This window comes from Bombus impatiens, unplaced genomic scaffold (assembly GCF_000188095.3).
Source record: "Bombus impatiens unplaced genomic scaffold, BIMP_2.2 scf_0219, whole genome shotgun sequence".
Lineage (NCBI taxonomy): Eukaryota > Metazoa > Arthropoda > Insecta > Hymenoptera > Apidae > Bombus > Bombus impatiens.
Window position 1 is genome coordinate 1 of NT_176638.1, and position 122594 is coordinate 122594.

At 31.3% G+C, this 122594-nt stretch overlaps 25 protein-coding genes and 1 long non-coding RNA gene across 57 annotated transcripts in view; 13 read left to right on the forward strand and 13 right to left on the reverse strand.

Moving 5' to 3' along the window:
* Positions 1 to 2029: 2029 nt before the first annotated feature.
* Positions 2030 to 3984, forward strand: LOC100750031 (40S ribosomal protein S6). The gene is made up of 5 exons (XM_003488191.4): positions 2030 to 2137; positions 2763 to 2967; positions 3082 to 3227; positions 3419 to 3619; positions 3721 to 3984. Exons 1-5 carry the CDS (start codon positions 2132 to 2134, stop codon positions 3916 to 3918), a joined length of 756 nt encoding a protein of 251 aa, XP_003488239.1. The 5' UTR covers positions 2030 to 2131; the 3' UTR covers positions 3919 to 3984.
* An 869-nt stretch (positions 3985 to 4853) lies between these two features.
* Positions 4854 to 7465, forward strand: LOC100741014 (translation factor GUF1 homolog, mitochondrial). Its single transcript, XM_024366489.2, has 7 exons — positions 4854 to 4927; positions 5048 to 5860; positions 5942 to 6181; positions 6313 to 6578; positions 6664 to 6878; positions 6972 to 7184; positions 7255 to 7465. Exons 1-7 carry the CDS (start codon positions 4854 to 4856, stop codon positions 7378 to 7380), a joined length of 1947 nt encoding a protein of 648 aa, XP_024222257.1. The 3' UTR covers positions 7381 to 7465.
* A 705-nt stretch (positions 7466 to 8170) lies between these two features.
* On the reverse strand, positions 8171 to 8965 carry LOC100742215 (mediator of RNA polymerase II transcription subunit 21). 2 transcript variants are annotated; one of them, XM_012383663.3, is made up of 3 exons: positions 8877 to 8965; positions 8698 to 8806; positions 8171 to 8624 (listed from the first exon to the last, which is right to left on the reverse strand). In XM_012383663.3, exons 1-3 carry the CDS (start codon positions 8916 to 8918, stop codon positions 8239 to 8241), a joined length of 537 nt encoding a protein of 178 aa, XP_012239086.1. In that variant the 5' UTR covers positions 8919 to 8965; the 3' UTR covers positions 8171 to 8238. The 2 variants fall into 2 exon arrangements, with proteins under 2 accessions (XP_012239086.1, XP_003488259.1); XM_003488211.4 differs by having other exon boundaries at positions 8698 to 8809.
* Positions 8966 to 10247: 1282 nt separating this feature from the next.
* LOC100743429 (histone-lysine N-methyltransferase SETD1) lies at positions 10248 to 17864 on the reverse strand. 3 transcript variants are annotated; one of them, XM_003488221.4, is made up of 10 exons: positions 16820 to 17864; positions 14572 to 16325; positions 14218 to 14496; positions 13812 to 14123; positions 13389 to 13667; positions 12599 to 13227; positions 11838 to 12474; positions 11145 to 11366; positions 10791 to 11048; positions 10248 to 10580 (listed from the first exon to the last, which is right to left on the reverse strand). In XM_003488221.4, the coding sequence occupies exons 2-10, from the start codon at positions 16291 to 16293 to the stop codon at positions 10407 to 10409; spliced, it is 4512 nt and encodes a 1503-aa protein (XP_003488269.1). In that variant the 5' UTR covers positions 16294 to 16325; positions 16820 to 17864; the 3' UTR covers positions 10248 to 10406. The 3 variants fall into 3 exon arrangements, with proteins under 3 accessions (XP_003488269.1, XP_012239187.1, XP_012239186.1); XM_012383764.3 differs by having other exon boundaries at positions 10407 to 10580; positions 17363 to 17864; XM_012383763.3 differs by having other exon boundaries at positions 10407 to 10580; positions 16831 to 17864.
* Positions 17865 to 18665: 801 nt separating this feature from the next.
* On the forward strand, positions 18666 to 19643 carry LOC100743548 (cytochrome b-c1 complex subunit 6, mitochondrial). The gene is made up of 2 exons (XM_003488222.3): positions 18666 to 18958; positions 19352 to 19643. Exons 1-2 carry the CDS (start codon positions 18869 to 18871, stop codon positions 19523 to 19525), a joined length of 264 nt encoding a protein of 87 aa, XP_003488270.1. The 5' UTR covers positions 18666 to 18868; the 3' UTR covers positions 19526 to 19643.
* An 11-nt stretch (positions 19644 to 19654) lies between these two features.
* LOC100740287 (rabankyrin-5) lies at positions 19655 to 29154 on the reverse strand. 6 transcript variants are annotated; one of them, XM_012383767.3, is made up of 15 exons: positions 29003 to 29154; positions 28836 to 28904; positions 28565 to 28756; positions 28317 to 28506; positions 28140 to 28249; positions 27801 to 28060; positions 27578 to 27727; positions 24362 to 24765; positions 22922 to 23635; positions 22392 to 22664; positions 21678 to 22119; positions 21348 to 21545; positions 20958 to 21198; positions 20073 to 20328; positions 19655 to 19989 (listed from the first exon to the last, which is right to left on the reverse strand). In XM_012383767.3, the coding sequence occupies exons 3-15, from the start codon at positions 28566 to 28568 to the stop codon at positions 19860 to 19862; spliced, it is 3372 nt and encodes a 1123-aa protein (XP_012239190.1). In that variant the 5' UTR covers positions 28569 to 28756; positions 28836 to 28904; positions 29003 to 29154; the 3' UTR covers positions 19655 to 19859. The 6 variants fall into 6 exon arrangements, with proteins under 6 accessions (XP_012239190.1, XP_033175802.1, XP_012239192.1 ...); XM_033319911.1 differs by lacking the exon at positions 28836 to 28904 and having other exon boundaries at positions 28317 to 28503; positions 28565 to 28665; XM_012383769.3 differs by lacking the exon at positions 28836 to 28904 and having other exon boundaries at positions 28565 to 28665.
* LOC100743786 lies at positions 25050 to 27227 on the forward strand. 3 transcript variants are annotated; one of them, XM_003488224.4, is made up of 4 exons: positions 25050 to 25419; positions 26174 to 26350; positions 26484 to 26663; positions 26745 to 27227. In XM_003488224.4, exons 2-4 carry the CDS (start codon positions 26296 to 26298, stop codon positions 27017 to 27019), a joined length of 510 nt encoding a protein of 169 aa, XP_003488272.1. In that variant the 5' UTR covers positions 25050 to 25419; positions 26174 to 26295; the 3' UTR covers positions 27020 to 27227. The 3 variants fall into 3 exon arrangements, with proteins under 3 accessions (XP_003488272.1, XP_012239199.1, XP_012239200.1); XM_012383776.3 differs by lacking the exon at positions 26174 to 26350; XM_012383777.3 differs by lacking the exon at positions 26174 to 26350 and having other exon boundaries at positions 26511 to 26663.
* Positions 29155 to 29681: 527 nt separating the features above from the next.
* Positions 29682 to 34135, forward strand: LOC100740412 (uncharacterized protein KIAA1841). Of its 3 annotated transcripts, none has more exons than XM_033319912.1 (9): positions 29682 to 30013; positions 30227 to 30941; positions 31044 to 31424; positions 31606 to 31872; positions 31938 to 32232; positions 32317 to 32545; positions 32610 to 32883; positions 32974 to 33155; positions 33749 to 34135. In XM_033319912.1, exons 1-9 carry the CDS (start codon positions 29929 to 29931, stop codon positions 33760 to 33762), a joined length of 2442 nt encoding a protein of 813 aa, XP_033175803.1. In that variant the 5' UTR covers positions 29682 to 29928; the 3' UTR covers positions 33763 to 34135. The 3 variants fall into 3 exon arrangements, with proteins under 3 accessions (XP_033175803.1, XP_012239196.1, XP_012239197.1); XM_012383773.3 differs by lacking the exon at positions 33749 to 34135 and adding an exon at positions 33220 to 33411; XM_012383774.3 differs by lacking the exon at positions 33749 to 34135 and adding an exon at positions 33223 to 33411.
* On the reverse strand, positions 33411 to 37736 carry LOC100743664 (lymphoid-specific helicase-like). 2 transcript variants are annotated; one of them, XM_012383775.3, is made up of 7 exons: positions 36865 to 37736; positions 36042 to 36406; positions 35348 to 35937; positions 34619 to 35268; positions 34147 to 34487; positions 33737 to 33995; positions 33411 to 33630 (listed from the first exon to the last, which is right to left on the reverse strand). In XM_012383775.3, exons 1-7 carry the CDS (start codon positions 36923 to 36925, stop codon positions 33560 to 33562), a joined length of 2337 nt encoding a protein of 778 aa, XP_012239198.1. In that variant the 5' UTR covers positions 36926 to 37736; the 3' UTR covers positions 33411 to 33559. The 2 variants fall into 2 exon arrangements, with proteins under 2 accessions (XP_012239198.1, XP_003488271.1); XM_003488223.4 differs by having other exon boundaries at positions 34147 to 34541; positions 36865 to 37404.
* Positions 37737 to 39876: 2140 nt separating this feature from the next.
* LOC100740532 (U5 small nuclear ribonucleoprotein 40 kDa protein) lies at positions 39877 to 41945 on the forward strand. 2 transcript variants are annotated; one of them, XM_033319918.1, is made up of 7 exons: positions 39877 to 40292; positions 40429 to 40517; positions 40593 to 40722; positions 40807 to 41120; positions 41221 to 41493; positions 41562 to 41727; positions 41806 to 41945. In XM_033319918.1, exons 3-7 carry the CDS (start codon positions 40629 to 40631, stop codon positions 41862 to 41864), a joined length of 906 nt encoding a protein of 301 aa, XP_033175809.1. In that variant the 5' UTR covers positions 39877 to 40292; positions 40429 to 40517; positions 40593 to 40628; the 3' UTR covers positions 41865 to 41945. The 2 variants fall into 2 exon arrangements, with proteins under 2 accessions (XP_033175809.1, XP_003488245.1); XM_003488197.4 differs by lacking the exon at positions 39877 to 40292 and having other exon boundaries at positions 40299 to 40517.
* Positions 41946 to 42125: 180 nt separating this feature from the next.
* LOC100743896 (serine/threonine-protein kinase RIO3) lies at positions 42126 to 43766 on the forward strand. 2 transcript variants are annotated; one of them, XM_012383662.3, is made up of 6 exons: positions 42126 to 42273; positions 42624 to 42719; positions 42799 to 42980; positions 43047 to 43147; positions 43230 to 43512; positions 43580 to 43766. In XM_012383662.3, exons 2-5 carry the CDS (start codon positions 42625 to 42627, stop codon positions 43494 to 43496), a joined length of 645 nt encoding a protein of 214 aa, XP_012239085.1. In that variant the 5' UTR covers positions 42126 to 42273; position 42624; the 3' UTR covers positions 43497 to 43512; positions 43580 to 43766. The 2 variants fall into 2 exon arrangements, with proteins under 2 accessions (XP_012239085.1, XP_024222276.1); XM_024366508.2 differs by lacking the exon at positions 42126 to 42273 and having other exon boundaries at positions 42322 to 42719.
* LOC100740652 lies at positions 43659 to 45509 on the reverse strand. Of its 2 annotated transcripts, XM_024366507.2 has the most exons (5): positions 44945 to 45509; positions 44556 to 44878; positions 44221 to 44461; positions 44037 to 44127; positions 43659 to 43955 (listed from the first exon to the last, which is right to left on the reverse strand). In XM_024366507.2, the coding sequence occupies exons 1-4, from the start codon at positions 45013 to 45015 to the stop codon at positions 44085 to 44087; spliced, it is 678 nt and encodes a 225-aa protein (XP_024222275.1). In that variant the 5' UTR covers positions 45016 to 45509; the 3' UTR covers positions 43659 to 43955; positions 44037 to 44084. The 2 variants fall into 2 exon arrangements, with proteins under 2 accessions (XP_024222275.1, XP_012239218.1); XM_012383795.3 differs by lacking the exon at positions 43659 to 43955 and having other exon boundaries at positions 44001 to 44127.
* A 479-nt stretch (positions 45510 to 45988) lies between these two features.
* LOC100740772 (FAS-associated factor 2) lies at positions 45989 to 50082 on the reverse strand. Its single transcript, XM_012383794.3, has 8 exons — positions 49703 to 50082; positions 49534 to 49614; positions 48968 to 49193; positions 48704 to 48890; positions 48453 to 48626; positions 48258 to 48353; positions 47860 to 48172; positions 45989 to 47785 (listed from the first exon to the last, which is right to left on the reverse strand). Exons 1-8 carry the CDS (start codon positions 49763 to 49765, stop codon positions 47621 to 47623), a joined length of 1305 nt encoding a protein of 434 aa, XP_012239217.1. The 5' UTR covers positions 49766 to 50082; the 3' UTR covers positions 45989 to 47620.
* Positions 50083 to 50124: 42 nt separating this feature from the next.
* On the forward strand, positions 50125 to 51336 carry LOC100740894. The gene is made up of 2 exons (XM_012383796.3): positions 50125 to 50669; positions 50825 to 51336. The coding sequence occupies exons 1-2, from the start codon at positions 50593 to 50595 to the stop codon at positions 51054 to 51056; spliced, it is 309 nt and encodes a 102-aa protein (XP_012239219.1). The 5' UTR covers positions 50125 to 50592; the 3' UTR covers positions 51057 to 51336.
* LOC100744016 (2-hydroxyacyl-CoA lyase 1) lies at positions 51073 to 56424 on the reverse strand. 5 transcript variants are annotated; one of them, XM_033319913.1, is made up of 13 exons: positions 56152 to 56424; positions 55516 to 55898; positions 53924 to 54065; positions 53673 to 53757; positions 53030 to 53211; positions 52781 to 52957; positions 52443 to 52684; positions 52194 to 52379; positions 52039 to 52114; positions 51712 to 51949; positions 51534 to 51641; positions 51338 to 51461; positions 51073 to 51266 (listed from the first exon to the last, which is right to left on the reverse strand). In XM_033319913.1, exons 2-13 carry the CDS (start codon positions 55558 to 55560, stop codon positions 51171 to 51173), a joined length of 1701 nt encoding a protein of 566 aa, XP_033175804.1. In that variant the 5' UTR covers positions 55561 to 55898; positions 56152 to 56424; the 3' UTR covers positions 51073 to 51170. The 5 variants fall into 5 exon arrangements, with proteins under 5 accessions (XP_033175804.1, XP_033175806.1, XP_033175805.1 ...); XM_033319915.1 differs by lacking the exon at positions 56152 to 56424 and having other exon boundaries at positions 55516 to 55685; positions 55787 to 55898; XM_033319914.1 differs by lacking the exon at positions 56152 to 56424 and having other exon boundaries at positions 55516 to 55685; positions 55770 to 55894.
* On the forward strand, positions 54407 to 63286 carry LOC100744320 (sialin-like). Of its 4 annotated transcripts, XM_003488230.4 has the most exons (6): positions 54407 to 54519; positions 54642 to 54709; positions 60304 to 61141; positions 61268 to 61587; positions 61652 to 61896; positions 62818 to 63286. In XM_003488230.4, the coding sequence occupies exons 2-6, from the start codon at positions 54658 to 54660 to the stop codon at positions 62965 to 62967; spliced, it is 1605 nt and encodes a 534-aa protein (XP_003488278.1). In that variant the 5' UTR covers positions 54407 to 54519; positions 54642 to 54657; the 3' UTR covers positions 62968 to 63286. The 4 variants fall into 4 exon arrangements, with proteins under 4 accessions (XP_003488278.1, XP_024222273.1, XP_003488277.1 ...); XM_024366505.2 differs by having other exon boundaries at positions 54409 to 54709; XM_003488229.4 differs by lacking the exons at positions 54407 to 54519; positions 54642 to 54709 and adding an exon at positions 58765 to 58903.
* On the reverse strand, positions 57328 to 60769 carry LOC117151470. Its single transcript, XR_004461434.1, has 4 exons — positions 60640 to 60769; positions 60287 to 60515; positions 58654 to 59477; positions 57328 to 57727 (listed from the first exon to the last, which is right to left on the reverse strand). It is a non-coding gene; the product is annotated as an uncharacterized LOC117151470 (long non-coding RNA).
* Positions 63287 to 63568: 282 nt separating the features above from the next.
* LOC100744130 (arginyl-tRNA--protein transferase 1) lies at positions 63569 to 67073 on the reverse strand. Of its 2 annotated transcripts, none has more exons than XM_012383792.3 (8): positions 66716 to 67073; positions 66358 to 66484; positions 66103 to 66233; positions 65598 to 66028; positions 65176 to 65337; positions 64330 to 64502; positions 63996 to 64257; positions 63569 to 63919 (listed from the first exon to the last, which is right to left on the reverse strand). In XM_012383792.3, the coding sequence occupies exons 1-8, from the start codon at positions 66810 to 66812 to the stop codon at positions 63767 to 63769; spliced, it is 1536 nt and encodes a 511-aa protein (XP_012239215.1). In that variant the 5' UTR covers positions 66813 to 67073; the 3' UTR covers positions 63569 to 63766. The 2 variants fall into 2 exon arrangements, with proteins under 2 accessions (XP_012239215.1, XP_003488276.1); XM_003488228.4 differs by lacking the exon at positions 65176 to 65337 and adding an exon at positions 64720 to 64875 and having other exon boundaries at positions 66716 to 67062.
* A 3126-nt stretch (positions 67074 to 70199) lies between these two features.
* LOC100744531 (prohormone-2) lies at positions 70200 to 78721 on the forward strand. Its single transcript, XM_003488231.4, has 9 exons — positions 70200 to 70357; positions 72023 to 72140; positions 72212 to 72307; positions 72393 to 72525; positions 72622 to 72837; positions 75558 to 75659; positions 75742 to 75824; positions 75905 to 76152; positions 76295 to 78721. Exons 2-9 carry the CDS (start codon positions 72026 to 72028, stop codon positions 76379 to 76381), a joined length of 1080 nt encoding a protein of 359 aa, XP_003488279.1. The 5' UTR covers positions 70200 to 70357; positions 72023 to 72025; the 3' UTR covers positions 76382 to 78721.
* Positions 78722 to 83210: 4489 nt separating this feature from the next.
* On the forward strand, positions 83211 to 85320 carry LOC100744650 (mediator of RNA polymerase II transcription subunit 19). 3 transcript variants are annotated; one of them, XM_003488232.3, is made up of 5 exons: positions 83211 to 83386; positions 83520 to 83750; positions 83848 to 84004; positions 84099 to 84198; positions 84291 to 85320. In XM_003488232.3, the coding sequence occupies exons 2-5, from the start codon at positions 83564 to 83566 to the stop codon at positions 84573 to 84575; spliced, it is 729 nt and encodes a 242-aa protein (XP_003488280.1). In that variant the 5' UTR covers positions 83211 to 83386; positions 83520 to 83563; the 3' UTR covers positions 84576 to 85320. The 3 variants fall into 3 exon arrangements, with proteins under 3 accessions (XP_003488280.1, XP_033175814.1, XP_012239142.1); XM_033319923.1 differs by having other exon boundaries at positions 83218 to 83400; XM_012383719.2 differs by having other exon boundaries at positions 83218 to 83750.
* Positions 85321 to 85554: 234 nt separating this feature from the next.
* On the forward strand, positions 85555 to 90913 carry LOC100744767 (RNA-binding protein cabeza). 3 transcript variants are annotated; one of them, XM_003488233.4, is made up of 8 exons: positions 85555 to 85721; positions 86514 to 86873; positions 86972 to 87044; positions 88094 to 88125; positions 89610 to 89743; positions 89832 to 90178; positions 90263 to 90520; positions 90604 to 90913. In XM_003488233.4, exons 1-8 carry the CDS (start codon positions 85709 to 85711, stop codon positions 90641 to 90643), a joined length of 1257 nt encoding a protein of 418 aa, XP_003488281.1. In that variant the 5' UTR covers positions 85555 to 85708; the 3' UTR covers positions 90644 to 90913. The 3 variants fall into 3 exon arrangements, with proteins under 3 accessions (XP_003488281.1, XP_024222283.1, XP_012239140.1); XM_024366515.2 differs by having other exon boundaries at positions 88097 to 88125; XM_012383717.3 differs by lacking the exon at positions 88094 to 88125.
* Positions 90914 to 90978: 65 nt separating this feature from the next.
* Positions 90979 to 93353, reverse strand: LOC100744890 (probable Bax inhibitor 1). Its single transcript, XM_003488234.4, has 4 exons — positions 93111 to 93353; positions 92124 to 92425; positions 91667 to 91992; positions 90979 to 91320 (listed from the first exon to the last, which is right to left on the reverse strand). The coding sequence occupies exons 1-4, from the start codon at positions 93155 to 93157 to the stop codon at positions 91285 to 91287; spliced, it is 711 nt and encodes a 236-aa protein (XP_003488282.1). The 5' UTR covers positions 93158 to 93353; the 3' UTR covers positions 90979 to 91284.
* Positions 93354 to 93648: 295 nt separating this feature from the next.
* Positions 93649 to 96353, forward strand: LOC100745010. The gene is made up of 8 exons (XM_012383714.3): positions 93649 to 94009; positions 94133 to 94364; positions 94450 to 94547; positions 94606 to 94797; positions 94888 to 95015; positions 95093 to 95294; positions 95364 to 95632; positions 95714 to 96353. Exons 1-8 carry the CDS (start codon positions 93776 to 93778, stop codon positions 95904 to 95906), a joined length of 1548 nt encoding a protein of 515 aa, XP_012239137.1. The 5' UTR covers positions 93649 to 93775; the 3' UTR covers positions 95907 to 96353.
* LOC100741137 (unconventional myosin-XIX-like) lies at positions 96037 to 100133 on the reverse strand. 4 transcript variants are annotated; one of them, XM_033319920.1, is made up of 14 exons: positions 100017 to 100133; positions 99884 to 99953; positions 99549 to 99784; positions 99139 to 99468; positions 98805 to 99069; positions 98473 to 98736; positions 98163 to 98398; positions 97913 to 98089; positions 97642 to 97850; positions 97424 to 97575; positions 96533 to 97362; positions 96394 to 96474; positions 96214 to 96329; positions 96037 to 96158 (listed from the first exon to the last, which is right to left on the reverse strand). In XM_033319920.1, exons 1-13 carry the CDS (start codon positions 100032 to 100034, stop codon positions 96234 to 96236), a joined length of 2964 nt encoding a protein of 987 aa, XP_033175811.1. In that variant the 5' UTR covers positions 100035 to 100133; the 3' UTR covers positions 96037 to 96158; positions 96214 to 96233. The 4 variants fall into 4 exon arrangements, with proteins under 4 accessions (XP_033175811.1, XP_024222279.1, XP_012239135.1 ...); XM_024366511.2 differs by lacking the exon at positions 96037 to 96158 and having other exon boundaries at positions 96190 to 96329; positions 96533 to 97113; positions 97171 to 97362; XM_012383712.3 differs by lacking the exon at positions 96037 to 96158 and having other exon boundaries at positions 96190 to 96329; positions 96533 to 97113.
* A 120-nt stretch (positions 100134 to 100253) lies between these two features.
* The window catches only part of LOC100741256 (transducin beta-like protein 2), a 57670-nt gene continuing 35329 nt past the window's right edge, over positions 100254 to 122594 (reverse strand). The window contains exons 3-7 of the mRNA XM_012383715.3: positions 101439 to 101662; positions 101178 to 101364; positions 100915 to 101100; positions 100656 to 100838; positions 100254 to 100586 (exon numbers count right to left, since the gene is read on the reverse strand). Coding sequence (XP_012239138.1) covers positions 100363 to 100586; positions 100656 to 100838; positions 100915 to 101100; positions 101178 to 101364; positions 101439 to 101662 — 1004 coding nt within the window. The 3' untranslated portion in view covers positions 100254 to 100362. The remainder of the gene's footprint in view (positions 100587 to 100655; positions 100839 to 100914; positions 101101 to 101177; positions 101365 to 101438; positions 101663 to 122594) is intronic.
* Positions 101774 to 103862, reverse strand: LOC105680547 (mRNA-capping enzyme). The gene has a single exon (XM_012383713.3). The coding sequence runs from the start codon at positions 103761 to 103763 to the stop codon at positions 101982 to 101984; it is 1782 nt and encodes a 593-aa protein (XP_012239136.1). The 5' UTR covers positions 103764 to 103862; the 3' UTR covers positions 101774 to 101981.

The window sequence follows — 122594 nt, forward strand, 5'->3', positions numbered from 1 at the left end:
AATATAGCGATAGATATAGCAAAAGAGTCAACAAACACCGAAACCCCTAGTCACTGGACTACTCGATACGACGAACCAGATTCGCAGGCTGAAGAGGCACTACCCGCTAGACCTAAACGTTAGATTCATTTAATTATCCAAATTAAGCATATGCACTTACCTATAATACTAATAAATTATACCTATCTATAATAAGTATAACTTATTGTAAATAAACAGCCATGTCACTGCGCCACGGCAGAAAAATTATTGAAAGTTCTCAACGCGAGAATTGATTGTAATTTCAACAAATAAAAAATAAAAAAAATCTTCTCGAATTCAATCCGATTGTATGTGTTCGAGATTTGTAATAATGAGCTTGGGCTCGAGACGACAGCCAGTCGCCAAACATAGCCGCGGTCACGGGATGAACGCTTTGTCTAACAAAGGCATGGAGTAATTCTATAGCTCTCCTCAAAAAGGAAATAGTTGTAACACTCGACAGTAAACATTCCAACGGTCTCTGTCCCGTAGCTCTCCACACGCAGACCCTACTCTTCGAGTAAGATGATTGCCAGATGTCGATGCGTCTCCGCAGTACATGTTCAGCTAGTCCGAGGGCCCGTTATAAATCTTAAGATTTAGCTAACTAAAGTCCTTCAAATAGACAAACAATCTTTGTCCCAACTACGGGAAAATAGGGGAGACCTATTTTTTAAGGAGCGGCGTCTCCCACTAGCAACTATCCCTCGAGAGCGGCTAGCATCTTTTTCTAACCACCGATATGGAGATTGACCAATTAGCAGCAACGTGAATTTCCCTTACTTTCTGAACGAAGACTTTTCTCGACGAATCCGATGATCTCGTGCCCTTAGACACACCCTAATATAGTTTTCCTCTGTGGCATCATCGGAACGGGAAATTCTTTCTCTCTCGCGATCTTGTAACGTCAATTCACATCAGAGATCAGGCCACACACTACGGACAGGATGGCACCCAGATGTCTGCATATCCTTGGCGCGCAGCCTCAATAGTCTTAAGTGCCCACCAGGGGCCTTGGCATTTTCATAATTAATGGCATTTTCATAATTCCTTCGGACCAAGCGAGTATTTCCTGTCTTAGATTTTCCTTTACGTTTATTGTCTACCACGTGTTAGCTTAGAAAGTTGGTTTTCTCCACATCTGGTATGTTCCGTTAGCAACTTTCTCGCGAGGGCGGCTAAAACCCTTCCTAGTCCACCAACCGTCTTATTATCCAATCGGAGACAGTGTCTACTGCCCTCACTTCCTTAACCAAAATTGTCATCAACAAATCCGATAGTCCCGTGTCCTTAGACACACCCACCCCGCTATCCCATCCCTAGCTTTCCTCAGATACAGTATCGTCAGTAAAACTTCACTTATTCTGTATCCTTAGAATAGTCAACATATCTATATCGGTCTCTACCCTTATAAGTCGCGTACTTAATGTATTGTTGTAACTAAGTCTTACATAACGTGATTGGAGTGAATTGTGATTTATGCTAATTCAGTGCGTGTTACATTGTGATTGGTGAATTCACAATAAAGGTTGATTAAAACAAAGTTAATTGTTGTGTTACGACTCAAATATATTTTATTTTCACCAACCAACCCTAAAAATTACGTGACAATCTCATCGACGAAAAGAGTAACCCTTTACGACCAGTGAATATTACGCGTCCGACTTAGATTTTGTGTGTATGTTCATCTATCATCCCGTCGACCGCGGATTCGTTATTGAACCTAGGATCATTGTCATTAGTTTCTCGAGTATCTAATTACCACGGTTACTTGTCCGGTTCTATGATAATCGTATTTGCACTAGCCAATGTCTTCTCTATTGCATAATGACAACGTGTAATCTAAACGAAAATTCGTTTTACGCCCCTAACCATAATTCTAATGTAAGCTCGACATATATTATAACGTTTCGAATATAATAAACATAAATATGAATATGATTTGTTTACAGATTTGTGAGGATTTTGTTTATTGTTATTTTCACTTTAATATTTCATTGGACTTAAACCGGATATCCGGTGTACGTACTCTATTACGTGCTCATTGTCCGCAAGTGTGATATACGGTCTTTCTATTTGTAGGTCGCTGCACTGCTTGATATTTGTCACAATGAAAGTACGTAACCAATGTAAATTTCAAAACCTAACAAATATTACGAACTGTTTCCATGCAAATTTGTCTATTGAAATGTTATGAATAATTTTAGATATATCTAATTTATGAAACATTCGTTTATCTGTATGCTTAACCAGTATTAAAACATAACACATTTTATTTAACTTTGTCATTATGAAGAACATAAAGCAGGTCATATGTAGAAGAGAAATAATTAATTTTTCTTCATATAGAGCATTAAGATTTACAATTTTCATTATTATAGAATGGAAATAAGCATAACCTCATTAAAATGTCTTAGACGTTTAACCTATATTTCACTGTACAAGTATAAACAGCCGACCTTTATGAATATATTTTATGGTTATTATCAAGCAAAAAATACTTTATAAATATAAGTCAGTTGAAGCCTTACTACAAGGTGATATATCTACTATTGTTTTATACCATAGTAATTACGAGTTTCTTACGATTCCCTTTGTATTTTGAATTTTTGTTCTAACCTTTTGATAAAGCTTTATTTGGCTATGTATATATAACATTTTTTATTTGCTTATGTACATTGAATAAACTGACACAGGCTGTTAAATCTTTACATATTCTGTATGATATTTGTGTTTTCTAGTTGAACGTATCATATCCTGCAACAGGATGTCAGAAACTGTTTGAAATCTCCGATGAGCATAAGCTGAGAATTTTTTATGAAAAGCGTATGGGCGCAGAAGTAGAGGCTGATGCTCTCGGTAACGAATGGAAAGGATATGTCGTTCGTATCTCGGGCGGCAATGATAAACAAGGATTTCCTATGAAACAGGGTATTCTGACTAACGGTAACACAAGCATTTTCTATTTTAATTTCATTTGTAACAGCTTTATGTGTTTATGAATTTTATAGATTTGATACAATGCATTGATTTTAATTTTTTAAAAATTCCTGTATCTAGGGCGCGTACGTTTACTGCTCTCAAAAGGACATTCATGCTATAGACCTAGACGTGATGGTGAGCGTAAACGTAAATCTGTTCGTGGATGCATTGTCGATTCCAACCTGTCAGTACTTGCTCTCGTCATTGTCAAAAAAGGAGAAAAGGTATTAATTTGTCTGTACTTTCTATCTATTATCCATGTTTCAGAGCGTGTATTAGAATTAACTTATTATCGATTATTAAACGAGGAAAATTAAATATCGTCTCTTGATTTGATAAACTGCGTTATGTAATTTGCACTTTTTCTCAATGTACAGCGAAGCATTTAATGTATAAGTTGATTAAATTGTTACAGGATATCCCGGATTTAACTGACAAGGAAGTACCGCGGCGTTTAGGACCCAAGAGGGCAAGCAAAATTCGCAAGCTATTTAATTTATCCAAGGAAGATGATGTCCGTCGATTCGTTGTGAAACGACCAATTCAAAAAGAGGGCAAACCACAGCGGTCGAAAGCTCCTAAAATTCAACGTCTTATTACCCCACTTACACTCCAGGTTTGTACATATATGTATCTGTACTATATTAGTGGTTTGTTTCGGTTAAAACTTTTCCACAAGTATGGGGTTTATAATAAAATAAAAATATCTTTATATAGAGAAAGAGGCATAGACTGGCTCTAAAGAGGAGGCGTTGCCTGGCCCGCAAGCAACAAGCAGCAGAATATGCAAAGCTGTTAGCACAACGGCAAAAGGAAGCTAAGAATAGGCGTCAAGAAGAACTAAAACGAAGACGTAGCGCTTCTATGCGAGATTCCAAATCATCCAATCAGTCTGCACCTACCATTCAGAAGTAAAAGAATGCAATGATACAGCCTAATACAATATGAAACTAATAAATTGTGTATAAATATGTTGTAATATTTTGTTGGCCTCGCTCATATGTTCCATACTCGTAATGTTCATTTATTCACTATTATATTCATTTAAATTTATACAGCATATACGTAAGATAGAGGCTTATCATTTTAATTAATTAGTAATTTTTAAAGATTCTGAAATGATTTAAGCCTAATTATAGTGTTTAGCAACATCAACAGTTACTTTAATATTATTCTTAATTTAAGACGAGTATCGAATTTAATTTCTTAACATTATACTAAAGCTTAGATCTAGCAGATTCTAAGTTTATTAAATGCGATAGAATTTTTTACCCCATGTTTACAGCAAAGTAATCTTGTCTGATACTTCTTGTTTTAATTTTACATACATTTTTTATATAAAGACATCACAATATATTCCATATTCTATTTGATATTCTGTAATGAATCTAACTCTTCCATTTCAAATAATATATACGGAGATACATATGTAGATTGTAGATTAAGTATGTTTAATCTGTATATTGCAGCTGTAGCAGTCAAATATTTACGTTTACTGTCTCATCTCGTTGAATAGACACTATATATATAAGCATAATCTACATAACCTCATTATTTGTACACTAAGTAACAATTTTGTTGACGTTATCGTTGATTGATCAATGAAGAGTCCAGTATGAGTTTAATTTTAAATTTTCTTATTTACTCGTAAATATTGTTAACGATATAATTTAAAATTTTAATAAAGTACAAAATAATGATTTAATCATTATATTATAACTATATGTATGACCAAATCATATGTATGAATAGAACCGAAAATAATACGTTAATAAAGACAACTTATTATATTTGAATATTATTATATTTGCGCACTTTTGGTGCTTAAATAACGACTATATCATTTCATTATGAAGATAAACAAATTTATTTATGATGTATGGTCACTTCATAGAAATTGTAAAATTAACCAAATACGCATAAGGTAAGTATTATACCCCTTTTTCAAATATTCTGTACTTTTTATGTTTAAAATTCTAAATATTTTAAATAAAGGAATAAAATATTGTTTGAAACTGATATTAATCATGTGTTTGGTTTGTAGGCAACATTTATATTATTTTAATAGATTTTATTCTACAAACTCAGAAGTTACCAAAGAATATGATTTACCAATAGAAAATATTAGAAACTTTAGCATTGTGGCACATGTTGATCATGGCAAAAGCACACTTGCTGATAGATTTTTGGAAATAACAGGTGCAGTGAAAATTAACTCTGGTGAACAAATATTAGATAAACTACAAGTTGAGAAAGAACGTGGAATCACAGTTAAAGCACAAACAGCCTCACTTAATTATACATATAAAGGAATTAAATATCTTCTTAATTTAATAGATACACCTGGTCATGTTGATTTCTCTGCTGAAGTACATCGTTCATTAGCTCCTTGCCAAGGAGTAGTTCTGGTAGTAGATGCTAATGATGGTGTACAAGCACAAACTGTGGCTAACTTTCACTTAGCTATGAAAAATAATCTAGTTATAATACCAGTAATTAATAAAATAGATTTAAAATTTGCCAAACCTGAGAGAGTTATAAATCAATTAGAAACATTATTTGATATAACAGAGTCGGATGTTTTAAAAATATCTGCTAAATTAGGTACTGGAGTGCTTAAAGTCTTAGATGCCATAGTAGAAAGAATCCCACCACCTGATGTATGTAGAGACAAACCTTTCAGAGCTTTGATATTTGACAGTTGGTATGATAAATATAAAGGAACAATTTTATTGATATATATTAAAGAAGGATCTTTATCCCTTAAACTACATATTGTTTCAATGTATACTAAGAAGTCGTACGAAGTTAAAAATATGTCACTATTGAGACCTTCTGAAGAAAATGTAAATAAATTGTAAATATGAATTTTATGAAAATATTACATTATTAATTATATAATAATATAACATAATATAATAACAATAGTATATTTTAGGTTCGCAGGTCAAATAGGATGTATTTCATGCAACATGAGATCTTCCAAGGAAATGATTATTGGAGATACATTACATTTAAAAGATCATGTTGCTGAACCTTTATTAGGATTTAAAACTCCAAAACCAATGGTTTTTTCAGGTGTCTATCCAATTGAAAAATCGCAATTTGAAGTTATGAGAACTGCTATTGAAAAATTAACATTGAATGATAGTAGCGTTACTATTGAAATGGAAACTAGGTATTTTTTTCTAATATTTTCTAAGCCTATTAAATCAGTTAAATAAAATGGAAGACATACAGGTACAAAATAATAGACATATTTTATATCTATTTACTTTATCTAAGCACTTTATATCTTCTTTTATTTAGTGTAGCTCTTGGACATGGTTGGAGACTTGGATTTTTAGGTTTACTACATATGGAAGTATTTATGCAACGACTTGAGCAAGAATATGGTACATGTTCAATTGTGACAACACCTAGCGTTACATATAAAGCAAAAATTTTTGGCAAAAAGAATATTAAAGAATACAAAACTGATATGATTTCATTCAATAATCCTGCAAAGTTTCCTGATACTAACATTGTAGAAAAATTATATGAACCTATGGTATTAGGATCTATTATAGCACCAAGTATATTTAATATATTATTAATTAAATTTTACGTATAGTATAGTTAATTAAAAAATAATACTTATAACTTATAATTTTATACTAGCTGAATATGTGGGTACTGTTTTAAGTTTATGCTTTGAAAGACGTGGAGTGCAACAAACAGCAAAAGATATTGGTCATAATAGAACACTGTTTCAATTTTTACTGCCACTGAACGAAATTATTGTTGACTTCCATGATACATTAAAACAAGCAACTTCGGGGTATGGTACTTTTGATTATGAAGACCATAATTATCAGCCTACAGATATTTTAAAGGTAATTATAGTTCTTTTGATATTATAAATGCAATAATTTTGTATTGAAATATTTTATAGTTTACTTCACTACATTAATAACTGCTTGTTATAGTTAAATATTGCTCTAAATGGTAATGTAGTAGAAGAACTCAGTACTATTGTACATATTAGCAAGGCTCGTACAACAGGTAGACAAATATGTGAAAGATTGCTAGATATTCTTCCACGTCAATTGTTTGAAATAGTAATTCAAGCAATAGTAAGTGGAAAAGTAATTGCAAGAGAAACTTTAAAACCATACAGGAAAGATGTAACTGCGAAACTGGTAAATAATTTTTTTATATCATACATTGTATATTGTTATATATTTTTGTTATTAATCTTTTTTATTTCAGTACGGTGGTGATATCACTAGAAGAATGAAATTATTGGCTCAACAAGCACAAGGGAAGAAGAAAATGAAGATGATTGGAAAAATATCTATACCACGAGAAACATTTATAGATCTTTTTAAGAAATAGTATAAATATAAAAATTATTATCATTTTATCTTTTATATTTAATGTAACTATAGATATATATCATGTTAAAATAAATTATTAAATATATTTTCATGTTACGTTCTATTTAGTTGCCGCGTCTGGTAGCGTTAACTGACGTTTAATGCAACTAGCAATAAGCTCCACTTTCGGTTAACGTGCTATGTGCGGGAATACTGGCACGGGAGAGGATTAAAGTTGTTCGAAAGTAAATTAACAATATGTAATGATTACTAACTCTTCGACAGACAAAATGATAACTAACTCTTCGTAATTATATTTATTACTAATCATTCGGTTGACGAACGGTAATTAATTATTTGTATTCGATAGACGAAGGGTAATTAATATACTGACTTCTCTGAGTCGCTACATTTATGTATATCTGTCGGTGATGAAAAAACGTCGGGGTCTTTCTTTTGAAAATGTTTGGGAAGATCCCCAACGTTTGTTCAACTGCCAACTTTGTTTACAATTTAAATTGTCTTAATATCGTTATAAAAACATAATTAGGTAAATATAAAAACATAGATTAGTTTCCGCAAGATATAGCTTTCAACGGCTTTAACTGCCTTTCACTTCAAATACTGTAAACACGGTTTCAAATAAACGTTTTAAATTACCTTGATTTGAAAGAAATTACCAATTTTACTTTCGCGCTACGGATCGCGCGGCGCGCGGGACGTGACATTTCATATAACTAATTTCTTGCTATCTATAAATATAAAACAGTTTTTAAGATTTATTTAATAATTTTAATATTTTGACAATGTTTACACTATTAGAAAAATTTATTTCCTTTATAAATTTATCAAAAAATCAAATTATGGTACAAATATATCATTGATTTACAGAATTAGGTGAAGGATCTGACAATTGATGTGCGCTATTTGAAGATACAGTATTTACAGAGCTTACATTTTCTTGCTTAAAAGTTGAGTTAGTGTTAAGATTAATATTAATTATAGATGTAGATGCTGGATCTTGCATATCTAATTGACTTTGAGCAATATCTTGCAAGGCAGCTTGAATCCTTTGCAAAAGTGCTTCTCCTTGTTTTACAACTTCCTCTAGTTGTTCGCCAGCTTCTTGGTTTTCTTGTTCAAGACGGCTAAGACTTGCAACTTGTAGTTCTTGTGATGACTCTTCACTCGGTAAACTTTCTATCAAGGTATCAATATCTTTTGCACATCTTGCTATAAGCGTTGCAAACAAGGCTGCATAATCTAAAATATAAGTATAATTCATATATAAGCTGCCAATATGAAATTTAATGAAATAAATTATACATAAAAGTACCTTCTTGAGGTTGATGCGGTTGAGGTGTTCCAACACGATCAAAACCAGGAAATTTACTAGGTGTTGAATATTGTTGTAAAATACCTACGCTGTTACAAAAATGTTCTGCCTGCTGGAATAACATAAAAATTAGATTGTTACATATTATATTTATTTACACAATTTACACAATCAATTACCTGGTTTATAGTATCTTGCAACTGTGTTAAACGATCTGCCATATTTTAAAAATATAACCCTTAAAATTATATTATTCCTATAAAATGATCAATAATGGTATCCTACGTATAACATCACTGTAATCAACTATAATATTCAATTTTTTACTAAGAAATGCGATTGTGAAGTTCCTCACTCTAAGAAATTAACTTTCATGCTGCGTTCAATTCCAATCTTAAAATTTGATTGTTAGGTCTTTGATGTTGGCGAACATGTCATTAAAGAGAGATATTTCGAGTTCTAGGGATAGTTTGTGTACGAGATATCTTGAGTTTTCGATATGAAAAACATATTCACAATTTAATTAATAAATTTTATTCCTTGTAATGAATGTTAGAAAAACAAAAATGACGGTCTTTAGGAAATGCTTAAGTATTACAAATAAATTTACATTTATAAGAAAAACCTTAAAGAGGAAGAAATAGAAGATTATAAAAGTAAATATTAATAAAATAGTTATTCTGACTGATATTCCGTTTTTGAGGTAAAGACATTAAAATATGTATGTAATTATATATTATTAATATTAAAATATTCTGATTAATAAAATTGTTGATATGTGTTGTTATGAATTAAGTCACTTAAATTGTATTATTTCTGATATAGCATTATTATATAATTTTTTAGATGTTTATAACGCATTTAAGTATATAATTCTTTTTTAAATATAAAGTATCGAAACATTTTGTTAAAAACAAAACAGAACATTACAAAAAACTTTTGTCAATTTTATATATATATATATCGTTTTTATATTTTAATTAATTATGTGTCATTTAAATGCTTCTTTAAAAATATCCTTTATTAGAAACAGAAGTTATGAATATGAAAGAAACACATAGAGACGATATAATAATTCCTAGTTCTCGGTTCCTACTTACTGGAATGTTGCTGATATCATTACTCTCAAATGACATAAAAAAAGTCCCTAAACTTAATATATATTCGTACATATATATATATATATATATATATATATATATATATATATACTCCTTATATTCGATTTTTTTTCTCTTTGAGGCGATTTTCGCATATAGATATCGACATATACATATTTTATTTATAAGAAACGTAAATATATAAAAATTATTAAAAAGTATTATATTTATAACTCGATTAAACTGACTTTGTTAAAAAAAACGGAAATTTTTTTCATTGTCGGTTGACACGAGCGCTTTTAAAAATTCTTATTTTATTTTTAACAGAAACATAATAGGAATAAAACCTTAAGTTATGTATATACAAAAACAATCGTAAATTATAAATATTTTATAACGTTCTTGAAATTTATTTTAGGTACTTAATGCAATTATCGTAATTATGAGGAGGATGTTAAAAAAGAGGAGTTTCATATTAACATAATTTAGCATTTTTCCATTGCATTTTATAAAATGTTTACATGGGGAAATATTTACAAAAATATGAGTAGGGTATGATGAAATGTAGAAGACAGGAAAAGGGATGAACAATATAGTTTTATGAACGATTCAATTGAGAGTACCCCGACATTGAGGAGCTCCACATAGGCAAGGGATTTTATCATCTTCCAATGGAAATTTATAGTCGTACGTGATTTCCTCGTTAACTCCTATCGGCTGTTTACTATAGATTACAATTTTCTTTTGGCTTTCGATCGTAATTACTTTTGCATAACAATTCGGCTGAAACATAAAAGAAAATTAATAGTACGACCTATATCGTTATAAAAATTTATTCTACAGGGTGTCTCGATAATCGTGGTACAATTGGTAAGGAAGAAATTCTACGTAAAAAAAATTGAATTTATTTGTTTTTTCATAAAGAATCGTCCACTCTGTCGATTTTACCATGATTATTGGAATACTATACACAAACACTAGAACAATACTCACATTGCAACTATGATTAATGAACCGTGCTAAATTTCCGCATTTTGTTGCATCGATAATCGTGTCTAAATCAATACGGAAAAGGTAGGAGCTACCGATACCGGTAGCTTCGTACTGAGACTCTCGTAAATCAGCAACAACTGGCCTGATCATTTGTCCAACATATTCAATAACCATTTCATCAGCAGCAATTGGCTCCATAGCAAATAGACCCCAGTCATGTATACCAGATTTAGCAAATTTCAATTGTTTTTTCCTAAACTGTAAAATGAAATAAACGCATTTGATATCAATTAACTTCACAGTAGTTGAAAATAATTTAGAGCCAATGATCAAATAAAGCAATTGAAATCTTACTTTCAATTGATTAAATTTAAGAAGATCGCTATCAGTATCGATACCGAAAGCTGTTAATAATCGACGTTGATTACTTCGGGCCTCACGAGACAGAGCTTGCATTTTGCCAGTTAAAGCTTTAGTATTGTTCTTTGGACCATTCATTATTCCATCACTACCAGCATAAGGACCATTACTATCCTCAACGTCGTTACTTCGTTGTATACTTTGCGCATAGTGATGCTATACAAAAATAATTTTATAGTAAGAAAGATATTAATGTAGTGGCTTATAAAAATATTCAAAACTTTTTATGGATATATTACGTATGTTATACAAAGCATTTTGAAATTTCATTAGCTGACTAGATAAGATGTAAAACGAATTTTGAAATATACATATACGGAAGTAAGTTACATTACACTTTGCAAAGATCAACAAAGTATTTGAACAGCCAATTATCTGTTATACTAGTACAGCACAATCAAATAAAATGAAATGTAATGAATTGTAAAAAATGTTTAAGACTCTTTCTTGTGATTTTAATTAGTCTCAAATTTTGCCAATATTATCATGTCTTATTATAGTGTTAATAAAATTTCAAAATGTTTTGTGTAGCATATACATACATAAAAGTTATCTATGTTAAGTATTCAGATATTTTCGTACGCCACTGTATGTTAATTCTTATATTAAAAGATCAGTCACACATACCTTATGTTTAGCTTTTTCTCGTACATCAACCTTATAATATCCTTCTGTTCTTGCACTTCCACTCGTATGTAATCTAAGTTCATCTCTCTTTCTGCGTTTCGCAGGACTTGGAATATCAGTTGGAGGATGGTCAACCCAATGCGTGTCATTTAACCAATAACCTTGACTATCATCGGCCAACAAAGCCTCGTAACTTCGTCTTAAATATTCTACATCCTCTGCATCTATTCCTCTGGTTAAAAATTCATACAAAATAGCCATCTCCGACATAAGATCGCGTTCTTTGTATGTAACAAGTGGCTCCTCAACTTTCTTTGGATATTTCTCATAAACATATTCATTTTCAATATTCTCTTTCTCTCCTTCATGATTTTGATGAGCATGTATCTTCGTGTATTTATTGTATTTTCGTTTCTCTACTTTGTGTATCTTGTCTTTACTCTTCGATAATTTCATAATCTTTGAGGATTTAAGTTTCACTGGTTTCATTGGTGTCGAAGGTGTACGAATTACGGACTTCGTTATTTCTGATTGTGTTGGTGGTAATGAATACGAATGCTCCATAAACACTTGTGAAGCTTGAGAATTTTTAGGACTCTGTTGACCATTAAGTCGGAGGTCAGCTTCAGCTTGATACCTAATTAATTGAAAACAATACAACATTATATTTTACATTAGTTTATGTAGTATAAAACAATACTTTTAGGGAATATATTTTTATTTTGATCAAGTTTAGATTTATAGTAAGTAATTTTACGCACCTTAATCTTCTAATTTCTAAGCTTTCTTCCTCTGAATCGGTGGTAGGTATTTCACTAAACATTTCGATCTTTTCTGATTCTTTTAATATAGGTTCGTCGTTAATGTACTTAGCAGACATAGTTTGAAGAGCTCTAATAATATTTGGTTGTACAGGTCCCGGACTTCTATGCCTTATAATATTATCTTGGCCAGCTAATGTTATCAAAGCTTCTGCTGCAGAATTTTCCATTTTTTGTATATCACATGGTTCTTGTTTACCTGGTGTTACTAAAGTACTCTTTACTTTTCTTTGTATCTCATCTTCCACATTCTTTTTTTCCATCTCTTCATGCACTGTTCGAACCTTTTCAAGATAATCCTCATTGACAGATATTTCATTTGTCTTCTCAATGTCATCTTTATCACTTTCATATTTCAATGGAGATGATACAGGGCTAGCTTCATTATCACACTGTGGGAATTCATTCGAATTTACATCTTTTATTTCAATATTAGGTACTGGTGTCTCTCTACCAGTAGGGGTTGGACAATCTAACGATCTCTGAATTGCGAGTTCCATTAGAATATCAGGATCTTCACTGTTACAGGCCAGTGGACGATGATCTGACAAACGACTGTCTGTATCTTGCTAAAAATAATAATTATTTCTATGAAAAGATATGAAAAAGTATCACACTTGAATATTTAGGAAAATAGTTACAAGTTATTTAGTTGTTATATATTTTACATAATTATACAATTTTACAGCTACAAGAAAATAGTTATTTGTACTTTTAATAAATTATATACCTCATCTTCAAAGTTTCCAGAACATACTTCTTCATCGGAACTATCACTCGAACTACTGGAAGATTCACTGCAACTCATTTCTTCACTACTACTCTCACTCGACGAGGATGACGAGGAAGATGACGAAGAAACGCTTGGAAGAGAAGTAACTGGCCTTTTAACTTTTTGTACTGATGCTAGGTCAAGATCGCTATCGCTCCCTATAAGTTCTGTGTCACCATGATCAGACTGACGACTATCTTCGTCCTGTGGTAATGGGCTTGGAGCTTTGATTTTGCGCTAATAGTATAAATTTTAAGTAATATGTTAAATAAAGTGTATTATTACTTTAAATAAGTACTTTATCATTATTTTATATATTATTAAATATTTACTATACATAATGTCATTAAAGATAAACTTTCATATAATGAAAATAAATACCCTGAAAGAAGGCATCTTTGGCATGCTGGCTCTAATGCCCAGACCAAATCCATCGTAATTAAATCCAAGTGGAGTTCCTTGTTCTAAAAGTAATGATAATCCTTGAGGTTTCTGTCCTTCTTCCTTATTACTGTTATTAATAATGGTGTTCTCGCCTCCTTGATTTTGAATTTTCTCTGATTTCTTTTCGTCCCACCATACTTCGAACAGTTTGAACGCAGTATTTTCAATCATCTTTTTGTTAAAATCCCTTTTTAGAATTTGTTTTAATTCATTTACAACTCTGTTTAATACACCATTAATAGTAGGACCCTAAATGTTCAGAAATTAGGTTATAATTAAATAATATTCAAACTGGTCAAAATTGATATTATATCATATTTGCACTTAAGAAATATATATGTACTTGTGGATTATCTTTCGTAATATTATGATTTGCCATAGCATGAAGTCTCGATTGAAAAGATGGATAATAATTAGCTCCTTGATGATTCCCTACTGTGCCAGAAAATGATGTAGTATTTGGTTGATAATGACTTTGTAAATATGTTGTTGTTCCATAAGGGTACGGATATTGTGCTGGTCTTGGCCAATGGTACATATCACTGGTAGAATAATGAGTTAAATGTCCAGGATAGCCAGCTCCTGGATATATCTGACTTGTAGGTTCTGTTTGAGCTATAACCTGTATATTTAAATAATAAGATACATGAATAAATATTTATATTCACTATTTAATACTCATAGTGTTAAATATTACCTCTTCAATTTTTTCATCCCCTGAACTTAATGGACTTAATGACATTCTATCATCATCTGGTGGAGGTGGAGGTGGCGGCTCTTTTGGTGGTTCTGGTTCGATTTCATCTGGTGCAGGACTATAACTTCCCAGTAATGCTTCATCTTCGCTCGAACTTATAACGCTACCTAAATCTTCATCAACAGAAATTTGATTCATGCTATTTTCATGTACTTTCCATCGTTCTTTATTCCTTTCTCTCATTTTTTCAAAACACGATTTGTATGTTTCATGAGAGAGAAAAGGGCTTGGTGGTTCTGAGAGCATCTCATTATCTGCAGTGATAGACTTTTTTTCATCCTCAGAATCGCTACCAAACTGTAGGAAAGGTGGTGCCATTCCTCCTGCTTTGTCTTTCAATAACATCGCGATTCTAGTATCCAAATCTAATGTTTTGCGAGTCTCTATTGGTGAATCTCGTGATGAATTTTTTGTTACATTTTGATTTTCTTTCTCTTTCTTAGGTGTATGATGTAGCTTTACATTAGAAGCCTTAGAAACTGAAACTGGATTAGAATTAGAATTATCTAAATTTGTCCCATGTTGAACAGGCCACATAGAAGATGATGCATAACTTGCCGTCCCTGTATTATTTCCCCACCATATACCCGAATTTTGCTGCATTGAAAGATTTTGCGATACATTTTGTGGTATATTTGCTAAATAATTATTTGGAGGTTGATGATGATAACTACTATAATAAAAATCATAATTTGTAGCTGGAGTAGAATTTTGAGAATAATTACTAGAATAATTTAATTCACTAGGCGCAGTACCATATCCTAAATCACTTCCTGCACTGCCACTAGGAGTAGGATAATCTCTATATTTGTTGTATCTTGAATTTTCTATGTAGATATCTCTTGATTTTTCTATATTGGATATCTTTTTATTACTTCTGAAATCATCTCTTTCTTCACTAATAATTTTTTCAATTGGAGTTTGCTTCCCTTGATCATTTTCACACTTTATTTCTTTCTCAATTTTCTTTTCTGGTTTTTTTTCCATAGTTAATTCATCATAGATCTTTTTACACTCCTCCCCAAATGCATCAAGAAATACTTTTAAAACTTTACCCATCACAGACGTGTTATTTAATTTTTCTACACAAGCTTTTGAAGCTTTCGTAGTTTCAAACACCACTCTCGCAATTCCAAGATGCTTGTTAGTTACAGGATGATAATAAACAATAAGTTCTTCTACAGCTCCAAATTTTTGAACCATATCTGATAAAAAAGTTTTATCAATATTATCATTTAAATGACAGAACGTTACTTCCAGCGGAGGAGGTTCACCGCAGTAATTAGAGTCAATCTTAAATCTAGGTACAGGTAAGTCAAGTTGTTCTAAACGTGTCCAAATTCTTGTTAACTGAGATCTAGGGTCCCGAGGTTGAACTTCAGGATAGGTTGGATCTCCTGGAACCATGCCATCGTATCTATATAATTTTGTTGCACCCTTTACTAAGAATGGATCAACTAATAACTTATAATTCCTTGGTTTCTGAGGTGTTTGAACCACAGATGTATCTTTTTGCAAATGCAGCGTATGAGTATGGCTATGTTTTGATGATTGACTGGAGTTTTGAGATACATTTTGTAAATTTCCATGTGAGTGACGATGACGATGCGAATGTGCATGTGAATGTCCGTGTCCATGTCCATGTCTCTCCATTCCGTTCATTGCCTCCAAGCATTATCCACTCATATAAATTGCTGCAAATAAAAGTTATTGATAAAAGTTGTATTACATAAAAAGCACATTATATATATCAAAGTTTCCAATATAAAATATATAAGCTTTCTTGAATTGTTTATAAATATGTAATGTAATATAATGGAGTATAAAAATGCATATGTATAGTAATTAAATACACAAAACAGTGAATCTTAAGTAATTTAATTAAATACATAAGTAATTATAATTTGACATTATACATACAGAATATTAACATAAAATGTTATATTATTACATATAAGTTTAAAAATCATATTATTAATTAAAGATTGAAAACTAATATATTTTTTAATATATAAAATTGTGAAACTATTAAACATTTAAAAAATTAAAATTACAAATAAACAAAAAATTAAACAAAATTAGATACACAGTCATCATTCTTAAAATAAAATATATGAATTTAAGTTAATACAAATAATATTACCTATTAATATGAAAATTAACGTATATTAAAAAAATTTACTCTTACTTTTAACTTACGTCCAGTTTGTTTTTGTTTGTCAGGTAAATTGCTTTGCTAGTTAATGCAAGAAATTCATGTTTCAATAAAACATAACCTTAAACATTTCGAAGTTTTTAGGTTGGAGTTTAGTGCGAAGAAACAATATGACAATCATTTCGTAAAAAGAATTCTTTCTATCATGTCCTTCAAATTGATTTTCTTGTATAAATTTCGATCGAGTCAAGACTTTTTTGTGGAAAAACACAGCCCTTAAATTTTACAGAGGTATGTTCCGGTTTTTTCAAAAACTTGTAATTTTTCAACTTGCTCGTATAGTGTCGTATTTACTATATGCACGTGATTTATGCATCGGCCTTGATACTTGTCTTTTCTTTATTCTTCGTTGATTTTTCTTAGTGAAAAATATACGGATTTATTGATACTACCTCTCCGACACACCAGCGCAAAACTACCTCAATGTTTGACTGTTAAGCACAACGCACTGCGCCCTGATTTTCCTAAATTTTCACAACTAACAATCAGTACTACGAACAACGGTATGCAAATTACCTAATTCAGTGAAACTTATTCCACTTGAACATAATCTTTAGGATGCATTTGTGGTTATTCAACGAAATCATAGCTTTAACAAAACTACGCGAACAGAGATTCAGATGACGCCATCCTTGTTATAAAGAACATGACGGTTCTTTTAATCATTTTACTAAACAAATCATATTAACATTTTCTACGAGAATAGATATTTTTGTGTTATCCGTGAAATAACGTTTCTAACATTCCTCGATGAAAATTGTTACGTTAAAGTATCCAAAATGAAAGTCCAAAGTAAACGGATAACGGAGCCAAAATATTCAACATTTTTTTTCGTTTCCTACTCTGTCTTGATTCACAAATTTTCGTATAGTTGAAAAGATAGTCGAAAATCTCGCCTACCGCTGGCATTCTGTATATTTACCAATAATTTGCAAAGGTAATTAAATGCTTAACGACAGTATTGCAAAATAATTGCTGAAAATCTTCTTCCCATACAATGTGTAGTATTTAATCCACGTATTGGTCAACCTTGATCTAAGAGAATTTTCTGGCTACCTATTAGCAAATCAACTTTCTGCTTTTAAAGAAAATTGCGCATTATAATGCGCACACGAATATACATATACATATGAATGCTTTACTTCATACAAACTCAATTTTTTAATATAACATATTTTCTTCACTGATATAAACTTAAAAATAAAAAGACTTAATATCATAAAATAAATATATTAATAAGCAAATTACAAATGTGCTCATCTTTATATTCATTATTGCAATATATAGGGTGTCCCAGTAATCATAGTACAATCGGCAAGGGGACGATCCTATGTAAAAAAGCAAGTTGAAAATGTAGAATAAAATTTTTTCATATGCCGCTTCTTTTTCAAAAAGATCTAATTTGAAAATTTGTTAAGTATGCTTGAATTTGACCAATTCTAAATTGGATAAGAGTGTATAATTGATAGGAGATTGTTTTGCACGTGGAAATAAATCGAAAATGTAAAATCAAATATTTTTTTGTGCGACGCTTTGCTTGTGAGGAAATGAAATTTGAAAATTTATCAAATATGCGCACAAAAAAATTTTACTCTACGTTTTTTAATTTTTTACACATAGAATCGATTCGTCAGCGATCACGCTATAATTAGTGAGACACTTTGTATAACAGTTTATAAACGAAATATAAATAAGAAGTTATATGGGTAATAATTAAATTTTAATAAATTAATTCATTCATTTTCATTTCAATGGAAATGATTTTATTCGTCCAAGATATAGTTTAAATGTTTTTGAAATTTTATTCAAGAATTGTTGCAATTGGTTAAATTCATGAAGATTTATAGAAATCGCACCTAAGCTTCTTACACTGCCGTCAATTATAGTCCATCTGTAAGACATGCAAGTCTGGCCAACATTTTCTACAGATCTATTAAATTTTACAGAACAAGTCGGAAAATTCGGTGCATATTTAAAATTAGCTCACAGTAACCGAGTAGGTTGAAATAAATATTACAAAAGATGTCTTTCTTACAAAGTTTTCTCCAACGTTATATGCCAACTGTAAAAGCAGAAGAAGAAGAATTGATTGATCCTCAAAAAATACTTCGTGTAAGTAAAAATTGTTATATAATATTTGTTCCCAATAATTAAGAATTTCATATCTCAAGTTTTAACGTTTGTAATTACTATTTGTTATTGCAATTACTGTTTCATTCTATTCTTTTAAATGTGATCTCTCTATCATATATAAGTCAAAATTTACTTCTATAAAACTATTGAAAGAATTTTCGTTGATATGTAATCAATTGTGACAAAAATTAAGTAACAAAAAATTTGGAGCACATTCATTTATAGTCATCTTTCTTTTACAATTAAAATCAGTTTGTCAAAGTAGTTACTACAATGTACACATATAATATATCAATTAAATTATTTTTGTAAATATTAGTTATAATTAAAATATAAATTCAATGTTAGAATACATGATTATTTTCTTCTTAGGAAAGATGCTCGAGACAACCTAAATGTACCAGTTTGCAAGAAAAACTGGACACTTGCAATCAGCGTGTTAATTCAAGGAGTAATACAGAGGAAACCTGTATGGAAGAATTAATTGATTATGTAGAGTGTGTAGATCATTGCGTAGCAAAAACACTTTTTAGTAAGCTTAAGTAAGATTATGTTATTTAAAAATGTGTGATCTTTATTATAAAATATGTTACAAATTAATTCAATGCATTGTAGATGAATAAGTAATGCTAGGAATAAATGATAATATATCAATAACAATTAACTTTCATCGACTCTCCTTTCATCTGTATTTAAAATTTAATAGCTATAAATTTAACAAACTTTCAACAAGAATAATCATATAATACAGCAAAATATATATAGTGTGATACACACAAAATGATATAAATTTTTGGTATACTTTTTTATAAAAAATGCATATGGAATGATATTTATTTTATTTACATATGAATATGTACTTTTTTATTTATTTCTTTGTTCATTCAGCACCTAGTTGCAATACATCAAAACATACTGCACAAACACGCACAGGTTTATTTAATCCAAATTTTACGATTGGAACATCTTGATCGGAGCATTTATTACATAAAATTCGACCACAATGACGGCTAAAAATAATAAAAATAATTCATTTTAGGTAAATCTTAAATATATTGATTTATAAATTTATGTAAGTTCAAAGATTCTGTACCAGTGATGTTTTCGCATTGTAAGGGAAAATTTTGTACCACATTCCAGACAAAGATCTTTATCTGCCCATGGTGCTTCTTGTGTCAAGGAATCTAGTAATCTGTATAGTAATTGTTTTGTTGCTACTTGATAATTGAAAATTGTAATGCCTTCTTTATTCATAGAACCTAGGCATGCACCAGCTTTTACCAGAGTACGACAAAGTTGACCATTTCCTTTCATATAAGCTATCAGTAATGGAGTATTGCCATCCAAATCTTGGATAAAATACATAACGTTTTATTTAGCTTATAATAAAATAATATTGCAGTTCTATTTAAAAATAATCTTATAATTTAATATATATAATACTTTCTGTATCATATGGATAAAATCAATTATTACTATATTGTTCAAATATAAACAATCACATATATATATACATATATGTACAAAAATATATCAGAAATTCAGCAGAAATACTACTTTTTTCTAATTAACCGTGTGAGTCCCAGGGGTTTTTGAAAAAACAGGGTCGAAAAATCCTGAACTGCGCGATGGCACTTATCTTAATCAATTACGAAGAGAAATAAGCGGCACAATAGCGCTTGTCATATTTGTTATTTTATGATATATATCTATATATATGCGTACTATTAGTTTATAAATATTTCAAGTTTTGTTCAATAAAAATTAACATAGATAACAATGAAATGAAAATAGATAAGATAACAATGAAATATAAAATACCGTCAGTCGTCCATGGCGTTCTAATGTACTGGGACTTTTCGACACAAATCTAAACAGCGCGATCACGCTGCTTGGGACTCAAACGGTTAAATATTATAATGTAAATACTTCTAATATGAACATATTAATATTTTGGAGTAGTTTGATGTATCTTTACCTGCATTATTTACTGGATATTGTGACATACATTCCAAGAAAAGTTCACATATAGTTGCAGCATTATCTTTTCCACACCTAGCTAATTCGTGTAAGGGATTTCTTCCTTTAAGATTTACAGCCTCTGCATCTAATGTACATTCAGTCAAAAGTGCTCTTACCACTGATACATGACCTTCTCTTACAGCTACATGCAATGCATTGTCACCATCTGCATTTACTGCATCGAAGTTTATATTGTTCTATAATAAGAAAGTAAATATATTCAATTATTTTCTGTTAAACTCAACTTATAACTAAAGATATATATATTTCATTTAATAAGATTTCTGAAGTAGTTTATTTTATAATACCATTTAGATCAAACATATAGATAAGTTATGATATTCACCTGCAATAAAGCAGATACAATTGCTGCATGACCAGCTTTTGCAGCAGCATGCAATGCAGTATTTCTGTTTGCATCTGTATCATTAACACGTGCACCAGCCAATATTAAACTTCTTACTAACATTTCATTTCCAGAAACCGCAGCAAGATGTAAAGGTGGAGTTTGTGTAACATCATGAACTCTGGAATTTACGTCTACCTATAAAATATGAATCATGAATCATTTTATTGCATATGTATTTTGTTTGATTAGTTTTTTAAATACGTCAAAATTTTTATGAAATAAATATAAGTTCAAATGCATTTTAATTACTACAAAAACAATATTTACCTGTATAGATAATAGAAATAATATGCTTTCCATGTCATTCTTTTGAATAGCAGTATGTAAAAAATTTCTGCCTTTATTGTCATATTGTTCAGCAGCTTTAGGTAGTCGTTCCAATATCGCTTGAGCAGCTTTGTTGTTTCGAAATGTTAATGCTGTTGCAAATGGTGTTAAACCTTTCTTATCTCGTTTATTTAAATCTATATTAGGATGGCAAAGTAGAAGAGAAATAATTTGTGAATGTTGATTTTGTATAGCAACGTGCACTGGAGTTTTGCCCTCAACATCTCGAGCATTCACATCAGCACCATGTTCAATAAGTGTCTGTACAACTTGTTCTAAACCCCACTGACAACATAAATGTAATGGAGTACATTCATCCCTTGCTTCATCACCTCCAATACCATCTGGGCCAGGTTTTCTAGGTATGTTTAAATCACAGCCACTGTAACATACATAATTTTAGAATTTAATTATTATGATTTTTAATAATAATAAATAATAAGAAAAGATATCTTTACAATCTTTAATAATAATTATATAGAAATCTGAGTACGTCAAATTAAATTAGAATTACGAAATATTTTATTATATTTTCGATATTCTTATATAACCAAATATTTTCAAAATTCTAATTGGACCAAACCAAATATTAAATATCCTGATTTCAAATTTTTATATATTTTTAATAATTACATATCTTAATATGTAATATACCTTCTTATAAGGAACTGTGCAATATCTTCTTTGTTGTGGTCAATTGCTCTGTGTAACAATGTTTGTTGACAATCATCTGGACCAGGACCCCAACAGTCAGTGTCTGCTCCATATTTAACTAGAATAGATGCTACATCCTCTTGATCTGAATCCAGTGCATCCCATAATGGACATCCTATAGAAGTATCCACTCCTCTTTTACAAAGTGCTTCCACAACTTCACCCAGTCTACAGTGTATGGAAAGTTGCAGCGGAGTTTCTCCATCTGCAGTTCTGAATGAAATAAAGTTTTTACTGAATATCACATAATTAATAAAACCATTTGGCAACAGATTATTTAGTGATTTTAGGTTTTGTTTTATTTATTCTAACGAAGCAACACAGATAGTTATAAAATTACTTTGATAAAATTTATCTCAACCTGAAATTTCTTGCAATATCTAATGTCAAAGAGATAAATGCCATTAAGTTAAAAATGAAATAAATAAAATACAATTGTTTCTAAAATGTTTAATATCAATGCTATTTACCTAGTATTCATATCGGCACCATTTTCTAATAAAAAAATCGCTGTCGCCGAATCCTCTTTTAATATCGCTTGATGCAACAATGTTAAACCATCATTATTGCACTGATTGATATTTGCTCCAGCTTTTATTAAAGCCAAAACTATATCTTTGCCCTTCTTAAACGGAGCCTTAATAGCCAAACTTAAAGGGGTTTCATTTACGTTATTTTTTAAATTCAATTGGGAATTCGAATTAGGTGCATGCAACAATTCCATTACAATATCAAAATACAAATTGGAAACAGCAATATGTATTGGTGCATCGCCAGTAGACAATGCAACTTCGTCGACTGGGAAACCAGTTTTCAATAAAGCTCGCGTTAAATTCTTCGAACCAACTTTACAAGCTTCGTGTAAAACCAAATATCCATCATTATTCTTTTGCATTAAGTTATCCTTACAATAATCGATTAAAAATAATGCAGCTTCTTCTTTATATTCTCTTATCAAAACGTGTAATAGAGTGTCCCCTGTATTCTTATATACAGGATTCGGAGTTGCGCCCTTGATTAAAAGTTTCTTAGCAAAAAATCCACTAAATGGGTCTGTTTTCATTGCGATACACAATGGAGTATCATTTTCATTAGTGCTTTTGTCCAAATCTATACTCTGACATTCCAATAAGACATCAAAAAGTGGTTCATTTCTCTCCTGAATACAATTATGTAAGGCAGTCCTGCAAGAATAGGAATCAACAATAATATTTATAGAAGGTGTCTAACTTTAATTATAAGTTTAATGCTTTCGACACTTTATTATAAGTAGATTGCAGATGTTTATACAGTTATGGGAACTTTTAAGCTATAAAAATACACAGGTTGTGCATAATATGTAAGTATATGTGAAATATTTATAGGGATAGATTTGGATTGGTGGAACATCTAATAAGAGACTGTAAGAAAATAGGAAAAGGAGTTAGCACAGAGGATGTGGTGAGTGGAAGGAAGGACAAGAGAATAGAGAATTGGCTTAGGAATTTAAAATGGAAAAGGAATGTGGTAGAGGTGAGTTATAAGAAGTTGATAATATCAAACAAGTTAATATTTAAGATGGAAAAAGAATGAAAAGAGAAAATAAATTAAAGAATGCATAAGTTAAGTTAATATTGTGAGTTAGGACAAATGTAAATCAAATCTAAATTTCTTGGCTAATATCTATATATGTGAAATATCTAAAGTATAGTACTTATATTTAGTAGGTAAAGTAAATCTTTGTGTGGATTCCACTTCAATTTTCATAAATGTCTGCAATCTAATTATGAAATAATCTGTAAAACTAATACAGTTTTTTAAAAATTCTATCAATTCAAGGTATAAATTGCTACTTTTGAACCAATTTTAATTTTAATTTTTACAGTGACTTTCAATGAAATAATCAAGTAAAAATAATTAAATAATTATACCATCCTCTGTGATTTTGTAAATTGGGATCAATACCAGCATGAAGTAACCTGGATGCGACTGTTAACATATTTTCTGAATTATGTTTTGTTATTAAATGTAACGCAGTACATCCTTCAAGTTCTTCAGGATTTTTTATATCCTTCACGTTTCGGGTAAGTTTCATGGGCTCGCATAATTCTTTCATATTTCCATTATTTTCTAGCTGTTCTATTACGAATTCAGCCGAATAAGAATCTCCTTTAAAAATAGCAGCTTGGAGTAAAGAAAGACCTCTTGAATCTTTTGCGCTTAAATCGGCCCCGTGTTCAACTAAAGTGCGCGCCAGTGATGGTTGACGAGTTTTTAAAGCAACTTCCAAAGGCATTTCTCCTTTATGATCCAAAGCATTAATGGCTTTCGTTAACTAAGACAATAAAATATTTAATTATAGAATGATACTTATAAAATATATATAATTTTTTCATTCGATATTGTATAAAATATTTCTTATACATATATATTGTTCTAAACTAATAATTTATAAAGAAAGACATTTTTAGTTGAAAGTTTAATTTATTTAATTCATGATTGTATCTGATAAGATTAAAATAATAAAGTTTTATTTACTGAAATTGTAATTTAAAAGGTTCGTGATATGTAATTGACTGAGAACCACTGTTTTGATTTTATACAAAAGATATACGATGCGGTACGCCCAACGAAACGGATGTTTGTTCATGCACGCATTAGTGCTAGTTACATACATACATAGTTAGTATTAAAGATTACATAAACAATGTGAATGATTAAAACGGGAAGGAATATGAAGATGCACTGATTCAGCAGAAACAGTCGTTTGTAAAGGATAGAAAAGCCATGATGTGGCGTGTGATAGGCTCATCTAACAGTCAGCTTCCGATTAAAGGAGCATATTTCTTCGTAGCAGAATGAAAAACAGTTAATCAAAATCCTACGATTGCTCTATGGCATTTAGTGAATATTAATAAAGGGTGCTGTTTAAGAATGAATGACAGTGTTTAGTAGAATATAGTTGAAATGATCTCTGATGGAATCGAACGTAAATATTGAATTTCCTATGATATTATGAATTTTTAAATATTTAAGTACGAATTAAGTGCAGATTTTTTCCTACATTTTTCAATTAATATTTATTTAGTTAAATTTACATAGATCAGTCTTTTTCATAAAAGAAATTAATAAATACCTCTTATTTTGTACTGATCCAATTAATTCATAAATTAAATTTAAAAAATGTATTTTTCATTGTATAAAAATAATATTACAATATATTGAAGATTAATGCAACATACGGTTTCATTATATTGATTACAAATTGCGATAAGATTTTATAAAAATCTAAGATTTTATAAAATTTTATAAAATCTTATAAGATTTTATAAAAATCTTGTTTAAAGCAAAGGGAGTATACAAAACATTATTGTTTTCCTTTAAATAAGTTATTGAGGTTATGCTTATGCAAATATTATTTTTTAACAGAAAGATGAAAATATATAGAAGTAAATTTAATTAAATCTATTTTTATAAACTAAACACTCATTCTGTACATCAAAAGTGATTCACTTAAACTAATTTTAATGAATGATTTTTTTATGGAAATTCAGATACAAAAATAATTATTTTATATTATGTCTAACAAAAATATACAGCTATATGCATCCAAATAAATATAATAATTATTACGGTATTAAAAAATACAGTTAATTTGGAATCTTTATATTAAATCATTTTTATTTTTGAATGTCATTTCTAATAGTAACTAAACTTATTGTTGATAAATAAAATTTTTTCAGGTTTGCATAATGATGATGATAAATTGAACTATGAAATAAATAAATATAAATAAAAATTGTGCTAAAATTGGTGTAAATAGTATTATTGTATTCTAACCATATTTTGTTTAATTATAAATGAGATGACTTTCCAAATACAGTCAAAAAAGATCTTATTAATTGCTATAGTTTTTCTATGTACGTTTACATTTAACTTATATATTTTATCTTTATATAAAATAATTTATATTCACATTGAAAACATTTATTCTTTAATGTTTAATAAATATTTTTAATCATATTGTATGTCTGGAATATTCAATATTTTTAGTTACATTAATAATGCAAATAACTGCAGGAGGTATTGCATGCTTCAAATGTTATGCATCACAATCAGGACATGAAAAAACTGATTTATTATGTTCTCATTTTGATGGAAGTCCTAGGTTTCAAGTATATTGTCCTTCGTCCACACTTTGTGGAAAAAGAACGATTTATTCTAAATTCAAAAGTAAGTAAAGTGCTGCTATATGTAAATTGAAAAAACATGTTTGGCATATATATATGTTCATTAATTTATCATCTTTACCAGCACCTATGATCACAACTGTAGAAAGGGACTGTGCACCTCAAAAACGTACAGTATTAACCTATAGCGATAATAAGTGGCAAAACAGAGAGGAAATTGTAACATCAGCTTACAAAGAAGGTTGCTTTATTGGTGAAGATAGGGGAGCACCAGCAGGTCCATCAGAATATTGCTTTTGTGGTCACCATTTATGCAATTCATCAGAACCAACCAAAACCATCAATATGTTTTATATTTTTATACTAATAACAGTACTACTGTTTGCAACACTATTATGATATCCTTTCTCTAAGTACTTATTATGGTAAGAAATTTTTTTAATATATATATGATACATATATATATATTTCACTACTATTTAAAAATGGCATAAAAAGTGTTATAAAAATCGATATTTACTTTACTTTTTGATATTAATCCTTATAAATTATGAGATTGTAAATCAATAAACACATCTAAATAAAAAAACGAAATAATTTTTCTGTATCATCTATAATTATTGAACTATATCTAGCAATTTATTGTAATAATTTTCTGTAATAATTATATATTCAAATTATAATTATATATGATAATTATATATACCAAATAATAATTCCAAAAATTAATTCCAATAAAGTTTGTTACTATTAATATTTGTGAAACAATAACATAGGTTGTGAATGTCTTTAATTTACTACATAAATATTACTTTACTATTTATAAAAATTAAAGGAATAATGTGGAAACACCAAAACATGATTGTTATTATAAAATCTTGTAAGTATATTAAACTTACAAGTAAGACCTATTATATATAAATAGACATTTGTAATAATTTAAAATATGTAACTTACCCCTGTATTATTTTCCACTAAATATAAAAAAACCACATCTTCCCTCATTAGTCGAACAGCGGCATGCAATGGGTATTTACTTTTAGTCTGTAATAATTTGTATAATAGAGATCCAGGCATTTCTTTAAAGTCTTCTCCTGTTAAATCTTCCTAACGACATGAAATTTTGATCAGTTAAGAAATTGAAATTACGCAATTCAATATATGTTTCTATCTCTCTTACCCAATGTGCAGAAATCAAAGAACTGCAATGCTCTTTTAATTTCTGTGCACCTAATTCCTCAGCAGCTGCGTACAACTGAACACAATCTTTGAATCCTACAATTCCAATTAAATATTTTTCACATTGTTCAACTAATTCTGTCAGCTGAAAATTAGATGCTGCTTTCATTAATTCTAAAGTTAAATTCTCTTGAGGCACCTTCCCTGTGTATATCCATTTCAGCAATATTAATCCAATCTTAGGCTCCAAATAAGTCCAATCTAGAGAAGGTGTTTCTTATTATATCTATATACACGTAACTTTTCTTCATACATTTCTGTTTATATTTTAATGCTTTACCTAAAATGGTTACTTCTGATAGCGTTGCTTCACTGAAAAAATCTGTTCTAGCAGACAATATAAATTTATGTGCTGGTATTTCTTGATTTTTCAATTTGATGATCACATCGCTAAAAGATATATGTTTATTAGTGACAAAGCTTATATAATAAATTATGATTTGAAGAAGTTATAAACCTATAACGTTGTTGACTATATAGAGATCCAATGGTTGTCAAAAGTCTACCAATAAATCCTGTATCTTGTTTATTTGCAGTAACAATTGCATATTCACGTTGAAGTTCCGTATTTGTATTGTATAAATTAACATACTGCTCCCGTAATAAAGATAAATGCTGTTGCCATTTTTGAGCTTCTGTAGAATCTTCTGAAATGTATGAAGTGTAAAATAGTCTATAAAACGTAAATAAACATTTTGAACTTACCCATAATTATTATGAACAATTATTTTTACTCTTCTTGAATGTAGTATGAAAGTTATTGCATGTCCGGCTTTTTACGTTAGTTCATATTTGTTCAATATAATCTGTTCTACGTGATAACGATAAAAAATAGATAATAATGATCAAAAGTTTCTACGAGAGATCTCGGAAAATAGTGTCGATGTTTCGTTTACGCTAAAAACATATATTAATAAGATTCTAACACGTATTCTACGCCCACGTACAGTATTCATTACATTTGTAATTCACATACATATTTTTCTTTCTGAAGAAAATGTAGCCACACTTTTGAAAGACAGAAAAAATTCCTATAGAATTTAAACTACAAAAAAGTAGAAATCGCTCTTTCGTTAGTTTCGATCATAACAATGGTAGTATTACATACGGACAAATTTCTTATATTATGTTAATTAAAGCCACCTTTTAGATTCTATTCGGTGCATGGATCTGCTAAATCATAGTTCATAACACAATAATGAATGATATTATACAAATTCATGGAACTATTATATCAACGTTTCGATAAAGCTCATTCCCCAGATTTAATCTAGTTCTATTAATTGCATGTAAAATAAAAATATAAAAAGATACATTTTTGTAGGTTTACATTTTAAATATATTTTGAATAAAAACATGATATGATATCAAATATTCAAACGTTATTTAAAAAATAGATATCATAAGTATTAATGACTTTTAGCAAAAATAACTAACAACAGATAAAGATAAAATAATTAACGGATTTAACTTTTAGGAAAGATATTAGCTATAACTGTAACTTTATATCGGAACATAAGTTATGTAACTATCTTTTTGGTAATATTTTAATAATATTATTTACATCAAAAAGAAAATTTGACATAACACAAGTATGTATACATATGTAGTATATATATGTATATGTATACGCTATCATCATATAGATCAGCTAGCATATATATAATATATGCTAATATAATATAATATAATTTATTATATATATAATAATACGTGCGGTGGATAAATATATATAATTTAAGATACGATGTTAATTAATTATGAGTTATATTTAAATTCAAATTATTGGAGATATCTACTGTAAATTTTCCAAATAAACAAATTTATATGGAGATACTACTGTTTTGTCAATATTGTCGAATCTACACTAGTTTTCAAGCTACAAATATGAATTTTTTCATTAAATTAAGAATTGTATTGAAATTAAAAGTTCATATACAAATGACTAATTTGCATATAGCAATTGTTAAATACAGTGATAACTAAAAATTACATTTAAGTAACATATAAATTGTAATTGTAGTAATTGAAATCTGAATTTATTAAATAGAATTTATTAATTAAAAGAAATGGAAATAAATCAGATTAGTAATTTATCTTTGAAAGAGAATATACACAAATTATTAGCGATATGCGGTTCAATAACTAAAGAAGGTATTGATGAACTAATTCATATATTGCACAACTTCAGATCGTTGTATTTGATATTTATCACTTTTCATTTTATCTTTGTTGTCTAATTTTCACAATAAATATTTATTTAAGCTTTATTTAATCAATATAGTTGAAAGAAGAAGTTGAAATTATCATTTATAAATTTATCATACTGTCTTTTTAACATAAAATAACAAGAAATATTTGCTTCAGATTTGTCACAAATATTTTATAAACTTGAGGATTGTAATCAATCAAAGTTGACAATTGGAATGTTTTTTGAATTCATAAAACTTGCATTCCAAGTTAATGACAATTGTGGAAGTTTAACTACAATATTAACCACAGAGAACAAGCTTGATTGGGGCAAGTTAACAAAAATTGATATACATTATAAAATACAGAATTATAATAATACTGATGAAAAGTACATTAATAGTAATGTCATGCAGAAACATAAAAGTATTCATACAGCAGAAGAAATTTCATCTGATACAGATGATAACAATATTAAATACTCTCTACATTGCATTGTGCCTCCAAATATGCAACTTAAAAATAAGCAAACACATACTTATGATCAAAATGTAATATCTGATTTTGAAAGATGCAATCAAATTATGCAAAGTTCATTACGAATAGAGGATATGAACATTGGAAGATCTGTAGATACAACAGAAAATTTTTTAATTACCTTAATGAAAACAAATCTAAGTGATGTACTGCATGAAGGTTTATTAGATTCAATATTGCCATATATGATTCCAAAACCTACTATTTCACAGCCTATTATTAAAAAATCTATTATAAGTACCGAGGTGAAGAAATGTAATTCATTGACTAATAATATTGAAACCAAGGTACTTACGAATGTCATGCATAAAGAAAAGGAAAAAGATAAAAGTAAATCAAGTAAGAGATCAACTGAGTAAGTGTACCAATAATTAATATCAATCGAAAGTAAATTTAATATTGACGTTGAAAATAATTTTTTATAGAATTAATAACAGTTTATTCTACGCTTGTACAGCAATGAAGTGGAAATTCACGTCTGTGACGAAGAAAAGAACATTAAAAAAAATTTCCATTGTCCTCAAAAGCTTCTTATTCAAAAAATGCGTTATTTTGCTGATGTGACAGCAGGTCAAAAATTAGAGGAAATAGATATATCAGTTCATTGTGATGTTACAATATTTGATTGGCTAATGAGATGGGTGAAAAAAGATATTATAAAAAAATCTGAATGGCCAGTTTTGGAAATTAATAATGTTATTCCAATAATGGTGTCTGCATCATTTTTACAAATGGAACCACTACTAGAAAGCTGCTTACAATATTGTCGTGAAAACATATCTGATATATTGAAAACATCAACAGTTTTAACTGGGTTAGATGATAATCTTTTAATAAGGTAGGTGTTTTATTTTTATACAGTTTTAAATATTTTAAATGTTCATTAAGCAAAAAAATTTATTTCTTTATTATTGCAACAAAATGCATAGAAAAAAATATTTATTTGTTCAGTATTTGCAAATTTATACCATTTATTCTTAATTAATAATATATCAAATCCAGTTAATATCTCTTTTCAGATTAGTAGAACAATTTACAAATGAAGATGTTGAAGCATTAAAAGACAAAAAGGATAAAATTCAAAGTAAATTATTTTGTAAGTTGATTATGTCTCTTGCCGAGGTAATGCCAGATAATAAGAGGGGACACTATAGTTCTTTAGCTACTTTATTTAAGTGCAGTAAATGTGGGAAAAATATTATTCAATCAGTTTCTAATTATGTACCATGTATTTCAAGTGCAATGAAAATTGACAACCATGGGAATATTCACAGCAAACACATAAGGTACGATTTTAGTATTTAAACTTAGTATCGAGAGATGTATAATTGTAATAAAATTTACATTACAGAGATTTGACATGGACTTTAAATGATTACATTATTAGTCTTCGAACAGAGTTACGTTCTTGGCGTAAAGTTTATTGGAGGCTATGGGGAGATTGTCACTTTTTATTTTGTACACAGTGTAATATATATTTTCCAATCCATCACTTTGAGTGGTGCTGCTATCATACAGAATTTCCACAGTTTTTTATTAATGAACAACAACGGCCTATACCATTTCCTCTGGGCAGATATCCATGCTGTAGTCAACGGGCATATAAGTTTGGAGTATTACCAAATCATGAAGGTTGTAGGTATAGGGTACGCATTTGTTAATATCACTTCTGAATTTTGAAAGTTTCCAAAAATATGAACTTCATAACTACTGTGTTGTTTCTTCCTTAGGAACATATTCCAGATATTAAGACTCAAACAGACATAAGTGTATTGAATATTTTTACAGTACATAGGGAAGTAATAGTTATGAAACCACCGCAATTGTTTTTCCCAGAAAAGATTACTAGATTAGTAGCTCGTGATGCATCACTTCAACCAGGAAAATTAATATGTAAAGATGTAATGTGGTGGCTTGGTATAGAACTTACACCACAGCGACCAAGACTTGGACTTTTAGGTAAATTAACATATTTTAATGCTTATAAGTAATGATAATAATGGTATATTTTCTAAATATTTAGGAAAAATTTGGAGCGGGTCAGGATTCCGACGAATATCTCAAATGCATGATTTACAAAAATCATCACAAAAGGTTCGTCAGCAAGTTTCTATTACAACTGATACTTCATCGATTACATCTTCGACAACAGATAGCGATATGGATGATGGTATTACAACTTATGAATATAGTAGTATTGATGAAGAATCAAATCATAGTGAAGAATCTCATGCACGGTCTTCATTAAAATTAAAAAGTAAAATAAAAAAGAAATCAAGAAATGACATCATGTGGAGGTGATTAATGTCATATGAAAGAAATTTATATTATGATATTGTTTTAAAGTGACAAAATTATTCATGCTTACTGATATAAGATAATTTTAGAAATAATGGTCGCTCGTGGAGTGGTAATCTAAATGTAAGACACAATCAAGATAATCAAAGAGATTTTGAAGAGAATGCAGCTTTACAAATGATAACGCTACTAACAAAGAGAGTATCTGTAGATTCTTCTTCGCTATTAAAATCATCTACTAAACATAATCGGATAAAAAAACAATTAAATGGTACATTTATTACATATTATATTTTTAGAAAATATACAGTTTTTATAAATAATGTTATTCAAAGCAGGAGGAATTTATACAAGATTGGAAGCAGAACTTCGTGATCAACTAAATCAATCTTATAAAAATAAAAATATAACTGGGAAGTATTTTCTACGTACGAAATTAAATAAATCATAAGTATATCAGACTAGTATAACTGTTACTGACTGTTTTGTATGTTGAACTCTTTCACAAAATAAAATATTTTTTTACTTTTTGTTTAAACATCATTAAATAAACCTTAGTATTATATGACAAATGATACAAAAATAAATATTATATAGTAACTAAAAATAATATGAAACTAAAACAAACTTATATATTTATACTGTATTATCCATTCAAGAAAGAAGTTGAGGCATTTAAGTTTCTCCTTGTTTTTTGTATAAGTCACTCCTATCTAATAGGTTGTTAAGTTCTTCCTCCGTAAAGACTGTATTGAAAATCATTAAAAATGATTAAAAATTATACAAAATTACTTATGATTATAAAAATTACGAAATGTGGGTATTAAAATTATGTACATTTCAATAATTTACCTTCATTTTCAGATGCAACTATTTGACATTCTTTTGATCCTAAAAGTTTTTGTAACTTCAGTAAATCTGCTTTGTTATTCACATTTATCGACTGAATGTGTTTGGAGATTACTACTTTCTCTAGAAGGCGTTTTGCATCAGCGCGATTAATAATTGCTTCATCAATAGTTCCTTTGGTACATAATTTATATATTACTACTGGACGTGTTTGACCTATTCTATGGCAACGTGCCATAGCTTGTATATCCGCTTGAGGATTCTGCAAATGTATCAAATTGCTTTTAATTAACAATGTGATATCAGGATTTTTATACTTATCATCATAGGTAATAATAATAAGAAATTAGTATCAGTTAGTATTAGAAGTTACAATTTCTATAATAAAAGTAATAAAACAAACAACAATGTACCCAATCACAATCATATATGATAACAGTATCTGCCCCAACAAGATTTAATCCAATGCCACCTGCTCTTGTAGATATAAGGAATAGAAATATTTCAGGATTTGTATTGAAATTGTGAATATTTTCCTTTCGATCCACAAGCTTAGTAGAGCCATCTAATCTGACATATTTGTAATCACGTAATGAAAGATAATCTTCTATAACATCTAATATCATTGTCATGGTGGAAAATAATAAAACTTTGTGCCCATATTTTTTAAGTCTTGCAAGCATTGCATCTAATACTAAAAGCTTACCAGATGATCTAACTAATTCTTCATTTATTTGTGGCAAGAAATCTGGACCTAATGGGCAATGTATTAAATATGGGTGATTTACAATCTTTTTGTACAAACTAACTGAAACAATGAAGAGATAAACATAAGAATAAAATATTTGAATGGTTAATATATATCTACACTAAATAATAACTTACTATGTCTAGTCTGAACATTAATTAAGAAGTCTTTATTACGCTCTGTAACATCAGTGTATTTTTTCCACATTAATAAATTTTCTTCATTTCCAGATTTTACATTTATCCAAGTTTCACTGTCTCCACTATCATCAATTTGTTGAAGTGAACTATTTGATGAGACGTCATTATCAAGATATGTACTCATAATATTATTCATATTTCTTAAGGCACATTTTCTTTTTGGTCTTTTACCATCTTCTGTGTATATAATCGGTTCTTCCTCAATCTTGCTTAATTGATCTATATCATGATTTAATACTGCTTTATATAAACTATGCTGTAATTCTGTCAGAGGGGCATAAACAACTAATTCCTTTTTTGGCGGTATGTCCAAACAAACCTCGCTCTTTTCACGTCTCAACAGAAATGGTTGTAATATCTCACGTAATGATGACAGTACTCGTTTTTCTTCTTCTAACTTTAAGAATTTTTTTGTTCCTTCATCACCCTGATGTTTTTTTGCATCAAACCATGATTCAAAAACAGCTAAATCATCAAAAATTTCTGGTAACAAAAAATTTAACAATGACCACAGTTCTGCTAAATTATTTTGTAGTGGTGTGCCTGTTAATAAAAGTCTGTTCATGGATTTACAAGCCTTTAAAATCCTATAAAATAGTAATGAATTATATTATTTACAATTCAATGTTTATGATATAAATAAGTAGTTGAATTTTAACAACATACTTTATAAGTTGACATTCATGATTTTTAATTCTGTGTCCTTCATCTATGATTATATATCTCCAGCTCAAAGATTTAATAAAACTGCTTTCAAGTAATGGCACTTCGAAAGATGTAAGTACAATTGGGAATGTACTATAAGTTTCTGTAATCTTATATTTATGTTTAATTTTGCTCCTTAGTATTAATTTTTCCTCTGGTGTTCCATGAAATAACACAATGGGCAAGTTTGGTGCAAATTTTTCAAATTCTAACATCCAATTTGGTAGAGTTGAGAGAGGAGCAACTAATAAATACGGTCCACCTTGCCGTTTTTCAATGAGATGACACAGTAAGGCTATGACTTGAACTGTTTTCCCAAGTCCCATTTCATCAGCCAAAATTCCATTTATACCATTTTCATAAAGAACTTTTAGCCATTGGAGTCCTTCCTTCTGATAGTCTCGTAACTCTCCTTTAAAATATTTTGGTGTTTCAATAATAACATTGTTGCTATTCTCTGTTTCACCCTTAAAATCATTTTTTAATTCATTTTCAGTTTCATCTTCACTTAAATTTAACTTGTTTTTATTTATATGTATTTTCTTTTGTACCTAGAAATTACATATATAACAGTAAAGAAAACATTAACAAATCATAAAATGTGTATAAAAATTATAATTATCATATAATTATAAGTACTACTATATTTATTTACATCTTTAGATATATATTTTTGGGTATTATTATTTTTTTTTTTTCCTTTGTCATATGGTGCTATGTTTTCATTTGCATACTGTATTTTCTTTCCATCCCTTTTTGTGGATTTGTTAGATTTACTAGCATTTTTCTCCAAACTTTTGTCAATTTTACTAACAATAAATGAAGCATAAAATTTACTTCTACTTAACAAATGCATTAATCGTTTATATTGTTGTTCTTGAATTTGTTGATTATATTCTTCCTCAGCTAATTGTTTGTTTTCTGCTTTTTCCTGTCGTTTTCTTTTCTTTTGATTTATTTTAGATTCTTCCAGTGGTTCATTGTTAAATTTGACATTGTCTACAATGCTTCTAGAATTGCCTTTCCATATATAAGAAATAAGAATAATATAAATATATGACAAAAATATTAAGTAAACATAAAAAATTAATATCCGCTTTTTTTAATATCATAAGAATTATGATACATATTGATTAAATTCTTGTTTTAGAGAAAAATATTATTTTTCACAATTACTTAACAAAATTTCAATTTCAAGTCATTTTAAAAAGTAATAAATGAAAAAAATAAGGAGTAAACCAACAATAAAATATAACAGAATAATTTTGAATATTTGACTTTTCAATAGAAAGAAATATTAAATTTATATTACATGTTGCGTTTAAAATGAGATCGCTAATTGTTTCACATAAATAAAATTTATATTAGAAATATTGAAAAGTTGATGTAAATCTTGTTATTGAAAGAAATAGTGATGTATGTAACAACTTTCTTTTATTTTCATAACAATTTGTATAATTTTAATAAGAGAGTTTTACCTGTAACTAAACTCGTATTGCTAGAAATAAGAATTTTTGTGCCACAATTATTACTTTCCATTTCGAGAAGTGATTAAAAGTAACTTTTAATATTTATTTATTAAAAAACAACTTCAAATCAAGGAGAAAACGAATTTAATAAAATATATGAATATCTCACGTGCTGAGAAACTCCCGCTAAATTTGACTACACATACGAATATATAACTATCTTTTGCGTGGTTAGATTCGTAATAATTGGCAGAGAATGGCGTTGCGGTCGCCCAACTACAGCTTCGGGCTTTGCATTGAGCCGTTTCTATGAGCCAATCTTAGCTCACGCACTGGCGAAGTTATAGCTGGTTTACCGTCTTGGATTTGGTCATTGTTGAGTTGATGAGATATGAATTAATCGGTGCAAAAGAATGAATAACTATCATGGACGTGGAAATATAGGTTGTAGTCAAGATTATATATAGAGGTCTCTATATTCATATAGCGAAACCTAGGGAAAACTGTCCAAAAATCAAGTCGTGACTACCACCATATAAATAGATCTCCAGACTCGCTAGGGAAAATCGTCTGAAAATTGAGTCGTGACTAGTTGTGAAAAATGTATTCTCCGCATGCGTGATCAGAGAGGAAATGAGAGTGGATTATGGACCTGGTTGTTCCCGGACTAGTGCTGCACCATACGACCAAATGCTGAATTTAACTAAGATTAGCAGATACAAGAACTTTTACATCGAAGCTTAAAGTCAGGGATCTGTCCTGTTTGGTTACACACTAGAATAGACAAGAATCTACTAAGTTCCACGCTACAAGAACCTATTTAATTGTACGGTTCTATGGAAAAGTATGAGAATGACAAAATCGCGCAACAATAACACATTGTAAGTTGCCTAAGAAAGAGAAATTAATAGTTTACTACATTTTTTTTGGAGGAGATAAAAGAATATTCCCTTTCAAACGATTATGGATTAGTGGAATGATGCAATAATTTTAATACACCATTTAGATTTAACATTAATCTTTGGTACTTGGCGTGTTAATTGTACTGACATGAATATTTTTCATCGTCGCATAAAATCATATATTCTTTTTCCTTAGTACGATTATGCTCGCTGAAATGAATTAAACGATTTTACATATAAGGTCATTTGTTGTTGTAAAATGTTATAATGCTTTTTTAGCATTTTCTGATAGCTCTCATGAATAAAGAAAAATAGAGACGACATATGGAAGTTTCCAATTTAGGAATCCATTGGCTCAAAAGTCTTGCGTTTTTAAAATTTGGTACTTTTAGACTACTGCATAGCTTACTTTAACGTGACAGCCATTTAAACAGTAAATTTTATTATTTATTTAAACACATATTGTGTTCAGAATAACGTAATATCGCTTTATCATCAATATATAAATCGATTTGTCAAATAATGTTTTGAATAATGGTTATACGTGGCGCATCTAATATTACTTGTATTTTTCTATCTTCATAAGACAATATTCAATTACACTCATAGTACCAACAAAGACGAACAACGTATAAGAAAAAAAGTCATGTGGAATAGGCCAGATAATTTAATAAAAAAATATCAAACTTTAACAATGTGCAAATTTTGAACCAGTGCAATGAATTCTTGGATTTCAAATCGTAATTTCTATAATCAAAGTCGTTATATCTCTCCTTCATTTATCGAATTCAGGAAACATTCGATAATTATACAAAAAGGTCCTTTGCATAATTACACACTCGTGCACTCTTCCCCATTACGGAGGTTCCCGTAATGCGCCGAGAAGCTCGATAGTCTGCCGCAATCGAGTGGTATAATATAATCCAATATCAGATATCGCCGAGACAATGTATCTAGGTACTAATTTAAAAGTGAAACTTTTTATTTTTGGTCTTTTTAAGATTAAACTTTTACTAACGTATTTGTGAGATCTTTCTGACTAAAATAAGTAAACAAATATGCTCCAAATTATATCGTGTTTTGTGTCATTTTAATTACAAAAATGTAAGAAACATGTTGGTAAATGTTTCATTTATCACGAAGCCAAAATAAGAAAGTTTGAGTTTTGAGTCTCAGCTTATCGCGGGCTTTTAATATTTGTCGTGTGTTTAATATGTTTAATATTTGATCGTTTAGATTCTCAGTCTATCCTTTTCTTTCACTCGCATTGTTCTTTTCTACTTTCGACGCGTCTAAGATCTCAGCTTCGAGAAATAGAATCGTTTCTACATTTCCATTATTGTAATACATGGATCCCGATTTTTGTGCAATTATCAAATGTTTCCTGTATTGTCAAAAGACGCAATAATAATTGAGGAAGAAATTGTGCCTGGAGACAAAGTTCAGCTATTTTTTCAATTAAAATATGTTCATAATAGGGGCATTTTAGCATTTTGATGATATCTTAGGATTTATAATAAAACAATTACATAGCTTTTTTTTATTGAAGTGCGGCACGTCATAGGCGAAAGATTGACCCCTTCGGCGATTGTAGAAGCGATGTTGAGCGGGCCACAGGAATACGAGGCTGTCCGCCTCTTCTGCGAGCGAGTTATGCTCGCAAAGGAGCGAGCAGAAAGGGAGAGAAAGAAAAACTCTCACCCTTGTAGGATAAGGCGATGGAGGGGGATGACGGTCAGGCGGCCTAGACCGCTTCATCGCCGCCCTAACGAACCACGACTAGAAGGGAGGATAGTGCTAGAGACAATGGCCCCCCTAACGCCAAATTCAACAGTCAGAGAATTATTAGGCCTAGCTCGAACAAGAGAACGCGGGAAGGGGGTGCAACAGAAGATAATTCATAGGAGGTTCCTGGAGCACTACTGTCATACGCGTAGGATGGTCATCGTGGAGTTTTAGTTGGTAGGAGTCCGACACTACTCTGCTGTTATCGGTTATTAGCAGCAGCGGTGTGTCCATGAGGATTTCTCCCTTGCAAAAAAAGAAAAAAGATTCAAAATCGATATATCTTGCCTCCATTTGTCGAATACAGGAAGCATTCGATAATTGTACAAAAAGATCCTCTGCATAATTGCACACTTGAGCACTCACTCATACTACGGCGGGAGAGGGGGGTTCTTCTAACGCACCAAGAAGCTCGATCAGATAGTGTAACATGATCCAATATCAGATATCGCTGAGACAATGTATCTGGGTATTAATTTATAAGTGAAACCTCTTTTATTTTTTACTTTCCTAAAACTGAACTTTTACTAACGTAAATCATTATTGCGTGATTTTGTCATTCTCATACTTGTCTATTTCAAGTAGAAAAGTAGATATGAACATTTCCGTAGTACTGTACAACAGGTTCAAGGACAAATTGGTTCTTATAACGTGGAACCAATGGGTTCTTGTATATGCTAACTTTAATTAACTTCAGCATTTAGCCGCATGGTGCAGCACCTGTTTTGTGAAATAGCTAGAACTACGGGCGTGAGTAATCTCATTTCCTCGCTGCTATCAGCTAGCTGGTTTATGCTTTTATCTGTCATAAACGTATTTGTAAAGTATCGTGATTATAATTAATAACTAAAATTATTCATTATGCCAATTTTGGATAAACGTAAAGGAGATGATATCTTAGCATTAGTTCCTGCCTCAAAACGTACCAAAAATGAGGTAGTCTTTAGTAGTAGAGAAAAAGCAGTTGTACAAAATGTAAGTTAAACTAACGTTATTCATCTTATAATTGTTGAATAAAGCTTTGAAGTAATAATTTATTTTTTTCTTCAGGGTCCACCTAGAACATCTTCTCTATTTGCACCTATTATGCTCCTTGAAGGACATCAAGGAGATATATTTTCTCTTGAATTTCATCCAGAGGGTCAATATCTTGCTTCCACAGGCTTTGATAGACAAATTTGTATGTTACCAATGATTTAAAAAACTGTGAATGCATTACATATACTTTATAGTAGATGCAAATATAATATATATATACTTACAGTTATTTGGAATGTCTATGGGGAATGTGAAAATATTTCTGTATTAACTGGACATAGTGGAGCGATTATGGAATTACACTTTAGTCCTGATGGCAATCATTTATATACAGCTAGTACAGACATGACATTAGGTTTATGGGACATAGCTGCTGGAACTAGAATAAAAAAGCTCAAAGGTCATACTTCCTTTGTAAACTCTGTGTCTGGAGCAAGAAGAGGCCTTACACAACTTTGTTCAGGTAGCGATGATAGCACAATACGTGTTTGGGATCCCAGAAAAAGAGGACAGTGTTATACCCTAAATAATACATATCAGGTAATACCTTTCTCATAATGATTTTTGATTTTTTGAATTCATTATTTATCAGGTTTTGGCATTTTCTATTCTCTTTCTCTTTTTTTTTATTTTAATGTAGGTTACTGCTGTAACATTTAATGATACAGCAGAACAAGTAATAAGTGGAGGAATAGATAATGATATAAAAGTATGGGATTTAAGAAAAAATTCTATTCTTTATAAACTAAAAGGACATTCTGATACTATAACTGGATTAAGTCTTAGTCCGGATGGTTCTTATATATTATCAAATGCTGTAGATAACACATTAAGAATTTGGGATGTAAGACCATTTGCTCCTTACGAACGTTGTGTAAAAATTATTTCTGGACATCAGCATAATTTTGAAAAGGTGGGTTTTTAATTTTTGATACATATATTATTAAGATTTTATGATTCTATTTATTTAAATAATTGCAGAATCTTCTGAGATGTGCATGGTCTCCAGATGGTAGTAAAGTATCAGCTGGATCATCAGATAGATTTCATTATATTTGGGATACTACAAGTCGTAGGATATTATACAAATTACCTGGTCATAATGGTTCCGTCAATGATATTGACTTTCATCCAAAAGAACCGATTGGTAATACATATAAAATTATAAAATGCTGTAATGATTAGTCTATTATAATAATTTTAAATGTCTTTTTCTTACTTTTAGTTTGCTCTGGATCCAGTGATAAACAAATATACCTGGGAGAAATTGAAGCTGCACAATAAGGAAATTAAAATTGATTTTCACTTGATTTTTAAATTTAGATATCTATATAAAATAAAATGTGTAATAATATTACATGTATAGATCATTTTGTATTCTCATTTTATACCTTTCTATGTATACTTGTTCTATCATCAAAAGAAAGTATTCAAAAAAATATTTTAGTCAGTAAATAAAAAATTTCAAAAATAAAAGGAAATGTAACTATATATAAAGTTATTTTTAAACAAATTTTTTATTGAATACATCGCTAACTTAAATTCCCACTCTAACTGTAATCTATTTCAAACACCCTTATCGATTCACTTTGGCTTAACTTCACGCGATATATTTTAGTGCACTAGGCGTTTCTAATTCTTCATTCGTTTATTTTTCATCGTCTTCCACATTTTTATTTATTCTAATTTTAAGGTAAGTACGCACTCTCTTCTTAATTTTCTTGTGTAACAAATATTTTTAATTTTATGTTAAAACAATCGAAATTATTTTATGGTACGATTTGTCAAACAAGTATTGCAAACTATTGAGAAAGACTCTTCTACGAAATGGCTATCTCCACGTATGAATCACAGTGGAATCAAACAATCACAAAATTTAGTTAAATAACGAAGTTTGATATATTTTTTCTTTTATATTAGTCCAATTTTTCATATTAGATAACTTAACCATTGTTTACGTTATATCAGTAAAAACATAGAGTAAAATTATATCCGTGATACATTTATTTTTCAAGATTTGTAATTTAATTTATTATTTATAAGAATGTCAACTCCATGGGCGAAAATTCAGCCAGTAGAAGGCCCTGTCAATTTATTAGAGATTACTTCGGAACAACTTGCAAAGAGCTTGCAAGAAAAGTAAGTAATAAGTAATTTCTTATATTTTTATTATGGTTTGTCAGTAAAAGTATAAAAATATGCATTTTTCTTCTAATAGAGAATTGAAAAAGAGTCGCATTCAGACAGTAGATAATGTAAACATTGAGAATTATACAATATGTGAAACAAATGATACAGAAAATGATGAAGTGATTGCACATATGTTGCAAGATCAATTTAACAAAGAATATAATCTAATGTTAAAACATACAGAGAAAAAGTTAAATCGCGATTCTAAAGGTAAGATATTCTTTTTAATAAATCTTATTTAAAATTTTTTTATTTTTGTCACCATATATTTTATAGTTAATATAACTTATACGAACTATCGAACTTCTCTATGTGAGGACCAGGATGAGCAAGACACAGACAGTGAAGATACAACTAAAGATTTTGATAGATTTGTGGTAAATATTTTATAACATAATATTCTATCCAAAATTCTTTATAAAAAAGTTGAACATTTAATACATATCTACTGTTTAATAGAGCATAGAAAAAGAATATGCTTCTATACCACGTTGTGGGTATAGAAAAATGGGTGGTGAAGGATCCCAAATTGTAACAAAACATGATATGTTAATGACATCAAGAATAAATGCCTGCAGAGTTTTACAATTCCCACCAGGTATTCATACAGGGGACACAGGAGGATTTGATGTCAAATTAAACAATAAAGTGTTCAATAGTTTAAGAGCTCATAGTCATGCTCAGAGTTCAAGACAGAAAGCAAAAGCACGACCACATACAAAATAAACTAATTATATATCTTGTAAGTGTAAATATATTATAATAATATATTTAAATTTGAATTCACGATACTATTTATTATTGTACAGGCTTTCTCTCATTATGTGCAAACGCGTACTGCTTAATTGTATCAGAAATGGATTGGTCTTAGAAACATTTAAAATATAATTATTTTTGACATTAAACACTTTATTAAATGTTGTAATGATATCAATATTACTATATTGTAATACAAAGGTACAAAAAGATTAAATAAATGAACTTACTAATTGCTAATTATTTATTTTAAGTCTGTTGTCTGTGACCTTCATTACCCTACATTCCTGTTACTAAACTTGCTTCTTTTTTATTATTCTGTGTTCCTGTTTTATTTGGGAACCTTGATCAACTCACAAATGGTTGTGACAGATTCTTTCTTCCGATTTACGCCAATTATGCTCGAAACCGGGAAACAGGAATAAGAATTTAAAACATTAATTTTTTATAAAAATAGTAATAAAATTGTATTTCTTTCTATGGTATAATTTTATTTTTGACGCGTATTACATTTTAACATTTAATTGTTAAATTTAGATCATTTATCGATGTTATCTTTCAATCCAGTTTTTTTTCCGACGATGATGGAAGGTATTCCTTTCTATGAACAAAATTGTGAAAATTCGTTTATTAATGACTTCATAATTAACATACTAAATGATAAATCGCAACTATATTAATATGAATATCTCACATTTCAATCGGTAACGGTTCATTGAACTTGCTATTATCGCTGTCAAGTAATTTCTGTCTTGCCTCACATTCCTTCTGACCTTCCTTCAAGATCAGATTATATATTTGTTTATTTAATCGAGAAGACGGATAGTTGGACTTTTCAACGGAATTCTTCAACGTTTCTAATATATTCTCCTTCCCTTCTTGTTTGCTCGTTCGTGTAATATTATCATACGTTACTCCTAATTGATGTGTTTTGGCTATAAAATATGAATAATTCTGTTAATTACTTTTTTCTCTCTTTATTTATTTATTTACCCTTTATATATATAAAGAATTCAATATTCGTTATACCACGTAATCCAAGATCTTTGTTCCTTTCCTCTGATATTATATCTTCAAAAGAATACCGTGGTGGATTCAAGTTCTTCGATTTGTTTCCAATTTCTTCCAAAAAGGCATCCGGTAATCTTTCATTATTATTAACTACTGTTTTTTGTGCCAATAGTTCGTCATACTCTACTCTATCTATATCACTAACTACAGCCATAGGACTTTCACTTGTCAAATTACTTTCCGAATCTCTATTATTTAATGACGCTTGGATCGCGGTTCTGTATATCAATCCATTATACAAGGTCAACGAACACCGCATCGATGATCGTAACCAATTATCTCTAAATTAGAAACACATTTGATTAGAAAAAATTACTTGAAATGCAATTCACAGTGATTTCACTTACAGGCGCTTGATGTGCAAGAGTCCAAAAATAAAAACTAACGTAGCCACTGGAGCTACTAAATAAATAAACATTTTTAATATGTTTATAAGAAGTGTGACGCTTCAGTGGATCATTTTGTCAGTTGACTATAGTTTTTGATAAAAGACGCTCGATTTAGCCTACTAAGATCTATTGCATGAATCCAAAACAAGATAACAAAGCAAAAGTTATATTATTTCTTCCTAGTATTACAGCAATGAAGAAGCAACGCCAAAACCTATAGATGCCAAACGAATTTACTTGTTAATTAATTGTTTTTAATTACAGGATGTAATTCAGCAGGAAATTTAATCCAAAAATCATCTAAATCCTTAGGATATTTAACGAATTCGCATTTATCATATTTAAATTTATTCACATTTAAAATTCACAATATTCACAAATGAAGAAACTCCTCTGAAACATCGTATTCATAAAGACATTATTCCCATTTTTTATTTTTTGTCCCTTTTTTCATGATACAATTATTCCATATTTTATGTAAAATAATGATATGGAAGTTCTGATATCTATAAAAATAATTGTCTAGCAAATTGTTCAACTGTATTATCAACCATTTTCGGAGTATCTATCTCAGAAAAAACAACAATGAAATTAGAATTTAATATGTTCGAAAATATATTAATGATAACGAAATGTTTTTGTAGACTATCATATACATATGTAGATACATTCAAATACGTTGGAAATTTGTTTTTATAAACTTATATATAATTACATATTTTGTTATAGTCTTAGCCCTTGTATCTTTTCATACTGTAAAAATTTTTTTATTTTATTATGAAGCTATTTGCAACATATTTATTTTAATTATTTGTTCCAAGTAACCACTCAATTCATTTTATTTAGCAGGTGTATCTACATCTGATGCTTGATATTGACATAAATAGGTATATTATACAAATACATAATATTCAATTAAAATAGTTGGGATGTTTTAAATACTTAATAATAATATTAAAAATGCAATAAACTATGTAATAAAATGTCCACAAACGAAAAATATATATTCTCAAACATGTTTATTTAAGCATTGCATAGTAACAAAGAAACAGCAATATCCAGCATCAGACAGTAGCTGGGATTAAATGGACTGTCATTTACGTATATACAGAAGAGTATCTAAAGGAAAATAAAGACGTATCAAAACTAGATCACAAAATGTGTATACAAAAGTTTACATTTAATGATTAACGATCTGATGCATTGCACAAATTGCTGTATTCATTTTATCAAATGATTTATATATGCATATGTATATATATGTGTATATTTATGTATGTATAAATGCTATAGATTGCTCTTGAATATTGTATATTCTTCTATAGAACATTTAGAAGAAGCAATACAAAGTCGTATGTTTGTTTTTGTTCGGTTGTTTCTTTACAGAAAAAAGCACAGCATAAAAAATAATTAATTCGCGAACATTTCAAGTGAATACTTTAAAAATTATAGATATTTGATTTCCAATATCCAACATTTATAAACCAATAACATATGCTAAACAATTTCCTTACAACCCACAAGTAAAGCGACAAAAATTATTTGAACTTACGATAACAAGCAATTTTCCTTAAGATATTATTTAAAATATGTAAAATAACATTTAATTTAGTCTTTAGTCATAGAAGAGAGAAAGACATCTCTTAATACGAAGGAAAAGAAGCTACCGCTGCGTGCACACTCATAAAATTGTGATAAAAAAAAGAATACGATTACTTTCTAATCTAAGATAAACTATTTTCGATTAACTTTTTTTCTTTTTTCTGATACAGAAACTTGTATCGAGTAGAATTGCATGTGATCAACAAATCTATTGCGTTTTTTCATTGTATCTAATAGCATTTTTAATAAGACTGACCAAAATTGCGGAGACGGTAAAATGCAAAAGGAACCACACTTGCTAGAAACTGTTTTATCAATTATACTTAAAGTACAGATTTAAAACAATGCAATATTATAATAATGTAACTTCAACTTTCATAAAATTGCGAAGTATATATACATATGTATTAAATCTGCGCTTTAACTATAATATTTACATGGTTTGTTCTTTTATTTTATAAATTACTTACATTTCTTAGTCAGCTTATTAAAAGATTTAAGCTAAAATGTATTAAGACAAATATAATAAATGTTTGGTGTACAGCTTTTGTGAAGTGTCGTATTATAGATATATATATACCGTATATATGTATACCGTAGATATATATATATAAATTGCTTTTTTAGTTTTTACAACAAGATCTGTTGTTTTCAATTTAATGTGTACTTTAGGGAGCGTATTGTTCGTAGTACATGATAAATGTACTCATAGTTGATACGATAGTTCTATGCAGAAAATGCAGCATAATTAACCATTCTTTGATTTGTTTTTCCAATATATTTTTTAAGTCTGCTGTAAAACTGCATTCGTGACAGAAGTGTACGCTTCACATAAAATACTCAAATGTATCAAATATATATATATATATCTATATATATATATTTATATGTATGTATATATATATCTTTAGATATATATATATATATTATTATTGTTATTATCTTTTGATAAATGTCTCTTACGACAGTATCATTTTTCCCTTGGAATGATACTTAAACACAAAGAATGCAGTACTGAAATATCAATAGAGGTTAATCATCTAAATCATTAACATGGAGGACTTCTCTGTGTGTTAAACCAGCGTCTGATAATGTTAAAATTTCTCTACACGGATATAAAATTCTCTTCGGGAAACTAGTAGTTATTTCAAAACTCACTGGAGAATCCGGCTGACTAAATATCCAATGATATACATCCTAGAAAAGAAAATAATTTGTTTAAAACATTGAAATTAAGCAACAAAGAAAAAGTTAAAAAATAAATAACATACTTCTAACGTGTCAGACATTAGAAAACGTCTTTTCATTGTCCTTTCTCCAAGCTTAATTTGAAGATGACATGCATTAGGATCAGTAGGCTCTGGTTCGAGGGGCACTTTACAAACTGTAAGTTCTTTCTCACGGCGAATACGTTGAATTTCCATTTCTTGTGCATTTAGTTGTTCTTTTTCTCTAGCCTCTCGTTCCTCGCGTGCTCTTCGTTCCTCTTCTCTCCTCCGATCCTTCTCTTGGTCCGCACGTAGCGATTCCTCATATGCTTGATCTTGTTGTTGACGTAAAGATTGCGCCGCACTACGCTCTGCCCTATAGTAACGTAGATTAAACAATATTTCACCTAAATAAAATTAAAATTTTAGCTTAATTTTACAGATATTTATATTTTTTCTACCTTTCTTGACGAGCTTGTATTAAATTAATTTCGTTGTGATCTATAAATGTTTGTAATCGAGATATTAATTCAGAAGGTGATGGTGTACCTTCCATCCTGTAAAATAAATATAATTTTCGGCAGTGTTACATTCATTATTTTAAGAATTACACATGAAGGATTAAGGTATATACATATGCAAATTATTTTACATACCGACCAACTATTGTCATTCTATTATCTCTTAAAACAATAATAGCCAGGAAAGGATAAGAGCCAGATTTAAGAGCTTCTGCTACTTTATAACCTTCACCTGATTTCACATTACATGCCCAAAATAAGGTGTGTGTATTTACGTATTGAACAACTTCTACATTACCTAATGTGTTCCTGTTAATAAAGATTTAATTCTGTTATTTACTTCTCTACAAAATTTTCGGCAATTAGTGCATGATTTATAAGATTACCTGCACCACTGATCAACATTTTGTGCTTCATCTTTATGCAAATATACTAACAAAAACCTTAATTCTTGTTTTGCATCAGAAAGAGCTTGGCTGTAAGAGCCTTGATAAAAAACAGGATGACTGTTACCATAAGATTCCTCATAAGATCGAATGAAATTAATCACATCTTCCACAGGATCAGAAGATACTTGAAATGCAATCAATATGTTAATTTTTCTTGTAGAATCTTTCTCTAAAATTAATTATTACAAAAATACAACATACCAGGTCTGACATTTCTTCTAAATATTGATAGAAGTAGTTGTAGGATGCTAATGACCCTTTCATAACACAATGAAAAGATATACCATAAATAACTACCCCTGCCACTAGGACTTCCAGAATAATGAAAATATATTCTAGAACTGCTATCATCAACAACTTGTGGTGGTCTTGATCTTGAATCCTGTGCATACATTGATGGTCTTCCTTCATACAAATTTAGTTGTTCCTAAATAAAAAGAATAAGGACATTTTAGTTATAACACAATTTATGCTTAAATCTACTTGTGTCAATAATTAAGAGAATAATTAATAAACATCAAAGTATTCAGATGAACAAGATAAATATATAAAATTATTTAAGGATTTTTATCAATCTTTAAGATATCATAAATACTCCTATGACACAATTGATCTATATGTGATATAATAATACAGTTTCTTTGTAATTCTTACAAAACAATCGAATTTATGTGTCAATTTCTTTATGCAATCTTATCCTTATAAAAGTATAAAACTTTTTGCTGCAGTTAAAGATATTTAAACAATATACAGCAACAGAAATTCACCTGAACTGCAACCTCCAAATTCCAATTATGCCTCTGTAAGACGTCTCTGCAAATTGATAGATCCTCGATACCTGTTAAATCCTGAAATCATCTCAATATTGTTACTCTATAATGACACCAGAAAATGAATTTAAAATTGTATAGTGCAGCATGTAATACAATGAATTACCTGAAACTGCAGGATCTTCTCAGTCTGATCACTACTAAATCCGTTTAACGCGAAATCTGCCATATCAATGTTATTTTGTCTTCAAAAGACTAGAAAATCCTTGACGATCGTTCAGTTATGCGACTCCACAGAATGATTCTGAATTCATCAGCTAATAGAAAAACCAGGCACTCGAACAAAATTACGATCAAACTGCGCAAGCATTTGGAGTGTGATACCGAGAAAGATTAACCTCTAGTGTACACGGCATCTAGTTTATGGACCTCCATTCATTATCATTACGACACGTTTTGTCTCGTCGCTCTGTTCTATACTCAATGTTTTCGGTGTCATGACTTTTTTTTACGATAATTTACAGTTTCAAGGTTCTATTTCATGCGACACGATTTTAAGTGACGTCAGCTGCATGCATTGGTGAAACGACAGTCAACACTCTTTCTGTGTTGCCATTGGTAGAGTGTTATTTCAGCTAGCAACCAATACTGTGTACCGTAATTAACTTATCGTATATTTTGCAAAAATATTAATAATAATAATTTAATATATTTTAATGTAATTTTTTTATATAAACATCTATTCATGTATTGTTGACAAATTAAAGTTTCTTAACATATATCTAAAATACAAAGATAACCAATGAAAAAGTAGTACTCGACAAGATTTTAAACTCATTTCTTATGTCTTAAGCATGGCCTTAAGCTTAAGTTAAATTTTAAGTCAGTTATATTTGATTATCAAAATTGATAATCACTGGATATATTGTACTATTTATTGTATACTCTACATACATATGTTGAAACTTCCCATAATGTATTATATCTTATAATCCATTATTTTGTTGGTTGGAATTTATATCATACATCAGTTGTATACAATTTTGATGTGTTCAAATGGATAGTGGTGATATTGATGCTAAAGTTGAAATTCAAAAGACTCTGATATCTCTTAACGAAATAACATTAAAAATGTAAGCTTCAAATAAATATGAAATTTAGTTTTTTTTATATTCTGTTATAAATTAAGTCTGTAATTAGCAAAAAATTGGTGTGCAAAGATATTCTAGAAAATAATCTCATTCTTTCAATGAACAAAAATAAATGATAGTTTTCTTTTGTTTTTCAGAAAAAATGAGTTGAACATAATTAATGACCTCGTGAAAAAGGATGGACAACTTCACACAGCTGTGGTTGATGCAAATAAAACATTAACTGTAGTAGCCCAAGATATGGGCATAAATGTTAAGAATATTTTAAGTAATGAGAAAAGTGAAAATGAATCTCAATTCAACTTAAGGGATATTATATCTTCTGCTGCTTTCCAAGAAAAAATATTGGCATGTTTAAATAATATGTGATCTTTATTATTTTTAATAAACATTTTGTATATTTATATTTACAAATTGTCTTATACAAAGAGTAGAAACAAGTACAAAGTTCATATTTTTTTAACCTTTACCTGCTTTTCATTATTAAAGCTTTGATTCTGTCAACCAATCAAACTTTTGTTGTTTACGTTCAGCCTGGGGATTAATCATAATGTTTATCATGCTAGGAGAATCATTGACCTATAAGAAATTTATTCATTAAAGCTACTGAATGTTATAAGAATTAAATGAAAAATACAAATTATATTTACTTGAAGGCATATTCTGAGTGCACGTTGTATATCTTGTACAGTGGTGCAGAAGTGACCTTTGCGACCAAACATCTCTAACATTTTTTCATAATGTGTTTCTGATGTTAAAGAATTTGGCGGTATTCTAAAAGTTATATATGTAAATACATGTGTAATTTTGTCAATTTTTATGAATGCATAAAAAAAAAGGACTTACACCTGTGTTGGTTCTCCTGAAGCTTGTATTTGTCTAAATGTTTCATTATCCAGGCCACCATAAATACCATTATTATTTATAATGATGACAATAATAGGTAGTTTATACCTAAAATATTGAAAATTACTAAGAAAATTAACTTTTATGATCTTAATATTTGGTAATCTCAGTTACCTACCTAAACATTGTCTCAATTTCCATGCCAGAAAATCCAAATGCACTGTCTCCTTCTACACAAATAACTCTTTTTGTGGGAGCATTTTTTTTACAATAAAGAGCGGCTGCTATAGCAAACCCCAAACCAACCCCCATTGTACCAAAGGTAGCAGCATCTAGTCTGTGACGGGGTTGATTATTTAATAAAATCGTTTTTCCTATATCCATTGTATTAGCTCCTTCTGAGCAAATAATACAATCTACAAGAAGAAATTAAATATTTTTATTACTTATTTCCATAATTATCATTATAAAATATTGTTTAATTTAAATGGGATATGTTACTAACCAGATGGAATTATATCTTGAATATGTTTAAAAACGGCATAATAATTTAACGGTACCGAAACATCCATTGACATTTTCTGTAAAATAGGCAAAAAATGTTAATAATAAAAACAAAATATGTTATTTTTCAAACTAATATTAATACATGATGCTTACTTGAATTATAGCTCTATTTTTATTTGATTTGGCTAGTAAATCTTTCCACCATGGACTATTTTCTTCAACAAACCATTTACGTTCTTTCAAAATGGTAACAAGACTATCTACAGTTGTAGATATATCAGATTGAATTGCGATTGCAGAAGGAACAGAATTGTGCAGTTCCTCTGGACACAAATCGACCTAAAATATAAACACTGAATTTTCGTTCACTAAAATTATTTCATAAAAATAAAATTGTATTACCTGTATCATTTTAACATCAGGCTGGAAACGGGGTGGCTTGCCAAAGTGTAACATCCAATTTAATCTAGCACCTAGTAATAAAATGACATCGCTTTGTTGTAATGCAAATGTTCTAGCACTAGAAACGCATCGTTCATTCGTGTCTGGAACGACTCCTTTTCCCATCGGCATCGGGAGGAAAGGAATACCGGTTAAATATACCATATTACGGACTTCATTCTCTGCTCTTCCATAGGCTGCTCCTACAATCCATTTTTGCAATTATATATTGATCGGAAATTTTTTGTGTATTCTTTTATAATTAATAGCTCTCTTAATAATATTGTATTATTAACTACCTTTTCCTATAATCAACAATGGTTTCCTTGCTCTCATAAGCAAATTAGCTGCTTGTTGGACTAATCGTTGATCGGGAAATATCAGTGGCGGTGGTGGACACGATGCAACTTTATAAATGTTTTCTTTGTTGATTGATTGAATTAATAAAGTAGCTGGTAAATCCAGGTACGTAGCACCTATAAATATTCATAACGTAGGACCGCGCAATATTTTATATGTTTGCTAAAAATAGTATGCAGTGAATGTACCTGGTCGACCGTAGGTAGAAAGTCGGACGGCCTTTTCCACATGAAGCGGTATTACCGCTGCACACGGCGGCCGGGCAGCATATTTACAATAGGGTTTACTGGATTCTACCTGCGGCCATTCCTGAAAACCTCCGACGCCCTCATGATCTTGAGCACATGATCCACCAAGTACTATGAGCGGCCTGTTTAAGAATTTATAAATATGTAAATTACAATAATATGTACTAATAGTAGCATAGCAAAAAATTACAAATTGTTTTCCAACGTTTTTGCACCTTTTAACATGGTTCTTATACGACACGCTTTACATAATCATAATCTAATTTATATAGTATGTGTTTTCTTTAATAATATTGCACAATGAATGCGAAACTTGTTACGTAATCAACTATAAACGTTTCATGTAAGATTACTATTTTTTTTACGAGACGAAAGGTTTGTATATCACAGAAATGCATTAGTTGTAATCTGACAACAATATAAAGTTCTAAATCGTTGCAACATATTGCGCTAATGAATTTCCCACAGAAGATATATTAACTCTGCGTTTGCCTTCAGCTAGGACACGCACTTTTGATTACAAATTTTTATAATATGAACATGTTGCATTATATGGAATAAAAAAAACTTGAGTAAGACTCACCAGCAATTTATTTGAGCGTTCGCCATACCACCGATAACATGAAGCAATCCTGGTCCAGAAACGCACAGTACGACGGCTGGTTTTCCTAATCAGATTAATCTAATTAATACAAGGACCAAGGCGATAAAAAAAGATTATTATGGGCTATGATGAATTTTAATTACATCTTTCGATTTCTATTCTGGGGTTTATATTTTATGTTATGCTCTGTTTATATTTTACACTAATTATTCACACTTCTTCGCGCTTACTCGTTAAATATCCGTAAGCTTGCGCAGCATAGCATGCAGCTTGCTCATTTCTAAATCCAAGATATTGAATTCCCGCCATCTGTATGGATAGTGCTAGTTCAATTACAGGATGTCCCATTATACCAAAAGCATACTCGACACCCTATTAAAAAAAGAAGGAAAATGTGTAGTATTTCCAAAATGAAAAATTTAATAAAATAATTTTTATATTTTTAATATATTGTATAGCGTAATTAGTATGATGTGTTTTTAGAATATGTATGCATAATACGTGTATACTTCTAACAATGTTTCAGGTTGATACACGATGAATGAGAAATCGGCTAAAAGACGATAAGCTTTCCTGAAGAAACTAAGAGTACAATGGATAAGTTAATTACGCTTTTTGTATTTTGTATACTAAGAACAAGGATGATAAATAGTTATCTTGATGGTGACCAGTTATACAAATTTAAATGATAAAGCGAGTACAAATTCAAAGAATCGGAAGTTTCTACATAAATGTTTTGCTTGTATGTGTATTCGTTATCAAGAATGTTTCTGCGCGTTGCAGTGGAATGATAAATTTCTTGTATAAGTGTCTTATTGAAATAAAGGTTCGAATTTTGTTCATGATTCTTTAAAAACAACGCCATTTGTATTTTACTGCATTTTATATATTTTATTATACAACAATCAATTGGGAAAGTAATTGGAATACAATTAAATTAAAAGTTAGTTGGAACGAAAGGGAAATGTTCTGTCATGGTGAAGAGCGAGTTCCGCTTATATCACGAGTGAAGAAACGTAAGTAACTATTTATGAAGTCGTAACAATCATAATGATTTATGAGACAAAATTTGATCAACTTTGTAAGTTTATGTTACAAAATAAATATAAAATATCTTAAGAATATCTTAAGAAATAGATTATTCTTTGTTGTAAAATAGATTATTCTTTGTAAACGTTGTCTGTAACATAAGTTATATGTATTTAGATTGTACAATTTAAAAAGTTCATAGTTCATTTCGTAAGGTACAAGTCATAGATTCCTGAGAAATTTCTAATTGAACTTAATTAGTTAAATCTTCAAAACAAAACAAAAAGAAGACATGCTTTAAGAAACCTTTTAATTAATTTTAATTAAAATCAAAATTTTTAACATATTTTACCAGAAACATATTTTAAGAGACTTTTTAATTGAAGTACACTTCCTTTGAATTTTCTAATTAAAATTCGACCAATCGATTGCATTTATTAAAAAAAGATTTTATTAAAAACAGTCCTTGATAATGTTACAGGATAATGTCATTTGTCAGTTTATTGCATTCATATATGTCATAAGTGATAATCGCTTTATCATCTGATATGAATGTTACAATGGAATTTTTATAAATCTGATTTGTAATTTATGACAATTAATTCGTAGCTCGATCATAATTCTAATTATGATATTGCAAACAAAACTTGTCTAGGTGACTATAAGGATATATGTTTATAACATTAATAAATAAATACATTTCATAACCTTAAATGTCATTATGACAACAGTAAAAAAAAAAAGAAAAAAGCAGAAGGGACAAGAAAAACATACATAAGGTCTGATTACATACTTGTTCTTTTAAAGATTCCGCGGTTATTTGATTTCCGTTCTTCATTTTCAAATCGATTCCATCAATATGATTCGCACAATACGATGTTATACATTACCATAATTCCAAGCAACTGATAAATCTGGTGATGTACTTCGTACCCATTAACGACGCGTCGATGAATTTTATAACTAATAAAAAAAGAAAAAGTTCAATTTTCTTGTAATTTTAACGAACCTTTAGTAGACAAATTTCTGTTTGTGGTATTTACATACTTAAACATTAAATTTACCATGTAGAGATTGTTCCAAAAACGGAACACCTATAATCATTCGTAGTAATCATTTCCTTTAATTGCTAATGGGTTCAAGGTCATATTCGTCAGCTTTAAAGTCACACGTGTCCTTCAAGAAAAATAACAAACTTGTTTTTTATAAACGACAGAATTGATATCAATAAACACTTATTTATTTATCCAAATATGAATTTTAAATAATAAAATTAAAATAAATAAATAAAAATAAATAAAAAGTTAGAAAACTGGATTTTTTTATTAAACAAAAGGAAAGTTAATTTTACTGTAACATTGAATGTACGCCGTCGTTTGGGCGGCAGGTCATTTCTCGGACTGCTGTCTCTTTATTTAAAAGCACGTACCTGAACGGAGCTTAGTGCGAAAAGGATAACGGGTCTCCAAATTATGACTTGCAGGATACCTGAAACACGACCGTTCGAGGTTTGCAAGAGTTTTCCTATTCAAAAACTTTCACCGTTTCCTTTATTTCCGAATTGCCTTATTGTCAATGCCTAGCCTTCGAAAAATGTACTGCAGCGGAAATCCATGATTTATTACGGTATTGTGTTGCGAGTTACTAACATCTTCGTCCACAGGCGATTCCATTTTTAATGCATTATTTTCTTAGAGTAAATTAGAAGATTCGAGATGTAACTACATATTATATGGACTCCTATTTTTAAATAAATTTTAAAAATTAATTTTGAATATTGTATGAAAAATTTATTTAGGTATAGTAGGAATATCGAGTAAAAATCTTGTCTATAGTCACCACTTTAGAAACGACGAATATTTTACCTGCAGTTGACCTTATCTGAAGCTTGAAATTATCCTACAGGTAGACAGGCCCATTGAACACTTCTGTACACGGAACCGCGGATTTACTTGGGTCGAAGAATTTTGCTAAGAAATACACAATGTTTATTGTCCAAGGGTATAGAATAGTCCCAGCGGATAAGACAACCTACCGGTGAAAATGTTTCTTTTTCTTTTTTTTTATTATCTGATTTGTACTTTACAATTCGTCCAGCTGGACATTCGGTAAATTAACGGTTAAAATGTATAATTAATTCTTGTGGAACAGAGTTGTCCATGAAATTTTTAGAAAGTAGTTTGTATATTTTAAGCGTGGAATATTTTAACTAATAAATCACGTTTCTTCTCTTGAACTACGTATGATTATTCTCTGGAACTATTGTATGATTATTTAATTTACAGTTAAAACCTTTTCTATAAATGTTCAAATTGATACGGATGATTAACTAAAATTTAAAAAAGGAGAGATTAAGCTCCAGTGTTCATTTCAACAACGATAAATGGAAATTTCCCACGTGGGTTACGTAATCATCTTACCAAGACATCACGTATTTTTTTATCTAAATTTAAGATCAAATTTTATTTAATACTGAACAACTACCATTAATCGATGCAACATACGAGCATATAGTTTAATTGTTTCCGTTGCTTACCGTGATATAAGCAAAAGCGCATTTTAATTATACTCATAATTAAAAATATAACATAATTACAAATATTTCCGTTAAACAAAGAATTTAGCCTAAAAAAGTATTCGTACTCTCAATTTCCACAACGTCTTATCTTAATTTTTTCTATAAATTTAAGATCAACCTGTCTATCAATCAACGATCAGCTTTTATTCGATTTAATATTTTCAATTTCCTCCTTCCTTTTTATCAGAGTATGCTACTGATGCATAGCATCTTCTTTCAATTAAAATCGCGGTTTGAAACGGTAGCAACAGGGCGTGTTATCAATAGCCCGCTACCGTCGGGCGAAAATTTATCGGTGGCTATCGAACGCAATGATCTTTTGCATAACACCAGTCGAGTTAACGTGCCGCGAATATTTTAAGCACGCGCGATAATTCGAATCGATGTGTTCCATTTGGAACAACGATGAGATTCGATCGTGACATTCCTGTAAAACAAAATGTATCATCAACAAAATAAATCGCCGTTTAATATTTTGGCGAATAGAAACGGATTTACATTATCTGTTTCCACACGACACGGTTACGACACGGTAACGACACGATTACGTTCCAAACAAATATTCTCGTGGATATTAAGATAAGACTGTTCACCGTAGCGGATTCGTTCCGACACGTTACGTACGAAATGGGATCGGCACAAGTACGACAGAACATTGAAACATGTGTTTTAAACAAAACTGCTCACGCTATCCGTCACTGACCGATACGTGACGTTGCTGTTACGTGACGGTTTGCGCCGCATAGTATAAGTCGACCTTTATTCGTTCGGTGAAAAAATGCGGTAACGCTACATTAGAAAAGAAACCGACACAGAAATTCCATAGCCAGCGCACAAATTCGTGGTGCAATCTGCAGACCGCGGAATTACGTAAAATGACAAATTATTGAAAATTAAGGAAGCCTTGTTTCATGATGTCAAATCAGAGTCGCGCGAGAAACACGCGACGAAAAAAAAGAATGATCTCGACCTTTCGCATTTATGTTTCGTTCGGTCTTGTTTATTTAAATGCAAAATATTTACAATCCTAACAAAGAACGCCTATTTTGTAAATTTTTGTCAGATTGTTTTAACACAAGTGAAAATACGTATAATTAGAATTTTGCTGCAACGGCTCAAACAGCAATAGCATAACTGGACGATTTTTACAATTCAATACAATTGAGAATAAGAAATATTTGAAAAATTTTCAGTTAAAAATATTCTTCAAAGCTTTTGGGTCCCTGTGTAATGTAACAGAATGGTCAGTGGCAGGTCTGCAGGGGTGGCAAGTGTCGATCCCCAAATTTCGGTGCCCTTTCCTAACTTTTCATGGAAGGGATGTATATACCTGGCTCCCCCACTTACTCTTACCTACTGACTACTTAAATAAGCTGGCTGGATAACCAATGTCATCCAGTTACTCCTTCGGCAGTTTCCGATGTGTGTCGTGTTTGAAAGCTAGTTTTCGTAGGAATCGTTTTGTCCTCTGTTTTGCTTCCACGTCTTTCTCAAACGATGTCCTGAGGAAACGTCTCGAATATCGCGTTAGTTGGTGCATGTTGTAAATTCCTCTGCTGAAATCGCAGAATGTACAAGCATTATTACGAGAAGTTTTTCCCACGTGAGTAAAGCATGTATTTTCCTATTTCATTCGCCTATTTACTTTCCAATTTAAACTAAATTTCGAGAAACGATCGGATAGTTCGATCAGGAATCAGTTTTCACTTCTGTATTTTTCTCAGTCTTCAATGAAAGCGGTTTTCTGTTTTCAAACTGTTGCTACCGGCAGTACAAAGTCTGATCTTCGACGAATGTCGAAACTTGTATGTGTTCAACACAAATTCCATTCTTGTCGGCACAGTTTTCGAATCATGTCCGTTATTTAACCTTCTTACAATCACTTAGATTGCTTACTTAGGTCACTTAATTTTCCTTTGAAAAATCTCCATTATTTCTTGGAGCGGCCTCACTATCCATTTAATCAAAAAACTTTTTTTTATTGTTCCATATCGATTGGTCTCTGGATCATCGAGAGCCGATAAGATTAATAGTGTATAAAGATTAATATTGTTCAGTATTATTTCTTTTTTTTCATTATCATTGGATACTGTTTCCACATGGAAATCGATTGGTAAGTTGATTCGAGTATCCAAAGGAAACTTTCATCGGAATAGTACACAAAACGGAAGTAGGATCTGTAACAGGAGCAGTTTGAATTTTGTAAATAACAGCATACGGTAGCGATAGTTTGTAAATACTCAGCGGAATGTTTAGAAAGTGGTCGGGAACTTTCTTTGAAATACGCATTATATGTATGTACTAACTAGCTGTAACGACAATTACTTAGAGAAGTTTTTAATAGAACGTAATATTGTCTCCATTCTCCGCGTAAAAACTTCGATCGCTTTATGCTGAATTAAAATTTTTTAATTTAAAAATTTCATTTTAAAATTAGAATGTTTCTAATTTATATTTTTATACCAAATTAATTTCCTTTAGATCTTGATAATACACAAATATGAAGTAAATACAAGATCCGTGTAGCAATATGATTGAACACATAAAAGTTACATTCACGCGAAATAAGCAGATTTTATTAAAAAACAAATATCAAATTCATTGCTAAACATCGAGCGATCATAATCGTCATGGCAATCCGTCAAATTCTCTTCATTAATCACTGGTCAATCATAGGATATATTGCTACGTTTTTTTTTCAATTTTCTTTGATTCCAAATGTTCATCCTCAGATCTATCCAAGAAAAGGTAGCCGGTATACCCGGATTTTTTAATAATCCTGGCTCTCCATTTTGGAACTCTTTAAGTGAGTGAAAAATCGCGAAAGCGAGGAACATTATTTGAAGCTAATAAATTATTGTGTGGATTGCAAACATTTTGTCGGAAATAATCATTTTTCTAAACGAAATAACAAATAAATAGGAATATAGCAGTTGGACTTCAAAAGACTTTAAAATCAAAATACTTTAAACTTATTATCACCGACATTCTTATTTGTTGCAGAATGGATTCCGACAAGAGTTCTGATCTGCATAATGATGTTCACGGCCTGTTGGACCAACTACATGTGCCGTCTGCAAATGCCAATCCTCGCCGTGCCAATGATCAAATCTCTACCGGGTAACATAACCGAGGGTGTCTGCAGAGCCGAGCAGTCTCGAGTTCGCCGCGCGATTTCTTGGTTGGATCCGGGCGCCTATCTGGAAGACTACATCCTGTCAGAGAGGATAGAAGCTACACAAAATGCAGTGGATGCAATGGCACACAATATTCGTGTACGCAGGAATAATGACAAAGGAAAAATTCGTCCAACAAATATACAACTATTTAATGGCCTACCTTTCGACTGGAGGCCTGAGATTCGCGGTCAACTGATTGCTGCATACAGTTACGGAAATGTTCCTGGTAACTTCATCGGTGGCTTGATGGCTGTCAAATGGGGTGCTAAGCAGTCGATCTTGTGGACATCCATAGTAGCCGCTATAGTGTCGCTGATCAGCCCGATTCTTGCGCAGCTTCACTGGGGAGTTCTTCTATTCTCAAGAATAATCATCGGTGTTACTGGTGGAGTAACTTTTCCAGCCTGTCATAGTTTGGTTGCACAATGGGCACCACCGAACGAGAAGGCCCGTTTTGTTTGGTCTTTACTCGGCGGTACGTTCGGTACCATCTTAACGTATCCTATGGTAGCTGGCATTGCAGAAAATATACACTGGGAGAACGGATGGTACATTCCATCGCTACTAATGATGATTTGGATATTCTTCTGGGCTGTAGTTACGTACGATACACCTGCAGAGCATCCTGGTATCTCAGATGAAGAAAAGGAATACATTCAAAGGTAAATATAGTTGAACTAATACCATTTCAATACTATACTTTTTGTTATTTGCTTTTGTTGATAAAAAGTTTGCCATTGGTTGATTACTAACTTATTCTTATATAAATTGTTCTGTAAATTTTTCAGTTCGCAAGCAGGTACAGTGAGGAAAGAAAAACCTTCACTGAAGGAAACTCCAGTCAAGGAAATATTTACCTCGATACCTTTCCTCAGTTTAGTCTGCTGCCACTTCGGGAATTTGTTTCTTTTATTCTTCTACCAGAATGCCATGATGCTTTACTTAACGAAAGCTCTAGGATTCGAATTGACGAAAGGAGGTGTAGCTGCTAGTCTGCCTTGGGCTTGCAGAATGTTGTTCGGATTTTTCTTTAGTTGGGCTGGTGATACGCTCAAGCGGAAGGGAACAGTCTCTGTTACCATGATACGTAAAGGCGCCACATTCTTCTGTAAGTAATCTAATTTCGATTTTCATCAAGAATAGAAATGACAGTTTCTTTTCTTTTGTTGCAGCCCATTTTTTGCCAGGCATCTTCCTCATTCTAGTCGGCTACGTTGGATGTGACTTAATTCTCGCGAACATTTTTCTCGTGCTGGCATTAGGTTTCAATGGAGCAGCGAGTATCTCTAATTTGTCCAACAATCAAGATCTATCGCCGAATTTCGCTGGCTTTATATACGGTATCATGAACACAGTTGGTTGCGCTTCTGGCATGATTATTTCTCCTATGGTGGAGGAAATAGCTGGAAAATACGGAGTAAGTAGCATTCTATGTCATTCACTGTGGTATGGTATGTATTTCTTGCTAGCTTTACTTTGCATCTGCTTATCGCTTTTTCGCAGCAGTTGACAATTTTCGTGAGAAATCACATGTTAAATTATTTGTACAAATTACATAACTTTTTTTGGTCGTGTGTCGTCATCATAGAGAGACGAATATCTTGTTACAGCCGAGTTGTTGACGGGCAGAGGTGCTCTTGGCATATTCGAAACCTCAGTCCAGCCATGTACTATGTTACGTAATTCATAGTACGGGCAGTACTGAGGAATCGTGTCTGCGATGCATTCAAAATGAAACACAACACAAAATTTCACTATGATCGATTTAGGATTTCTCTTAGCTAAAACAAGCTTTATTCTTATATCCTACTTTTGCAATTCATTTCTCTACCGTTTAAATAATTAACATGTTATTGGATATGTAACATATAATTCGAAGTACATATTCTGTAATTTTCGCATCATACATGTGCATAAAGTATTAATTAATGTGTCAATATCAGTAAGGTATACAGTGTAGGAAATTGCATAAGTCAAATAGAAGGCTTTGCCAAACTAATCCTCACATGCATCCACATACTCGTGATGTCGCCTCGTGGGTACTAGTCGTCTCTATATTATCAAATTTATAGTACGAAAAGTACCTATAAGACGCATCACTAGGTGATTCATCCATACTGCAGTATAACATTTTGCTATTTTCATCACTCTTAACAAAGATGTGCAAGTGTATCGGTATGTGTATTCCAAATTTATGTACACTACATATATATATATATGTTAACGCTTACGCTTATATAAATTTGTCTATATAATATGTTATTTTTATTAATTTATGAATATTTTCATCCTGTAGAGAATTATCTTGATTTTATACACAATTGCCTTTTTCTTTTAGAATCCTATTGACAGATGGCAAACGTTATTCTGGATTGGTTCGGGCGTGTGCATAATTTGTATGATTATCTTTCTGTTGGGAGGAAGTGGAAATATCCAAAGCTGGAATGAAATTCGAACCCAACCGGATGCAGAGCGCGGCAGAAACTAATTAAATTCTGACTTTTACATTTTTATTAATATTGAATATCTTAATGTGAGCGCGATCTGATCAAAAACAAGTATTAAGATGTACTTTCAATTTCACATCTATAAAAACTAGAATTACATTTTATATTATTTGAGACGTTAACAACTAGAACAAATTATCGTGGGCCGAAGAATATTGTAAATATTTTAAGTTGGTCAACGATAGCTATAATGCAAAATTTTATTAGAATTTGAACTGACGAATTTTATATACCAAATGAAACTTAATTTTTTATATGATATAAGAATTGTTATTAAATGTTTCGTTATTAAATAAATTTATACGATATTATCATTCACTTCTGCCATCTCAATGAAAAATATTTCATATCAATATAATGAAACGACTATATTTACACATAAAAATAAAGTATTTATGCATGAAATTGAAAGACTGCATACGAAACGTACAATATTTATTTTCAATTTAGTGTCTTAGTCTTTTGTACATTAGCTAAATTTGAAATTTTTATGCAATTAAGTCTTTATTACATCAGAGAATAAGAGTAATTTATTTGATATTGCAAAATAAGAGGAAAAGGAAGTAAATATTGTAGAGCGTATGCATAGCATGAAAAGAATCACTTTTATTTGATAAGAATTTATTAATTTATTACACACTTATCATCACAAATACTTTATTTGAAACTATTAATTTTATTAATTTCACTTACTAATAATTATCCATAATAAGATTCCAATTCGTCTTTTGATAAAATACACGATTGTTTTTATAAATAAGTTAAAACTTTTTGCATACTTTAACAGCGATAAAGCAACAATCTCTGTGCACACTTCATGCCAACTAAACTAGTATATTCTTTAATCTCATCTTCTTCATCTTGCGTGATAGTTTGAGCTTGCTTTTTATAGATTTCATACGGCATCGCAATTTGCCGATACAAAATTAATACCTGGAGACAAATGACATTAATTACAATAAATTAAACAGTTTGTAATACTAGATATGAAAATAACGTTGTTTATTACCTTACGAATATCAACTATATTATCCTCGTTAATAGCATCAATATCATCATTCAGTCTGCTATATTTTTGTTTATCTAATTTTAATAAACACGGTTCAATATCAAACCACGCATAAGTTTCAGGACATAATAGTTTTGATGGTCTCATTCGTGCCTTGTATCGCATTTTAGGACATGAATGTATGTAGAATCCCATGTAGTAATATTTCAGATCTTTTGCAATTTTATTTAATTGTCTTGTTAAATAAACTTCTCGAAGTGAACTAAATAAAATATAGAAAGTTAACAATTTATTGGAGATAATTTAAATATCAAAACGTGCCAAATGTACCAACCTAAATGTGCCAAGTGAGAGATGAGAATAAGCCGGATCATAAAAAAAGTAAACGCTTGAAACACAAGATGGTAAAATATCTATCACACCAACTGCAATTAATTCATTATCTAACCAATATTGTTCATGAAAAGAACCATATCCACTTGGTGGTCCATCATCTGGTGTCCATGGCTTCAAAATTATAAACTCCTTATTTGTATATATTCTTTAGCCAAAGCAATGAAATTTTTAAGCAATATTTAATAAAAAGGATTGTAAAAATATCATACATAATTTTGTTAAACATTTTAATATATTAACGAACAACATGAACAAATATTTCTTTTTATGTCATATAAGATTAGATTATAAAATCAGATTGAGATAGCAACCTGAATACGAAGTATACCTGTAAAGAACTTTTTACAAGAAAGTTGAAGAATGATTTATCATCTGACTCCTTTTCTGTTTCACCATGAATAGTCATTTGATATTTTTTAAACAGGTTTGCACTTATTTTAAGCGTTTTAATAAACTCGTCCGACATTGTTCTCACCAACTTCATCTGATGAATTTAAACAAGTGAATAATACTTGATGAACACAATGTACAGAATACACATTTAAATGTGGTCCACCTTGCTCCAATTAAGCATTGTTTCAATTATTCAATTTTCAAAACAGTATTTTATATACATATTTCTTAATTAATATCTAATAATCTGTAATACTGTTGTATAACTATCTACTTTAACAATAATTATGTACGATATTATGTAAATGAAAATAAAAAAATTGTAAATCCTTCTTTAACAAGTAAAGCTCTAAGATAGCTCAGCAGGAAATTATAGAAATTGCAAAATTACCTGTAAAGGTGAGTTCACAAGAAATCCCATATATTGCATCTCTGTAACCTTCTCTGCTAGAACTCCATGTATTGTTGTTTGATATTTTTTATATACCTCATAAGATTGTTTTGAGGTATTTAAATATCCAGAGCTCATTGGTGAAGTTCTAACTAGTTTTAGCTAATAAAAGTTGTAAATTTTACAAAACTTTATCAAAATAATTACGAAATTGAACTAACAATGAACTAATAACGAAATATTGTAACTGAAATGAACAGTTAAAAAAGTATGAAATAGTAAAAACATCATTCGAGTATTTTTCAATATTTCCCTACCTACTTTTTAAATATTAAATAAATTGGAGAAAAGAGGACCAACATTTATAGAAACCCATTTGCATGCAACATTTACCGAACTTGATGGAATAAATGTGTATCTACCTCTAATCTGTTGGTTCCATTATAAACTTCATCAAATATTTGCTCTAAACTTTTAGCCTGGTTTTCTTGTTTATTTTCTTTGAAAATAGCTTCTATTTCTTCCTGAGTTTTTCCTTGTGTCATTAATTTGTTTTGTTTTCGTTGTTTACGTAAAAGCTTTGCTTTCATACAAGGTATCCGAGTAGGATTCATTTCTACAGATTGTAGACTTTGAGGTGTACTATGAGAATCATTGTTATAACTTGATGCAGCAGGTACACTTTCAGAATTATGTTTTTTATTTTCTAGACCATGCTTTTTCTGTCCTCTATCTGATGTGCTAGGATGTAACCTTGCATTAACTTCATCACTAATAAATTTCACATTCATATCAGAAATATCTTTGTCAACTTTTAAAAAGTGCTTATTGTGATTAGGAATTTCTTCAATATCTATGAAAAATGGTTTCATAAAATCACATGTTAAAGTGCATATTGAATAATAATTTAACATATTAAATCTTTACCAATGTTATGAAAATCTCCATCGTACGTATCCATAGTATCATCTTTATGTAATTCATTTCTTAAAAACTTTGCCATTCTTTTCAAAACCTTTTTTTGTGATTTAGAAATTTTAAATTGTAATGCTTCACATCTATTACAAATATTTATATATATATAAAAAATTTGTAATATAATTTGTAATAATATATACATGTACATATTTTTTAATATGTAGGAAATTCGTTTTTAAAACATTTTAGAAGTTTTAATCTTACTTAATTGTATACATTGGGCAACATGTTTGATCCATTGTAGATTTGTAACAATAAGAACCACACCTTCTCCAACCTCTATCTACTAGAGCTTGGTAATCTTGCACAGTCAATCTATGTGTACCCATACCTAAAATGTACTACAATTAAGATAAAGATGCAATACAAGACATATTATTCAAATAACATTGACGCATTAATAAATGAAACTTAGCATGACAAGAACAAAAATTATACATGTGTGAAATAATCATTGAGACTACATAACCTATTAATAAAAGTATGAAATACTGTATATATAAGTAAAATAATTTAAAATAAAAATCCATAATTGATATTTGCTGTATGCTTTGATACTTGCCATGACTGAAATTTGTGTTTGGGCTTTTGCAATAACCACATTTATATCCATCCTGTTCACCATAATACTCAACAATACTGTACGATTGTCTTGCCATATTTTGTTCTTTATTCACTCGTTTTATTATTGCATTGATTACGATGAATTAATTATCAACAAAGATCATGCAATCCACTTATTTATTACTCAACATATATATCTATATTAATAAAATTGACACCATCACGTATTTAAAAATCCAATCTACTAAACGGAAAGCGGTATTGCCACAGCCATCTTGTCATTTTTGAATAATGTTATTGAAATGCAAACTTCGCAATGTGAAATTAAATATTTCCTTTGTTTACATTTCTCATTCAAATGTTCTTGAACGTGAAATCAATAAAAACGTGTTGTGTAAACTTAATTAAAAAATTCACCATTTAGTATCTAGTATCTATAAATATAGAATTGCAAGATACAATTTAGGATAAATATTATGCATATGTATTTTCTAATGTAATTATATTTATAATAACATAAAGCTTGAAAGTTAATAACTCTACGTGGAAATAATTGAGAAGCTAGAATACTGATACTGGAAAACACAAATAATATGATTATTTCTAGTAAATTAATAAATAATTATTGTATAACTATCACTCATTAAAAATACAAAAGTCTTTCAATTAAAATATAACATCATATCGATTTTTTAAATTAATCAGCAATTAAAATAATTTTTAATTATCGCAAAGATCTAAAATGGTATAATGCGTATACATTTTACCATTTTCATGAATGAAACTATGCCTCTTTTACAGCAACAGGCGTTTCTTACTACACAGAGTGAAACATCGATCTATTCCTTCGGGATACCCCCCTTCAAGCTGCTGGTTACAGTTTCCACTTCACAGGGTAGTATCAACAACCTGAAATACCTGCCCCATCATGGATTTATACTACTGTATCCGGTATCACACATTCATTTATCATGTAGTTGAAATTTATTATTTTATTAAAACTCTTTAAATTTCTTCAACCTCTAACAATTATTTTTATAACAAATAATACGAAAAACATCCAAGTTCATTTCCTGATATTAAAAATAGTAAATTTCTGTTTTAATATTTTGCAATCTTAATTCCTGTCTTAAGATGAAACAGAATAATCTCCTGCAAGTTGTAAGTCTCCACGAATACATATAACGATAGCTCAAAGCTTAATAAGTTAAGGATTTCAATAATTATTCGTATGAGAATTAAAGTATAATGACAATGACTTAAAGCTCAACTTATTATTGCTAATAAAAGCAGATATAGTAGTAATTTATTACCTACAATTATTATCAACGAATAAATTATTTTGATGCTGGTATTCGTACAACGTCCCTGAATACATCCATGTTCCCCTCCCACGAATCATTTCCTCGCGACGCGTATGCCCCCCCACTAAGTTTTCGAAGCGCGGGGATTCGTCGTTTCCAGAATCAACGGCTGACGTCAATGGGAACAAACCTTCGGATCGAGCACGTCGAATGGTATTATTTCACAGAACTCGCCCCGTAATTACAATGATGGCATCGGGTCCTATCTTAGTCGGATGTATCTATCCTCCACGGAATACTCAAACTTCTGGCAAATTTACGAAAATAAACCTTTCTCTTCGCCTGCCAAATGCATAAATTGCGACCCGCAAATTCGTTCTGAAGTTCAAAGAAAAAATATCTCCCTCGGCAATGGTTGGGGGTGTGGCATTAATTTTTCTCGATACTTCGGCAAAAATTAACGACGGTCGCGTGCTTCTATTCTTCCTGACCTTTCGTATTTTGTGTCCCTTTATAATGAAATACAATAAAGGAATATTTTGTACTACTTTTTGAATATTGAATGAACAATATGATTAACATCCTTCTGAATCAAAAAAGTAGAAAAATTGATATTAAAGATATCTTTTTTTTTTCTTTGTCATCGTTAAGTAATAAATCTATTGATATCTATTAGAGATGGCTGTCTTCGAGCATCTATCATACACGCCCCCGTAATTGTATCACCGCAAACGTTGTTAGTTGGCTAGAAATCCGACCAGGTGAGTTATACTTGTTTTTGTGCAACTACTTCAATTCGCGCAAGCGTGCAGTCGATTCTTTGGAAATAGGTCAATTACTGGGGCACGTAGTGCGCTAGGATGCGTCGTATTTCAAGTTAAATACTTTGCTAAAGCGGTTGTTTCCGAGAATTTGCCGACTCTTTTTGGAGAGTTATGGCTAAGTACATAATTCCGTGCTGCTGCTCTCTTCTTTGTCCACTTGTTGTTGCTATCTGTTTTCTGAAACGATGGCAACGAACAAATTAAAAGAGGACAGATTAAAATATTATGCACCCAACTTGAATGGATTTCCATTTTCTTCTAGAGTAAAGAATAATTTCTTCCTCCTCGTCAAACACGTCAAATTCTTGATTATTCATGAGAAAATTACATCTTGACAAGATGAAGAAAACATGACAGAATTCAAGAGCGCCTTGACTAAGGATATGACATCGTAAATATTTCAAAAATCTTCATCGATGATAAATACTTCGTCGCAAGAACATGTGAACGTCAGCATGACGCTGAGGAGAAGAGAAGAAAATTTCGCACTTCGGTTGATCTCTCTTCTCCTTCCCAACCCTCCCTCTTTCTATCATACGCCATGGAAAATATGTGTGGGCGTTGGGTGCTCGTGGGCGTTATACGATGGCGTAGGCGTTTGGCCTGTTGCGGGGGCTGAAGAAAAGTGGCCGGGGACTGAATACGGAAAACGGTGCTACAATTCCTCTTGTACAGCCCACCACTCCACCGCTTGCGTTCGAGAGACAAAAGAAAGTACGGATTTGCGACAAGGACCAAGAAAAAACGATCCACGATATTGCTCGGAAAATATTCTTCCTTCAAAGATCGAATGAATTTCGGTCACAACATTGACTTTGAGAGAACACGTTCTAATTAAGAAGGATTATGCCTCATCCTGCTTTCCTCAATGAAAGCTAAATATCCCTGTTGTGTAAAACTATCTTCACCTGTTTATGTACTACTATAAACAACGTAAAAAATTTTACTAAATCATCCTATTATAAAAGTTCCCTAAATAAAACTTCCTTAAAATCTAGAACACATTATACGATGCCGGTTTTATTAAGTAGAATTAGGCTTAATCGAAACAAGATGCCACCGAAAAATTACTAGAAGACTTCTCCTCTTTAAATGGCGAATTCTGAAGATAATACACATAAGATGTGACATAAGAGACGATTTCAAGGATAGCCTGAGGATCTGGTCAGGCCATCGCGTGGGCAGACGTATTTTGTGGCACAATGGGAGTGTGTACATGTTCCGCGTAGAATGTCCATATAACCGTGCGCGTGTGCACGTCATATCACTTCGTAGAGACGCGGTAGGGGTTGCTTTCAGGGTAGGGGTGCTCGCCCACCAAGGTGGGGGTGGTTGATCGACCGTACCCTCTGCCAGTTTTCTAGTCGTCCTGCTCAGCCTCGACGTTCATTCTACGTTGATCAGCCGAACTCACTAGTTCTCTGCATCTTTTGGAGAAACGCTCCCGTAAGAAGAAATCTGAGAAGACTGACCAGAAACCTAGAACGAAGAGAATAGTCGACGTTAAGTAAGGTGAAGGAACCAATCTTTCAATTGTTACATCTGGCCCTTTCGAATACTAATATTTTTGCTTGAAATTTGAATTACGACAGTGATCCTTCGATCGATTTAATTGGCCAACTTTCGTAAGATAAAGACCCGCTAAAATTATACGGGTATAAATAGGAGGGTAAGAATAGAGATTGTTCGATCACGATGATTTCTTATCAGCGATATAATTATATTTCCTCGAACTTTAGTTCTAAAGATAAAAAATTAATCTGATTCAAAGTTTCATTAGAATTTTGTTTCATACACGCGTACATTTAATAGCTTTAATTTGAAGACATCTTTAAATTATAACATGTTTGAAACGGGTCTATAATTTTTAGTGTTAGATTGTTTGTTAAAAATTCGTGAAAATTGTTAAAACATATTTTATCGAGGCAAGTAATATTAATACCATACATGCGTCTGGATTTGTCAATGAAAGCACAGTCAATGAAATGTATTTTTAATTGCGAGTTGCATAGACGCGTATACAAACGCGATAAATGACTATAGTATTTCTAGACGCAACAAGTGTGCGATTTCTGGGTCTACTATATCCGGTTTAACTTTATTTCCTGGCCAGATTTAATTGCTCAATACTATCACTAGCATCATATCACAAACTCTTTTTTGCATTTATTAAGCTTAGAGAATAATTATCACAGAATATATGATATTTTTTAAAACGAAGATAACAAAGATGAAACGGAAAAATAATACAAACGAGTGAATTTTTCGTGTAATGTTTACATTACATATGTACATATATATGATTAAAACATCCTTTTGAACTTTGACATTTCAAACTAATGGAATGTCTATAACGAATAGTTGATTATGAGTCATGAGCTTCGAAGCTACCACTGCCTTTGCTGAGATTTAGTTAATTGCATATCTAATTAGCGAAAACTCTCGTGTATCGACGTAAGCTAATTGCGTGTATGTTGAAAAGTACATGTAATTTGTTATTTGTTAAGACTATAGAGATTCCAGAATCTGTTTTGTAGTGAGATTCCAGTTCACTTCCCACGAAACATACTAATAAACGATAAATTACAATTAATTCTACTTCACGCAACCGATTCACGTTTGTTCTTCAGACTGCTGTCAAATTTAATTTATTTTTCGCTATTAAGAAATTTATTATTTTCTCAAAATTGTGAAAAATTAGATACTATTATTTGCAGTAGAATGTAATTTAAATTGTTACTTTAACGGAAAAAATAGTGAATCATCGACTATTCTTCAAGAGAAAGACTTATCATCTTTATCTTCACGAAATCATACAAACATTTACTATTTCCTATCGAACTTCCGACATGTATGCCCGTTAATTTTTTACGTGCAATGGAAATAGATTCCTGACATTTCGCATTATGTGACATTTAAGCTTCTTTCATAGTGACCTGCTATCTTCATTTACTTCAGCTTGTAAGGGGTGTAAACTTCGATCTGTACAAGAAGAGAAGACTTTATAGCAACCATACTTCTTCTAACTGCACCTTTAATCAATTTCACATTTGATTAAAGGGTCAATAAACTTTTGCTCATAATTAATAAAGAAATCTTTGATTTCATCTTTTTAATAAATCTCACAGATTAGTTAACCAAAGTTTAAGTCAATAATGGACCAATCAATTTTTTCAGATCATGTGTGACTGGGTGTGGTTACTAACTCTATATTCCCTCTTCGTGCTAGCACAACCTTTGCCAACGAATCTGGCAGAGGATGCAAAGAAGACTGAACAAACAATGAGACCAAAACGTAAAGCATACTATGTTTTCTGTAGTTTACAACACGATTAATGATTTGTTCACTAAACGTTTTGGTTTCAGCTAAACGGGCACAGGAAATGTTGATGTACGGCAACCAACAGAATCGTCAGCCGGAGAATAAACCAAGCTCATCTTATTCGTCTACCGTGGAAAAGAGTAAGTATAAGTAATGAGTAACCATTTTCAATTATCTTTAACACCTTGTAACTATTTTAATTTATAATTAATCTTTTAATCCAAGGAACTCTAGCTGCATCAGGACTAGGTGGATTGAAAGCAGCCCTTACCGAGAAAGAAAAACCATCTCATTCTAATGCACCTAACAACGTTCTCTACGACCATGATTCCTTTTCTCCATTTGATAGAAACTACGAGTTGGTATTCTCAATAAATTAAAATAGCTCATTTTTTAAATTTCACATCAAAGTGAGTATTAACTAATGTATAACTTATTTCTGTTTCTGTTTCAGCGGATATGGAAAAATCCTGATGAACGAATTTGGATATGAGATGCCTCAATGGGATGTTCCGTCGTACTCTCGTTACTACTTGAACGATGATCGTCGGAAGAGATCCGAGAAATCAACAGTCACCGGATCTACCACCATGAAACCGTCCACGACCACTTCCTTCCAGTCTCCAACATCTTCTACTCAGCAATCTATGCAGGTGCAAGTAAAGAGAAGGTGAGTCAATCGTATTAATTTTTTTACTATTATTATTAAACGGAAAAAAAGAAAATAAAGGAAAAAGTAGAAAATTATAAAAGGAATTTACTAAACAATTTAAATCTGATTGATCGATTGTTCGATCAATTGTCATACTATCTACTTCCTTCAATCAGTTTAGAATTTCGTCAAGTTGTGAATATCGTTTACGAGACATTTATATCATATTGCTTCTATTGTTTGACGATTGCGTTCCACGCAGATGAGATTAGGATGTGTTAGGGCGAATTCACCTGTAGAACAAGCTGCCTTGGGCAGAGTGAATCGACTCGGTAACCAGTCTGTAATTCCCACCCCTGCGAGAACTCACCCTTCCCGCCCTCTTGCTCGGAACATCCCTCTTTTTCTTCGACGTTTCTTCTGAATGGGGATGAGAGGGCTGGTGAGGGCGTTGCCCTCGGCAGAAACGGCGGTGGACTTGACGACCAAGCCGGTTCAATACGACTTCGAGAAGCTGTCGTTATCGAAGTTGATCTGCAGAGCATATAGGATTGGTTTTCTCCTGCCTTGATCTACAATAATTTTTAGCCTATAACAAAAAACTATATATACACATAAAATAGTATAGAATAATTGTAAAATATAAACACGATATTTTTCTTTCTTTTTTGTACGTCTCTTCTCTTTAACAACAGACTATATATATATACATTCGATGGTATAAGGAACCTCTAGATGTTCCGATTCAAATCGGAAGTCGATAGTTTCGTAACGAAGGCTATCGATGGTATTTATAGCGTTTACATAGAATCGTCATCGTTAAGTAAGTGACGTAGACGACGACGCTGTACGATACGTCATAGAATGATCAATTACTTTGAAGCTCCTTACGTCAAACTTTTATTTTTACTCTCAAACGTAGTTACAAGTGTGAATCGCCTGACCTGTAAATAAATGTCACAGGTCACTTTGTGCACATGTACGCTAATACATTTATGGTCGAGCTAATTTCCATTAAATAGAAAAAATGATTTAAAAGTAGGCAATTCTGTAGATTGAGCGTAATTCTAATATTTGACTATAAGTTGTTTCTCTATTTTTTAGCATAAAAGATGGCTTTTACGACCAATTGGTTCTTGGTAATAATATTTTGTTATCGGGCTTAATAATTCTATATCAATTCCCTTGGTTGTCAAGGCATCAAAGGAAAAAGGAGGAATAATTTGCAGGTATTGCGAAATCAATGTGACAGAAAGCAGCAATGTTATATATGTAGCACATTTTAAATATTGTACTTGAGTTACATTTCAGCAATAGAAAAAGATACAAAAATTCGATATTAAATATTAATTAATTTATATTTACATTAATAAGGGGAAAAGTTAGTAAAGTATAAAGATTATATCGTTAGCGAATTTTATATATCTCTATGATATAATTGAATTAATTAAAATTTGCAAACGATAATCGAAGTAACGAACTTAACGGTTGCAAGAACTAATAACGTAGTATGTACATATAGTACGAAGAAAAAGTTATCCTCGAAAAAAGTTTTACATGTCCCACAAAGTGATCGCGTCAGCTGAAAAATTTTCCAATAAACTGCTCACGTTCACGAGAACGTGCGAATTCTCTCACAGCGATGTACGTACACGTATTATATGCACAGTTTGGCGCAGTCATCGAGACGTTCGATACTTGTGACGCAATAGGGTAGCTTTCCAAGGGTTGGGTCCACGAAAAGTTGAATGGAACCAGCCAGTAAAACTAGGTCAGACTTAACTATTACTTGACATATCGCTAGCCAATCAGCTGACGAGAATAGGCTCCTAGTTAGCGCCGACTCCATGAGATGCAGTAATTCACGGAGTTTGCCCGGAATTTATATTCAACTAACTAAATACAAACTAGATTCTACTTAACAATAGATACTATTGTTATCGGAAACTCGAAAAATAAAAGTTCAGTTTTTGGATATGCAAAATATGGAACCTAGAATCATTAACTTTCGACCAGATGTCCACGAATCATTTTATTTCTTTCGTCCTTTTCCATGGATCAAGTAAAATTTCGAATTAATTAGTCGAAATCAATTATTTTTAACGTTATGGTTTGTTTGATCTATATCTTTTTCTGTTCAATCTCCCGCCATGTTAAAAAAGGTATTCACGATACATTTCGAACAGTTTCCCTGTTCTTTGTTTATCTTACATGAATGTATAATACCAAAGAAGTAAGTGGAAAAGCTGAATGAAACCACCTGACGAGTCAAATCGTTTTGGCATATGGCCAACCAATCAGCTGATGATATTAGCCGGTTTCGTCATATCGATCATCCACAACAGAGGATGTACCAAGCATGCTCGGCGGACCTGACCTAGGACAAATCCTATCAGCGCAAACGCGTGCAATACAATCTCCTCGTCGCGTCGTATTGGCGGCTCAGTATCGTCCTTTTGTTTGCCAGTTTTTTCCATTCAACGTACCTCGCGTACTGATCCTCAATGATACTGTGCACGCATGATTGCATTACATGCAATAAATGCGCTTTAAACTCAACCTCCATAGAAAATCGATATTGTTCAGAAATACGAGCCTCAAATGACTGCCAGATTATCCGAATATCAAGGAGAACTCTATCCGAAGATATATATATATATATATATATATATATATGATTTTACAAATTAATTTTTTTTTATTTAAATATGTTTCAAACATGAATGTTGGATTTTCAGCGTCCCGATTTATCAGGAACCACGATTTAAGAGAGAATTGGATATTGACCCGCAAGATGTTTTAACACTCCTCTCCCTCTGGGAAAATGAACGCCACAAGCGGTAATAATAATATACATATGTGCCATTAACTGTAAACAATATAAGTATCCTGGGTTTTAATTCAATTAAAATATCTTCACAGAAACTGGCATAAATATATGGACGATGAATATGAAAATGTAGACGATGAAGACAACCTTCTTGAAGAAGAAGATCCTCGAAACAGTAAGTCAAAAATATTTTAAAATTGAATGTATTGATATTGTTTTTATATGTTTAACATTCTGAATTATAACTTTGCAAAGTCATTCCTTGGATGGATTCTTCGGCGTATCCCCCTCGACATTACAGCGTAGAGTCTTTATCACCGGCAGATATTGGAATCGTTCGTACTCATCCATCCAGCTATTACGAACAATACGAAAATCAGTACGGGCAACAATATGATGCGACTTCTCAATACGGCAGTCCTCAGTTTGGTTTGGTTTATCCTCAACAGACTTACTATAATACCCCCGAGAAAAGGTTTATGGTCTCCAGGAAACGCTCGCAGGTAATACATCCGATGAACTCTAGAAACAATTCATTAATCTACAAATAAATGATCCTGAAAAATATAAAGTATATTTAACTCATAATAAAATTTCTAAGATTCTTCGATTTAGAATCGTATTGATATTTCATTCGATTTACAGACGTACGATCCTTACTCCAGCGCAGCTCAGTTTCAAATAAATCCCCAATCACGGGGATACCCATACCAACACCATCTCATCTACTAAATCGATATCAACTCGACGAACAGCAACAAAATTAACACGAAACTATCGAGAATGTATTTGAAGAAAGTGAAAGATCCTATCGATAAAACGCGGAAAGAGGGTAACGAACTGATGTTTTCGGACTCATGTATACGCAAAGAGGAACCAGACAAAAATTTTGGGCTTTCTTGGCGAATGTTCCCTCTCTGACGTCTTCTTCATTTGACTATTCTGTCTTTATTATGAACACAGCGGTACGTGCTTGAGAAAGACTACACTTATTTTAACAAATACGGTGCTCAGAAAGACTATTCATAGTTTACAAGAGTCTGCTGAAGAGACAATAGTTCTTTTAATTAACTTCTTAATCGTGTGGTCACCAATCATCGAAATGAGTAACGAAGAAAAATTTGAGTAATATTTTTTCAACATCTTTCGAAATCCTTCAAAAGTATTAAGAGAAGCCGATGGATATAGAAGCGTCTTTGGTTTCAATGTACTCTTGTATTTTTCCGCAGAAAACGATGAAACTTTAAGGCGCAAGAAAAAGGCACAGCCCGCGCGATGACTGAAATCGTTGAAAATAATCGTAGTTACTCGAATCAAATTACCCTCAAACTTGGTTCATGACTTTTCTGACTGATTAAAAAGAGAGAAAGACGACGAATAGTTTTTTTCATGAATTAGCTCGAAGATAGTCGTAGCACAAGATCTAATAGATAAACATAGTAGGTATGAGAAAATGATTAATATGAAATGAAAAGATGAAACGATACTTCTAATTCGGTGACCTAGAGAAAGGTAGATGATTTCTTAGCAAAATTTAGAGCGAAAGATGATGCTGAAAATATTTTATAACTTTCTCATTACGTTTCACATCTACGGATATGTATATCTTGTTATAAATATATATACATATACCTATAATATGTCGAGAAAAATGAGCAAAGTAACTGAAGTTCGATCAAGCTTGTTTATACCACTATTATATATTTCAACCCCTTAATTTACTTTGCAAGAGGCAAGAGATAAATGTTAAAGGTACACAAATACATGAAATATTGAAGCACGGTGTATATTGAGTACTGCAAATATCAATTTGAATCCAATGAAATCGTCGGTATTTAGAGTTATAACAACATATCTTCTACTGGATTCATATCTTATATTCAACGTGCCGACATGACCGATAATTCTCAATCCCCCCTTACTTTAAACATGATCGTCAATTAATTTTTCTAACCGTGTACAAAATACATAATCGCAACATTCATCGTCAGTGAAGTATTGATGAGTGTCAATGCATATTTCAATGATATTCACTTCTATGGCTGACTAAATAACTTTCGAAAATAAAAATTTCACGACTCGATTGTAATCCTCGATGATTATCGTTTCCAGTTGTTTGACAAACATTATTGTTGAATGATACTAATAATTTCTATTACGAGTTGGCATTAATAGAAAGCAATCACGTTAACAATGTCTTATCGTAAAAGTATTTGCAAATTCAACAAAAATTAAAAGAAGATAAAATTGTGAGATTTATCGAGTGCGTGAAATTTTTTATTCTCGTCCTCTGCTGCGAATGTAAAGTGTAAAGCACCGTTATACCGATAATCCATCGTCTTACCATTGTCAGAAAAAATAAAAAAGAAAAATACAGAAAGGTAAAAAAAAAAGAAAAGAGAAAGAAAAAAGTATATAAATATATCTATACAAACTACACCGAGTGACATCTAACGTTTTTGTCGATCGAACCAAACACGGCCTTCCATAGAGCAAACGTTCCGAGGAGACTGAGTAATTTTTCCTTTTCGTTCCTTGTTGTTTGATCAGTATATGCTTGAAATGCGTATATAATAATATAACATATGATATTGTAACGGTAGGAAAAAGGAAAATCTAACGGATGACTGACCGATCAATTGGACGCGTGACGATCGGCACGAAGAAAATCTTTTGTGCTATATATTTTTGACGATCGTTTAGCATGTAATTAGAATTACGTAGACTAAGTAATACCAAGAGGGAATGATTCAGTATTTACTACTTATTAACATGTAATTAATGTTATAGATAATGAAAAGTATCGATTATATATTGTGTATGATTAAAGGAATGTCAATCAATCGGGTTTGGGTTTGGGTTTCATTGATACGCCGTAATGTTTCGCAATCGAACAAGGTATTTACTTGAGAAATTAAACATTTTAACGGATAATTGTTTGAAAAATATCTCCAGATACTATATTGTGTGCGTATTTTACAGCTACAACTTTTCTTCTCTTGTTGAAACAAATTTATTATCTTGAATCTCTATTAAACTGTAAAACATTACAGTCGCGAGATTTTTCGTAATGAAAAAAAGAGGAAATAAAATTAGAATTATTTACTTTGTAATGTGACTGCTATCTTAACAAATTAAGAAAAAAAAAAGAAGGAAATTTCGTTTTATTTTTGTGATGCCTATACTGAATCGTGTAATGATACTATGTTCTTACTACAAATTAATCTTCAGACACCATATCTTTTTACAATAAGAATAACGAACTGTTAAACGTCGACGCTAGAATAGTATCGATAGTATTATTACACTGAACACGGAACCATTCCTGAAGTGGCTTTTAAAGTCGACGGAATAAAAAGACAAGACGATTTAATATCGCCCAAAAAACCTGTTCAATTGTTACTGTGCGGCATCAAAATGATGATCATTCCTGAAATTTTTCTTGTGTTTAAACTATTTTTAATGCATATTCCAATTTAACGCATAAGAAGAAGAAATAAAGAAGCGATATTTTAATGGCAAATTAAGAAAATTGTCGAGATCTACTGAACTTCTTGTTAAACTTATAGAAACATATTCTAGCATCTTGAACTGTAATATTAACGTTTAAAGAAAAAATATTATAAAAAAAATATTTTTGCTTGTGACAAATTTATTATAAAATTGGAGATCGTGATAGAAAGATGATAATGATAACATTCGAGTAAATTATAGCAGCGTGTATTTCGGAAACAGTCGCGAAATTTTACGAAAAATTTTTTCAACGTTAACGATATGTCACCGATTGCTAATCGACTATGCAAATTATTGTAACTGAATAAAACGAAACTGTGTGTCAGCTATGTTACTTTAAAATGGATATTATATACATATTATATTATAAAACTTCATATCGACATTCAATTATATGTACCTACGTGTGCATTTTTAAATCAAAAAGTTATATCATTCGGCGTCCTAAGTATTTTTCAAACCCATGGTGCTTTTGATTGAACAATAACGCATTATTGTAATTAAATTAAATCATAAAAAATAACAAAAAAAATAAATAAATAACTATATTCTACTTATAAGCGCATTCATCCTGGAATATTGTTTTATCTGCCTTTCTTTATTTAACCCATTCATGCTCAATGTTTCACATACAACATTGAACTTTAACAAGTTGTTAATTAACTAAATGATAAATATATTAGTTTTTAGCAAAATTAGTTTTAAATCTTGGTATATTATGCTTTTTTCTCAGAAGCATAAAAAGATATATTACTTTTAAGGTGAATCTTTTGAATCTTGAGGTTGAAGGGCCGAATCTTTCTTTGAAGAGCTAAATCTTCATAAAATTATATTTTTAATATTTATATTTTACTTCAAATTCTCACTTGTGCAATTCTCATTTTACACATTCACTTCTCGTTTTTTAACTCATACATTCACAATAAATTGTAAAACTATCCAGGAAATATCCACATCATCGTGTGATACTCTTCATATATTTCCCTTTATAATTATTGAAAATTACTAAGCTACTATTCTAAAAATTGTATAGATAAAAGAAATTTCTACTGGATGTTTCACAGCTCAAAAAAATTTGATCCTCAAAGAATAACTGACCAAAATATTTGATTTCTGGTAAGGTAATGAAGAATGATGAACTGTTAAAAATGTCCCAAACATAAATTGTGCTTAAGATTGGAATTCTTATATCTTTAATGACATCATACTAAGAACAGTTATTACCATGTATATACTTTAACGCTCTATTTTTACGTTACATGTCCTTGCTAAATATTGTTATCGTGATGCTCCTCGTGTACATTGTATAATTAGAAACATGTAGAAACAGATGCCTGACGAGTCGCGCAGCGATACAGCTGCGATATCACTGCGACATAGCATGGCATCGCAACAGTCTATTACACAATTACCATAGACATAGGAATATATGCCCATGACGAGATTATGTACTTAGAAACATATATATCTGCTATCTACATACTTACCTGTGACGTTACAACGGTGTCGTGTCACTCGTGTGCATCGTGTCATGAACAGATCTACGATCAGGTCTACATCTTTTGTTTTATTTGTGCTAATATTAACCTTTAAATTCTTTTGAGCATCGTCGAATAAATATTATAATAAATGAGTAAGCGACGTCGTATCGTAATAGTCAATTCTGCAAGTTGGCCAAAATCGATAAACGACAATGTTAGAAATAATTACTAGTTTATACCATTCGTCAGGTGCATATGGCAAGAGAAGCGCTCTCTCAAATATAAAAATTCTTAACCACCAATTTTAATTAATAGAGAGTACGGTTAGATGCATCTAATATTAATTTTATAAATGGTTTTATTTAGCATGCAGATGTCAATTGTAGAAGACATGATTAACTCGTTTGGATATTGCGGTCATAATGACACAGAACTTATTCAATTGCTTTGCAATCACCCATTAACATTGAAGCAGAAACAATAGATGGTTAGTTAATCATTAAACCGAATTGATATTTCGTATTATAAAAAATATTCATTATAGATATCAATTTGCTAGACAATTACTTTACAAAAAAAACTATTCAGATTTTTCTTATTCTACTTTTTTAAATTTACATTATGATTATGCATTAATAAATACACTGCTAATTTAAATTAATAATCTAAAATTGGTTAAAAAAAATTACATATACATATATATGTATATATTTCTATACAGGATTAACATTCCTTCACAAAGCTGCTTTTCTTAGATATAAAAATGCAATTGGAAAGTTATTTCAAAATAATGCTGTAATATAATTTAGGTAGATATCCTTTGCATTATGCTGCTCTTTGAAAGGATATTAAAAGTACTTCCCTATTATTAAGAAATGGTGCACTTGTAAATATTTATGATGTCTTTTATGAAAGCCCTTTGTATACTAGTGTCATATGAAGATCTTCCCTTCCTATGATTAAATTATTAATATTGCGTAAGTACAATGAGTAAATTAGAGATAAATGAGTACAATCGATTTAAAAGTATTCATAAAATTGATGGAATCAAATTTCATTCATGATAAATCAAATCAAATTTCATTAGGTTTATTTCTTAAAGCTACTTTCTGTACATGAAAGGTATAGGATATAGAAATACTTGGTTTTCTATTTCGAAAAATTGCAGATACAACAGATTTTATGGGTTTACACAAGCCGTTATATATATCACCTATGACAGAAAATATGAAATTGATTACGTTAGTAACTGTGAAAATAAAATATTTATATAACATTTTTAAATTAAGTTCTAAATTTTGAAATTATGCAGTTATCTTATTGAGAAGTGAGCAAATCAAATCGGAAAAACAGAGCCGGTCATATACCAATGGATGTAACTTTAATACATCGTAATATTAATATTGCACAATTAATACAAAACTTACTTTCAGAAGAATTAAAAATACACAGGATACTAACCATCAATTTTATAAAGAATTTTATGAACGATTAGATTTATCTATAGATGATTATGTAAACATAACCTTACTATTGTTCACTTATATACAACAGTAATTTAAATAAATTTATGTGAGTAAAATATGAAATAAATTCTGTACTACATAACGTACATTATATAACATACATCTTTAATTTTTCACAATTATAGAAAAAGAAAAGATACCAATCAGAAATATGCTGAAAAAATATATCGAAAGAAAATGTTTTACATGCATATACTCTTCAAATATTTCTTTAAAAATCAAAGTGACATGAATAAAAAGATATACGAAAAGGACAAAAATAAGTACAAATAAAGCATATAAATTTATAATTTTTTTTACTAAACTTTAATTATATAGTACTTTAATTTTGTCGAACTTTTTAATCATGTAATTTATGATAAGTTTCCTTTGCATATAGCTTCTTATCTATATACATAAATACTCTGTATATGTTTGATTTAAGAACAACTGTGTACAGAGTATAGATTTTTGGGTGTATTATATCATGTATGAATATGAGAAAATAAAAAATAAAAAATGTTTGAACAGAACAGTGCTTCGATAATAAATGAAGATGAAAGAAATAGTTTATTAAGGTTAGCGAGGATACCTGGAGAAATGATGAATTTAGACAAATTAGCACACATAGGTTTATCTGTAATGTTTACATCAGTATATGCATAATTAAGTATTGTAATAACATAAAACCTTGATTAACTTTTTCTTTGAAAACTAAAAATATGGATCTTCGTTACGAATGATAATAGACTAGGAATAAAACATTAGAACATAGACTAGGAATAAAATAGACTTAACACCCAATTCATTTTTGTGTTGTATACTTCAGGGGTTTAGGACCGTCTTATCGTTCTAATGTAATTTTCGGCGTTATCGATTCAATGTAGAATGAAATTACATTTATAATCGAACATTGAAACGAAATTTTAATATGAAATTATAAATAACATATACGATAGAATACTAAAACTTTCAATTTTTTGCATGATCGGTATTTCAGAACATGAGACATGAAGTCTCGTAGTCTCATATGATATCACGTCTATTCTGTCCTTAGTCAATGGTAAGAAACCAAATAAGTAATGAGACAAGATGCTAATAAAACTATCACTTAGCGTCTTATTTAGTTTATGGAAGAGTAGATTGCGGTGATAATTCAAACGTGTAATGTTACTACACGTATTTTGTACAATTGAGTTAAAGAAAATTAGAAGAACATTAAACATATTGTAGACTTAGTATGTGATTTGTAGTATGTGTTCATTGTACATTTTATGATAGTAATCAATTGTTTGAATCTTTTAGTACACAGTGTAAATATATATCGGTTCACCAAAGAAAATTTTAACTATCATTAATGCTCTCTACTAGGGCCTATTAATTATAGTGAAGCTGTCATGAAGTAAAATTAAAGGATGATGATGGGCGATCAGTTTCGTAGCAAAGTGGAACAATACTCACCAAAGTCATCACCCAGGGGTGCACGATCCCCTGTTGTTTCACGTCAAGATTCAACAGGGACTCTTAAGACAACCATTTCCCTGGGTAAAAATCCTTCCATTGTACACAGTGGACCATTTTACTTGATGAAGGAACCCCCAGGTACATCAACATTTTGTTTCGATATGTTTTAAACAATTATAAATCATAACAATTATAATCATAAACAAATATATAATTCTTTATTAAAATTTTCTAGGAGAAAGTGAACTCACTGGGGCAACAAATTTAATGACCTATTATGGACTAGAACATTCTTATAGCAAATTTAGTGGGAAAAAACTAAAAGAACAACTTTCATCGTTCCTTCCAAATTTACCTGGAATTATAGACAGACCTGGTCATTTGGATAATAGGTACACCTATATACCTTAATATAATTTTGTATGTATCATATTAGACAATATATTTCAGATACTCTATAATCATTATTGTAACTTCATATTTCAGTTCATTAAGATCTGTAATTGAAAAGCCTCCAATAGGAGGGAAAGATTTAATACCACTAACCAGTGTTCAGTTAGCTGGTTTTCGTTTACATCCTGGTCCTGTAAGTAAATGCAATTATATTATAACAAAAAAGTTAATTAAGTAATTAAGATATTCAAATAACAAGCATAAAAAGCTTATATATTTTTGTAGCTACCGGAGCAATATCGTTATGTTAATCAAGCTCCACAAAGAAAACACAAAAATAAACATAAAAAACATAAACATAAACCAGGAGAAGTACCTAGTGGTCAAGAGGCAACAGCAACAGATATTGGCGGTTCAGATACCCATGAGAAAAAGCATAAAAAACAAAAACGACACGATGAAGAGAAAGAAGCTAGAAAAAAGCGTAAGAAAGAGAAAAAGAGAAAAAAACAGAAACACAGCCCTGAATATAGTGGTGGTTTAACGCCATCTCAGCATTCCAATTCGTGATCTTCAATTTCACCTTTTCTGTTTATATCTAACATTTGATTTAACATCACAATTTTTGTAGAAACAATTAAATTTATCTTTCTCATTAAGAATAACATACATGTATAGGTAATTATCATATAGAATATAAGTTATGGACATATTATTTTTGATCAAGGAATTTTTCGATTATTATGAAGTTATACATACTATAAAATCTATTTCCATTATTCGTGCTTTTCAAAATATGATATCTGATTTTTGATAATAAAACTTTAGTCTTTTTTTTACCGTGTTTAAAGATGTAAAATTGGTTTCTTAGAAGATTGTATACTATTAGTATGTACCATAGAATCAATGATGTAGGAACGTATTTATATTTACATATTATAGGTACGAGACATATATGTTGCAACATATACTGTTTGATTCATTGAGTCTATCAGTTTTTCACAAGCAAAAGTTAATTTCAGCAATAGCCGTTTTGATAAAAAAATGGCAATTCCTTATAAATATTAATAAATTATAAGGTATAAACATGGACGAATTAGTAGTATGAAAATATTGGTGTATTACTGTTGATGTAAATATTATATATATATTAAAGAAGGCAGCAGTAATGTTACTGTATTAAATATGTTTTTTATGATGATTCTTAAAATGTTATCAAGTTTGTTCAAAAACAAAACTAAAATCATGCATTGTATTGAGAATTTAAGATATATGTAGCATTATGATACAAAATTAATAAAAAAATCATGAAATATAAAGATGTCTATTCTTTATCTTCTTTCCCTTATGAAATTTTTTGACAAAATATTAAAATTATTTGTGAAACATCTTTCACAAATTAGTTTTGGCAATATTACATTGATAATTAAATATTATTTGCTATATAACAATACATAATTTCAAAGAATTTGTAAATAATACTACTATAGTCAACTAACAGTTTAAAATTCAACTCAGTAGCAACGCCATCTATTACAGAAGACTTCCGGTTGATATAGCCAATATCCGGTAATGGGACGCTAAATTCTACCATTGTACCATTGAGCGAAGACCGTTCAGATTCGTTGTTGGAAAATCGCTTCATTCCCGCCATTACGTGCTTTTTGTACCGTGTAGCAATTTGATCGCTGGAGGAAAGCACGATGACGGACACTCGTAAGTAAAAAAACCTCAAATTTTTACATTAAAACCTGTAATTCTCTTTACAATAGCAGAAAATTGGTTTTTTATCAACCTAGGAGGATACTTTTCAATAAGAAATTTCTTGAATAGTGCGTGTTACTATAATTTGTTATATTGCCACGTTTAAAGCTCCTTCTACTATTTTATCTAATTTATAATGCGTTATTAAACTATTATTCGAAACTATATTTAAATATAAGTAATTGTATACAATTATGTAAAATGATGGGCTAGGATACAAATTTTAACGACCCTGATTTTCTGACTCCGTACATTTTCGCGTAAACTTATCGATCGGCATCCCAAGCGTCTCGTCCTACTTTTTTACTCCATTTTGTATAATTTGATATTTAAATGCCATTCTTATAATATATGTATCTTATATATAATAGCTAAATTTTTGTAATATTTCATCACAATTTGCATTATCCCGCGTATTTTTGTTCAACCCATAATGAAGTATGATTTACACCGCTAGCACCATGAATAAATTTTCGTTCATGCTATAATTATAATTATAATTATATTTTTAAGTTATGGAAGTAAGAATTACATTTGTTTCAAAGCACACATTTACTAATAGAAAAAAGTCAAATATAAAAAAATTTAACTAATGAAATGATATATGATAAGAATAAATCTGAACTTTGAAATATAATTTTTAATTTAAATTTTTCGCGTCATATTAATTAAAGTTTAATACAACAATTAAAGATTTCTATCAAATTCTACAATGACGCTTAATTTTTTTTATATGTGCCCTAGAGTATTCGAATTACCAACAACAGGGATACAATCAGTACAGTCAGCCACCACCTTCTGGTGGTCAGGATACTTCGTATCCACCACCTTCTAGCAGTGGTGGTGGTGGTGGTGGCTACAATCAATATAGTCAACCACCACCAAGTAGTGGAAGCAATTATGGCAGCGGTTACAACAGCTACAATTCCAGCGGTGGCCAAGACTACAATCAATCACAAAATCAAAACAGTTACCCAAATAGTTATGGCAGCGGAGGTGGCTCTGGAAATGGTAGCAGTGGCAATTATAGTGGCAGTTATGGTCATGGAGGTGGAGGCAGTGGAGGCTATAATCGTAATAGTTCTGGTGGAGGCTATGGTGGAGGTATTTTAAATATTATGACTAATTTAAATGTAATGTAACTTTTACTTTGAAGATATGATTTGTTATATATGTATATATATATATGTTTATGTACATAGGTCAAGGAGGAGGTGGTGGCAGTAGATATGGAGATCGCGGGGGATACAGTGACCGCTCTGGCGGTAGCTACAAGTAAGTTTATTTCTTGTATTTTTTATATATACATATATAATGAAGCGAAAAAAATATAAGGCCAATAAAAAAAAGTTGAATTATATATCAACAATATTAATCAATGAAGAGGTAAATATATTCATTGAAGTTAACAAGGTATGAAATGAAATTCTTATGACAGTAATGAAAACTTGTTGTCTCTTTGCAAATGGCTTTATGCCCATTGGGCGTTAATATGTTTGAAGTGTGCCTACAGGTTTAACACAGGTATAACTGGTAAAGGTATAAACAGGTTGTATATGACAAATGACGTAAGATGGTTATAATGTCTGGTACATACTGATTTATATTACATTAAGTGATAATATGATGTGTATACATAATGGTTTTGTATTGATTATACCTGTAAAGCGGTTTATACTGCCACTGGGGCCACTGTTGTCTGAATAGTACTACTTAGGGTTATCGACTAGACAATCAAAAGACGCCTAAAGTTTCATATAACAGAGAGATTGCAGTTTATATAATAGAAATAGTATTATTATATAAGTTGGAGTTTTATTGAATATATTGGTGTTTCTTTAATATATTTTGTCTATTTTTCGTAATAGGATATTAATGTTGTACTAACATCACAGTTGTTTACCCAATGTAATTCATAATTTTTTATTCCCATCTTTACTCTACTGATTTTATTATATATATGCTTCAAATATTAATTAATACATAGTAATCTCTGTCAATACTCAGATAGAAGATTCATGTACATTTGACGCAAATAGGATAATCTCTTACGCAGGATTGTCCTGACCAATTTATATCTCGCAAAGTTATTAATAACAGCTATGCAGAAAAAGAACACGATTTTTGCATGCCGGACGTAACGGACTAACATGACGATATACGGGACTTATCTGTAGTTTTAAGTAATATAGTGACCACCGACATTTAGACAGTAGGTACATCAAGAAGAGAGGTGGCGAGCAGCATTTGATTCGCCATGCATCGATCGATCGATCAGTCTGTCCATGAGTCAACTCATTGGTATATCTGCTTCTGTGTTTTAGCAGTGGCGGTGGCCGTGGTGGTTATAACAAAGGTAAATGCACCAGACTGTCTGTACTGGTCTGGTGCTATTCAAGCTTTCACTCTAATATTTAAAATCTAAATACTCGGTTACTCGTATTATATGAAAGGGCTGCTATGCAACATTGTTAGGGATTCATTTTCTCTGGTAATTAACACTCTGCCAGAATTCAGCAATCTAGTTTTAAAAAAGGTGTAAAAATACGTGATGATATTTTTTACTGCAGCATCATAAAGACTGCGTTGATCACCAATTGCTTTTTCAGTAAATACGTGTTAATTTTTTATGCGCTTCTACATATTATAATATTTATAACAAGAGCAGGTAACGTTATTTTTTATTTAAAAGGTTACACACACTTAATTATACTAATTTGAAATACAAATGCGCTATGCGCTTGGCACATTAAGTTTCATATGTGTATGTATAAAAGCGACCATGTTTATGTACGAGTTGTTTTATATAAAAAGAAACATTTAGAGGTATAAAATCTTTACCCTTAATCAGCACTTGTGCTGCTTACACTCCAATATCTTAATATTTTAAAATATAACTCAGGATAATATTAAGCAAATATAAAAGGCAGCTGGTGAATTAAATATCTACCTATCCCTAATTAATCAAGGCTTCCCAAAAATACAATATAGGGAAATGGTAAGAATAAAAATAATGTTGCAGCCCTTTTGTATGTTAAGCTGCAACCTTGTGTTCTCTACATATTGTTATATGCTACTAAGAATGTTAGGCCAATGAGTACTAATACTTTTGTTACTGCACGGGTCGAACAGAAAAAAAAGCCTTTGAATTGATAATTTTATACAAGGTATTGAAGACATAATAATATGTATATCAAATAATAGAGGTGTAATAAATGAACAAATTAAGAAAGCTTAAGTGTTGTCATGAGATATCACTTATTAGTAGGCAAGACAAAATTTATGTATCCTGAAACAAAAACTAATGTCAAAGTAATTGTATGTTTTTAAACATACATAAATTACAAAATTTTTGGTATATAATAATAGAAAAGAAGTTTCTTTTCACTTGGAAACACTATTTGTGGGCAATGGTCATTAAAGAAAGTAAGAGTTATTACATTTTCATTGTTACAATAAGTAATAACTTCTAAATATATTGGTAATACTACAAGAAGAAAGAGGAACAAAGTATTTAATTGCTTAAAATAATAGTGCTTAAGTTTACTTACCATTTTAAAATTATCTTAAATATGAAATGTGGATACATTAGGGAGAGGTATTTATATGGGATTTTCTTATAATATAAAAAAAAGCATACTAGATTAAAATTCCAAATGGTTTGCAAAATTTCATTCCTCCAAGGTGTACTGTGTTATTAGTTGTTTTTAACCCGATACAAAAGTTTTCCACTTGTTAGCTTAGACTTGAGTAGGTTTAGGGACAGTAGATTTGCAAGTATTATTCCTTACTTCAAGGAGTACTATGCTAGGTGAAATGTTAACTCCTATCAAATTACAGGGGGCTACGGTGACCGCGGTGGTGGCAACGATGGGATGGTTACACAAGAAGATACTATTTTTGTATCTGGTATGGATCCTTCAATTTCAGAAGAAGAAATTTGTCAACACTTTGGAGCCATTGGTATTATCAAGGTAAGTCACTATATACAAATAATGATAGTAATCACAAAGTATATTATATAAATAAACATTTAACCTTAATATCTTTCAATGTGTACAGAATGACAAGCGGACAGGAAAACCCAAAGTGTGGATGTACAAAGATAAAAACACTGGTAAATCGAAAGGCGAAGCTACCGTGACTTACGATGATCAGAACGCTGCGCGTTCTGCCATAGACTGGTTTGATGGAAAAGAATTCAAAGGTCGAACTATAAAAGTACAAATTGCCCAGCACAAGAGCAGTTGGCAAGGTAATCGTAGTGGTGGAAGTCGTGGTGGAGGTGGTCGAGGTCGTGGAAGTGGTGGTTTTGGAAGTCGTGGAGGTGGCGGTGACAGAGATGATCATCATCGTGGTGGTGGTGGTGATGATAGACGTGATGGAGGTGGTCGTGGAGGAGATTGGAGGTACGGTTTTATCTATATAATGATATATATATAGTCTACTATAAATTAAATATTTTATAAATTTGTTTTATATTGTTTAAATAGGTGTCCCAATCCAGAATGTGGTAATACAAACTTTGCTTGGAGGGACCAGTGTAACCTCTGCAAAAGTCTAAAACCAGAAGGTGCTGGTAGTAGTAGTGGGGGTGGAAGAGGAAATCGTGGTGGAGATCGAGGTGGTCGAGGAGGCTTCAGAAGTGACAGAGGTGGTCGAGGTGGAGATAGGGGTGGTCGAGGAGGTTTCCGTGGTGGAGACAGGGGTGGAAGGGGCGGACGAGGTGGTCCAATGAGAGGCGGTGGAGGGTTGGTTCCTATAATTATTTAGTTGTACTAGATGTGTCATTGAAAATAACAAATTGTCATTCATTTTTCTTGTGTCATTTCAGCCGAGGAGACAGAGATAGGGATCGTCAGCGCCCTTACTAAATGTAATTTATAAAGTGATTGATAAATAAATCACTTATTGACGTACTGTACACAATTTGTACACAATCTTAATGTATGTAAATTTGTCATAACACAGAAATCATGTGTTACACTTCATTATCATCGATTTGTTTTCTCGAACATTTTTTATATATTCACAACAATCGATGTGTGACGTGTAATTTTTGTGTTTTATATACGTATGTAAATGATCATCATATGTGTAAAGTTACATTTTAATAAATAAGACTTCAATTCTCTAACACTAAATCTTATATTATTTTTTGTATTTACAAATACCATTTTTAGACATAAAAAAAGACTAGGGACGCTGGGAAATTTTGTTTATTGAAAGATAAAAATATAGTACAATAAATTTATGTCTATTTATGTATACATGTATATAAACCTAATAAATAATTGGAAAAAGAAATGATAACTAAGTAATTTGAAACAAATACATTGCGTTTTTATGGCGAACGTATGCCTAAAAATTTTACGATGTAATGAATAAGCTGTATTATTTTAATTCATATTATCATAGTAAATATACGTTTTACATATGGATAGATAGGATGAAGACGTCTAGTTCATGGATTTACTTGAATGGTATGATATCTTACAGCTTCCTTTGCTCTCATTTAATCTCTGCGTTTACGTTGATCTTTTAATATCTCCTATAATGGAGTAAAAGAATAATAAGTATTAGTTCACATTCATTTCATCACAGCAACCCACACTTATTACATACTAGGAAATTTACATTGTACATAGTCATTGTAATTCTTAACTATTCTATCTCTATTAGTTTGTATATTGAATTCAAAGTTTATGAAGATTAATATGATTGTGATGAGTTAGGACTTAAAAGAATTGAATATTTGTTGCTTTCTAAGTAGAATTTTCATAAATTTGTACCAGTAAGATATATTAATTATATTTTTTTGCAAAATGGAATTAGAACAGTTAAGAATTAGGACGACATATAGAATAATATTTGTATATATTGTTTCTAACTTTTACCTTCTGTGTAAGGATTATGAGGAGGTGACGGAAAATGTTGACGAAATCTACAAATAGATCTAGAGAATGTAGAATAAAATCTTTGCTACCCATGTGGTATTTTTCAATAATCAATTGTGTATCATAAATAACAAAACCACACATTAAAAACAGTCCAATATATAAATAGGCTTGGTAGAAAATGGTCCAACGTAAAAATAGATTGACAAATGAAAACAAAACCATAATATTCAGCAAGCTAATTAAGGTACCACCAAGATATAACCAACGTCCTCTTTCAGCCAAAAGGGAGGAAATACTGAATGATACAAATATAACAATTGTTCCTGAAAAAATAATCATGATAAACATTGATATAGTTTAATAGTATGATTCAATAACCATAACATGATATCACAATATGTAATAATAATAATAGATACATTTTCAAAGATAAATTTAAATAACAATAACTTACCAATCAGTGCAGTTACTATAACAGTTGGATTGACACTCATAACCAATTGAAGTAAAGGACCCAGACCAAGCCCAGAAAAGAATGCAAATCCCAGGAGATAGCTAAGTCGTAACTTTTGATTTTTTCCATTGTCTGGTGTATTAATTAAAGTAAAAAGCAGACCCAATGTAGCAAGAGTCGTTAACAAATTGGCTCGCAAGAGCTCTGAGAACATGTGAATGTAAACTCCTCCAGCAGCTGATAGCATTGACATGGACAGACATCCATAGACATTTTTCAAGTGTTGCCTAACTGGGGGTTCCCTACAATCATAAATCTTTATCACATTTTCTACATATTTGGGAATCCTTTGTAAGGAAAATGAAAAATTTTATAACTACATCAAGTATAGTCTTAGACTTTGGTCTTAGGTGATAGGGTGTGGTATTAAGATTATAGCAATAGCTAAAATTAATAGTTTAAATGAGATTTAAGAAACGAATAAAAGGTGTAAGAGAAAATAAAGTTCAAGACGATTCGTAAAGAAAAGTATAATTATAACTTTACAAAGACATTCACGCTCGATGTACTTACTTACTCGTAACACGTCATACATACTATGCTCGCAAAAAAAAGTTTCACTACATGAAATATTCACATTAATGAAGTTCTCGAATATACATACATGTTTGAAGGTCACACAACATACCAGTAACGCAGATAAGAGAAAAACGCATATCACGATAAATAATTTTATTCAAAGGTGCGTCGCAAAAAAGATACAGTCGATTTTTATAAAACGAAACGTTTCTTTAACGACTTCCTAGTTACATCATCGTAAATCAATGTATTTTAGAAATCGCGATATAAATGTAATAATAATGAAAAATCAATAGGAAGGAAAATATTAAAGTAAAAATTATAGAAAAGTAAATCTGAGAAAAATATCTTATCGATAGAAATGTTCATAGTTCGACAAAAAATATTCAACAGAAAAGATATACGTACAATTTCTTAGTGAAAGAGTTCACAAATGTGTTCAATACTGCTGCCATAATTTCGTTGCTTTACAAATACACCGTAATAAGACACAATTCGTTAAATGCTGTTGTTTTCCAACTAATGTACTTGTACAAATCGAGAATAATCATAAACCCTTGAAGTAGACTCCGCTTCGTGGACACGTCAGTGATACTTCTGTGCGTAAATTTTGTCGACACTTCCGATTGGTCGACGTGCCTCTCGAAATTTTATGAAACGTCAGCTTTCACGTGACAATGATGGAGGATGTATTGTTTCGTAAAATAGACAAGAAAAGAAGAAAACTTCTGGCGAGTAATGGCGACATCTTCAGGACGAAATTTTAATTTTTAGGTTTTATAGTTGCTATGTTGTGTGTAAATAACATCCGTTTATCTGACAATATGTATATATGTAACAAATTTACATTTCTTGTTTAGTTTGTAATAGGATTTTGATAAAATTTAATAAAGGAAACCGATACTTTTATATCGAATTAATTGATTATCGCCTTTTATTAAACGTTATAAAAACATATATCTTATAAAACAATTAGAAGAAATTATAATGTGTGATACAATTTCCATTTCGTCAGCCATATTGTTTTAAAATCATTGTAGACGAAATATTTATATTTTTTATAATCTCAAATCATGAAAGAGATGTTAACAAATCAAACTAGTTCAGGATATAGTAACCCTTTCGTTAATAATAATGGAGACAGCAACAGCAACAATACAAACGATAATAATACAAGGAGATATGCTGTTCTTAGTACAGACTGGATATCTGCAATTGGAGAAGAACTGGGAATGCATCCTTTACCAGATTCTTTATTAAAAAGACTCGCAGAAGATGCCTCGTATCGACTTAGAGAAGTTCTACATGTATATTAGTTTTATACATATATTATTATATCTGGAATTATTATTAAATTTACTCTTAAAAAAAATATATGTATATAATACATGTTTATCGTTAGAATGAAGCTGATAGAAATTCATTTTTAGAAATGTGTAACAAGATTAAAACATAGCAAAAGAAAACGTCTAACGTCTACAGATGTAAACGCTGTAATTACCAATTTATGTGATGTAGATCCAGTATTAGGAGCACCAGAATCTCTACCAGAATACCATACAGAAGCAAAAGTCTTTGTTCCTAATGAACGTATTGTTAATCTAGTACAAAAAATAAATGATCCACTTAACATATTGCAAACTAGTATACCCTTCATTCAAGGTATACCTTACTTATTTATTAATTAATTTATTAATTTAATTATATTCTAACATTATTTGCAATTTATCAATAACACATTCAACAGAATCGGAAATATGTGATACCAGACTAACAGAAGCAAGAAATAATTATGCAAAACGCGCATTGAAAACATTATTTAATGGATCTCAGAAAACATTTCAGGTATGATATATTCAACTATGTGATCTGCTATAAATATTATAACATACACAATTTATAGGTTCTAATTAATGATTGTGCCACTAATGTTCATTTGAGTGGGGAAGGAGTAATTGATAAATTAATGTCTATTGCTAGATCTATGATAATTTCGAATAATGTGCAATACACAAGAGTATCAACAAGAACATGCCAACTTATTATTGCAATTGCAAGCAACAGTGAAGCTGTTTATCCATATCACTTAACTTCGGTAATATTCTACAGTAAGATCATATGAATTATACTAATTGATTTATGGATAAATGGATATTTTAAGACCTCTAATATTTTTTTATTACAGGTTGATAAGTTAACTGAATTGTTATTGGAATTACTTTTAGGACAGAGTTTCATAAATCCAAACCTTGAAGCACTCTTTAAAGAATGCACGCTAAAATTAATGCTTCGTTGGCCATCTATTGCTGATAAGTAAATAAATTATTATACACTTAGATGTTATTCAGTAATGATTATCTTGTTATAAAATCGATTTTTATTGTTCAAAGATATATCCCCATGTTGGAGAACGTACTCTTAAAGGAAGAAAAGGTAGATATAAATGGTAATAAGAAACATATTTTGGTTATGGAGCTATTAGCTAGTATTCAGCCTTTGATGCTTTTCCAACAAGAGATAGGCTCTCCACTCTCAGTACATACTGTTTTAAAATTTGCCTTACCTGGTTCTATCCTGTGGCAAAAAATAGCTGTAAGCTAACTTTAAAATATATTTTCTTACATTATTTCTTTCCATTGCTAATGTATCTTTCAATTATAGCTTAGTATTTGTGCTCTTATAAAATCACAAGCTCATACTTTAGATATTGAAGCTTTCATGGAACATTATGGAGATTCTTTACTACCATATTTACCATTTCGTTATAAAAGTACGGTAAATGGTTATAAAAAACCTATTTCTCTTCCTATCACTGTCAAAAGTAAAATAAAATATGTTAAAGTTAGGCCGGTAATAAGTAATCGGCTGTTATGGGATCGACAAACAGCATTTCCTGATTCTACATTACGAGGTCCACGACGAGAAATAAGGTATGCAGCTATATTAGATTTATCAATTAGATAGAATAAGTATTTCCGTATGTATTTTTTTATATTGCAATACAATTTTAGATTTGCCTTCGCCGGTGGACGACCGGTACCATCTAGTAATTTAAGGCGTGTTAGTTTGAGAGCGAATTATCAGATTTTAAGAAGTGAACTACAAGCTACGCTTGCTCTAGTAGCATCACGAAGGTTATTAGTACTTAAAGATAAAAGAAAGAGATCATTCGATATTTATAATCTATTATATGGTTATTTATAGATTTGTATGTCCCAGTGTGTATGATTTAAATAATAATTTTACGTTTACATTCGAATAGCCTTTGATACAAACAAATATTATTTTTTAAAAGATTTCATTTGGTTTCAAAATACATATAAACATCGTAATATTTTCTCGTTAAAGGGAGAAAACATTATTTCACATTTATACATAAAGTTTAAGATTTGTTATTTATGACCCTACTTATAGTAGTACGTTTTTATAACAATATCTTCTGTATATTGCTGAAAACTATAACATATTTATTAAATTAGTAATAAGAAAAAGACTGAAGCCATGACCTCACCGAAAAAATTGACCTCTCTATTAAAGACAGTCTTGTAACCCTTGCGGTAATACACTACGTGGTAATATATGCGAATTAATCAAACATGTAGCCCGAGTATGCATCCTTATCGGTATCTGAAATAAATATTTTTACCATCAGTGTTGTTTTTCAACATTATCACAATTTTAAAATACATACTGCAGCAAGCTGTCGTCGACTTAAAATTCGATTCTTATAAAAAAGTAAACAGGAATCTATTTCAATAGTAACAATTTTGTCCTGAAAACAATAAATTTTTAATACAATAAAATTATACTAAGATATCAAAATTACCAACCTTCTCGCAATACATAGAATATCCTTTTTCATTGATATTCTTTACAGAGTCTATATTCATTAAAGAACTATGTAACGCTAAACGCTGTTTCAATAAATTATTGTTATTGTCATTACAATTATCATCTATCATATCATTGTACATATGAAAGTCTTTACCATGTTCAAGTTTTGGAAAATAATCAGAATTGATCGTTTTTAAGTAAGTTTTAGTTTGTATATCACTGAGTTGATATCTAAGGTTAATTATTTTTGGCCAATTTTTAAGGACATATACTTTTCCAAAAATATTTAGCATCTTCGGCCAGTTATTCTTATTTTCATTCTTATATTCTGAATAAGTTTCATTCAGACTTTTATTTATATTCTTATTTTTATTTTCCTTATTTTCCATTACCAGATTTAGATGACTTGTTTCCTTATTGTTCTGAGCGACTGGAGCTTCCTCCAAAGAATTTGATGTTTTCAATTCACTTTCAAGCATAATTTTGACAGTTGTATTGTCTTTGTTTATGTTGTATATATTTTGTATTGAAAAGTTAGTTCCCAAATATTTTGAGATAGCTGGTATTATTTTACGTCCTGTGAAAAGAATTTTGAGAAAAGAACAAAAAAGTATATGTAAGATGTTATACTTACTATGCTTTATCCAAAACGTTTTTATTTTATTAGCATATTTTATACGATAATTCCTTCTATAGGATTCTAATTTAAGAAAAATAGGCTCTGTTAAAAATATCAATTGCTTTCCAAAATGAACCTGTGTTTGTAGATCTTTCTTAGATACAATTGACTCCAGAATCAGTTTACATTTGTCGAGATCAATCATTTCTGTTAAAAATTATTTCCATTTCTATACCTAAATAAATAAACAAGTATCTGCACTACCTACCCATAGGCTTTCTGGAGTAACGAACATAAAAATCTTGATGACGTAAACGAATAGGATATTTACATTTAGCTAAAGGTAAAGCATCAAAAATACCAATACATGCCAATTGTTTTTGGAAGTTTTTACGATCCCATTCATTATTTATCGATCGACTGAAAAAATTAATTATTAAGTACAAGAATATCATAGAAAAGTAATTGTAGAAAAACATATATTACTTTGGTTTAACACATCGTACGTAATGCAAGTCACATTTTCTAAGTTCCTTAATAAGTGTATCCATATTATATTTTAATTTAGCTAACATAGTTTTTTTTGTAATAGATCCCTTTACAATATGCAAATATTGTTCCTCTCCAAAATTGATTAAGGAACGAAGAAATTTATTCTTACTTGTACTGAAAATTAGAGATATTTCATTTGGAACCTATAACAAATTTTTAAAATTGTTAATAATTTTTATTCTGAATCGTAAAATATATTTAATACCTTATCTGTATTTTTAGATAGTAAATCTTCTATAGAATATGTAACAGGACCAGAGTAATGTTCTATAATGAAGTTTCCTTCTTTCTCACTTAAAAATTTTTTTTGTGCATTGTGTAAATTTTTACATACTGATTGAATTATTGTTAATATATCTATCACTACTGGTGATTGACAAGCCTGTAATATAATAACCACAGTATCACTGCAATGATAACTTTTATATACAGTTAAATATATATATTTTACATACATCATTCAAGGTCAAAAATAAATTTTCTTCAATAACATTTAGACGTTCTTTGTATAAATTGATAGTATGTGAAGGATTGCAAATTTTAATAAAACCTTCCTCTTGTAACTCATTACGATTATTTTCCACACAAGTTTCTATGAAATATTGTTGCATTTTCTCATTAGCATAATTTACACAAAGTTGTTCTATTCCGTTTTTAGTAAACGATTCGAAACCAAAGATATCCAGTATGCCTAGAAAGAATATATACATATATATGTGCATAATTTGACAAGACTTCAATATAAAATTCAGTGTTGTAGCATACCAAGCCATTGTGAATATTGTTGTTTTAAAGACAAAGTTTTATTTGCATGATTTAAGATCCAATGAAAAAGAAGATCGTACATATATCTAATTATACTATGTAATCTGTTGCGACATGCATCAACACTAACAAGGTGTCGATGGTACGAAGTGTGTTTCCGCCAAGTACTTTGTGGGTTTATGAGAATAGTAGTAAGTAATTCCATGATAGTATCTTCAGTTAAAGAACTAAGAATACAAGTACTTTTTAGAGCTTCCTTTGATTCTACAAATATGGTTATATAAAATTTCTCATTCTTGTATTATATGTATAGGATAAGTAGTGCAACATACTATTATTACTAAAATCAATTGCACATATTTCACCATCTTCTCTAAATTTAATATTTCCCATATGAATTAATAAGGCAAGAACTTGAAAAATGTTCTTTTTTTGATCAGATTTGAAATCCAATATATCCAATGCGTTCAGAGTATCTTGGAAACTTTCTTGAAAATATTTCTTCTTATTGCAATCTATAACATTTAATATATCATAATATTTATCTTTAGATAAATTAAAAATTTCAAGTTCTGTAGGTGACATTCCAAATATCATCTGAAATATATTTCTTTAGTATTTCTTACAGATACTTTCAGCTGCATAAGAATATGTAATAAATCAAACCTGATAAAAAATTTGAAAATTGCTTGAACCTCTTGTTACTCTATTTCTTTCTAAGAGAAACGAGTTAATAGTTGCACCAGAAATAATTCCACTTTTATAATGAAGTTTTACAAGTTGTCCATGTCTTGAACTTATTTCATTTTTTTCAGTACAGGCAGTTGTAAAAGTAGATATCAAACGACAAGCGTCTGTAATTCTTAGCATAATATTGTGTGCACAATCTCCTTGAGATAATTGTACTGACCATTTGTTAATATTACTAAGAAACTCTAGACACTTGCAAGCATTGAATGTTTTTCCTGTTCCAGTTTCTCCACTTATAACAATTACCTTAATATATAATATACTGATAAGTTTGAAAAAGAAAATCAATGTCTTTTATGATGATCTATCTCTTCTAAATGTTCTACCTGAGCATTTTGTCCATGTTCCTTGATAAGATTGTAATGTGCCTTAGCAGCAACAGCAAATATGTGAGGATTTGCTTCATACGTAGTATGAGATATATCAATATGTTTATTAAATTCTGAAGAATTATACAAATGAGATGTTGATACTTCATTGTTAGGATTTAATGTCAGGAGTAGTGAACCAACCCATGTATAAATTTGACCACGTTGTAATCTTTGTAATAGAAAATCTATAACTGAAAAAGAAATATTATTTGTGAAATGCTTTTTGTTATTTTATTATTTGATAAAAAGTATTTAAGGCTTTTATATAGAAATAGCATATGCATACATACTAATATTTTCATCTTCTGGTAAAGTACCTAAATCGGTAATGAAATCCCATCCGGCTTGGGAAATTGGTTGCTGTAAAATGTATGTAATATATACGAAAATGTGATATAAATGATATTTTCATTAATGACAAACCTCTTCTGTTGCTGGCATAACGTTCTCCACATCTATCACTGGCAATATGAATAAACGAAATGATGTTGTCAGAAACAAATATTTATTTGTTCAAGGTCAAAAAAGTTCACATATCGGTTTCTTCCCGCATTATTCAAAACTATAACTTCTACGTAGATGACGTAATTTACGTTACAAAAACAATAAAGTTCTTTAAACGTATCAAATGTTTTTAATTTATTATTATAAACAAATGAATTCACGTATGAATCTCTTTATTCAAATACATTAGAAAATTATATTACAAACAATTCTTTAAATGCAATTTTAAAATTATTTGTCTTTAAAAAAGTTTATGTTTAATTCATTAAGGACGCTTCTCTTCCATTGCTTGAAGAAACTTTCTGTTATTTTGAATAAGTTTCTCCAAACGTTCCTTTGTAGCTGAAGTTTGCTTTTGTGTAAGTTTACGTCTTGCAGATTCGATTGCCACTCGATAACCAGCAACATTGTGGAAAACTTTTATATGTCTATCTCCAGCAACTAAAACATATTCTCCCACAGCATCAAAAGCTAGGCTCGTAATAGGTCCTGTAATGTAATATTATATATATATAAATATAAAAAATGTAGTATTTATATATTATAATGAAAAAATACCCAGAAAAATATCTTCTATGGTAGTATCCAACAAGCCAGTAATTGTAGAATAAAAACTTAACGAAGATCCATGAGCTATCGCTAAAACTTCAGTATTAGGAGATAATGCAATATTAGCTGTTATTGTACTTTCCCATGGTCCAGTTTGAAGTATATGAGGATCCTCTCCTTTTTCGAATTCAACTATATACGTATAAATTGGCAAATGTAGCACAATTTGACACAAATAATTTACGAAAAGAATACCTCAATTTATTACTTTTTATATCGTATAAACGATAAGTTTCATCTTTTGATACAGTAGCCATACAACTACTATCAGCACTGAAAGTAAAATCAAGTATTCCAGATGAGTGACCAGCAAGATCGAAAGCCTTTACTACTTGTTTGAATTCTCCTGATTTACTAAATACTATTTCCCATATGTTTGCATCTGGAGTGAACCCTAAACAATAAAATATCATTATTGAGACATGGAATAAGTGTTAGTTAGAGCTAAGATAAAATATTCTAAAGAATTACCGGATGTACCGACGAAACGTCCACAAGGTGATATTCGTGCTCGATAGGTCGATCCAAGATGCAATTCTATAGTTGCAAGAACTTGTCCTTTAAGGTCCCATACTACAAGATCGTTCATTTTACTGCATGTAATAATATATTTTCCTGTACATGCAATATCCATGCCAACAACATCTTCTGTATGTCGCTAAAAAATTAATAATAAAGGATATGAAATTTATGTATAAAAAATAATATAATAAAGAGATATTTAGTACATACCTTTGGAAATTCTAAAGTTTTAATTGCAGAGGCTAAGGTACCATCTGGTTTCTTGGAAATTTTATAAACTTCGATAGTATTTGCTACAGCTTTATGAATGAGAAAAGCTTTACCATCAGGAGACCAGCGTACTAATGTCGCATGATCGAATTCTATATTAACACGTAGCGATCTTTTTTCTTTTATAGTCAATTCTTTTGTGCACCATAACAAAACAGTCCTATCTGAAAAATTAGAGATCACAGTCTTACAAAACTATTCTAATAAAAGACGTAAAATAATTCTGACAAGGAAAGGATTAGGTGATAAGTATCTTATGCAAGACCAAAAAGACATTTAATTTATTACAGAGTATCTTTATTGAGCGAACAATTTACGATTGTTAAAGTTTTACAGCAATTGAAACAGGTTTCAATACAATACAAGTACAATAGGCTAGATACATGTATTTCATGCTTATAGACCAATTAAAATCTCACAATAAACCTATTATTTCTTAAATCTTAAATACATTATAGTATCATTAAAACTATGTGTAGTCAGTTATATGTTACGTTTTTTATTCGGAGGTGGCATAAGATCAGAATCATCTATTATAAATCTGTGCCTATTAATATAATCTAAAAGTCGTTCAGTTGTTATGGGTTTTATAATGCTTTTGCATACAGATTGAGCCGTATTGTACGAATTAGGAAATGATTTATCAGTTCTTTCACGCATGAAAACCCATTGGCCATTTTCAAATTTACATTCAATAATTGCATTATTTAAATCTTTTATTTGTTTGGTAACTTTCATTTTGTCAAATGGTTCTTTCATACCACCTACATAGAGATAGCCAATTTTCTTTGGAAGAATTCCTTCTCCAGATTCTGTAATTATTTTTAATCTAAAATCAACAGAATTCTGTGACAAGGGTTTCCATTTTAAAACATCTGGTGAAAGCCCTGGACAATAGGGTTCCTTAGCAGGTTGAAATATTAAACCATCAGGTTCATGGCCTAGTTGTTTGGCAAATTTTTCACTTAATAAATTAGCAGCTTGTGTCACATCCCAAAAATGTTTTAATCGTACTGAAAAGGGTTCCATTTCTTTTCTCAATTTTCCTTCCTTCATTGCTCTATGTCTGCCACCTATAATTTCTCGTTCAATGATGCAAGAACGCTCAGGATGGAATGGTAATTTGCTAATATCTTTGCCATCGTACATCACTACATCATAAACTAAGTATCTTGGATATTCTTTACCATTTGCCTTGTCAATCACCATTTCACCATCCAATAATGTATCTTTAAGAGTCCTAGATATGTCTTTTGGATGTGGAAAAGTCATTCCATTAACTTGAAATACACTATTATCTCTATCTACAAAATAAATTTCTCCATCTGCTTGAATCATCATCATATACCTGGTCCCATCTGCTTTCCATGAAACTCTATATGGTTTTTCATGTAGCAATCTAATATTATCTTCATCCATAGAAACTGGCTGAGAACCAGGAAATCCAGTTGATTTCCAAGAACAAATACCTTGAACACGTCTCTGTATTCCACTTAATTTTCTATCCTCTAAAATAGGAGTTACTCCAGGTACACCAGCCATGAATATTGGATTTTTGTTATTAAACTCACGCCTTCTTTTTTTATTGGGTACGTCTTGATTATAATTATCATTATCAGCACTAGTGCCTTCATCTGTATCTTCTACATTGGAATCATCATATTCTAAGCACCAAGCTGGTCTAGGAGCAGGATCAGGAGCATCCTCCACATCATCGTATCTCCTAAACAGTTCTTGGATATAATCAGCTTTATATATGCCTGGTGGTCTTGCAGTAGCAAATTCTGCCAAACCAGCGTCAACGCTAGTACCATCAGTTTCTACTAAATAACTGATTATAAGGAAGCCAGTTCTATTGAAACCATGCGTGCAATGAACACCGATAACTTCCAACGGGTTAAACGATATAAAATTTCTGCAAATTTGCACAAAAATTCTTGTTTGTTCTTCAGAGGGAGTTTCACCGTGACCTCTGCACTGCAACTTTAAATATTTGCAACCATACGCTTCTAAACTTTCCTTGTCATAAAATCTCGTAGTGTTGGTTAGGTCAATCCATAGACCTAATTTTATTTTCTGACTCTTTAACGATGCGAATAACATATCCACTGAGAAACGACATTCTTCTGGCACTTGGCTATCAAATGCAGACGATAGCGGAGTCTTGAAAGCGAGAAATTTATTCTGTATTAGTTTTACTGCTTTCCGTGGACAATGAAGCCATCGGGGCGGAATTGGCCCCTTGCTTTCGTTCCTACTTGACATTTTATCGCGTTTTTCTTTCTTATAAAATTAATTTTCTATAACTTCTAGTTTATTAATCAATTTTTATAAACGCGAGACGCTGAAAATCATTTTTAACAACATGGAAACATGAAAAATACAGTACTATAACCTTATATTTATATTTATTTTTCCAATCACATTCGTTTCTCTATTTCTTCGTACACACGTAATATGTTAATTTTTTCAAACTTGTCATTTATGCCAGTAACATCACAAAGTAGATATTCAATTAATTTGACAATAAGATACACAAATTTTGCTTCCAAATACGTTCCAAACAACGGAACAGCTGTTGCTAGCGTCCACTGGACGCCATTACATGCTTTCACAATTTCGACTAATAGCAAACTTCTCGATGAAACTTATCGATATTCAATAGAATCGATTTGACTTTCCGAAATTTAAATTTATAAATTTACATGTTTTAAAATTGAATTTGAATTTAGACGATTAAATTTAAAGATCTGCATTTTTTAATTAAAGTTTGCCATATAATCAATACTATTCTTGAATTGACATTGCTGTGACATACACGCTCACACATGTAAATAAATATTACGTTGACATTTTTTTTGTTGTAGGGTCATTATATGTGATGGTATAAACAACGATTAATTAAAGGTAACAATTTTATTTTATTCCAAGTTACCTTGACAAATAACTTCAAGTATGTCTAAATTAATTCTTTCTTCCTATACCTGTATCCGCGGTTAAAAACGTTATTCAAGGTCATCGTTGGTTAAATCAACTAAAGTATAAGCACGAAGGTGAAGAGCAAGGTGAGGTCCCTCGCTCAAACAGCGGGGGAAATTATGCTCATAGGAAACGAATAATTCGTCCCTGATGTTTCACGTATCGCTGATTCGACGGTTAAATACCTAGCACATTGCCCAACGTTAAATACAAAAACTTAGATGCTCGGTACTATTGATTATCAACGATGAGAAACTTGTAAGATTATTACAAAATATATTAACCAGTAAATTAATATATTGATATATATAATCACCTATAAATTCTTATTTTTCATTTCGTTAAATACGTGTACTACCGCATAAAAATATGTAGATACTTTCTTTATTTTTAACGGCGTATAACAATTATAGTTACAAAGATATTAGTATTAGTTATAAGGTTATAAATATATTCAAGACAATTTTTTTTCTTCGTTAAAGTTATCGTGAAATAATAAATCGTGATATGATAAAATTTACTTTTAGAAATTAATATACGATCAAAGAAAAATCGTCATCTGTAAATGACAACCTTTATTTTTTTTGAGACAGTTTTGGTTTTTAAGGAATTCGTCATCCTCGATTCGTTTGATCGTCGACCTATAGATAAAACAGAAATGATTCTTCGTAATTAATAGTAAGTCTATCGTGATTGTGTAATTCTATCAATGATATCTAAAATTAGTCAACATTTCGATCAATTGCCCATTCTATCTAATTTTAATATACTCTTGCGTAATAAATCCTGAAATAAGGAATGTATGTTCTATAGGTATATTTATTCATTTCACAAGAAGATAATAGGTAAGTATTGTTTTTGATCATTAGTTTGCCATTGATTCAAATATTTTAATAATACCTGTGTATTACAGAAGCATGCAAAATCTATGTCTAATATAAAAACGAAGTTGAAATTGATCTTGAAATGGAATATCACAAGGTACGTGTAAACATTGTGTCCACATATACGTATTAATTGCAAATCGATAGAATATGAAATACGAGTATGTATTACTTTCTCGAAGATCTAAAATATAATTGCTGTAGATTGTACAAATGGAAATGCAGAGCTCTGTCTCGAGTTTCTCGGAGAAAGCGTGACCGGGGTGAACGAGAGTAGCACATTGCAATAAAACGCTACTCGACGTTAATATACGAGTAGCTAAATATAAGACGTTCCCTTGTGGTTCACCCACGCTATGCGTTCGATTTTGATACACGTAAATTTTTACCAGCTCAACGTAACCTTTCCCAACATCATACCATGAGTGATCAATACATTTTTATAATTTATCAATTTTCAATTTAGTCACGACTCGTAATCTAATATAAAATTAAACATCTTATTCTCTTGGAGAACGTAACCTTCGACATAACGTGGTTTCATTCGATCGATATATTGTTTAATAAAAACGGAAAATCAACAATTGGGGTTAGGTTAGGGTTAGGTTTTGGAATTATGTCAGTGATGAAACGTGAACTTTTCTGTCAACGATCTCAAATCTCTCGATTACTGCAATAATTTCCAAATGCAAACCAATAATTTCAATAATATTATAATATTGTTGTATTTTTCTAAGAACAGCACGGACATTTTTATACAATATATAACGAATATAGTTATTCGCGAAACAAGCTATATACTATATTCTATGAGTAAGAGTGAGAGGACTTATATAAACGTAGACTTATAAAATACGAACTAATAACGGATTAATGTTTTCTTTAATGAAGATTATGAAGACTACACGGGAAAAGGAATGAATTCGTTTTTGTTGATTTTCTGGCTTTAATATCTTCGTGGCTGAAAGAAAGTACTTCAACATGAAATAGTTGAAGAAAGGAATAATTTAATAGGTTTGATGTTATGCAAATATGCAGTTATCATGTTAATTTCATACTACTTTATAATATTAGTCTCTATATATGTATATATAGTTATCGTTATTAATACTGTTTAAATATTCAAGAGGGTGACAAGAACATCTAGACTAGACCAGCAACAAAGACTAGTTTTTGGCCCTCAAGATCGTTGGATATTATGCCTCTGGAGGACGTTTATTTGTGGGGAATGTTATAGGAAAAAATTTACGTGACAAAAGTTAATACATGTTAGGAATTAATGCAAATATTCGTAACTCATTCATCGAAATTAGAGAAAATCAACAAGAAATTCAAAATCTCATGAATTTAATTTTTACATATTTTGGAATGGAATTAATACATGTAAGTATCGCCAATCTGTTTCTATTTTCCATCGAAGAGAAAACCAATCCCTTGTTGTTTAGTATTTGTAGTAGCTTTTAAGGCATTCACAAGTTTACGTTTATATAACATGTTTTACTTACGTTTATCCATAGAATAAGCAAGCTAACATCGCTCCATGGAAAATTCTGCGATATATAAATATTATACAGAGATACTTATGGCATTTTAAGAAAAATGCAATGGAATATTGCAATGTTGTTAAAAACTATTTATCCTGCAAGAGGACAAATTCTGTTCATTGAATATAGTATTCTCTAATAGAGCAAGTCAGGAATTGATGTAACGTCGGATCCTACATTTCGCAATCCACGAACAAACGATGAGCCACGTTCGTGTCTTCCGTTTGATTTCTCAATCGACAATGGCCTAACCTACCTACGGAATATTTAATGTTCTCGTCTTTAGCGAGTCTATGGTGACAACGTTTTTCTTTCTATCAACAGTCAGTAAAAATCCAAAGTTTCTTCTTTCTTCAGCATTTCATCTCCCTCCGTCCGACACTGTAAACGAACCACAAGGATATTCTTCATCGTTGACAACCGCAAGGACTTCATGAAATATGAAAAAGTAGGACATCAACCGTAATCGCTTTGTCAATAGTGAGAAATTGCCTTAAATGTGCAAATGTTTAAAACCTTGCTGATACGACGAACAAACAGAATATTTTTCGATTTCGCAAAGATCAAAGAACTTCATCTTACGTACACTACACTCGATCATAAGTAAGAAGAGACATACGAGTACGATCGTTTCTATTCGGATGAAATTTTACGTTGTCCTCTAACAAGATCGCTCCCGGACATTTCCACGTGTATTACCACTAGCGCTCAAAAATATTCGAACACTGGCTTATCTTTGATAAAATGTACTTTAATTACAAGATTAAAGACGGATCGGACTGTAATAATTTTGTAATTAGAATTTGTAAAAGAAGTATTTCTCTTTATAAAATCCTCCTTAGTTTGTCTCATAAATCCGAAAGTAAAGAGTTTGTCAAGTGGCAAAACAATTTTATAAGATCTGATAATTGCAAATGCCGATTTTATTACCATGCATTGACTTCTGAAAATCAATCTAATCGCATATACGAACATTGGTGATCGTAAAGAACAAGATTAAAGACGGATCAGACTGTAATAATTTTGTTCTTCGCGATCACCAATGTTCGTATATGCGATTAGATTGATTTTCAGAAGTCAATGCGTGGTAATAAAATTTATGAGACAGATTAAGGAGGATTTTATAAACAGAAATACTTCTGATGTTGATTGATATCGAGCGTTTTTGACGGTCGATTTTAGCCAACTTCTTGTAAAATTTGGTTACCGCTCTTATTATTAGAAAAAGAAATAAATTAATTTAAATGTAATTTACATGGTGAATTAACTGCTATGTTCGACACGCTTGATTTCGTTCTTTTCTAGAAGGAGAAATTTTGAAGAAAGTCGATAAAATCGTGCTAACGAAGAATCACGCGATGGTATAATGCTTCATGAACGAGCGCGTCCAACAGGCTAACAAAGTTATTTAGCTAATGAGAATAATTAGTAGCTCGGAAAATTGAACGATGCACTGGAATCACGATATTTATAAAGATTTAAAAGTAGACGTTGATCTCGTTTCCGATTAATAATCCGAATAATAATACGCTAAAAAGCTTTATTTATCGAAAATAATAAGATTTTCGGCTTTTGCGCGTTGCTTTGTTTTCTGTAACAATGTACACTTTTATCGCTCGGCCTTTAATCAAAATGTTCCGTCCACGATTTCGAAACTGGAGAAAACACGTTTTATCGTTTTCTTTGTCCCATGCTTGTTTCTCTAATTATGAAAAAATGCTAGACGGGACATTTTAATTAAGAAGAGAAGATTGGACATCGATGAAATATTAAAACAAATATACCATGTTTTCTTAGCCTATAGGGTACTACAGTGATAGCAATTCGAATCTAATCGCTATCTAGTCGGTTACAATTCGTCATCCTGTTATTGTCTACCCATTTCCTTTGTTTTCGTTCGTGTGAAACTTTTATATCGTTATCAAAGCAATGAAAAGATACACGGATTAGACGAAATTTTAGCGGAACTTTCCTATCGTCTATCGAGAAAAGAGCGATAATTTTCAAAGCAGCATGTCGCGAGCGATGAAGGTGGAGAAAGTTTCTGTCCTCCCTTGCGTCTCCTCGTCGCTGTTGCCATTTCTACCGTAGGAAACGCTTCCTTGAGGCCCCGGTTCGGCAACCCACGCGCCTTATCCGAAGAAAGAAAGTTGTTGCGCCGCACGAAACCTGCACATTTTCTCTCCGTAACCTGGCTCCTATCTCCGCCGACATGCCCTGATTAAAGCAGCATCCTCTCTTTTTCTTCCTTCGCACTTCGCGAAGCTCGTTCGTCCGACACCATCTTCTTGTACGAGCAGAGACCTCGATTTGACGGTCAGAAGCGCGATCGCGCTAATAGTTATTCTATTTTTACAGACGAGGATTTCGAGTTTGCGGACGAGCCACGAGTAGTGACGAGGCCCGAAACACTTACAATTGCTTCGAATCCATATGTGTAACGAAAGATTTGAATCGCTTCGAATATGATTCGAAGCCTGGATTCTTGAAAGTCTCGAAATCGTGACTAGTCACGAGTTACCCAATGCAAGAAAAAAACAGACGCGTCGCGTCTTCGAATAGTAATCGCGCAGCGCGTATTATATTTAATACCGAGCTATTATTAAAAGATTCGAAGAACGGTTTACCTCTTGGCGATGGAAAACGTTGGGTATAGTGATAACGAGAGAATCTTGCGAAATACATATATAGGTACTTGTCAGATAGACGATAACGAAATATAAAATTTGTTGTTTCGTGGCTGGCATATTGAGAACGTAGTTGAGTAAGGGAAAAGAGTAATGTGGATAAAGAATAACAATTGCCTTGAATATGTATATTTCTAATATTGCATATAAGTTGGCTCTGCACGGGCGCGTTAAAATTAATTAAATGAAATAATTAAAACTAATTGTAAGTAGCATTTATTTGAACTAAAAAGCTTAACGAACCATTACAACCATAAAGATTTACAAATAAAAGAAACGAAAGACAAAGCCAATAAACATGCTACAAATACAGTGCACGCCAACAGCGACACCCTAACGCAGAAGCGACATAGCTCGCATGTACGTTGTATGGATTTGCGTAGATTGAAAAGGAGAAAACCTCAAGACCTCGTTACAAACGACACATAAAAATCCAACGAGGAGCTTCCAACGGGAAGCAACCTCGATTATGCCATCCGTTCGCCTAACTCAAGGAGTTACCTACTGATTTATTAGATAACTTTTTTATAAAGACCTTACCCCTCAAGATTCTGGGGTGAGCGACGCGCGCTTCCTTCATAATCCTTTACTTAAATTAAGTTTTATACTTTACCTTACTTAATCTTCAAAAAAAGGGGAGAGCGGGAGAAAATAAACGCAATATTTATACATATCGAATATCGAAACCAAATATTGAAAAATCCGACATCCATTGCAATAGTTCTATTTCGAATTCTATAGACTTAAGAACAGCAGGGCTGAACGATCAGTGGAATTATAAAATCCTATGATTTCCAATGTAAAGTCAAATGATTTTAACGGTATAGTTGATCCATCTTGGCGTCCTTGGTGACGTTTTGCAGCATAGAAAATCAATTAAATCATCGAATGGTGCCAGCTAGCGTTACTTGGTATCTCATACGTTGTATAATTCGACCTTGGAAGCTTCTAACATGTTTAAGCGTTAAATCTCTAGCGGGGAGATCATTCACCTCGAATGTCCGTTTCTTCGAGGCAAAATTGGCAGGTTCAACAACCGGGCGGCAACGTACTTACATCGCTGCCGTTAATAAGAGGCGGCAGTTCGAAGCTGTCGTGAAGGATAAATTTAAAAGAGAGGCAACGCCTCCGAAAATGTCCCTGACCCGCGTAAAAACCTTGCCAGTGTCCAGCACGAGGGCACGAGCACACGTTTACCATAATTCCTCTGCTTCAGTAGTTATACATACAGTACTGTGCAAGAGTCTTAGATCATCCACGATAATGATCTCATGACGACGATAACAATAATATTTTAAAAAAATACTTTCATGTGATGTCACGCAGAAATGAACCTGCGATTTACGGATGTATTTGAATTTGAATATTGTGAACATTATCGTATGGTATCGATCGAATCGATCAATCAATTTTCTCAGAATCTGAGGATACTTTAACTTGTAAAAGTATCGTTCTCTTAATTTCTATCTGTATTCTTTTCTATGATACGTTTCCACGACTTGAAGAAATATAATTAATCTCTCATAATAAAAAAAGCAGTCATCTTATAAAAAATAGCAGTCGATATAATCATGGTTCTCGGTTGTCACGCAAATTACGAGAAGCTGGTCGGGATTTGATAAAAACTGTGACAGAAAAAAGACCTTGACGTTTTGAAACACAGAATGATTCAGAAGGAAGCTTATCGTACCACGAAGAGACGAAGGAAACTAGTACATTGCGTCGGAGCGTCTATTTTCAACGAAATCGATAGAATTTACGCGATAATATCAAGAATCGAATTTTTCCTGATGCGGTTCGTTAGATTGTCCAATGGTTAAAAAAGAAGTTTCCAGAATGTCACTCGAAAGATTACGAAGGTCCACGTGGAAATTTCGTAAGGTACTAGGCAATAGAACATCTACTATCGTCTTCATACGGATAAATTAGCTTTTTTCTGAATATCTCTCCTTCTCTTGTTCTATCGTCCAAAAATTTGTTCAAAACACTCGCTGATAAGAAGAAAAAAGCAACGAATACTCACATATATACTTACACGTAGTGACTCGCGAAAGTATTCAACAACATTTCTTGAAATTTCATTAGCATTGTAATACGTATAATCATGAATGTAATCATTAGCAATGTGATTCTTACCTGGTACTTACACGGTTTAGATTTCACGGCGATCAAGTAAGAAAATATCATATCGGAAAGATCGATTCGAAGAGTATCGTAAAGTGAACGATATCGACCAGAGATTGTTAATATCGTGAACGAAGCAAGCTGGTTGAGAGAACTCGAAAGAAACGCCATGAATCTTTTTATAATTGTATGCAAAACGTTTCAATACTACGGCGGAACGTCCGAGACGTTGAAAGCTCACGGTCGTCCCTAGGAGGCCACGAAATTTATTTTAACGTGGTGTATAAAGGCCGACGAATATCTAGATGAACATTTGTTACTGTAACCTCGACGTATGACACACGAAATAATACCGTACTTTTTTCTTTTACCTCCTAGATCTGTTTGATATATTTGATATATTTTCAGAAATATTTGAGAAAATGTTCACCGGAAATTACAAACAAATGCGTCATAGTAGATTGTTTATGATCGCCCTTATCTTGAGATCCCAAAGATACCGATATTAAAAGTCGTAATTTTATCGTCTTTGTTTTTGCACAAGTATTACTAGGTATTACAAGTGTTACGACAATCGTTGAGCATTTGAGGAAAGAATGTTTCTTCAACGAACAATCTTTGGACAGAAATTCGGCGCACGTCTGTATTTTCGAGGTTTGATTGTTTGGCGACCGGTTTCTTACCGAGGTATTAAATATACCTCGTAACTTTTTTTTTATCTAATAAACAATTTTTATCTAAAATATATTAATAAAAAATGTCTACCTTCGTAAATTAAAATTTCTTACCCAGGAGATATTCTGATAAAAGATGTCTATCTCTGCGATCGGAAAGTTTTCATCTAGAGTATTGTAATAAAGATATTCTAATAAAAAATTTCCATCCTTGTAAACAAATGGATTCTCATTTTCATCTCAGCTATTTTTAGACGATCGATCAACTAACTGCGCGGGTTATCCCATTTCAATTTCTCTATAGTCAAATATCTCGAAAGATACGAGAAGAATAAAAAAAATATTTCAAACGAAAGTTGTAGCATATTGTAGCATATTTAATGTTATGGAGACATTGAAAAATCTTTTACAGATGGTCAACTTAGAATTTTTTAATTCGAACCTATATTTTTATGTACATCGTTTTAGCTCATATCGAGCTCATATCACATTCGAGCATCACATGTCTTCGAAACTCTACCAAAACATATTTTTTGCATAGGTTGTTGCTGAACTATAACTCTTCAAATTTGATATGTCGCTGGCATTAACGTAATTCACTGTACACTTGTGCGAAGGTTGCACAGCCGGACTTTGTACATCGCGCTAGCTCGAAAAAGAGTCGACTTTATTTGTATATATGTGTTTCACCACATATAATTTTCCCTTATAAACGAAATGTAAACCTTGTTCAGCGTAGTCGCCGATAGATTCGAACACGTATGAGCAATCCTACGTTCCATATTTTCATATGTTGTTGACAAATTTTTTTACGTGGAGCTATTTAAAGAATAACATTTATCAAGTTAAACCAGTAACAGTGGAAGGTATCATACGTATAATTGTTCATACGTGTTAGAATCTATCGCTTACAGCAGTAAACAGAGTAGGGAAATACTTCCAAAGAACTCAAACATCTATCGCAATAGAGCCCATAATTCACTGCAGTGAAATATACACATACTTTTATAGGCAACTTTTATAGGCAACATGACGTGCAACCTTTTCATCTTGCTCATCGGGTGACGTTAATGTCGGGGCGGTGTATCAAATTTGAGCTATTATATCTCAGAAATAGCTTGTGTACGGCATTATACATTAAAATAAAGTATCAAGGGTAAGTAAAGTATTAGATATTGGATTAAAGTAGTTTGAAAATGACAGGCATGAGATGACACGTTTAAAAATATAGGTTCTAATTTCAAAATTCGAAGTTGGTTGCCGAAAGATTTTTCATTGTCACCAAAAGTATCTGTTTCCCTCAATGTGCTATAACTTTCATTTGAAATATTTTTTTATATTTCTCGTATCTTTCGAGACGTTTGCCTGGGGAAGTTAAAACGAGACACTCTGTATAACTGCTTGCCCAAATTAGTTTTCTAAACGTACTCATATTATACATATTTACATACGTCAACGTAATGACACTACCTCCGGGCGGAAATACGTTTACATATATTACATACGTGCCTTGATAACAAGTCGTAACTAGACGCTGTGAAAGATTGTATATCCATATCCAGTACGAAGAACCACACTTTCGCTTTGTACGTAAATCCGGTTACAGTTATCTTTTAACTCTCTCGCTGATCGTAACGAGGAAACGTGCAATTTCGTTGGCAGGCCTGCACGAGGAGACTCATAATGCCATTGGCGAACTTTCTGATTAGGAAAGGTCTTCGATTTATCTTCGATACGTGTGATAGTCAGAAAAACTCCAGTCGCAATATAACGTTGTCACGTATAAATGACGCAAATATATGCTGTAAACAATTTCTTATGCTATAAAATAATTCTTTCGTGGAAATAAAAATTAGCATCTTAATTTACAAATACGTGACTTTGAGTTTAATAAAGGAGACGCTTGTATAGGTACATATAAATGATTTACAATCTTCGTTTTGGAATAAATAAAGGATAGAAGTTTGCGGTTTTAGTTAGCATCTTCCGTACCATATATATTGTTTTCAAGTTAAACGAAATTAAGCTTCAAGGACGATTTACAGAAAGAGAAAGTAAAAAAGGAAAACAAAGTAAAGGAATCGGTAAAATAAGGTACCAATGTCGAGGATAACGATTGTTTATCTTTCGATTGTTAAACAGCTCCGACAATGCAAACAATTAACTTTTTTCGGCCAAGCTCTGAAAAAACAGATGTTCGATGAAAAGGCTAAAGTTGAGATTCTTGGTTTTATTCTTTTCAGGAAATTTATAGCGCGTTTCGCGATGCTTCTTCACAACACGCATTCTTAAATGTCTCTTGACAATGATATGTTTCTCATTGCTGTTTCGAACGGGTGCGAAAAAAAGAATACGCAGTCGCTTAACAAATATTTACACTTTAATCGTCCTTCTTCATTCCAGTCACAATCACAATATTATCTTTCCAAAAAAAAAAGAAAAAAAAAGAGGAATCGTACGCTGTTCTCACATAGTTCACACCGTCTCTCATACATACGTATCTCTTATTTATTTTAAACCATTCGCAATCAAAGAACGAATCATTCTTATCAAAAAATGCAACTATTTTGTTATATTGTTACGAAGCAACAGCTTCGTAACAATATAACTAGCTATACTGCTACAAGCAGTATAAATCTTTTAGGATTCATTCAAGTCGAAGCGTTATTTCGCTTGTTCGAAACGAAACCGTGGTAATTTATTTCGTGTATTTTGACGGAATATTCCATTGTTGTGATGTAGCAAACACGTCGGTCTATTCTATCATGCGAATGGCTTAAAACGGACAGATGTTCCATGATCGTTCCAACATTTTGTCTCTCGAATCGAAAAGCTTCGTATCGCATTTACGACGTCAAGGAAAAATTGTTTTGCAATCCTTGTAAAACAGATAACGGCTCGCTAATTTCTCGGCTGTATAACAGAGGAGAAAAAGAGAGTGTGGGAGAGAGAAAGAGAAAGAGAAAGTATGAAATCGCGGAAGCAAATGTCCGCAATCTTCTGGAACAAAATTACGTAACGTGTGACCTTTGTATCTGATGGAACCGCGATCGTCGCGGGATCGTTCGCCAAAACAGAGGCGTAACCATGTCACTGCGAACACTAGAAGGCACGATCGAACTTTCTTCGTGAGATTTTCATGCGAATGCTCTCTTTCTCTTTCTCTTTCTCTCTCTCTCTCTCTCTCTCTCTCTGAAGAATTGGCATCGACGTGATATAATGGTTCAGAGAACGTTCGCGACGAACGCAAGATCTCTTCGATTTGGACTTCGTACATACGTTTCAAATACGCCGCACGAAATAATCGTAGGCTGATTCCATGTGGAATTTTATTTTATTTTATTGCTGTTTATTAAGGCGTTCAGTGGCGCGCGAGCTAACAACGAAATATGATCAACATTGAAGATAAAACTTTCTCTCGGCAAACAAGACACCTTTTAATCAGTTTTTCGAATTAGCTACAATGATTCACGAAACCATATAGGTATTTAAACATTTATCACGTGTGTTATACAAGATATGTATTTTGAAATTTCATTAACACCGTAAACATTTCAGCTGTGTGCTTGCAGTTTTCTATATACTTTAGCATTTATTTCAGGCTTTATCAACAAAGTCATAATAGTCGTGTCTCGTTACCGTGTCGATGAAGTTTCAAAAAGTATAATATACGTATAATGCGTGTAATACATTATCCATCAAAGTTTTCCGTACGAAGTGTTCAAAGACTTTCCTGAATCACTGTACGTTTAAAAAGCAAAAATTCGGTACACAGCGATTTTAATGAAATATTCTAATGTAGGTATTTAACTTTCTCCTAACGTTCTGTCGAAACTTTCAATTTTCCCGCAACACGAAGCGTGTTAAAATCGCACGAAATCATCTAAAAAGCCTATGTATATATTCTATTAAAACAACACTGTTCTTCTGTGTAGTACACGTGTTTACATTTTTATCTGTAACACGTATGCGAATCAATCGAAGTTTTCAAAATCTCAATTCCAAACACTTCCAGCAGAGATAAATAATTGTTAATATCTTCCAGTTTGCGGGGTTTGCGCGATCGTGTTATGTGAAAACCGCGGTAAAGAACACGGAAATCGTTATAAGGCTGTAATTACGTTCGCGTTGGATGCTTGAATATGTCATCGTTAATGGTTGGTCGTTACATAGTCTAACGAACAGCTAATTACAATTCTTACGGTCTAAATTTGTCCGAAATTAGCTTAGCATCGATATCTAGTTAGCTACGAATCGAGAAATTCTCTGAATTTTTGCACGCTCAGAGTACAGAAAATCGTGTATCGACAAGTATATCCATTTAGGCATTATCGGCGTCACGTTATAGTAAGGGCAGTAAAATATTGCTTTTTCGATATATATCGCCTGGCACACGACTGTTATTGCATTTTTCTCATCGTCCTTGATCATTCTTCCGCAAGCTCTGTTATATATATTTCATCGATTTTAATTGTTGACCTTAAAACTGGTTTTCCTAGCTGATTTATAATTTAGGATACAACACAAAAAAACACGATATACCGGGTATGAAAAATACATCTCGCATCTCTTTAATCTCACTTTTCGTTACTTTTTTCTCGATGGAACGAAGCTTCCTTAACATTGCGTGAATGGTATTGCCGCATTGTAAAGTTGATACAATCAAAAGCATAGAACGGTGCTGACACATAGAAGATGTATTAAATAAAAACTCACTAATCGTAAATATCGATAAATTGTCTGTGCAAAATACAATTCTCATCGATCCTTCGCATTCCAGCATTCTCTATGTATTACGAAGGAAAAGAATCACCAGAGATCGTTCATCACAAAAAAATCATTGTTCCATCGGTTGTTTTTCGTAGCGAGAGAACAGAACGCAAAATGATCGGGAGCACAAAGAAAAAGGCACGTTGTAGAAACTTTGGCAGTGCGTCGAACGAACGTTCCGTCGTTTCCAACATGCTGAGTAGATTGACTAGCGCTGATTTTCGACGATAACAGGAAAGGTGATTTTTAAAAGATGGGAGCAGCGAGGCAAAAATATAAGAAAAAAAACGAACAAAATACTTTGAAACGTATTGTACTTAACAATATACTTGAAACTAAAAAAAAATTTGACTCGACAGTGTGAACATAAACGTTGGACTACCAAAGAATTAACCTTCGTATTCTCGTCAAACTTACCCTAACAATACTTGAATTATATCTCAGAATTAACAAAAGTCTTAAATTCCACGTCGAAAATAGCTTTATATAATCACTTTACATAATCATGATTGTATAAATTAGAGGACAGAAGGTTAAATCTTTTTTTCAGCACCAATCAAACCTCCGTTATTCGTACAATTATTCATACAATTAAACGATTTGTCTTTACGTCTCTCTCTCTCTCTCTCTCCATCGTTTCTTAGTTGCGAATCGAATCTTCTTCCATTCACGCAATTTCTTTCCTTTCTTTTTGTCATTATTATTCTTTTCTCGCCTATATCGTCTAACGCTTAACGAGTAGACAGATAATCGTTTTGATCGATGATTCTTCGAGACAAAAGTATCTGACCGATGTGACCACTTCGATTCTCGCCATCGGACACTGTTAACGTCGCGTGTGTATACGTGGACTGCACTATACTAACAGATGCAGTCATCGACGAAGTTAATCGATGAGTACGTTGCCATCGATCGAGCTGCAAACGAATTACGATTCCACGACGCGAATATAATGTGCGTAATGTGTGTCTTACTATATATACATATGTACATGTGTGTATAAACGGTGACCTCAAGAAAAGTGTCTCTCCCGAAACACGACTGATGATTCAAGAAAGAAAACGATCGGTATATATTCGGTACGACCTCCTTCTATTCATCGATCATCCGAGGTTAAGCTTACGTAATCGAGCAGCTTCTACACACACATGTATGTATGCTTAATACACGTGGGTCGCTTTCAAGCGACGGAAATAACAAAAAGCGTTTTGAAAGTCTAGCGGACGAGGTTCGGGTGTGCCTTTTGTCGAGAGAGAGAGAGAGAGAGAGACACGTCTATTTACGATGACACGTCTATTTACGATAGAAAAAACAACTTACGTAATCGAGCAGCTTCTACACACACATGTATGTATGCTTAATACACGTGGGTCGCTTTCAAGCGACGGAAATAACAAAAAGCGTTTTGAAAGTCTAGCGGACGAGGTTCGGGTGTGCCTTTTGTCGAGAGAGAGAGAGAGAGAGAGACACGTCTATTTACGATAGAAAAAACAAAGTTCGAGGTTGCCAGAGGGGACACGATCGGTGAAAATATCAATTTTTTTCTTTCCAACGACATCTTTACAGATGCACAATGCGTACGGTATACAAATGTATACGTATCTCGGTCGATCGTCGAGGAAAAGAATCATTTCGCTTGTTTCTTTTTTTCCTTGACGCCTCTTCGTGGTTAGTTTACATTAATCATTTTTATCCGTGCATTTAACGCGCGCACACTTTCCTATATACCTACGTTATATACGACGTTAAACAAAGATAAGGAGTTTCTGGTTATTTCGGTGCAACAAAATGAAAAGAGAGGGGAATGAAAGATCGAGTGGGAGGGAAACACAAAACAGGGGAGTTCATTATATGCTTTGCAGTGTCGCAGCATTTCCATTGTTTCCTCTCGAGGACACGTTCCCTCGCGAGGATTTGTTCGCGACCATCTTTTCTCTTGTATCTCGTTTCTCTTTTTATTCTCAGCAAACTATTGATGAACAATTTTCTTCATTTCTTTTTTTCGTTTTCTTTTTTTAATGAGTCGTAATAACGCGAACAATAAAGAAACGAGACAATGTGCTTTCCATCGCGATGCTTCGACGATTCGAATTTCATTCGGAACGCGGGACAGACGCGCACCGAACGAGATCGCTTCAAGGCTGATGATTCATCATGAAACTTCATCAGATGTAATATTCTGAAAAAGGAACGAGATCCTCGGGCAATGATAGCTTTATAAATTTCTCAATAAGAAAGATCGTCCATTGAAATGCGTAACCTGATCGTTCCGGCAAGATGGTTGATATTCTTTGAAAGTTGCACGCTGTTTGTAAGATCAGCGAAATTACTATGTCACTGTCGATTGAATCGGATCGAAGTGATTAATGAACGAAATTATAAACGAATATACGAAATGGCAAGGGTTGCTTCTAACATATCTGAGAAAAATACTTCCGCGTGACAAGCGGTTCAAAGTAATTTGAAAATCGTTTGAGAAAAATAGTCAAATTGCGATGCTTGGTAAAACCAGTCGGTTTACTCTTTCGATCGAAGTTTCGAATTACTTTGAACCATACGTCTAATGCACTTTTCTCTCGACGATTCTCTAAAGGTACTCGGGTATTTTGTCATTTCTGTTTCATCATTTTCTTATACCTCCAATGGATACTTTCTTCAATGTTATTTGTTAGTGAGAAAACCGGGGAGTTTTTGAAATTGTGCGCAGTTATAAAGGATTGAGAGTAAAAATAATTTTTTATATAATAAATGTATTTTTCCAGTATTTGGACGTCATTCAAACGGTACAAATGAAAAATAAATCAGTTGTTCTCGGTATACAAAAAGATGCATGAAAATATAACAAAATTAATCGATCGTGAACGAATCCCCGTGATGATCCCCGTGATGATCCCCGTTGTACTTCTGCAAGTAATGGCTGAGAAAATCGGAGGAACATTCTTCATACAGGATGCACAGGTACTTTGCCTCTCGATGCGCTTAAATAAATATTATGCTATTTACAAAGCGATGAATAATATTGCTTTTCATACCACGTGACTTTCTAGAATGAAAACGGTACCATGGGCGTAATGAAACGATCCTTATGAATATATCGAGCTCCAATGACGATTAACGGATTCGCACGTGTTAAGAAAGTTCTTCTTCAAAATGTTTTGAATAAATGTTTGAATATCGCAACGAAAAAATGTCGGATGATATATGTACAAGAAGTTGAGATCGATGTACCGATACGAGGTCGAAAACGTTTTTCTGATATTTTGGCGCGAGTCATAATATACATAAATTAAACGGTAAAAAAAAAAAAGGAAGGACAACAACAATAAGAAAAAGAAACGTCGGGATGAACCTAAGATGGCAGAGCTAAAATTAAGTAAAATAATTTCAACTGGTGTAAAGCACCGGTTTCCAAGGATGATTGCATTTCATCGTGAAAACCTGTTACATAGAAGTGTAATTTTCCCGGCTCTTGGAAAGAGGAAAATGCAAAATTCTATTGCGGAATACTTTGTACAAATAACCACGTGCGTTTGGGACAATATTGCTATGTACGTTATATCTACTATACGTTTGATAGACAAATGGGCACACACAGAGTATCAGTTAATGTCGGTAATAAAGTATAAAATCACGGAACATTATCCGCTGTCTTAATTCATATAGCGTGAGGCGAAATCGGACGTACGGTTCTCAGGGATTCGATCCCGGTTCGGATCGAGTATTCCCGATCGTTTACATGCGACGACACGTATGAAACGAAAACATTGGTCATATGAACGCGTGATAATGGATTATTGTGGTCAATTATAAAAATGTCGCTCGATTCGGCTCACGTTCGCTACTTTTGTCTTGGGGAAGAAATTCGATAACCGATTATGGATGAAGAACGAGCGGAGTGGCACGCACGCACGCGGCGATAAGGTACATTCGTTTCTGTTTTGCTCGACAAACACGAAGAGGACAGAGCGGGCATTTTATCGCAAGAAAATCCTTATCTCTTGCCAATTCGAGAAGAAAGAAAAAAAAATGACTGAAGAATATAATTTAAAGAAGAAGAAGGAAAAGAGAATAGCAATTAAAAGGGGAAAAATAAACTAAAAACCAAGTTGATTCGAAGCAACATCTCGATCTTTGTGTGTGTGTCCTCGTTTAGCGGCATTTTCTAGACGTTTTCGAGGAGAATTTAAATGCAAGTCATTGTGGAAGCCCGAGACACTTACGAGCATCAATGACGCCGCGTGTCCTCCTCTCGTAGTACGTGTACGAAAAAACGACGCGGGATGAAATATGCATGAGAAGAAGTCGCAAATCGCAAGGTATAAGAAACGCATACGTACACGCGTATACATGTATGTATATGCATACTATGTATATAAGTGTGTAAGCATATATATACATATATACATATACATATACTTATATCTACACGCACGCACACACATACACACACTCTCTATCTCTCATCCACACACATATATATATAGTATATGCATATATGCATAGACGTACATATATACACACATACATATATATATATACACAGATAGATGCCAGATGTACTTTTTTACATGATACATGAAGTGTGAGAAACTCGAAACATATTACTACATATGAGAAACAATGTGTGTAAATGTATATCACCACTAACATCAATTGCCGAGGAAATTGTCTCGTGAATAGGAAATATTGTTGTATAATGAAGTCTCTCTATCAGCAAGAACTTGAGTTAGACGGATCATCGAGTAATAATCTTTATTATTGCGATTGTCATCGCTAACAAAATTTACATAATCCACCTTTAACAACAAAGGACGAAGAATTTTTCTTGCGACTGCGAGACTTGCGAACTCGTGCTATTCGTCGTTACTTTTGAAAATATTATATTTCAGATGCATAGCACGTCGAGTCGCAATACGCAATATTCTAATCTGAGGGTAAAAAGATTCGACTTTTCAAATTTTATTACATTTTCTGCATTTTTTAATGTCTGAAGAAAAGTGTTAAAAACAAAACTAATTTTTTCGAGTATCGATTTTTCCAATATAAACGATCCATGCGTTTCTATTTTCTCGGATCTTAAAAAAAGCAGAAATTTGTCAGAAAAATAGAAATCGGCTAAAGGAAATTAACATCTTTCATCGAGGCCGCAATAGAGATTCATTAAGAGGAAAACTTTATATTAATCTATATCATGTATAAAAAAGAAGAAAAAGTCGAGTCAAATTTTTTCCTCGGCAACGATGTGCATCGTACAAAAAGTTGGCTATAATCTATTTTTGATACTGAATGTATGAATTGTGTATACGTGTGTATGTATATGTCCATCTGTGCGAGCGAAAAACGCGACCCCGGTTTGATGAACACTGCCTAAACGCGTCGGGGACCGCATTATGTATGTAGTTCCTTTTTTTTTTTTTTTTTTTTTTTTTTTTTT

Bases quoted from the DNA above. Each gene is read 5' to 3' on its own strand.
- LOC100750031 (XM_003488191.4), top strand. The intron at 3,228-3,418 runs GTATTAATTTGT...AAATTGTTACAG, and splicing joins TTGTCAAAAAAGGAGAAAAG to GATATCCCGGATTTAACTGA. The intron at 3,620-3,720 runs GTTTGTACATAT...ATCTTTATATAG, and splicing joins TTACCCCACTTACACTCCAG to AGAAAGAGGCATAGACTGGC.
- LOC100741014 (XM_024366489.2), top strand. From the start codon at position 4,854: ATGAAGATAAACAAATTTATTTATGATGTATGGTCACTTCATAGAAAT. The intron at 4,928-5,047 runs GTAAGTATTATA...TTTGGTTTGTAG, and splicing joins ATTAACCAAATACGCATAAG to GCAACATTTATATTATTTTA. The intron at 5,861-5,941 runs GTAAATATGAAT...AGTATATTTTAG, and splicing joins GAAGAAAATGTAAATAAATT to GTTCGCAGGTCAAATAGGAT.
- LOC100742215 (XM_003488211.4), bottom strand. From the start codon at position 8,918: ATGGCAGATCGTTTAACACAGTTGCAAGATACTATAAACCAG. The intron at 8,810-8,876 runs GTAATTGATTGT...ATGTTATTCCAG, and splicing joins TGCAAGATACTATAAACCAG to CAGGCAGAACATTTTTGTAA. The intron at 8,625-8,697 runs GTACTTTTATGT...CTTATATTTTAG, and splicing joins ACCGCATCAACCTCAAGAAG to ATTATGCAGCCTTGTTTGCA.
- LOC100743429 (XM_003488221.4), bottom strand. From the start codon at position 16,293: ATGAACGGAATGGAGAGACATGGACATGGACACGGACATTCACATGCA. The intron at 12,475-12,598 runs GTGCGTAAAATT...TCAATTAATTAG, and splicing joins TTAGAAATTAGAAGATTAAG to GTATCAAGCTGAAGCTGACC. The intron at 11,049-11,144 runs GTAAGATTTCAA...TTCATTTTACAG, and splicing joins TTAAATTTAATCAATTGAAA to TTTAGGAAAAAACAATTGAA.
- LOC100743548 (XM_003488222.3), top strand. From the start codon at position 18,869: ATGTCTTTCTTACAAAGTTTTCTCCAACGTTATATGCCAACTGTAAAA. The intron at 18,959-19,351 runs GTAAGTAAAAAT...TTTTCTTCTTAG, and splicing joins ATCCTCAAAAAATACTTCGT to GAAAGATGCTCGAGACAACC.
- LOC100743786 (XM_003488224.4), top strand. From the start codon at position 26,296: ATGACTTTCCAAATACAGTCAAAAAAGATCTTATTAATTGCTATAGTT. The intron at 26,351-26,483 runs GTACGTTTACAT...CAATATTTTTAG, and splicing joins AATTGCTATAGTTTTTCTAT to TTACATTAATAATGCAAATA. The intron at 26,664-26,744 runs GTAAGTAAAGTG...CATCTTTACCAG, and splicing joins GATTTATTCTAAATTCAAAA to CACCTATGATCACAACTGTA.
- LOC100740287 (XM_012383769.3), bottom strand. The intron at 20,329-20,957 runs GTAAAGATACAT...ATTTTATCCAAG, and splicing joins ATATCCAGTAAATAATGCAG to ATTTGGATGGCAATACTCCA. The intron at 19,990-20,072 runs GTACAGAATCTT...TATTATTTTTAG, and splicing joins ACAATGCGAAAACATCACTG to CCGTCATTGTGGTCGAATTT.
- LOC100740412 (XM_012383773.3), top strand. From the start codon at position 29,929: ATGGAAATAAATCAGATTAGTAATTTATCTTTGAAAGAGAATATACAC. The intron at 32,233-32,316 runs GTACGCATTTGT...TTTCTTCCTTAG, and splicing joins ATGAAGGTTGTAGGTATAGG to GAACATATTCCAGATATTAA. The intron at 32,884-32,973 runs GTGATTAATGTC...AGATAATTTTAG, and splicing joins AGAAATGACATCATGTGGAG to AAATAATGGTCGCTCGTGGA.
- LOC100743664 (XM_003488223.4), bottom strand. From the start codon at position 36,925: ATGGAAAGTAATAATTGTGGCACAAAAATTCTTATTTCTAGCAATACG. The intron at 36,407-36,864 runs GTAAAACTCTCT...ATATATGGAAAG, and splicing joins CAATACGAGTTTAGTTACAG to GCAATTCTAGAAGCATTGTA. The intron at 35,269-35,347 runs GTATGTTGTTAA...ACTATTTTATAG, and splicing joins CATGAATGTCAACTTATAAA to GATTTTAAAGGCTTGTAAAT.
- LOC100740532 (XM_003488197.4), top strand. From the start codon at position 40,404: ATGCCAATTTTGGATAAACGTAAAGGAGATGATATCTTAGCATTAGTT. The intron at 40,518-40,592 runs GTAAGTTAAACT...TTTTTTCTTCAG, and splicing joins AAAAAGCAGTTGTACAAAAT to GGTCCACCTAGAACATCTTC. The intron at 41,728-41,805 runs GTAATACATATA...TCTTACTTTTAG, and splicing joins TCATCCAAAAGAACCGATTG to TTTGCTCTGGATCCAGTGAT.
- LOC100743896 (XM_012383662.3), top strand. From the start codon at position 42,625: ATGTCAACTCCATGGGCGAAAATTCAGCCAGTAGAAGGCCCTGTCAAT. The intron at 42,720-42,798 runs GTAAGTAATAAG...TTCTTCTAATAG, and splicing joins GCAAAGAGCTTGCAAGAAAA to AGAATTGAAAAAGAGTCGCA. The intron at 43,148-43,229 runs GTAAATATTTTA...ACTGTTTAATAG, and splicing joins AAGATTTTGATAGATTTGTG to AGCATAGAAAAAGAATATGC.
- LOC100740652 (XM_024366507.2), bottom strand. From the start codon at position 45,015: ATGTTTATTTATTTAGTAGCTCCAGTGGCTACGTTAGTTTTTATTTTT. The intron at 44,879-44,944 runs GTAAGTGAAATC...TTTCTAATTTAG, and splicing joins CTCTTGCACATCAAGCGCCT to AGATAATTGGTTACGATCAT. The intron at 44,462-44,555 runs GTATAACGAATA...CATATTTTATAG, and splicing joins CAAAGATCTTGGATTACGTG to CCAAAACACATCAATTAGGA.
- LOC100740772 (XM_012383794.3), bottom strand. From the start codon at position 49,765: ATGGCAGATTTCGCGTTAAACGGATTTAGTAGTGATCAGACTGAGAAG. The intron at 48,891-48,967 runs GTATGTTGTATT...TTGCATTTCAAG, and splicing joins TAGAAGAAATGTCAGACCTG to TATCTTCTGATCCTGTGGAA. The intron at 47,786-47,859 runs GTATGTTATTTA...TTTCTTTTCTAG, and splicing joins TAATGTCTGACACGTTAGAA to GATGTATATCATTGGATATT.
- LOC100740894 (XM_012383796.3), top strand. From the start codon at position 50,593: ATGGATAGTGGTGATATTGATGCTAAAGTTGAAATTCAAAAGACTCTG. The intron at 50,670-50,824 runs GTAAGCTTCAAA...TTTGTTTTTCAG, and splicing joins AACGAAATAACATTAAAAAT to AAAAAATGAGTTGAACATAA.
- LOC100744016 (XM_033319913.1), bottom strand. From the start codon at position 55,560: ATGAAGAACGGAAATCAAATAACCGCGGAATCTTTAAAAGAACAA. The intron at 53,212-53,672 runs GTGAGTCTTACT...ATTCTTAAACAG, and splicing joins AACGCTCAAATAAATTGCTG to GCCGCTCATAGTACTTGGTG. The intron at 52,380-52,442 runs GTAATACAATTT...TTTATATTTTAG, and splicing joins CTGATGTTAAAATGATACAG to GTCGATTTGTGTCCAGAGGA.
- LOC100744320 (XM_024366504.2), top strand. From the start codon at position 60,019: ATGTTCATCCTCAGATCTATCCAAGAAAAGGTAGCCGGTATACCCGGA. The intron at 60,107-60,303 runs GTGAGTGAAAAA...TATTTGTTGCAG, and splicing joins TCCATTTTGGAACTCTTTAA to AATGGATTCCGACAAGAGTT. The intron at 61,897-62,817 runs GTAAGTAGCATT...TTTTTCTTTTAG, and splicing joins AAATAGCTGGAAAATACGGA to AATCCTATTGACAGATGGCA.
- LOC100744130 (XM_012383792.3), bottom strand. From the start codon at position 66,812: ATGGCAAGACAATCGTACAGTATTGTTGAGTATTATGGTGAACAGGAT. The intron at 66,485-66,715 runs GCAAGTATCAAA...AGTACATTTTAG, and splicing joins AAACACAAATTTCAGTCATG to GTATGGGTACACATAGATTG. The intron at 63,920-63,995 runs GTAATAAACAAC...ATTTGTCTCCAG, and splicing joins ATATAGTTGATATTCGTAAG to GTATTAATTTTGTATCGGCA.
- LOC100744531 (XM_003488231.4), top strand. From the start codon at position 72,026: ATGTGTGACTGGGTGTGGTTACTAACTCTATATTCCCTCTTCGTGCTA. The intron at 72,141-72,211 runs GTAAAGCATACT...TTTTGGTTTCAG, and splicing joins ACAAACAATGAGACCAAAAC to CTAAACGGGCACAGGAAATG. The intron at 76,153-76,294 runs GTAATACATCCG...TTCGATTTACAG, and splicing joins TCTCCAGGAAACGCTCGCAG to ACGTACGATCCTTACTCCAG.
- LOC100744650 (XM_003488232.3), top strand. From the start codon at position 83,564: ATGATGATGGGCGATCAGTTTCGTAGCAAAGTGGAACAATACTCACCA. The intron at 83,751-83,847 runs GTACATCAACAT...AAAATTTTCTAG, and splicing joins CTTGATGAAGGAACCCCCAG to GAGAAAGTGAACTCACTGGG. The intron at 84,199-84,290 runs GTAAGTAAATGC...ATATTTTTGTAG, and splicing joins TTCGTTTACATCCTGGTCCT to CTACCGGAGCAATATCGTTA.
- LOC100744767 (XM_003488233.4), top strand. The intron at 90,179-90,262 runs GTACGGTTTTAT...TTGTTTAAATAG, and splicing joins GGTCGTGGAGGAGATTGGAG to GTGTCCCAATCCAGAATGTG. The intron at 90,521-90,603 runs GTTGGTTCCTAT...GTGTCATTTCAG, and splicing joins CCAATGAGAGGCGGTGGAGG to CCGAGGAGACAGAGATAGGG.
- LOC100744890 (XM_003488234.4), bottom strand. From the start codon at position 93,157: ATGGCAGCAGTATTGAACACATTTGTGAACTCTTTCACTAAGAAATT. The intron at 91,993-92,123 runs GTAAGTTATTGT...TTATTTTTTCAG, and splicing joins TATAGTAACTGCACTGATTG to GAACAATTGTTATATTTGTA. The intron at 91,321-91,666 runs GTAAAAGTTAGA...ACTCCATTATAG, and splicing joins TCATAATCCTTACACAGAAG to GAGATATTAAAAGATCAACG.
- LOC100745010 (XM_012383714.3), top strand. From the start codon at position 93,776: ATGAAAGAGATGTTAACAAATCAAACTAGTTCAGGATATAGTAACCCT. The intron at 95,016-95,092 runs GTAAATAAATTA...TATTGTTCAAAG, and splicing joins TGGCCATCTATTGCTGATAA to ATATATCCCCATGTTGGAGA. The intron at 95,295-95,363 runs GTAAGCTAACTT...TTTCAATTATAG, and splicing joins TCCTGTGGCAAAAAATAGCT to CTTAGTATTTGTGCTCTTAT.
- LOC100741137 (XM_033319920.1), bottom strand. The intron at 99,785-99,883 runs GTATGTATGCAT...TTTCTTTTTCAG, and splicing joins ACCAGAAGATGAAAATATTA to TTATAGATTTTCTATTACAA. The intron at 98,737-98,804 runs GTATGTTGCACT...CCATATTTGTAG, and splicing joins AATTGATTTTAGTAATAATA to AATCAAAGGAAGCTCTAAAA.
- LOC105680547 (XM_012383713.3), bottom strand. From the start codon at position 103,763: ATGTCAAGTAGGAACGAAAGCAAGGGGCCAATTCCGCCCCGATGGCTT.